The sequence below is a fragment of the Eulemur rufifrons genome, chromosome 16, assembly GCF_041146395.1.
Source record: "Eulemur rufifrons isolate Redbay chromosome 16, OSU_ERuf_1, whole genome shotgun sequence".
Classification (NCBI taxonomy): Eukaryota; Metazoa; Chordata; class Mammalia; order Primates; family Lemuridae; genus Eulemur; species Eulemur rufifrons.
The window spans coordinates 26,486,075-26,605,276 of record NC_090998.1 but is presented as its reverse complement, the minus strand read 5'-3'; the positions used below and the strand labels follow the sequence as shown (position 1 = coordinate 26,605,276).

Below are 119,202 nucleotides of genomic sequence, written 5' to 3'. Positions count from 1 at the left end.
GACATCATCATAGCTCACTGCAACCTCAAACTGCCAGGCTCAAGTGATCCTCATGCCTCAGCCTCTCAAGTAGCTGGGACTACAGGTGTGCACTACTTGCCTGATTAATTTTCCATTTTTTTGTAGAGACAAGGTCTTGCTGTGTTGCTCAGGCTGGTCTTAAACTCCTGGGTTCAAGTGATCATCCGGTCTTGGCCTCCCAGAGTGCTAGGATTATAGTTGTGAGCCACCATGCCGAGCCATGAAGGAGTACTTGCAAGACAGTTTTCAGACTTTCATGTGCACATTATCTGGGGAGTTGTTATAAATGGAATCTTAGAATCTTAATTCTAAATATTGATTTAATGAATTACATCTGGGATTCTACATTTTTAGTGCAATGCCAGATTTAATGTATATAGTCCCTAGACATTTCTTTGGAAAACTTTGTATGAAAAGCAGGAGTAAATATAACTTTCAGAATAGCTTTCAGAGATCATTATGTAAGTATATAATGTATAGTATTATGATTGTAATAATGTATAGAATATTACCTTGCAGTACCATGAATCATAATAATCATATTTTATTTGATACTATGAAGGAAAGAGAGATACATTAAAATTTTTCTGTGTTAATGAGAAACTCCTATTTTCTAAGAATTCAAGATAATAAAACTTTTAATATACATTAGAAATGTTAAAGAATGTATTTTTAGTAATTATCAAAAATTATTATGGTCTCATTAAAAGTGGTATCTATTTTCCCACTCCCTTATGACAAATACTGTCACAGACAACCTGGTAATAGGAAGAAGTTACCCCTGGAATATAGAAAATAGTAATTTGATACCAGTGGAAGCTATGTACACTCACCCTGGCTTCTCACAATTTCTTCCTCATAATGATCTATTGTTGCATCTGGAAAAACCCCTTGAACTAGGTCAGTATGGGTAGCTCTTCCATATTTTGAACTTTTGCCATACAATTTATATCTTTCATCTTGCTTAGAAGTGCATGCTCTATGTACTCCTGAAGTTAAATAATTATTTCAAAACTGTCTTTAAGCTACTTTCTCTAAAAGCTGAAGTACCTGTATAAACACTTTACTTCTATGCGTTTTTAGTTAATGAAGATCCAGAGAAGTTTTCAAAGAAATTCATTTTTAACTTTGTCCTATTTAACCTTGAGATTCTTTATGTCCCATGAGTTTACTCCAAATACTTAGGACAGGAGTTTGGACCGTCAGATGCTCAATTTTCCATACTTTGTGACCTAGTAAAATCTTGTTCTTGTTTAATAGTTATTTAAACCAAAGCTAGTGTGAAAGTTTAGTGAGAAATTATTAATCTGGCTCTGTTATGTAGTAGCCATGCAATGTTGGGCAGGTTAACTTCTTTGTGTTTCAGCTTTGTTATTTGTAGGATGATGACAGTGCCCTGCCCACCTACTTAGCACAGGTGAACATTTGGTGAGAGAGTATGCTGGGGAAACTAATGAGGCCACCCCACTCTCACACTCATGCCTTTCCACAGACTCACAGGGCTCTGGAATAAGTATCTACATTCCTTAACTGTTCCTCTGCCAGTAGCCTCACCTCCATTTTTCTGGTTTTGTTTTTTGTTGTTTTTTTTTTTTTCAGTCTGAGCCACCAGTGATGGCTCAGTCCAACATTTGCTTTCTGTGCTTTTATAACCGAGTCAGTGAGAGCATCTAGAACAGTGCTTCTTTATCTTGGCTGTACATGGTAATCCCCTGGGTTGCTTTAAAAAACAAAAACCAAAACATCTTGTAGACCAGGCTACGTTTTGGACTACGTAAAGCACAATCTCAGGAGTGAAGACCTGGCATCAGCATTTCCCCCCTGCTTATCCTGCTTTATTCGTTTAATTTTAATTAAACTTTTTATGTTGAGGTAATTGTAGATTCACATGTGGTTTAAGAAATAATACAGACACCGAGGTACTCTTTACCCAGTTTCTCCCAATGTTAACATCTTGCAGGAAATTGACATTGAAACAGTCAAGACACAGAACTTTCAATCACCACCAGGCTCCCGAGTCTTGCTGTTTGTTTGGTTATTAAGTATGGACTGTCTGATTTCCTTAAGTACTAAGTTTGACAGTCGATATCTCTGACATTTCACTTGGACACTGCTTGGTTTTTGGGGGGGGTTGTTTTTTTTTTTTTTTTTTTGTGAAGGTACATCTTCGTTCTTTCCAATGCGCATTTAGGCTTGGGATTATCTTTCAACATTTTTTTTTTTAGAGCAATGTTTGTGAAACCATGGATAAGTCAAAAATTTGTGTTATTTTTGAATATCAATTCTGTTGTGGAACAAATGCAGCACAGATAGCTCGAAATATCAATGAAGTGTTTGGGAAGGATGTGGCTAATGAACACACAGTACTTCAGTGGTTTGAGAAGTTCCATTCGGGTGATTTTAATCTTGAAAATGAGCCACGTGGGTGACCTGAGACCAAGGTGGATAATGACGACCTGAAAGCTGTAGTTGAAGTGAATCCACCTCAACCTACATGTGAATTAGCAGCAAGGTTTGACGTTACTATTCCAACAATATTGGACCATTTGAAACAAATGGGCAAGGTAAAGAAGCTGGAGAGATGGGCACCACATGAATTAAATAAGCCTTAGAAGAGAAATCGTCTTGAAGCTTACCTTTCTTTGCTGTCATGACATAAAGGCGAACAATTTCTACACTGTATTGTTACATGTGATGAAAAATGGATTCTTTTTGGCAATCACAAGCATTCAGCACAATGGTTGGATAAAAATGAAGTGCTAAAATACAGTCCAAAACCGAATATTCGTCAAAAAAAGCTAATGGTGTCTGTGTGGTGGTCCAGCACTGGTATTATCCACTATAGCTTCATGAAACCTGGTCAATTGATTACAGTGTATGTCTACTGCAACCAATGGATGCAATGATTAGGATGCTTATAATTAAGTGGCGAAGATTGGTCAGTAGAGACAGGCCAATCTTCTTGCAAGGCACTGCTCAACAAGGCATCTCACAAACAACACTGCTCAAATTACAGAAGCTGGACTTGGAAATTCTCTGTCATCCACTGTATTCACCAGACCTTGCACCAACTGACTACCACTTCTTCCAGGCTTTAGACCACTTCTTGCAAGGAAAAATATCCCATTCTCAACAAGCTGTGGAAAACACCTTTTGTGATTTCATCACCACTCACTTTCCAGGCTTCTTCGCTGCTGGCATAAACAAGCTACCATTAAGATGGCAAAACTGTGTCGGTAGTTTAGGCACATACTTTGATTAATTGTACTGCTTCTTGTTTGAGATATAATAAACTTTTGATTCAAAATCGGACATTTCATATTTAATGACCTAATAGCAATGTCCTCCCCGCTCCTTCCCAGACCTGTGGCAGCAACTAATCTGTTCTCTGTTTCTAGAATTTTATTCTTTCAAAGTGTTACATAAATAGCACCATACGTTATATAACCTTCTGGGATTGACCTTTTCCACTCAGCATAATCCCCTGGAGAGTTTTCCAAGTTGTGCCATGCATGTATCAATAGTTCATTCCTCTTAATTGCTGGATGATAATCCATGGTATGAATATACCACAGTTTGTTTAACCATTCATCTGTTAAAGAATGTCTAGGTTGTTTCCAGCTTTGGAATATTACAAATAAAGATCTCAGGTATCTTCATGTACAGGTTTTTACGTGAACATGTGTTTTCATTTTGGTGGGATAAGTACCCATGAGTACAATTGCTGGGTTGGTTATATGGTAGTTGCATGTTTAGTTTTGTAATAAACTGCCAAATGTTTTTCCATAGTTGTACCATTTTACATTCCCACCAGCAATGTATGAGTCACCCAGTTGTTCTGCATCCTCGCTGGCATTTGCTGCTGTCACTATTTTTTTTAAATTTTAGCTTCAACTCACATAAACTATATTTTTATGCATTTACTCTGTCTAAATATTGGGCTTGGTATCAACAAGGAAACAAAAACGACCAATTCATCAATGTGCATTGATATCTAGTTACCATGGACAGTTCAAGGAAAACATGTTTCTTGTGCCTTATGTATTTGGAACACAATACCTACCTTGAGGAAGCTGATACTTTAAATAAAAATGAATATTAAGCATTCTTTTTAAAAATTAACTAGGAAAAGATATTGATCTCTTGAGACTATTTCCTAGAAATTGTCTAATTGCTTAGCATCTGAACATAAAATGCACAATCCTGAAGGTTTCTATTTGTGACAGCTCAGATATCCTCCAGAGGAAGCTAGGAAGAACTCTAATAAAACTTAAAGGACTTTTGAAAATTTTAAGAGCACTTCAATACCATTTATTAGGAGCTTTACATTCTTTAAAGCTTTCCAGTTACTCAAATTGGCAGTCCAGAGATAACTTTGTTTCCAGTTAACAGAGATTGAAAATCAGAGATAAAAACAAAACAATACAAAACAAAAAACAGAACCTTAACCCTAATGACATATCTATTCAACTCTGAAATTTTGCTGACAGTCTATACTATTTCCTTTATTTGGTTTGGTCATTGTTTTTAAATGATTCAATATCCAAGCCCCACCCTCTAAAAAGGACCGTTAAGTAAATAAAATATTATTATAAATATTTTTCACAATGCAAAACATTAATTAAAACAGAAATTTAAACAATTTTTAAAAACCAGAAAATCACATTTTAATTTCTTATAAGAGCAAATTTGTTTTAAATAAATGCAACACATGTCAATTTTCTCCTTTCCCAAATGTAAAAAAAAAAAAAAATTTTTTTTAGCTATTCTGATAGGTATGTAGTGATATCTCATTGTATTTCCCTAATGGCTAATGATATTGAACATCTTTTCCTGTGCTTACTTACTGTTTTTTGAACATATTCAGTGAAATGTCTCTTCATTTTTTTGGTCTATTTTGGAATTACATTGTTTTCTTGTTGTAAAGTTTGAGAATTCTTTATGTATTATAAATAGTAGTCTTGTGTCAAATATGTGGTTTGCAAATACTTTCTCCCAGTCTATAGCTTGTCCTTTTTCTGGTTCTTTTTTTTTTTTTTTTTGGTTTGTTTGTTTGTTTTGGGGGGGGGTGTTTTGAGACAGGGTCTCCCTCTACTGCCAGGGTTAGAGTTCAGAGGCCTCATGATAGCTTACTGCAGCTTCAAACTCCTGGGCTCAAGCCATCCTCCTGCCTCAGGCTCCCAAGTAGTTGGGATTACAGTTATGCAACACCATGCCCAGCTAATATTTCTATTTATTTATTTATTTTTTTGTAGAGTCAGAGTCTCATTATGTTGCTCAGGCTGGTTTCAAACTCCTGGCCACAAATAATCCTCTCACCTCGTCTTCCCAAAATGCTAGGATTACAGGCCATGAGCCACTGCACCTGGCCTGTAGCTTGTCTTTTTATCCTCTTAGCAGTCTTTCACAAGGCAAAGATTTTAATTTTGATGACATCTAATTTCTCCATTTTTTTTCTATGGAGTGTCCTTTTAGTGTCAAGCTTAAGAATTCTTTGTCCAACCTTAGAGCCTAAAGATTTTTTTCCTCTGATTTTCCTAAAAGTTTTATCACTTTATATTTTACATTTAACTTCACTATCTATGATATAATTTCAGTTAACTTTTGTATAATGTGTAAAGTTTATTTTTTTTTATTTATTTTTTTTTTTTGAGACAGAGTCTCGCTCTGTTGCCCGGGCTAGAGTGAGTGCCGTGGCGTCAGTCTAGCTCACAGCAACCTCAAACTCCTGGGCTTAAGCGATCCTACTGCCTCAGCCTCCCTAGTAGCTGGGACTACAGGCATGCGCCACCATGCCCGGCTAATTTTTTGTATATATATATTTTAGTTGTCCATATAATTTCTTTCTATTTTTGGTAGAGACGGGGTCTCGCTCTTGCTCAGGCTGGTCTCGAACTCCTGACCTCGAGCGATCCACCCGCCTCGGCCTCCCAGAGTGCTAGGATTACAGGCGTGAGCCACCGCGCCCAGCCGTGTAAAGTTTAAATTGAGGGTTTTTGTTTTGTTTTGTTTTTGCCTAAGGACGTCCAGTTGCTCCAACACTACCTGTTGAAAAGGCAGTCTTCAGTGAAATGCTTTTGTGCCTTCACCATAATCAACTGAGCATATTCATGTGAGTCCATTTCTGAGATCTCTATTCTGTTGATACATGTTTTTCACCCCCCCAACCCAATTCCACACTGTCTTGATTCCTGTGGCTACATAGTAGGCTTTATATAGAAAAGTGATTTCTCCCAATTTATTCTTTGTGAAGATTGTTGAAGCTATTGTAAGGCCCATACTTTTCCATATAAATTTTAAAATAAGCTTGCTATGTCTACAGCAACCCTTGCTGTGATTTTGATAGGAATTGCATTGGAGTTGCAGTTCAGTTTGGGGAGAATTGACATCTTTACTATGTTGAGTCTTTCAATCCATGAAGATGATATGTCTCTACTTATTTAGGTCTTCCTTTTTTTCTTTCACCAAAATGATGTGATTTGCAGCACAAAGTTTTTGTACATATTTTGCTAAGTATATACCTAAGTATTGCGTTTTGTTCATTGTGATTGTAAATGGGATTGTTTCTGATTCTGGATTCTACATGAAATGCAGTTGGCTTTTGTATGTTGATCCTGTATCCTGGTCCTTCGGGAACCGGGCATCGGTATTTTATAAACTTCTCCTGGAAACTATAATCTGCAGCCAAGGTTGAGAAACCACTTCACTAAAGAAAGACCAGCAGTGAGATTTAGTGTCCTGAAAAACTTGAGGTTTCCGATTTCAGTACCGTTCAGCAATCCTTGGGTGCTTGCCTGCACGGTTCTTTCCTCCAACATCCACAATAGTCATAAAAATGTTCACCTTCTTTTCAGGCCTTCTGTCCTTATCTTCCATCTTAATCTCTTTTTCCTATTCTCCTAGGACTTTGCTTTCCACTTAACACCATCTGGATATCAACAGTAACATGAAACTTTTTCTCTTCCTCCTAAGTATGTAGTAACTTATCTATATCTGTACCTATTCATTACTTTTCAGTGGGAAGAGTGAGATATGCCCTTTTTCCCATTGAAGAGAATTAGTTTTCCACCTACAATTTCTATTCCCAACACCACCACCTCATCATAACCTTCAAGTGAACATTTAGGCATAGTTCTTTCCTGCATTCCTATACAATTCTGTGTGTTTATATTTGAATAGTTGTAATTATATGCCTATTACAAGTTTTATTTTATACTTTTTAACTTATGATTGTCAAGCATTGCTTTTTATTGTTAAAATATAATTGTAATAGCTACATGGTAGCTTTGCCACAATTCTTATCAAAATGTGTGTTTTTTTTTTTTAAATTTAAATAATCTGGATTGACTATCCTTTATATATGTTTCTCCAGGTCTAAGATTGCTTTAAAATAAATTTCCCAGGAACAGAATTTCTGGATTTAGGGCATAAATATTTTTAAGATTCTTGGCATAGTTCTAAATTACACAGCTGGGTAGAGTATAAATTGATATATCCTTTTCTTCTTTTCAAAAATGAGGCAATTTAGCCATATCTATTAATTTAAAAAGTGTATGTTTCATGGTCCAGCAATTCTACATTCCAGGAATACTGGCTTAAATGTACAGATTTGTGATTTGGAATGTGTGATGTAGTTTATAAACAAAAATGAAAATAGTCCAAATATTCACTAAGAGGATTTAATTGTGATACATTCATTATCTGAATACTGTGTGCTATTAAAAAAGAATGATGTGGTAGATCTATATGCAATAATACAAAATGATATGATCATAAAATAGTAAGTTAACAAAAACAGAATAAGAAAAGCAGCTAATTAAAAAATATAAAATATTGGTAAGGGAAAATGTTTTAGTTCAAAGAGATTTGGCAGAAAATGATATGATAGAGCAATGAGTATTTGTAAAGGCAGCATAGCATAAGCTTTGGAACCAGCTGGCATTTGCATGGAGGAGGTGAGTAGAAAGAGAATAGACAATTTACAAAGAGTTTTATGCAACTTTATTGAGATAGCAGTAAAAATAAAGAACACATCATTGAAATAAATGATCTAGGACAGCAGATGTGCTGAAGCATTTAAGTATATAAAAGTCTAGATAAAAATGAAGTAAAACAGCATGGGAAAACAAACATAGGAGCACTGCAATCTGTGTGTATTGTATATACACACAGACACATAGACCCACAATGCTTATATATAAACAAATTTTGGTGATAAGAAAAAAGAATATTAAATATATAATGTATAAATGTTTATAATAAACCTGTGAATAAAGAATTAGATATAAAAATACACATTAGATATAAAAATACTTAAAAGGTTTAAAGTACTACAAATGTGATTCTTCCCCATTCCTCATATAACAAAGCTGAAGAAGGAAGATAAGTATACTTTTCTCCACTGTCACTTCAAATTCAACAAGATGAGGTCCTGGAGGCACATGAACAAAAGGCAGATGTATTTTAAAAAATGGTTATGAATGAGAAATTAGAAGCCCATATCTGAATTGTAGGGTATGTGTTCCTATTGTCCTAGGAGAATATGGTACCTTGGGCAAACTGATAACATGTAAAGTGGAATGAGTCCTTCTGATTAACTAATAGCATCTTCTAGAAGATTTATTTATTACATTACAAGGTTAAAGAGGGTACTGTTAGGTCAAAGTAGATATTTCTAGAGCCATAATTGAAGAACAAGCAATACCATGTTAATATCCATCCTATGGACTAAGCAATTTTTACCTTTCTCTTTCACATCCTTAGAGTTTGTATCTCCAGTTTGTTTGCCAAGGAAAGATGATATTAATACTTTACAAATGTATGACTGTTGGATGGGTAACAACTGAACCACATAGTATATTTACTACTTCCTCCAATATAAGAATCCAAGCAAATATGTGTGATGTCCAAGTGTGCTCTGTTTACTCATTTTCAATTTTTCTCTATTTTTAATATGAATACAGGTGGAAAAAAGCATTTTTTAATAATGGATGTAGAGGTGACTGCTTGGGTTTCAGGCCATTATATTCATTAATACTAGTTTATTGATACTTATTAAAACTGGTATGGGGAATATTTAGTGATTGTATTACCTAATATTGGCATGTTTCATGTGTAATTATTCCCCAGTTGTACTATAAATATACACAAACTCAGACACACACACACTCACACAATTGTTTTCGTAAGAGTATAGATGCCACGACTGTGAAAACCCACACTTGAAGGTATGACCCTGTTCCTAAAGATGGGAGGCATTTTTCTGAAATGATGGGTTGGTATGAATGGTAAGTGGGTAGATAGATTATGTGAAAATAACTAGCCTATATAAAGATTAAACCCATGACTTTGGTCTCACTTCCACTATATTCTACAACTGAGTTAACCAGTAACAAATATCCAATAAACTAAAGAGTAAATCAGAATTCAATTTCAATTGTCAACCTCTAGACAGTTTCAGCACTTAAACATATTTTCTGCTTAGCAAAAGTCAAGTCAAAAGAATGAGAGCACCATGAAACCAATAGAACAATACAACTCATTTTTAACATTGGTCTAGGCAAAGAATTTATGAAGAAGACCCCAAAGGCAATCACAGCAACAAAAAAAAAATAAATAAATGGGACCTGATTAAATTAAAAAGCTGCACAGCCAAAGAAACTGTCACGAGAGCAAACAGACAACCTACAGAATGGGAAAAAAATTTCACAGGCTACACATCTGATAAAGGCCTGATAACTAGAATCTATTTAGAACTCAGGAAAATCAGCAAGAAAAAAAATCAAACAACCTTATCAAAAAGTAGGTAAAGGACATGAATTGAAGCTTTTCAAAAGAAGACAGAAGAATGGCCAACAAACATATGAAAAAATGCTCAACATCTCTAATCATCAGGGAAATGCAAATCAAAACCACAATGAGATATCACTTCTCTCCAGTGACAATGGCCTTTATCAAAAAAGTCCCAAAAGACTAAATGTTGGCGTGGATGCAGAGAGACAGGAACACTCATACACTGCTGGTGGGACTGCAAGCTAGTGCAACCTCTGTGGAAAGCAATATGGAGATACCTTAAACAGATACAAGTAGACCTACCATTTGATCCACCAATCCCATTACTGGGCATCTACCCAAAAGAACAAAAGACATTCTATAAAAAAGACATCTGCACTCAAATGTTTATAGCAGCACAATTCACAATTGCAAAGATGTGGAAACAACCCAAGTATCCATCAATACATGAGTGGACTAATAAAATGTGGTATATGAATACCATGTAATACTACTCAGCTATAAGAAATAATGGTGATATAGCACCTCTTGTATTTTCCTGGATAGAACTGGAACTCATTCTACTAAGTGAAGTATCCCAAGAATGGAAAAATAAGCACCACATGTACTCACCATCAAATTGGTTTCACTGATCATCACCTAAGAGCACTTTTAGGAATAACATTAATCTGGTGTCGGGCAGATGTGAGGCGGGGAAGGGGATGGGTGTATACATACATAATGAGTGCGATGGGCACCATCTAGGGGATGGACATGCTTGAAGCTCTGATTTGGGGGGAGGTGGGCAAGGGCAATATACATAACCTAAACTTTTGTACCCCCATAATATGCTGAAATAAAAAAAGGGTTGTATTGTTTGCTTCATCAACAATTCATTTGGATAAACTTTGTCTTTTTTCTTCCATAAAGTGACTTTTTTTTTTTTATCTTCTTAGGGCTGTAGTAAAGACAGAAAAACCCATGTAAAATATTTTATGATGTTTATGTTGTAAAAGCCAAAAGGGAGTTATATTCTTTACAAATCACCTAACAGCATCATTACAACACTCAGAGAGAAGAATGGGTAGGATTCCCTTGGAGTCTGCTTGTATATAGGGCTATGGAGCTATGTCTGTTTTATTCTTTAAAAACATTTGCCTAGGTTTATGTTTTTTTTTCCTACTAGAAGATGAATTTTCTAAAACTATACAGCAGGCAAAGATAGCTCTGATCAGTAGCACATCTTGTCAAAGCTACTGGGGACTGGATGTTAAAGACACCAATGTATGTGGAGAAACTGCAGGATCATCCTCTTGCATGGTAGGTAATTAAGGATTATATTGTTGAGTCCGGGGGTCTTCTTCTCAATCTGTCTCATGAATGGGTGTTTGCTGACCATAAAGAAGTATTATGGTAGTTTTCAAATGAAAGGTGAGAAGAGTGAATGCATTGCTAAGTTACTTTAAAAACAAATGAACTGTGATTGCTAATTTGATACTTGAAGTGAACTCAATTCTCACAAGGAAGTACTCATTCATTTACTTGGCTGAACTATGTAAAATGCTGACATTGAACTGTTTTTGACCTACAAAAATATTTTCTTATGATTCAATTACATAGATGAGAATTAGCAGGCTCAAGGCACCTATTTCTAGTAGCACTGAAAACATAAGGAAGTTTTCATGTAACTGAAAACCATCATTTGGCCATTTATATTTGTCTGATGCTTGAAACTTTCTGCATGGCAGAGTCTACTGTCAGCATTAAATGAATTTACACTAAAGGTATTTTTTAGTCTCTCCGTGAAAGTATAGATTTTAATCCAGTCCAGAGATCCGTAACATCAGACAGCTACGTAAGTGGCCATAGTTCTCTGTACTGTTGTGAGCTGAAATCAGGTAAGAGAGAAACTTGTGCCCTGTTTGATCATCCATTTTCTGCAGTTGGGGTTAGTGTCGACCATCAATCAGGCAGATGGGAGAACTACATTTTTTCTGGTTGCAGGAAGATTCTGGAGGACTGCTGCAGTATGCCTAGCATGGGCAGTATAAACTAGTGAGTATCGTGAGCTGGGATGGCAGTAGCATACCACTGCACCAATTGTCTTCATGAGGATTTCTGTCTACAGGGATTAGATCACATCTGTCACTGGAGAAGTGTGATCACTGAAAGAGTGGCACAGTGCAACTGTGTTTATAAATGGGACAAGAAATACAACAGTATACCTGAAAAATGAGTCTCTTACCAGTGATAAAAAACTCAATGTCACTTCTACCTATCCTTGTTGCTGAGGAGGTTGGATTTAGTGTGCATGGACATTCAACATTTAGTATCAGTCACAGAAAGCTAATGTTGGTTCATACCTCCTGGGAACTTACAATATGATTTGTCAATCAATGAGTATCTTATATACCATGCATATGCCATATATTTTCAATACCATCATATACACTTTCCCTATTTTTCTCTCCTTTAGCAAACATTGGAAGATAGGAAGGGTAATATTATTCACTTTATAAAATTCTTAATTTTACCAACAGGGAATAGGCCAGAAACTGTGCCCTGAGCACAGTTAGATAGGAAACTTAATCACAGTTATTAATAAGAAATTATTTATCAGGAACATCAATAGATCTTAAAATTTTTAGATAAAATTTTAGGATATTTCAATTGTTTATGAAGTATTTGATTTATCTGAAACTCAGTATACCAATATCCTCATCTCTTAAAGCTGTAGCCAAGAAACAGGAAGTAAGGAACTCCTTCATCGGAACATAGAATGAGAGACTGAGGCAACTTTTTTCTTATTTTATATATTTCCACCAAAATTTACCATTTGGTTTCCAAGATTACAGCATTCCAAAATGGCGTATGGTTTAGCTTTAGATAAACACATATATAATCAAATGAGATAGGAACTTATAAGGAAATAGGCAGAAAATTACATATACACAATTTCAAAAAACATCGTAGTTCAGGGCTTCTTCCCTATATAACTCAACGTTACAATTAGATTATAGAAGTTTGAATTATATGAAATTTCCATTTCTATACATCAAAAATAATTGAATATTAGCCATTTTATGATTCAGCCTAATAAGTATAATTAAAATAATGCATAAAGATGTTAAGCTCAGGATACGCTTTTCATGAAACTTTTACCCTTCAAAAGTAAAGTTAAAAAGCTTATATATTGGAACCCTCAGAGCTGTCAAAAGATGGCATGTTCCCCAAATGTGTGTGCATCTGTATTTAAGGCTGGAAGCAACTGAGGCTTCACTGAAGTTAGTTGATCATCTTTGTCTAGTGAATCTTCATTTGGAAATTGGAAGGCAAGTGTGAGCACAAGATATTTCTGTAATGATATTAGAAAATAAAACTCTTCTCTCACTTTCTCAATCTTTCTCTTAACCTCTCTCACTTTTTCTTTCCTTCAACCTTTTTCCCCTCTTTTCCCCTCCCTAACCTTTCTCTCTCAGTCTTACACTTTCCCTCTTCCCCTCTCTATCTCTTTCTTTCTCAGTCCCCCCACTTTTTTAACCAACCTCCCTCTCCCCAACTCTCTCAATCCTTTCTACTCTCAAGACCTCCCTCTCCTCCCTCTCAATCCCTCTATTTCTCAATGCCCCCCCAACTTTCTCTTTAAACTAACCTCCCTCTCCTTCCCAACCTTCTCTCCTGCTTTTTCTCTCTGCTCCCTCTTTCTCTCACCCCCCTCCCCTTTTTTTCTCTTCCAACCTTCCCTCTGTTTCATGAATGCTACCAAGGGGAGTTATCATAAATGTTTTAGTATTTGCTAAAACCCTCTTACATAAATATGGGTCCAAAGATTCTGCTTTCATTGGTTTAACTTGTACTTCTTGATAGGGACTCTGAGGAAATGAAAGATGAGATTTGCACAAGGAATTCTCTAATTCTCATGTTAATCAGTTTCATACCATTTTAAGTTTGTTGCTTGTGAATCTTTTTCATCTTTCTATCAAATGTCATTTAAAGGGGATTAAATGTGAGCTGTATTAAAGTGTTAGGCCTGTCTAAAGCTTTTTTGTTTTCTCACTGATCTGCTGGTGGTTAATTTTGGTGCTGGCACGATCTCTACCGTACATAACCTACCTACTGGGGTCACAATCTGGGTGAAGTGGGCTCAAGGTTCTTCAGCAAAGGGTGCAGGGTTAGTTAGCACTCTTTGTATGACCTGGAGAAGATGCCTGGTTTCCCTAGGAGGATCAGAGACTATTTGGTGTTCTGTTTTTGGCTTTAGTTTGGCTGTAATTTTATTTTATTTTTGGTTTTATTTTATTTATTTTAATTTTTTTTATTTCAGCATATCACAGGGGTACAAATGTTTAGTTTATGTATATTGCTTTTGCCCCACCTGAGTCAGAGCTTCAAGCAAGTCCATCCCCTCGACAATGCGTATCGCATCTGTTAGGTGTGTATATACCCATCCCTTCCTTCCCCCGCCCCCACCATCTGCCCGACACCTGATGAATGTTATTATTGTATGTGCACTTAGGTGACTTGAGTGTTCAGTTAATATCAATTTGATGGTGAGTACATGTGGTGCTTGTTTTTCCATTCTTGTGATACTTAGTAGAATGGGCTCCAGCTCTAGCCAGGATAATACAAGAGGTGCTATATCACCATTGTTTTTTGTGACTGAGTAGAACTCCATGGTATACATATACCACATTTTATTAATCCACTCATGTATTGATGGATACTTGGGTTGTTTCCACATCTTTGCAATTGTGAATTGTGCTGCTATAAACATTCGAGTGCAGATGTCTTTTTTATAGAATGTCTTCTGTTCTTTTGCCCAGTAATGGGATTGGTGGATCAAATGGTAGGTCTACTTGTATCTCTTTGAGGTATCTCCATATTGCTTTCCACAGAGGTTGCACTAGTTTGCAGTCCCACCAGCAGTGTATGAGTGTTCCTATTTCTCTGCATCCATGCCATCATTTATTATTTTGGTACTTTTTGATAAAGGCCATTCTCACTAGAGATAAGTGATATCTCATTGTGGTTTTGATTTGCATTTCCCTGATGAATTCTTCCATGTTCAATCTTTAATTTAGTATAACCTACTACATTAGAGCTGTTTTACTTGCCCTTCTTCTGGTTGAAGGCCAATTTAATCAAGGAGGGATATATAACCTTTACTTCTTACTTTGACCATCCTTCCAAGAACCACTTTCCTTTTTGCATTTCACTGTCAAGCTCTATACATATTAGGTTGCAATCAGTTGTGTAAATTGATCTATTATGTAAGGGTTACATAGCCAAATTTAAAGAAGTTAGATAACTGATAACCTAATTTTTGTTCATGTATGTTTTTTAAAAAATCCTTCTTAAGTACCTACTATGTGCCAAATAGAGCCACCTAGAAAGAGGAAGCTTCCCTCATTCTAGTAGAGAAGAAAAATATACAAAGATAATTCCTATTCAACATGCTGTAGAAGCTTGCAGCCTAGAAGGGAACAACCAATACTCAGTTCCTTTTTGTCTCTAATTAAAAAAAATAATTATTTTCATAAATCCCATTACAGATTTAACTGGGGAATGAGGATCATCCCATTTGGCTACCTCAATAGCTTTCTATGTGCCAACTAGTTTACATATATTAATGCTAAGCACAATTGCATGAGAAAGACATCATCATTCCCATTTTATCAATGACTATATTGAAGCTCAGAGACTTGAAGTAACTAACTTGTTTTATATTAAACAGCTGGTTTTAGAGCAGAATTAGCACATGGGTTTATCTGACCGCAGACCTCAGTCACCATCCCATACTGCTATGGGTGTTTTCAGAAGATGACACAGGCAGGCAACAGTGTGGAGTTTGGAATGGGGAGGTAAGACCGGAAGCATGGAGAGATCAGAATTGGGCTGGTTTCACTCACACACTTGAACATGTGAATGAAAAGAAAATATGCAGAGGTAAAAATAAGACTTGCATGTAATAAGGGAGGTTCTGTTCTCAGCTTAAAATTAGCACAAATTAAAGAAATCTGACTACAGTAGTTTGAAGGAATTAGGAGGTTATTCCTTCCTGGCAGCAGAAGCTCTAGGGCTGGTAAATAGCTCCGATCTTTAATGGGCTTCCCCCAGCCTAACTACCCTCCAGTGGAGGAAAATCAATTTCTGACCAAGACTACTACCCCAAAGCCAAGTTCATGAGAAAGTATATGGAGGGTAAGGGGAAATGCTTCTCTCTCACTGGCTTCTTTCCTTCCAAGACCCAAAGAGACCTCACAATTGTTGGCTTGACTATTTTTCTTTTACTTAGGAAAATCACTAAAAAATATTTGTCGAGTTAGGTCCTTTTAAATAGTAATATATGGTGTATATTCATAATTTTTAGTCAAAGCATCTGAACTCTTACCATTAGGAAGGTCCTTATTTCTATTTATTATACTGTTTATATACTTTTTACAAGATACAAAAATTGCTGTAGGGACATATATCCCAAATATGGGATGGAAATTATTTCACCTTTTTAGTTCAACACTGAAGTTAGATAATCACATCAGAAGATAGAAAAATAGCTTCTGCTCAGTTGAAAGTTGATTCTTATTTTTATCTCATAGCATCCTATTTTTTCCCTTTATAATTATGGCAGCTTTCCATGTACATAAAAATCACACAAATGTGACAGCACACACATACAAATGCACTTAGACATACTCCTCCAAGGTTCAACTGGGTTTATTAATTTATAAACATTAACAGGCAAAAATGAGGTAGAAATTGTTATATGGTTTGTTATAAGGCCTGTTGGTCTGGGAGGCCACATCTGTGTCTCTAGAGGTCAGCATAATGTTTTAAAAAGTTTGAATTTGAAAGCTTTTGGATGAGATGTGCATGCTATTGGCCTGACCCCTGAAGGCATTTAAGTTTCACAGATAATAATAGGACTTGTAGGTGTTTCTGAATATTTGTGAATAATAATGTCATATTATTGACATTAACATTTGACTATAGCATATGAATTAAATACATCACTTCTTTTTAACATAATAAAGTATATTATGCTATACCTATATAGACTATATTATAGTGTTTATACTATATATTACATAAGTATAATATATTTATATTATGTCTTAGGCACTTATTTTAAAAAATGTCATCCGATTTTAGCATGAAATTAATTATGTGTTTTAAAGTTTTAAGAAATGTAAAAGGCTGAAATTTATTTTAAAATATAGAGAGATCTGAAAACACTAATCAAATAGATGAAATAATACATCTATGATGCAAAGATGGACAGAATACTGATGAAAGAATATTTGGAAGTGAAAAGCAAAATACCAGATTTGAATGTTGTAATCAATATAGAGAACAATGTGGTATGAAATATGAATTAAATATTTCAGCTATTTTTGCAGTGAAACATATGGGGGACTATAGTGAAACACGTTGAATACATATAATGATGCATTAACTAGTAAGACAAATAGTGTATTATTAGCTATTCAGATAAATAACACCAACCACACTCATATATATTCTTGGGATTTACTTATCTGATGCCTGTCTAACCTCGTGTAGTACAAATTCCATGAGAGCAAGAATGTCTGCTTTGTCATTATGACATAATTTTAGCACATCACTTGTCATACAGAAACAAGATACTCAATGAATATTTGTTACAAGAGTGGCTGGGCCACAGGTTCAGTTCACTGACCTGTTGTTCCTTACGGCTTATTAATCATATTATAATACTGTACAAACAATGCTTTACAGATATTGGTGGTTACTCTACAGAAACAGAAGTATTAGATGGCAAATAGTGTCACGGTACATAGACTGAAAGTATTCATCCATCAGTTGATGCACAAAATCTAAACTTGACTTGTGAAAGACTTAAGACTTTTAAGTCCCAACTTGGCATATGAAAAAATGATTTAAATGGGTAAACTACAGTGTTTGAAAATATAAATTCAAAATTTGAATGTAACATTGACGATCACTTGTAGTTGAAGCAAGTAATAATGAAGGGCTGACATGTAGTATGAGACTGAGAATAGTTGCATGAATAACACTGACTGGTCATTGGGACAGGAGGAGAAGGAGGAAGGGGAGGAGGGGGAGGAGGGGGAGGAGGGGGAGGAGGAGATGATTCTAACCTGATTGGACTGGAAGTTAGTGGTGCCATTGACTTTTCCAGACACTGAGAAGAAACAGGTTTGGGAATAAGTTATATAATCCACTTGGGATATACTGATTTTTTGAGGTGCTTATGGGCATTCATATAGTAAAAATATTAATAATTTATCTTAATTTTGCTGCTCACTTGCTAAAACTTTTACTCAAACTATAGAGAAGGAAAAAATGGCATGAAAACAGCTTTTGATCATCTTTCCTAAATACAGGTTGTTTTGGACCAGCTACTAACCTCAGTCTAAAAATCTACCTTCTGCAGGTAATATATAATGAAATGGATTTTTTAAAAAAGCAAATTGTTTCCAGATATAAAACCACTGAGAACACAAGACTAAGTGTTCACACCTCTTTAAAGTTAAGCAGGGTTTCAATATTCAGGGAGAATTAATTAAGTCTTCTTTGGGTAGATTAGAAAATGGTGAGTTGCGTTTTAAACAAGTAGGATGAAATTAGTCAGTTTTGCTGTACTGGGATATCCAACTCTCATGGGATAGTTGTTACTCTGAAAGTAGGTTATGCTGGGACCAAGGATCAGGTGTAAGTACGTGAACAAAAGCCAGCCTCCATCCAAGCAAGAGCCCATATAATCTTACAACCACAAAAAAGGGCTGCTGATGCCTTTATGGCTAAGACAAAGGAGCATTTTAGATATGTATATATTAACTCAGTCCTCTTAACCCTATGAGATATTGTCATGCCCATTTTACAGATGAGTAAATGGAAACATAAAGAGATGACATAATGTGTCCAAGGTCACATGCTTGTAAGTTGCTGATCAGGAATTTTAACCCAGGAAATCCTGGCTTCAGTGTCTATGATCCTACCCACTATACTACACTTCTTAAATATGTAAAGTGGGAACCTTAACTTGATTTAATTGGGCTAACTCTGAATATATGGACAAGAATTTGCATCAGTGGAAATTCTTTATTGGCCTTTATTTTTTGAGATAGTTTAAATTTAATGAGACTTGATATTTCAGTGAAGGTTAGTTCACTAAATAAAACAATGTGATTTGAGCCTTTGAAGCAGAGTTTAGTATTGTGGTCAAGATTTCCCTGACTCAGCTGTCTGAATTTGGGCAAATCACTTAACTATCCCTAACTCCAATTCCTTATTTATTAAACAGGTAAGTAATGGTATTCCCTTATAAGAACGTTGCTGAGGATTGAGAAAGCAGATAAAACATTTAAAACAGTGCTTACTGTATAAGCATTACTCATAATTATGCCTTTGTTAGGTTTTTTTTTTTGGCCAGTAAATAAGAAAATTTAAATCTCAATGTTTGATTATAAAATCTGGTAACAGATGGGTGAAAAGGGAGCTGGAATGGGCTCACTCTGCAGCAGTTCGTATTTAACCTTTCCTTCCAAAGTCCCTTCTTATTATATCCTCTACTATGAAGTGACAGGAAAAGATAAATGAAGCATTTTCTTTCTCAACAAATATTTGAAGGCATAGCAGATGTTGGTGAAGGGAGGTCAGGAAGACAGATGTGCTTTCTCACCGGATTTTAAAACCTGGAAAATAATAAAAACAATGAACAAATAATAAGCGTTATGTCTGAATAAGGAAGGAAAAGGAAATTTAAATGTTCTTAACGAAGGAAAATAAGGACCCAAAGACCGAAAGGGCACAAAACGGTTCAAAAATTGAAGGAGAGATATGCGTTAGGGTTGCTAGTGATAATTTCTGCGCCTAAGGCTCTCCTTAGTAATGAAATATGGCGTGAGGCGTTGAAATTCGTTCTGTGGTTTCTAAATGTCAGTCGGAAGGTAACCGGCTCCCTTCCTGGAGAAATAGATTCCGGCCTGGCTACACCGTTTCACCTAAAATAAGCTCCAACCTTCTTTCGGTTTAGACACCCGCTTTCCTCTTGACCACGCCTCTTGAATCACTAAACTTGTCGTAAGCAAAAGAAATATCGCGAGGCCTCTTTAATGTCTCCCTTCTGACGTTTTTCAGAGGTAATAGTCGCTTTTGTTCTCGCGATATTTCCGGCACACGGGAGCTCGGGCGACCCGGGCTTCTGTGAAACATGGCGGTCGGCTGGGACCGTAACACAAGGTAAAATACTAAAACCCTGGTGGGTGCTGTTCCCTGGGTTGTTCCAGGGCTGCTCAGGGCGTGAATGCGGTTGAGGGGAATGAGAGCCTGGCATTGGCTTAGCTCCCTGTTTTCATCGCTGTTGGAGAGCGGGCCGGACCTAGAAGCCGCTCCTCCTTCCGTGGGGGCGTTACGGGCAGGACCCTGGGCAGCGATGCTACTGGGAGCTCCCGTGTGCCTGGTCCGGGTGCTGTGCTGTCTTGCAACTCAGAAGAGTTTAGGTGCTTCCTCGATAGCCCCTGATTCGGTCCCATTGCTTCTCACAGTGCCTTGGTGGTTTCTCTGGTGCGCAGGCAAGTAGGGTCCCTTGTCTTGAAGACCAGCCGGTCCTCCTGTGTTTCAGGCTCTCTACCCCCATTTCAGACAAATATCACGTTTTGGGCAGCATGCTGCTCTCTCTTTTTAAAGAAAGAACGAGGTCTTGGCTTCGCCTCTAAAGAGAGTTTGCATGCTGCTCCGGAAAAAGAAAAAGGGGCAGGGCGAAATGCTAGGAGAGACAGGTCCCAGTGTCACTACTTTTCTCAACGCAAGAAACCCTCCGAAGGGAACGTCAACTTGCAGTAGAGAATAGCCTTGGGTATCGGTAGTATATAGAGTTGATAGGTCATTATTTGAGAAAATACGTTTAAATAACTTTTATATTTAGGATTCAGAGCTCTCGAGACTTAAGTAAAAGTGATATAATATCTGTTAAAATGTTACAAGACTGGCTTTCAGAAGCAATTAAAATTACAGTTAAAAAACAGGATTTCTTCATTTGTTTGAAGTTGTAGTTCAGTATTTCAGTTAATTGCCTGGCCTGATACATTGAACTCTAGTATACAGCCATTACATAGAAATTTAACCATGACTTGTTAACTGAAGGAAGACATATGGTTATTTACCTAATTTGTCTTTTGATATCTTCAAGTTGATGTAGTTATCCAGTTCTACTAGAGGGAAAAACATGAGAAAAAGAAATTCCATGTTTTTGGGTTTTTGGTGTTTTGTTGTTGTTGTTGTTGTTTTGGTGGTGGAGGATTTTTTCTTTTTGGTAGTAAACATTAGTACACAACCAAGTATTGTAATGCCTTCGTGGTACAAATCAGAAAAATATATCAAGTTTGAAAGATCTCTCAAAGGAAATTAGGCCTAGTCTGGAACAACAACAAAGAATTAGGAAATAAAACCCCACAGATTTCTTTTCTTTAGGGTTGGTCATTTAAATGGAAGAAATGATGAAATTTATTTTTAATAGAAGTTATTTTTAGGTAGTCAATGCCTGCCACGAATCTTGTTTAACAATTTTCCAATATTTATTATCCTGCCTTTTAATGTCATGGTGGGCAAATTATTTAACTTCTCTGTGCCCTAGTTTCCTCATCGTTAAAAAGAAAATAGTAATAATACCTAATTCGTAGGGAGATTGTGAGAACTAAATGTGTTAAAACATGCAAAGCATTTAGAATAATGCCTGGCACATAGTAAGCACTCAATGCCTGTTAGCTCTTGTTATTTTTTAAATGCATTTTCTAACTTCTGTAGTTACAATGTTGCTTTAGTACTTAGTCAAAATGTAGACTACAGATGATACTTTTTAAAATGATTTCTTTCTTACCCCCCAAATTGATTAAGCACTATTCGGGTGTGGTTAATGTGTCCTTAAACTCCGTCTTCCAGTTGCTTACTTTCTTTAGCTATTATTCCCTGTTAATTACTAAGACAGAAATTCTTATTTTCTACTCCATATAGTCTTTAGTCTAGGTCAGTTCTTCTACCCCTCTAGATGCCTTGTTAATCCATGCATGCTCCTTGCTTTTGAGAACATTCACTCTGTGATAAATATATTTCATGTGTCCCTGACTTTTGAAGAAAAGGTCATGTTCCTTATACTTTTTTAATTTTGTACACTTTTATTGAGTATTATAGTCAAGTAGTTCTTTGAGGATTATACTTATCCTTGCTTCACATTGCTTTACATTGCTACTGGGCACTTCCAGATTATTCTGTTTTTATCACTCTAGAGTCTTTATCGGTTAACTTTTATTCTATCATTTTATGCCATCTATGAGATTATCAACTAACCTCAGATACTGTCCTACTTTCCTCAGAGACTTTTAACATCTAAATCTCAAATATTCTACAAATCTTTGCATTTCTTCAGAGAATTAGAAACAGGTATTTAGTAAATGCCTCATTTTTATCTTGATTAAAAACTGTGAGGTAGCCATTGTGTCTCCACCCTTTTTAAAACAAAATTAGGATTCTGAGAAGTTGATGATCTTTCCAAATTTATCACACAACTAGTATATGCCTAGATAATCAGGTTTTTCTGATCATATAGTCACATTTATATTATCTTACTTGGCTTCGAAGTAAACCTTTTTGTCAATTAGAAGGCGATTAGATTTGTTTGAATTATGTAGGGGTAAACAACTTTTAAACCATAACATTTAAGTCTTGTAAAAGGTCCACATTTTAAAGTAAAATGAATAAGTATGTTTGTTTGGATATCTACTCTTTGTCAAATGAAACTAAACTATCTTATGCTTTTTATTAGAAAGTATTCTAATGCAATATAGTCAAGTATTTTAAAATTACGGATGAGTTGTGGTTTTACCTTTTATTTCTGAAGTTCAGCAATGGCCTAAATAGTACTTGTTTTAATCTTGTTCTTGTTAATGGCCTATATTAGTGTTCTGCTAATTAGAGGCTGCTGTAACAAATTACCATAAACTGGGAGGCTTAAAACAGTTCTGGGGGCTGGAAATCTGAAATTAAGGTGTTGGCAGGGCCATTCTCCTTCTGAAGACTTTCAGAAAGAATCTTTCCTAGCTTTTGGGAAGTCCTTGGTGCTCCTTGGTTTATAGACAAATCACTCTAATCTCTGCCTCTGTCTTCACATGGCATTCTCCACTGTGTGTCTGTATATCTTCACATGGCCTTGGTACTAGAGTCCTTGTAAGGAAATTCATAAAGGCCTGAAGAAGAGAGGACAGACAGATTTGAGAGAAATTTGGGAGGAACTGAAGTCTAAGGATATAACTCACGTTTCTGGCATGTGCAGTTGGGTGCATGGTGTTATTATTAACTAAGGGAATACAGGAAGAACAGTTTTGATAGGGTGAAGTATTCATTTTTGGATTTGTTAAGTCTGAATTGTCTTTGAAATATCCAAATGAAAATGTAGTACTAATTGAAGTAAAAGATACACATATCTGCAGAGAGATTTGGGCTGGGAATAAAGATTTGGGAGAAATCAACATGGAAAGGGAAATGGAAGGAATGGGTGATCACTTGGGGAAAGTGTGCAGGTTGGGAGGGGGCCTAGTGTGAATCTGAGAGGAAGATGAATCTGCAAAGTAAGCTAAAGAAGGTCTTACAGGTAGAACGAGAATCAGAAGTGTGGTATCACTTAAGCCAAAGTAAGAGAATGTTTCAAGAAGAAAAAGAAGTGATAAACAGTATATTTTCTCAGAGGTGAAATTAGATAAGGACTGAGGAATATCCATTGGATTTAGTACTAAGGAAGTTGTTAATTACATTGCTCGGAGCAAATTTAGTTAAAAAGTGAGAGTGGGGCAGGATGGGAGTGGATGAATGGGGACTACTCATTCTTTTAAGTTGGCTACAGGTATGCTGCCAGAGATCTGTAGTTAGAGTTAGACTTGAGTTTAAAGGAGGAGAGTTTTGTTTTAAAGATAAGAGGCATGAACATATTTAATATTTAACTCCAATCAGTAAGAATGTGTAGAAATTGGAAGATTGAACAAGGGTCAATCTTGGTGCAGTTACCCCTACAAAGGTACAGAAATAAGTTTGATTACTTTGTCAGAGCTGAACAAGCTTAGGGGGTGTGGCTTATGCCTAACAAACACTCAGCTTAATTTACAAATTATTAATAGAACACCAGTTTTATAACTGACATTTATGTGTATCAGTTTTGTCTACATCATCAGTTTTGTCTATATCATCTATTTATTTTAGGAAAGCCATGTACAGGAGAAGCAAAATCATAATTTGAAGGCTGCTTTGTGAGCATAGAATCAGTTAGTTGGGTTTTTAATGGCAAATGAAATCAATGAATGAATGCTTTCAACTTCATTTTCAGGCAGTAGCTCCCACATAAACTGATCAGTCCTGTCCTGGCCAGGGCCTCTCTCTTTTAGACAGTGTTCATGATTACTGCCAGTTTTTGCTTTTCTGATGCTTCTTTTTCTCCATTAATGTCCTTTCTATGGCCTATTCTTTCTACATTACTCCTACCCATTATATTTCAGACCTAAAATCTGTCTGCTTTCTTCCAGAGTCTTTTTCTTACAGTGACTTCTGTAACCATCTGACTTACTCTGCTATAAACTTTGATTTCTGGGAATTCTTTATAATACCATTTGCATTATTTATAAATCAGTCTTATAAATTATGTAAATATCTGGCAATTTAGTTATCATTTGTTTGGCTTTATAACATTTTAGATGTAGTTGGCATACTGATCAAAAGGGAATAGCAAGAATTAATTTTTTTTTTTGAGACAGGGTCTCAATCTGAAACCCAGGCTGGAGCTCAGTGGTGTGATCATAGTGCACTGTAAACTTGAACACCTGGGCTCAAGTGATCCTACTGCCTCAGCCTCCCCAGTACCTAGGCCTACAGGTATGCACCACCACACCTAACTAATTATTTTTTAAGTTTTTTTTTTTTTTTTTTTTTTTGGTAGAGACAGGATCTCACTATGTTGCCCGGGCTGGTCATGAACTCCTGGCCTCAAGCAGTCCTCCTACCTTGGCCTCCCAAAGTGTTCGGATTATAGGTGTGAGACACTGACCTAAATTTTTAAATAATTTCTCAATTCTAAAAATAGATAATTTAGAAAGTCTGAAATTATATGAAGAAGACAATTAAAATTCTCCCATTTACTTTTAACATTTTTCTGAATAGGCAGTTTCTTATATATCTTTTCTTGTCTCCCCCCAAATTAGGACCCATATGCCCTTGTCATCATTGTGTTACTGTATCATGAATATTTACTTATGTCATTAAATAATTTTTTTTGTAAGATTTTCAGTGGTTACATAGATTAAGACCTGTTTATTCACCATAATTTGTACATTGGATACCATGAGTTCATTTTTGTCTTTAGTATTTAAAAATAACAATATGAGAAATATCCTCATAATCAAATTTTTGCTCATAAACAAGATTATTGCCTAAGGATACATTCTTAAAGAGATTTTTATTTAGTTACAAAGGGAGTGGTGAATATTTATATTCTTGTTAGTAATGTATGAGCATGCTATTTTACTTCATTGCTATCCATTTCTGGGAATGTATTATTTTCATATATTTTTCAACTTAACAGGAGAAAAATTAATTTATGTATTTAAATATTATGAATGTGATTGATTTCCTTTTCACTTTTTTTGTGCTATTTAGTGTGTGTGTGTGTGTGTGTGTGTAAATTGCATTTCAGTAGTTTTTTTCAGGGTATGTGTGAATGAATGGGGAAAGGAGTGTGGATAAGTACTGTTTTTTTTTCTCAAGGACAGATGAGAATGCCAAGTTGTTCTAAGGACATTTGTCATTTAATCCTAAATCTTCTTAGCGGATTCATTTATTGTCTATTTTTTTTTTTTTATTCCTTAGCATGACTATATGAAGGAAGAGGAAGGTTTACCTGAAGATGAGGCGACTGAATCGGAAAAAAACCTTAAGTTTGGTGAAAGAGTTGGATGCCTTTCCGAAGGTTCCTGACAGCTATGTAGAGACTTCAGCCAGTGGGGGAACAGGTAAGTATGAGTCCAAATTAAGAGTCCTTTAGTAAGTGCAACTTCTGAGTGATCCAGTCAGCAACGTAGATAAATGTAGCCCTGAGGAAGAAGTGGTCAATGAATTGTGCAGTTACTTTGTAACTAATCTGTCCTCATGTCACACTGTTTGCCCTAGTTTTATTCTTATTAATGTTCTCTGTAGCATCTAACCCAGTGCCACCTGCATTTAGCAGTGTTTATTAAAGCATTAATGAGCAAAGTAATCCAATTTTACTGCTTTGGTGTGCCCTTCAGTTATGTATAATTACATTAACAAGATTTTTATATATAAATAAAATTGAAGTTGGAAGAAGTTATTTAATGATGTTGAAATTGTCTCATTTTGGTTAAATCAATATGGACATTATAAAAAAATTCTCAAATGTTACATTACTGTTGTGAGGCAGTATGGGGTAATGGTTAGTTAGGGGCTTAGACTTTGGAACTAGACTGGCTTCAACTCTCACCTCTGCCTCTTCCTAACCAGGTGAACTTGAGAAAGTTACTCAAGTCTGTGCCTTTGTTTCTTCTTCCATGAAATAGGGATAATATTAGTATTTACCTCCCAGGGTTACTGTATCAATTAAATAAGTTAATATTTATAAAATAAAGCAGTGCCTGGTACAAATAGAAGTGTTTGTTAAAAATAAATAATGAAATACATATGAAAAAGATATGACTATGACAATATTTACTATAATTTTTTCCCACGAAGAGCTAATAACATATTTCACATAAGATTGACATTTTATTTGGTAAAGTGTGTAATTTGCTTACTATATCTAATCACTTTCGAATTGCTTGTGATTAAGTTTTGCTAATGAAAATAGTACGTTTTTGCACAATTCATTTTAGGTGTGTTTTGCTGTGGTATATAGTAGTTCTTTTCTTACTGTCAAATCTTTTACTTGATTTTGTAAATGAGGGGATATATTTAGGAGATTGTAAAGTAGAAAAGATTTTTATTAGAGACTTGGAGATATTTGAGTTTCTGGCACACAGATTATTGTGATGTCTCTAAGAAGTTAGGCTAGATTTTTTGCTTAAATTGAACTATAGGCATGAATGCATCTTTTATAATGAGGGGAATATTTTTAAATTTGTACTGTAAAAACATGCTTACTTGCATCATTTATCGTATCTGTAACACTGCTATTAAATGTATGTGGAAATAAAATTTTTGTGCCTTGTAAAATTTTGGCATATCCAGGGAGAAATGTCCTTAAAATTGAAGAAATAAAATGCTTTCTAAATAGTGCAAATGTTTATGTTCATATTTGTGCTCATCAAACCTTCATATTTGAGCTGTTTTAGACAAAAATCCGTAATAAACATTTTGAAGAAAAATCTTTTATAGTATATATTCAAGTGGCAATCAAATTAGAGAATTTTTTGTTTGCAAATTTAACCTCATTTAAAATAGGTTTCTGTTTACTTTTTTGAATGTTTTAATTCTGTTTTTCTTTTTTGTTGGATTTTTCAGTTTCTCTAATAGCGTTTACCACTATGGCTTTATTAACCATTATGGAATTCTCAGTATATCAAGATACATGGATGAAGTATGAATATGAAGTAGATAAGGATTTTTCTAGGTAACTTTTTTCTTATTGAAATACCTTTAGATTCAAATTGTTTTTAAAATAGCATACCTTTTTTTTTTTTTTTTTTTTTTAAGTTGAACCTTTTCTATTTGGCTTATTTTAGTTCTGAAGAAAGAGTCCTGAAAAATTCTCACTAATTGCTTGCGTTAAGTAAAACATTTTAGAATCATTCAAATACTGGTTGAATTCTAAAACAGACATTTTTTAATTTAATATGCATTTGTTCAAAAAGGTTAGGAGAACATGTTTTTCCTTAGATGTAGAGATAGTAGAAATTATTTGATATTTGAAATTAATCTATGTGAGCTGAAAATAAATTGTCTAATGATATATATATTTATGACTTGATTTCTATAAATTATATCCAAGCTAAACTTTTATGTAAATAACATTACTTTTAAACTTTCTAAAATACAGTATCTTAATTAAACAAAATATACTTCACATTTATTTATTTGTATTATTTGTGTGTTTTAATGGATTGAAGATAACAGGTTTATAATGTTAAGATTGAACCAGACAGGAAGACACATTTAGTTCTGGATCCCAATCCTGGCTCTGCTATTTACTAGCTACATGACTTCAGGGAAGTTACTAAATTTATATCTGTGTGTGTCTGAGTTTCCTTTTCTGTAAATGGGGATAATAATTACAGTACATTCCTCATGGGGTTAATGAGAATTATTCAATATTTGTAACTTGCTGTGTAACCTTGGGCAAGTCACACAACTGACTTTTAAAAGGCCCTCAATTTCTTCATCTATAATATATTTTTCTAGATAGCCAAGTTTTCAAGGAATTTGTTCTTTTTTTCACTAGTTTTTATTACCATATAAGCATTGTGGGGATGCCCAGAAACGTGTTTACTTGGCCGCTGCCTCTGATTCTTACAGCCTCTCCTGAGCCTAAACCCCTGGGTTATTTGTAGCACAATTAGAACTCTACACAACTTTAAGACATTATGAAGCTTCAAAAATCTGTAACTCCTGTTGAAATCAGATGAAAATTATTAGTGTGAAAAAAGTTTTGATAGGAAGCACAGGACCGAATTTGATTGTATCCATTTTGTTATTCACAATGCTTAATTAATTCTAGTATTTGAAATTAATTTGATTTGAACTAACCATTTGAATATAAAGCATTGGTTGAGCCTTTTTAAAAGGCTATACAAAACTTTAAGCATCAGATGATTATTTTCTGGTAGCTCAGTTGCATTTATCCCCAGGTACACAGACTAGTTACCAATACTCTACTCTAATGATTATGTGATCTTAAGCCAGGCATTTATACTGCCCTGAACACCAGTGGTTTACTTGAGAAACTTTAAAGACATCCACTTACAGCTCCATGATATAGAAAAAAGAAGATAATATTTGTATGGCATCTAGCATGATGTATTGTATTTGACAAATGGAAGAGAAAGACTCAAAGTTCTTAATTATTGACTTTAAAAGTTTCACATTCTTAAAGGGATAGTCTATCGGAAATTTATGTAAATAGAGGTTAAGAGTTTTTTCTGAGTTGCTTGGAGTTATTGATTATAGAGTTGCCATTATTAAATTACAGGATACTATATTTAAAACCTGTGAAATCAGAAAAGGTATTGGAATAATGGCAAAATAGAACTTTTACCTCTAAAGCGCCTTTGTTTTGGCTGTAAGAAATGCAATCAAAGTTTAAATCAACATAATTTTATTGTTTAAAATTCAAGTTTTTCATAGATCAGTTGATTTAGGCACTAATGTTTAATGTTTTGTCTTTTAGCAAATTGAGAATCAATATAGATATTACTGTTGCCATGAAGTGTCATTGTAAGTACACCTTCAACTTGATGAATCTATATGTAGTGTATGGTTCAAACAATTGTCAATAAAAAGTTAAAACCACTGGTTGTATTTTAACTTTATTTTTTCTTTATAATATTTTAAAATTTTACTGTGGTATTATTTAATAAAGCAAATTGTTTTACTCCTCAGGTGATATTCTTTGTTTCTTTTCCATAAAGAAAAGAGATTTAACTTTCATATTAATATAATTAAAATAAAGGAAAATCAGAGGAAATTTTTCTGAATCAGAGATGGAGTTTATGTATATCCTTTATTTTTTTTCTTGTTTGGAGTACCAGTTTTTACACCTATATTCCACAAACATATCATGTTTCTCTGTTTCGGTTTACCACCCTTTACTTTTATTTTTACATTTTAAGATACAGATCCAGTTCTTTTCTTCACTGGCTTCAATGGTTATACTGGTAGAAGTGGAAAAATGTTAATATGCCAGATAGATAATGTTTGAATCAGTATTCTCAAAAATAAGAATGTGTTTGCATGAAAAATATCTTTTAAGTTACTGCTTAGAAATTATATATGAAGAACTTGTTAGTTCAGACAAAATTTTTTTTTTTTTTTTTTTTCCCCATGGGGACTTTTATTTTCAACTGTTTTTAACTGTGAAATATTTTTCAAAGATTTATGAAAATTTAGAGAAATTTATCACTAGTATACGTGTTTACCACCCAGTTTGGTCAAGATTTGCAATATTTGCTTCAATATTTTTAAAAGTAAATAAAACATAGATATAAAGTCCCTTGAGTACAGTTTTCTTGATCTTATTTCCCTCTCAATTTCCCTAGATTTAACTGCTAACCTGATTTGTCATTCCTGTGAACATTTTTAATAATTTTATTATTTATACATAAACAATATATAATTTTTTTCACATTTTCAAACTGACACAAAGGACATAATTCCATATAAATTATCTAGCAACTTACTTATTTTCACCGAAAATTGTTTTTAAATTTTATCCATTATGAAATATGTAAATCTAATTTATTTCATCTAATTTTGGTATCCAATAGTATATAGCTAAGTAGCAATAACAAAATCCCTCAAAATAGAGTGTCTTAAAATGAGATACAAGTTTTTTTTCTTTTTTTTTTTTTTCAATTTAATTTTACAGAATCAAAGAGTCTAACAGTATATCTTGTTAGATACAGTATGTCCTCATAATGTATACATTATTTCTTGTACAATGATATGAAATAATATGGGAAATATTCATGATAAATTATTAAGTGAACAGTGCAAGTTAAAAACAATAGTTTCATATTTTTTTCCCCACCCCCCCTTTCCCGAGGGACAAAATTTTTTGAAGTTCGAAATAATTTTACCCAATTAAGAAGATTAGTTTCTGTGAGATTTCATCTGAGAACAACCTTTTCCATTTATTTTTTCTTATGTTAGTGGTTTTTAAGAGATAAAGAAATACTTTATATCTAACTTTGAGCTAGTGTTAATACTGAATATATCATATTTTGCTTAATTTGGATGATTGAATACCATTAAAATTTCAGCTTTTTCAAAATAAAATTTCCTATTTGTTGACTTTCCAAAAGGCATCAATAGCTTTGCCTTAAGATTTCTTTTAATATCTAAAAATAATTCTTACAATTAATATTTTATTCAGCAGCCATTTAGTACTTGTGATTAAGTTCTTGCCAATTTTGTAAAACTCTTTAATTCAGTAAAGCTTTTGCTTTTTATCATGGGATTCTGGATTGTCAAGTGATTCTACATACTTTGTGAGTTTTCTGCTAGTCTTAATTTGTTTATATCAGGTATAGTTTGGCTCTGGTCATAGAATGTAAAACTTCTAATTTTTTTTGTATGCAGATGTTGGAGCAGATGTATTGGATTTAGCAGAAACAATGGTTGCATCTGCAGATGGTCTAGTTTATGAACCAGTAAGTTTGATCACATAGTTTTTGAAGTACATGCTTTGAGGAATTGTACCCTTGAAGACAATTTTGATGATTGCTTTTAGTTTTGCCTGAGTGAGTTTTTATATAATGTTTTTTCATACTTCAAAAATAATGTGTATTCTTTGTAAAAAAAAAAAAAAATTTAGGAGGGGAAAAAGTTATGTCTGATATCAAAACCATTGTTAACATTTTTGATGATTCTAAAGTCTGTTTTATAACCTTATTCTATATTTTTTGTCAATGCTTCCTAATAGTTTCTTTTTCTCTTATAGTTATTAAAATAGTGAAATTTTTTCTTTTAATGATTTGGAAACTGTTATGTCCTATTTGTATTCTATTACCAAATTTAAGTCTTGAAAAATATTTGAGCTGTATTTCTCTTATAATCAAGGATGAAGCGGTATCTTTTTAAGAGGAAAAATATTAAAGGCATTTACAACTTCTCTCCTTTATGCTTCTATTTTCCAAAGCTTGAGAAATGCTGACATTCTCTTATTATCTTCAAAGCACCAGTTGTGTATAATATTGAGAAACATGGAACCCCCCACTACTTTTCAATTGAGGACTTCTCTGTTGGCATTGTGATACTTAGTTTACTCATGTATTCTTGAGTTCTTTTGTTCCTCATTGGCAGTTGTGAACCCTTCTGTATGCAAAATTACAAAATGAAGTCTAAAAGTGTGGAGGAGGAGTAGAAGTAACTGTGTGGAGTTGAAGGGAAAAAAAAGGAAGCCCTTGGCCAGTTTTGATTACTGAATTACTTTTAGTTTACAGCAACAAAATATATGTGTGCCTTTTGGTACACACTTTTTAAGTAGAAATTTCTATAGAAAAAGTAACATTTTTATTGCCACTCTGACCCTACTTCCTGACTCTTGGTTTACTACTCTAAAAATTGATTTTCTAGTAATTTTTTATGAGATTAGTTACCTTACAAATTCAGATACCATGTTATAGCATGTTAAACTATTATCTGGAAATGTAAATCTAGATGATTATTATTGGACACTTTAACATTTGCATTACATTCTATACTATTTTAAGAATAAGTATTCAACTTTAATTCTGTTTTATTGCCTTATTTTCTACCATTTATAGTTTGTTTATCATTTTGTAGAGGGACTTTTTGAGATTTCTTTTTCAGCAAGAATATGTAAGATATGTTTTATGGACTCCAAGAATATGTGAGTTATGTTTTATGGACTCTAGCATAAATAACTGCCTATGTCTTTCTGTTCTTACTCTCTTTCATCACCTGTTTCCTCTGTTGCTCTGAAGTGGGGAAACCCTTTCACTTGCTGCCTACGTGGGCTTTTCTGTCCTACGAAGTAAAATTGTGTTGGTTTCTTTCTCAATCTGGTCTCCCTGTTTTGCATAAATTCTCAAAAGTTTCCAGCATATGGATGTTAATTTAGAGTGATTTAAAATGATCATGAAGATTGCATCCTCAATTTTTGTTTCTTTGGACACTGCAAGAATTTGGTTATCAGGGAGCTTAAAGTGATTATGTATTATCATCTTGAACTTACTCTTTAAATTGTGCTTACATTATTTCTGTAGCATAGCATTCTTTCCATATTCTGTTTATCATGCTCACTCTCTTTTTTTCATATTTATTAGGTCCCTAATTTTATCCATTTTTTTCTGAGTATCTTAGCTCTCTACCTGGATTTTAAGTTCCTGGGAATCATTAACTTTATTCTTTCATCTTTATAGTTCCCAAAATGTATAGCATAATGCCTTGCAGGCTTTAGGCACTAATGAATATGTTAGAATTATGCAATTGTGACAGGATCATTGATTGTTTTCATTGTAAACAATTTTTGCCATCTCTTCCAATCATTTGTGGAATAGGAAAGTTTTATTTAAATTTAACTGTCATGTAATTGAAAGTCATGTCTTAACCAGAAAGTTAGCAATTTCAGAATATTTTGTTGTATAATTTCATCAGTAATATTTAAAATGTTTAACTGTTTTTAGGAAAATATTCATTCCTTTGTTCTAATTTATATAAAAGTATTTAAGAATTTATACTTAAATACTTTTTCAGTGTACAATTATTTATAATATAATTTTAACTTTTAAAACATTTTTTATTCTTATTATTTGATATACACTCTGAATATAAAAACCCCTTCCAAACCATCATCATGCAGTATGCTATGATAGTTACCATTTTGCTATTTACTATTATATTTAGTTACTATTTCTTCATTTAAAGAAAAGAATTTTTAAAAGATGGGAAAGTGAGGAATCTGACAGAGCCAGATTGACCTTACTATCTGTTATTTTGGAAAAAGTTTATAACCTTTTGAGCTCCTGTTTCCTCATGTGCAAAAAGGGAAGAGTAGTAACAAACTCACAAGGTTGTTAGGAAGGTTAAGTGAGATAATGAATTTGTATAGTGCCTTGCACAAGTAGGCTACTCAGTAGTTCCTTTACACCATGTGCTGAATAAGCACTATATTAAGCAGGTTGAGGAATTCCAAAGAGGAATCATATGGTCTCTACTGTCAATCGTTTTATTTAGAAGTTGCAGACAGCCTCATTTGTTTGCCACGGTGTGTTTTATAGATGTTAACGTTTTCCCTTTGTGCCATGATGTGAAAAAGTTATGGAAGCCTGCTGTAGACAAGTTTATCAGGAAGCATAATCAAAGCAAACATCAGAAAGATGGGGCAAGTTAACTTGGAGCATATGTTTGTATAGATTAGACAGACATGAGGCTTACAGTTACAGGAGAGGAAGATTCCAGATTGGTATAATTAAATTACCAAAGTCACAGAAGTAGAGCTGTGGCCTAGAAAATGGACTTTTTGTTACAAAATTGTGGCTATTCATTTCAAAAATTGTTGATTTTATTATGATATTTTCCTAGTAAGAATATGGGCTTTGGATGCTTGAATTTTATACTTAAGCTGTATGTCCTTTTTTCCCCCCCAATATTTTTCATGCTAGCATCATTTAAATGATTCTAGTCCCTAGAATACCATTTTGTACATATGATAGTTGCCAACTTGCATCTCCTATAAATGTAGATAATTGTTACACAAAAATATTTATGATTAGTAAAATTTCTTTATGCTATTTTTGAGTAAAAACATCATGTTAAAATTACATAGTTTGATCAACAGGAGATGAATATAAATCATGAATACTTGTTTTTAATGACACTATAAATTTCTGTTTTGCTCAAGGAAAATTTTTAAAAATTATGATAAGCCAAGAAAATTTGACAATGTTAGTGATTATGTATTTTCTTTTATTTCAGGCAATATTTGATCTTTCACCACAGCAAAAAGAGTGGCAAAGGTAATAAGTAAACAGAGTATTGTGGTCCATAGAAATCTAGATTGTATTTTGTCTGTTTTGTCTATTGTCAATTATTTGTAGATTAACATGTTTCTCTAGGGATTTCTTTGGATGAATTATTAGCAGAATTTAGTATACAGTATAATCTTTACAATTTCAAAAACCTTATCAGATCTTAGAAAAGTTATGCATAATCTTTTCTCTAGCACACTTTGAATCATAAATGAATTTTAGTTTTTATTTAAAATTTTATTAATTTTAAACATTTTTGATTATAAAAGTACATATGATCATTATTTAAACTTCAGTTTGAATAGAAAGGACATAAAGGAAATGTAAAAGTGCTCTCCTCATTCTGTAAACTAGTGCTTTTGACTAGCAGTAGTAACCAGAGTTAAGCTTGTTGCGTAGCCTTCTAGAAATTTTCTGTACACATATATTTTCATATATATTATTGTATAATCATTGTGTAATTTATTTTATAGATATAATTTTTATAAAATATAAATCTTATATATTTATAAAATTTAAAAATATTTATATTTTATGTGTTTATTTTATATTATATATTTATATAATGATATGTAGTTATATAATTATATATAATTATAATTTTCTGAATGTTTGCATATATACTTATATATTTTTTTCCTAATACAAATGTGATCATTCCATACATTTGTTCTATAACAAATACATTTGTTCTTGCTTTTTTCCTTCTAACATGATATTTTGGACATCTTTTCATTTCAGTATATATAATAGTCCCTTTTATGCATGGACTATAGTCTGTTTAGTTAGATACTTATTGATGGTCATGTAGATTGCTTCCAGAATTCTAATAATAAAAACATTACATGTCTTGAAAACAGTGTTGCATGAAAATAAAAGAAAAAAAATATTAATGAACATCCCTGAACCTACTTCTGTGTATATTTGTATTAGTGTATTAAATATGTGTGTGTATACTTATGTATGGAAAGTTTCTAGAAATAGAATTTCTCTTTCTGAGATATTTAACATTTTGATAGAATGTGTCATATATCCTTCCAAATTATTGTTTCATTTATACTCCAGAACTTAGGAGAGGGCTTGTGTCTGTATAACCTCACCAGCAATGGGTATACTCAGACTTTTTAAAAATTTTTTCCAGTTTGATGGCTGAAAATTGGTACTGCAGTTGTTTCATTAGCATTTCTTTATGAATTATTAATAGTTAAATATCTTTGTGGGTTTTTTTTCCTCATTTGTATTTTTTTGTGAAATTGATGATACTATGTGCCTATTTTGCTTGGTTGTTTTTTTCTTTTAAGAATTATTTATTAAAGAATATATTCTTTATAAAAGAAGTTAGTATATTAAGGAAATTAATCTTTTGTTATAAGTGCTTTCTTCCCCCATATATTGCTTTTTTTTTTTCCTTTGTGGTTTCCATACGGTGTCTTGCACTTAGAAAGGCTTTATCTAGTTTAAAATTATTACAAAGAATTTTTCCTTACCTATTTTTTTTTTTTTTCCCCACTCCTTAAGTACATTCCAAGGTTCTTTTTCTAATTTCCAATGTCACCATTTGGAGGAGTTTTAATATGCAAGTTGAAATTGAATGTGGGTGAACAAAAGCCCCGAATATTAGGTGTCTGGGCTTTTAGCTCTTTTAGTAGAAAGCTATCCGGAGATGAAATATTTTACTTTGATCCAGAAATATTAAAGTGAGATTTCTCCTTTCATCTGAAATTTTATTCAGTGTTCAAGACTAATAATAAGTGGGAGAGGAGATTGTTTTTACTCTTAAAATGACGGTGGTTTTCCCCCCATCATAGTAGCATTTTCTATATACCTTCACATATGGAATATAGACTTGGATATTTATTGGTACATCCAAGGAGAAATTTAAGTGTACAGACACATACACACATATGTACACATACATATAGTTTTGTGTCATCAAACTCCATGACTGTTGCCCTGCATCAAAAGTTGAACTGTGGAAATACAAGACACATAAAAATGTGAAGCTTTCAGTGTCTGCTGGCATTGGACCAATGATCTTAAGTCTAATATGTGAATCTGCCAATGACATCTGGCTTCTTGAATCATCATAGATTATCATGTTCTGCTTCTAAACATTCTTGAGTAGCTCTTGAATGTCCTAGAGATAACCAAGGCCTTATATCTTCCTGAATAATGTACATACCAAAATTTTCTTTATAATTTGCTAAGAGATTTAAATTTTCACTGAGTTGGTGTTCTACTTTCTTAAAACATGTAGGATCCCAATTAATCTCTCCTTAATAGTAAATTTCAAACCTTGGACAAAGCCTTTTTGGTTTCTGCTCTTTATTTAAGATTTATTGCAAACTAAATTTACAATATAAATATGACTTGTTATTTTAAATAAGCCTGTTTTACCAGTGTTCCAGATAGATGGTACATAAGTATTTTATCTTACACTTCTATAAAATGCTTATTTTATCATTATGGTGGGATGATGTATTATTAGATTTACAGTTACTTTCTTAAAGTTTCTATATTTTTAATAGACCTTTTTTTAGAGTCATGAGGTTCACAGCAAAATAGAGCAGAAAGTACAGAGTTCTCATGTACCCTTGGCCCTCTCATCCCCACATCCATCCTCCCTTGTTATCAACACCCACACCAGACTGGGTACACTTGTTATAATCGATAAACCTACACTGACACATCGTCATCACTCAAAGTCCATAGTTTATTTACATTAGGGTTCACTCTTGGTGTTGTACATTCTATGAGTTTTGACAAATGTATATTGACATATATTCACCATTATAGTACCATACAGAATAGTTTCACTGCCCTAAACATTATCTGTGCTCCACCTGTTTGTTCCTCCCTCCCCTCTGTGTATAATTTTTATAGTTGCTGAATTTGAACTTTACTACAGAAATAGAATTAAAGGAGGTAAAATAATACTACATCTAATGATACAAAGTTATTACTGAAAATGATAGGAGACAGTGTGGCCCAATGGTAGAAGTATTGGAGAGAGGAAAAGTTTTGAAAAGTTTTGTAATGAGAATTAGATGTCTGTGGTGTAAGTTTATATCCTAGTAATCTACCACTTCAAGTCCATCACGTATATTTTGTAGCCACTCACTTATTCTTTGTACCTACAATACTTAATTTAATGCCTGACAGAATTTTGTAATTGTCATGCATACATGAAAGATGGATTTAGATACTCAGGCGAGCAGAAGCTCTACCTTGGTGACCCTGGCTGCACATCCATTATTGATGAAGTCAGACAGGCTTATGGCGCTCAGCTATTAGACCAGTTAGCCACCCTGCCTCACTTTTCCTGCTTTCAAGGTAATGACCAAAGAAAACTTGGTATGTTATTTTAGAATAAGTTCTTGTAATACCATTATAATAACATAATATATTAAGGATAATATAAGCTATGGCTTAGCTAAGTTAGCTAACCATTGTTATTTTTGAATAAATTGGCTTTCTTGGTGTACTTTACTGTAGTTCTAAACTATTGTTTGTGTTGTATTTAGGATGCTGCAGCTGATTCAGAGTAGGCTACAAGAAGAGCATTCACTTCAAGATGTGATATTTAAAAGTGCTTTTAAAACTCCATCAACAGCACTTCCACCAAGGTGAGATCTATATTTATTTTAAATGTGCAACTATTTATTAATACACCTTGACATAGTTTTAATACTGGTTTAGTTTTCTGAATCTTACGTTTCTTAGAGAAAATAGAATCATTCTGTACTATAAAAATGTCTTTTACTCTTAAATTCATTTAACTCATTTTCTTTTTTATGTGTATGGTATACTGCCATATAAAATTATATTTGGGTTTTAAGAACAAATTAGTTGCATATACTTTGAGGATGTAATAAACTTTGGTTAGGAATTTTGTTTTTTATTTCATGTTTTTTCTCTGTTATACATTAGAAAAGCTGATATTTGAAAATGCTACAATCATGAAAATGATAATTTAAATTTAGAAATATACAGAACTTTTACATTTGCTTAGGAACAAAATATCATTTGTTTGTTTGAACTTAGATGCCACATGCCCTTCCCTTCCCTTGATCTTATTCCTGTCCTCCCCTCCCTAATACAGTGCCAGATATACATGAAGAAAATGTCTTGTTGGACTAATTCTTTTGTTTTAATCTTCTTTCCGTCATTGGACTTAGTCCTCTGGTTAGATTTGAAGAAACATGGAATTTTAGATTTATTTAAATATAATAGATGTGAAATAATTTTTCCCATTTTGTAGATGTGTAATTTCTATAAATATATGGACTTCAGGAAACTGCTATTCTATTTTTGGCATTTAAAACATTACCTAAAAGTTGATCTTTAATGATTTTTCCCCCATAATATGCAATTTTGTCACTACAAAGTGGTAACTGTATTGAATGTACTTTAAATAATTTTAATAAATCTTGTTTCAACAGGGAAGATGATCCATTAGAGTCTCCAGATGCATGTAGAATTCGTGGTCATTTATATGTCAATAAAGTAGCAGGGAATTTTCACATAACTGTGGGCAAGTATGTTCTTTTTATTTACTGAAAATACTTCAGACAGGGTTGAAGCTTGGTTAAAAGTAAATTCTTTGCTAACCAAATAATATATAGCTAATTATTAAAGGACTGCTTAAAATGTTGTATATCTGTATTTTTAATGTCATGAGACTGATGTTTGGAGCTTCATTGTCAGGATAGAGAAGACTATTCACTTAAAAACTACTTCAAAACAAAAGTAAAGCAGTCATGTCATATTTTATATACTAAAGTAAATGAACTGTAGTTAAATATTAATTAAAACATTCTACTTGCCAAATTTTGGTAGCTAGAAAGCTCTTACCTAGATATTTCATTAATTTGTTTATTTTGTTGATGTGGTATTAAGTTTTTGTGGGGTTTTTTTTTTTTTGTTTAATTGTTGTTTTATGTTTTTAAGTTTTTTTGTTTTGTTTAACCTTTTGGTAGTCATCAAAATGTAATAATCCCTGACTAATTCTAGACAAGTATTTTGATATAGTTAGAAATTAGCAGTGTCTGGAATAAAGTTAAATTAGGTAAAAGTTAAAAAAATTTCAGACTACTTACCTTCATGAGCAGCACCAGCACAGAAATTGTCATAAATTTCCAAATGAATAAATAGATCCTTCCTTCCCTCCCTCCTTCTTTTCCATATAGAGTTGCTGAGCTGAACAATTCTTCATTGTACAAGACATTTTTTGAGTACTTGCTATGTGCAAAGTACTATGCTAGACACTGAAAACAGTGAAAAAAAGAGAAAGGGTTTTTGCACTTAGGATGCTGACATTGTATAAGAGATTCCAAACTTTAAACAGTGAATACACTAATAATTATTTAATTATAGTTGTATTGAGGCAATAAAGAAGTATGGCTGATAAGAGACTATATAACAAGGTACTTGACTTACTCTATATGTCAGCAGAGGCTTTATTGAGGAAAACCTTTGAACATTAGTGGAGGATTAGAAATTTAATATTTAAAGGAGGGGAAGGGCATGCAACAGGAAAGAGCATGGCTTGAGTTTTTTTTAATAGAGGGAGAGAGATAGCATTAGATTTATAAAAAAGTGTTTCAATGTTCACATAATCAGATCAAACATTTATTTTTTTTTTTTCTTTGTTGTCCCACTATCCTTAAAATTCATGTTTTGTTGTATTGTTACTATTACTGATCTCCAGCCCAGCCTATTGCTGGGAACCTTGGAATTTCTTGTATCATAGAGGCAACAAATAACAATTGGCTCAAAGAAATTTATATTTTATTGCACCTTTGTATACAAACAATATTCTAGTCCAGGACTAACTCAGAGGGAAACTTTGACAAATATTATGTGAGCCTCTATATTATGGCGTTTTTTGTTTGCTTTTGGTCTTTTCTCAATTTCATTTCTCTCTCCAGGGGATCACTCATGGTATTAGTTAGAAAAGCCAAATGAAAAAGCATTTGGTTTGTACCTTATCTCAGAGATATCCTATAAACCCACCCCTAATTTTTGGTATTAGGTTTGTCAACTTCAATATTGATCTTTTTGAAGATCTCATATTACCTTTCAAACACAATGTCATTCTCAGCTGTGATATAAATGCGTAATAAAAAGAACGTACTTTATAATGCGTATTTCAATATGCTTGAGCATGAATACACTAGAAACCACAATGAAATAGGTAGATGCTTGCCACTTATTTGTAGAATCATTAGATATATAACAGCTGCAAATGCAGACTGAAACAGATGCATTGGCCACTCAAATCCCATGAGTGGCATTTCTGTTGATGAGATGGTATTCTGAAATAGTGTACTATTTATAATATCATAAACAAAACAGTATAACTTAGTTTCCTGGGAAATTTAGTGTATATTGAAACTACAGCAGTTTCTTTGTATAGCTAAATGGAGGTTCAGTTCTAGACTCACATCATTACAAAAAGGTTTTTCACATACATAAATATCTCTTAGAGCATTGGAAAGTCACACAAGACCTGGGGGAATCTTTTTTTGTGTGAGACTGTCACTTTCATTGCAGGATGTGTTACTTTCATTGCAGGATGTGTTGCTTTCCTGGCTGTTGTCCAGTACATGCCAATAGCAACCCCTTCCCAATAATTGTGACAACCCAAAATGCCTCCCTTCACCCCCTATCAATTTTCAGAACAACTTTTCCTCCACTGAAAATCACTCAGGCTAGATTTCTGTCTGATGAGATAGAACATACAATATCCCAGAAAATAAGTAGGTAAGTTCTGAATATCTGACATCCCTATGAAGAGTTTTAAAAAATGTCAGAGAACCACTATAGTCATCTGTATTAGGGTGATTTAATTTGATTTTTAGCTTTTAATTTTTTGAAGAAGATGCTTGTGATATTATTTCATAAGTGTTTTGAATATGTCTTTTAACCAAAAAAAGAGAAAGAAGGAAGTATATTTTCAAACAGTTCTCTGTACCTCTCAGAGTAAAAACCAGGGTGGTGAAAGAGACCATTGAACTAAGATATATAGGTGGAGCATCCCTAATTCAAAAATCTGAAATGTTCTGAAGTGCAAAACTTTTTGTGCACCTACACGATGTTCAAAGGAAATGCTCATTTTAGTCAACCTATAATACTGTAATTTGGTTGTTTAGAAAAATTCCTTTCTCCGAATTTGTTTGTTTGAAAACTATAGTAGCAACACCATTAGAGTGATGATATGAGTGAGGATAGTAGTAACTTGTAACAGTGAGCTTTCTTTTTAGTAGTGAGTTTGAGGTAATATACTTCACCGTGAACACAGGGCACTTTTACCAAACTCAACTGCCAGTCATTCTCATATATAAGGAGATGGATTGTTGTAAAAGATTTTAGTATACTTTGTATTGGATGTTAACACATTTTCCTAACCATTTTATTGCCTTTTAAAAAGTGCCTGGTGTTCTGCCAGATACCATTTAGAACAAATTAAACAAATGTTTAGACCTACTAGGACATATTGTAAAACTTGACAGTAACATTTAATTGGTTACAAGTAAAGAAAGAAGAATCTTTTATGGAGAATTTTTGTTTTCATATTTTCAGTTACTTGCTAGAATTGCTAACTGGGTAAAGCAGGGACCAGGGATAATTTAAGAAAATCTTCAAGGTGATATTTAGAATTTTTTTAAAACTAAGAACAGAGAAGGATAGTAGTTATCCTTAGAAATATAAAGGAATTAAAAACAGAAATTTGAGAAATTACAGTGTGCAGCAGAACGAAGGTTTATTGCAGGGATAGACAAACTACAGCCTCTGTACCAAATTCAGCCCACTACTACCTGTTTTAGTGTGGCCCATGAGCTAAGAATGGTTTTTACGTTTTTTAATTGTTTGAAAAGAAATCAGAAGGGGAATAATATATTACATGAAAAATATATGAAATTTAGATTTCTGTGTCCAAAAATAAATTTTATTACAGCATAGTCATGCTTATTTGTTTACTTATGGTTGACTTCACTACAATACCAGAGTTGAGTAACTCCAACAGAGATGGTATATGACTCTGTCATCACTTTGTGCTGCTACTTGGTATACTACAAGTTGCAGTGATGCAATTAGAACTTGACAGCATTCAAGTGCCATGTGTCTTGCTGCGTTGCAACGTTTTATTGTGTCAAAAAGTTAGTATCTATGAATAGTCTGCATGGAACAACCATAGGCAAGAATATTTTTAAAGAAATTGGGAGAACACAAATTCGGTACAACCTAAAGTAGAATCTGGTTAAGATATATTACAGCTGTGTTATAGCTGATGCTGGTGTGTGGAGCAGAAAGAGCTTTACTTGGATGCATTTTCAAACCTTGTGAAAATGTAAGGTGTTTAAAGCCTATGGTTATCCATCATATCATCAGTAGCACTTTGCAGAAAATATTTTAATTTATCTTGTAATTTGAACTGATAGTGGCAACAGTGAACTTTATTTGCTCTCAGGGACCTAAATATTGTCATTTTCATGGATTTTTGTCAGAAATAAAAGCTGAATATTTCAACTTGTCCTACTTCACAGCAATTTGATGGCTTAGCAGTAGTAAAGTTTTATTGCAATTTTTTTGAGCTCAGGGTCAAGATTGAAATTTTTCTGAATGAGAAAACTGTCATCAACTACAATTATCCAATGCTGAATAGCTTTGGAATTTAAGTTTTATGCAGATTCTAATTTTTTAATGAATTTAAGCTGAATTATGAGGCAAAACCAATACTTATATATGAAATTTGTATTGTGCTAAAGTTATTTCAGTGACAAGTAGTTTTCATGATTTTTGAATGGTTTTCTTTGCTTTTCATGCTTTGATAGCTTGTGTTGTTGAAAATTAAAACAAGAATCTCCATTCTTATACATAGATGTATTTTCTGACCTCAAACTGTAGTGCTGGAAGTGTTTTCACACCTTGATGCAAGTGAAAAAGAAATTTCCGTGTTTTAAAATCCATTTAACTGTGTAATTGAGGAAATTCTTCCTTAAATTGGAAATTGTTAATCTGCAGTGTAATGACATGTTTAGGCAAGCACATACCAAGAGAAGAACCTAATAGAGTTTTATAAAGGCCTTCCAAGCAATGAATATGCTTAACTCAAACATATGCTCGTAGATTACTATTTTCAAAAATGAAATATGTAAAAATTCATTACAGATCATTAGCAGGTAAACATTTATGATCAGTTTTGAAAATAGAGAACATTAACTCTAAACCCCAATTAAGTAAAATGTAATCTCCCTGCAAAACACTCATATTACAAAGAAAAGTACTCAATTATTGCTATTATATTTTGAATTTCATTAAGAAAAAGTTTGTGAAAATTTGTTTTCTCTTTTGTCTTGTAACTACATAATATACTTGGTTTGCATCTTAGCCCACAAAGCGTAAAATATTTATTATCTGGCTCTTTACAGAAAATATTTGCCAACACCCAGTTTGTTACATTACTAAGATAAGTAAATTTGTCTGCTTACTCATAGGCCAAATACATTTTTATGTTATTTTGTACTAAGAATAATTATATAACTTTGGAAAGATCCACTTTGTGATTTTAATTAGTTATATATTCAAATGTTATTACTTTAAAATTCTTTTCTTCCTTTTAGGGCAATTCCACATCCTCGAGGTCATGCACATTTGGCAGCACTTGTCAACCATGACTGTAAGCAGTTTCTGAAATTTTTTTTCAGTGAAGATGTCCTTGAAAAAAAGTGATTTTTTTTTTTTTTTTAAGTGCAGGTACAAGGTAGGCCTTTAAAAGTGAGCTGTTTTAAAAACAGGTACGCAAATAAAGGAGAAAATGAATTATTAAATTTATTGACTTTAATCCATTTTCTCTTAAAGCTACCTGTATTTCTATTTGGTCATAGCTCAGAATTGCTGAGGTTAGGGAGGAAAGCCTAGGCATACTTTCTATAACTTTATACACATTTCTGCTAATTTTTAGGGATAATGACAATGTATTTGCAGCTTATTTCAATTTATAAATCTAAATACTGATACATAGACTCATTCATAAAGGTATTCAAGTTAGTTCGGTGTAAAGATTGTCATAAGACTTAAGTTTTTGAAGTCTGCTTTAGAGGACAAAACAAGTAATAGATTCCATAAAAAGTCTGTTTGTTTATAGTTAGCAGTATTATGTATAAAAATATATCTGATCGGTTTTATTATTTGGTTACATGGAAATCATTCCATTTCCTACAACACAGTCCTATTACTGTATGAAGAAGATATGAACCAGGAAAAATGTATATTTTTGACTCTCAGGATTAGAGTAATATTATTTCCTAGAAGTTAATTTATGTGTAATTGTGAAATTTGAGATACAGTGTTCTATCAGAATTTACTTTTATATATTTAATTCCAATGTATTTATATATATATTTTCTCAAAATAATGTGGTTTCAAATACTATATTATACTTGCAGATTTTAAATATTTTCATTTGAGAATAGATAAGGATATAAACCAAGCTATAACATGTGGTTTTGAGGATTATAATTTCTCTACTTAGTAGTTTTTGTTTTTTTCCTCTTAGCTTACAATTTTTCTCACAGAATAGACCATTTGTCTTTTGGAGAGCTTGTTCCAGGAATTATTAATCCTTTAGATGGAACTGAAAAAATTGCTGTAGATCGTAAGTATTTAATAGTTACTATTGGAATTTACCTGTAGGAAATTATTCTTATAACCTTAATATTAATACATTTTTAATAATTTTCCTAAAACCCCCTTGTAAAGATAATCTTCAAGTGGTTGATGAGTGAGATGTACGTGAAGAGATTTTGTCCTAGTAGTGGATGAAATTTGAATATTAAAAAATGAGCCATAGAAGGAAATTCAAGTTAAAAGTAGGCAAAGGAGGAGGAGAATTTAAATACTCTAAATATATGAAAGTTTAATGCGTTAATAGGACATAATTGCACTTTTTCATATTCGTGAAAGAAAGAATAAGGACAAAAAAAGTTTCAACATTATAAGAAGAATTTTCTTCTTTGTATAGGTTCAAAGTTCTAAAATGGATTTTTACCATTTTAGAAACCTCTCTGGAGAATTTTATAGACACACTTTTTTGACCATTGTTGGTTATTATTGATTATGTTGGCACTTCAATCCTTACATGTAATTTGATTCCCTTTGTCCTTCATTTTTCTCCAAGTCTAATTATTCCACTCATGTGTATAGCATTGGTTATTGCCTCACTACTGTCAGTTTTATCTTTTTTTCCCCCATAAATGCTTAATACCTGGACACCTTTTTCTCCTAGCACTTTCTGTTTTCTCTCTGTTTATGACATGATAGTGTTTATTTGTAAGTCACGTCAAAACTAAGCACAGATTCAACAGTCCTGTGTTGTAAAGTTTCACCTTACATCAAAAATGTAACTCAAAGGATGAACCTGATGACCATCCTCAGTTGATAAGCCATCTATTGGTTGTGGACAAAGTTGACACCCTTTTGCCCTTACATCATCTGTGAGAATATTTAGGATATTAAGTTGACATTAATAATAGAAAAAACTGGTCAAAAGCTCATGTTTTTGAAAGTTACAGTAGTACATGTACTATGTGAAATGTGAAGTTGAAACAGGCTTTATTTTGTTAGAGGCTTGCTTAATGTTAGTGTTTGAAGAGACATTAACGTCCTTTACCTCCTATCAACAGTTTTATTCTTTCCTCTCCTATTCTGAATTGCTTTAGATAAGAGACAGAGAATTTAGGTTGGTAGAAATAAAAATTTATGCTGAGCAAAGGAGGCTAGACACACAAAAAAGTATGTACTGTACAGTTCCATTTATGTGAAATTCTAAAAGAAGCAGAACTATTCTATGAAAGTAGAAGGCAGATCAGTGTTTGGCATAGGACCAGAGGCAGAGGGGATTGACTACAAAGGGGTCTGCAGGTACTTTTTGAGGTTTCAGAAATGTTTTGTATTTTGATTTTTGTGATGATCTTATGGGTGGATATGTTTGTCAAAATGTATTGAACTATACATTTAAAGTTGGTGCATTTTATCATATGTACATTATACTTTAATAAAGTTGATTTTTTAAAAAGTATTCATTTTTCAGCAGATATTTATTGAGTCCCTTGTATTTGTCAGACACTATTTGAGACATCAGGGACCCAATGATAAACAATACAGACATGGTCCCTGCTCTTCGTAGAGTACACATTCCTATAGGAGATCAGATCTTCAACATCAGATAGGATAAGCATTAGCGCAGGTGGCTGTGAAGAAAATAAAAGGAGATTGCCTGCAGTAGGAGAAAGAGAGTAGAAGAGGCTATGGTATTTGAAAAAATACCTGAATGAAGTGCTTGTGAGCCCAGTAGTAATCTTTTTGAGAGCATTGCGGGCAGCTTTATTACTGAAACTGACTGAAAAAAACAACCTACATGTGCTGCCACAGTTGGGTAACCAAACCCCATATTACATCATCCTACTCTGCCAACTGGTCAAATAGCAGAGACAGGTCACTTTCCTAATGGTAGGGAGCTAGATGTGTATGTCTTAAAGGCCTGAGAGAGAGAGAATACCCAGACTATCTAACTGAGTGGCTTAGCCATACAAAACTGCTTTCCCAGGTGTGCCAGTTGAATTGCTCCTTCCGTCAGGGTGAGAGAAGTGCAGAGTCCAACAGGGTGCAAGCTTCTACTTCATTACCTGAGTTAGAAAATCTGGGAGGATATTTCCTCCTTAAATTTAAGACCATTGTCCCCTTGAGTAAAACTGCCTGGGTTCAAGTCCTCGCCTGCCACTTGAACTCAGTGACTTTGGCACTTTTCTTAACATCCCTGTGCTTTAGTTTCTTTATCTGTAAGAAAAGGATAATAAAAAGATCTACTTATCTGATTGAAACTATAGATAGATGTATGTAATTCCAATTTTTTTTAGAATATAAGCCTAGAGTATTAACATGTTTTATGTTATGTCAACTGTTTATAATTAATTAGTAATTGGTAATATACTGGTATTTAAAACTTGTATCAAACTTAGAGATGGTTAGTAACTTTATACAAATGATCCTTTTGATCACACAGTAACCCCAGGCCATCATTGAGTAGTTTCTTTAGTTGTCTTCCTGCTGTGTCATCAGTTCCTTTATTCAAAGGCTGACTAATTCAATTTTGGTTTATTAGTATATCTTAAGATAGTAGTAGAAGTGAAAATGTACCTTTTGGTGGTTATTCTATTGGAATTTTATTTCACTCTCATTAATTTCTGTGCTATAAAGTTGCTTTTTTCCAGGTTTGATAAAAGGATGATAATGATTATAAGGGATATGTAAGTCACTAGTTCATTTAACATCTAATATGTATTTGTACCCATTTTATGCTTACCGAGAACTTATTTTATGAAGTATGAGTATATTGCTTTCATCAGTTCTTCCTTTAAATTTTTGTTGTTGTTGTTAGACATTAAGTCATATGCAACATAAACTTTCAGGTTAAATGTATTTAATAGGAGAAGGATATATTTGGCAGTAGTTTTGTTTCTGTTGGATTGATGAAAAAACATGGTTTGCTTTTATTCTAGACAACCAGATGTTCCAATATTTTATTACAGTTGTGCCAACAAAATTACATACATATAAAATTTCAGCAGACACCCATCAGTTTTCTGTGACAGAAAGGGTAAGTTGATTCCAACTGGTAAAATGATTTGATGATTTTCTTTTTAAGCCTTTCAGAGTCCCCTGACTACAAAATAAAGTTGGAGTTTTAGTTGGTGCCTTCCCCCATTTTAAAATTTGTGGAAGTTTTGAAATGAATTACTATTTTATTTTAAGTCAGTAATATACCACAAATGGGTATTAGTATGTTCTAGAGCAAGAAAAGAAGTAGATTTTTAAGAAAATCTGAATTGTTTCTATTCCATTAAGACTTAAAATTTTTAATCTATGATGATATTCATTCTTAATTTCTTAATTTTGTAATATGCTTTCTCCTATATTGATATAAGCAGTTCTTAATCTGATAGCATATTCTCTGATTTCTGTGTTATTTATTTTTTGATGTGCTACCCTGAGGGGCATGCATGGTTATTGTAGATTAGATAGCAAATTTAGAGGGCTTGCCTTCCTAAATTAATGCTTTGTATTCATCTGGTTGAAAGGAAGGACATTCTGCTATCTCAGGGTGGTGTGGCCTCATATTAATAAATAACTATTAATGAGGAGCAGAGTTTTGGAACTGGGCCGTTTAATAGATTTCTCATCTACTTTGGGATCATGTTTTCTTATTTTTGCATTTAAGAATGGCAAATATTCAAACACTTGTATCCTGAAGAATTCCAAGGCAAAATTTAAGTGCTTTTTAAAATTTGCTTCTCTCCATGTGGAGTTAGTTTTCTTTTGATAGTCTTATAACTTATGATGATCACACCCTCAATAATTGTATAAGTTTTCTTGTTCTTAGAAGACTCGATATTGAAGTTTTTAGGGGTGAAGTGTTGTATGTCTGTAAGTTTTCAATTGGCTTAGGGGTGAAAACCAAGTTTATATAATTGTGTATATATGTATACGTATGTGTGTGTTTACACACACAGAAACTAGGTAAAGTTTATACAAGTATAAATTATGCTTTTTAACATTTCTGTAGTGGTGGGGAGATACCATTTCTCACCTGTAAGATTGGCAAACACCTGGAAGACAGTATACACAGTTGATAAGGCTTTGGGGAGAACAAACACACTTGCTAGGGGAATCCAAAGTGGTATTCCCCCTTTGTGGAGGGGAGTTTGGCAGTATCTGCAGAATGACATGTGTATTTACCCTTTAACCTAGTAATCTCACTTCAGTAAATCTATTCCAGAGATACAGTGGGAAAAATACAAAAATGATGGGTATATGAGGCTATTCATTGTGTTGTTATCTATAATGGTAGAAGACTAGAAACAACCCAAGTGGTACATCTACACAATGGAGGAGCATGTAGCTGTTAAAACAAAAAAGAAGAATGAGGAATATCTCTATACTGATATGAAATTATCTCCAGGATATCTTTTTTAAATAACAAAATTAAATAGAAAAAAATAGTGGAATCCTAGAACATTTAACCTTTGGGGAATGTGTTTATGCTGATAGGGTGACTCAAATAGTTGTTTCACTTAAAAAAGAAATAGAATTTCTAGAGTTGGTAAAGTCGAGATGAGAGCAGGGAAGGAGAGGCAGTCGTTAGTCCTGGAACCCAAAGTGAATTATCACTAGTCTTTTGTTACATGGATGCCCTGATCCCTAAAACAGCTTCTACCCTTACAGGTAGTAACAATATATTGCTAACTTCAGCATGATATTGAGCATTTCACAGCTTTCAGATAAAATCACTTTACTGGAAACTTGATCAATGGGTTATAAGGCTCTATTATGCTAATAATAGGGAAAGGGTTTTGTAATGCCCCACATAAAACTATTTTAATTTCCCTTTGTAGTAGTTAACTTCATTGTTTTTATTCCTAAAGCTTATAGTTTAGTTATAGGTGGGTAAAAATAGGTAGAGCCTGGCACAAAAGTCATAGCAAAGTACTCTAAAAGCATAGTTGCTGGAAGTGTAATAGAAATTTATTAAAAGGTTTACAAACTTGATTTTGAAGTATAAACAGGATGGAATGAAATAGAATATTTTTTTGCTCAGTGTGTACACTGTGATAAATTTATAATTTTAGTTACACTCCTTTATAAAACATCCTTTTAAAACTGAGCCAGTAGCTCAAATATTGGTATCTTTCAAATCAATGCATTTTGTTTTCTTCCTATATTGTATCTCCTATAGTTTAAAATGAACAACAGAAAGAGAAAGTGTTTTTAAATCTGATCACTTAAGTGGCAAGAAATAAATACAATTATTTTGTGAATTCCTGGCACAGAAACATTCAAAAAGTATGTCAAAGTATAAACTTAGTTTTTATTGATTTGATCAATGAAGAGCATGACATACAATTTGTAAGGTCTTGAGTTCAGTAAAAAACTTGTATGTAAGGTAACCTTTATGAGAAAATAGGAAAGAATGATTCTACTTTTTTTTGAGAGTTTCAAAAGCTAACCACACAAAGAATACAGAATAATTTATCTCTGAAGAGCTTAGTCTAGTAGGAGGTTTTATGAGATTTGATGTCCCTTTTTTGCAGTAGGACTGAATATTGGGTGTATGAAAGTAACCTGAGACAGGAATTCTGTTTCTCTCTCCCTCCTATCTCTCTCCTTCCTTTTAGGAACGTATCATTAACCATGCTGCAGGCAGCCATGGAGTCTCTGGCATATTTATGAAATACGATCTCAGTTCTCTTATGGTGACAGTTACTGAGGAGCATATGCCATTCTGGCAGTTTTTTGTAAGACTCTGTGGTATTGTCGGAGGAATCTTTTCAACAACAGGTTAGCATTCATTTCTTTTTGGTCTAATTCCTGAGTGTTACTTATACTTAAGGTGCTTCTGTTTCAAAGGGGTAAGAAATATACACATTTTTGTGTTTTAATATTTAAGGAACTTTTTCTTTGTCATTTAATTCTAAAGCTCCAAAATTATATTGCGTAACCATTAAACGTAAGTAATTTCATTGCATTCGGTGATATAAGGGAGATTATATGGTGAGCTAGAAAGATCCTGGATGTTGACATTAGAACTAGAATTGAATCCAATTTCTTCTGGTTACTTGGTGATAGTTTTGGATAGGTCACTTACATTTTCTGAAATTTTCTACACATTAAAAATGGGAATAATAGCTAATTTACAAGTATAACAGTAATGAGAAAATGCCTAGAAATAGTGACATTTGAATGCAAATTTTCCCTTTCTTTTAAGGTATTTTTAACTGCACTGTATGTAAAATCATATCTTATAGTACTTTGAACTATGCAATACATGAAACTAGATTTTTAATCACTAATGTTTTTATGAGTTTTGACCTGAGATTCTGGAATTCTCTCAAGTTATTTACAGAATTGCATCATGAAAATTGGGACTTCAGTACAAAAGACAAAGAAAGGAAACTGTCCTTCTTCATCTTTAGTCCCTATTCAGTATTAGATTGAGCTAGGTAATTAATATACTTAAAGTCATATTTTTTAAATGACTGAATAGCTTTCCTTATGAAATTCTTTGTTATTATGTCATTTAAATTTATTTAAATTTGTGGTGTTGATATCATTTATTTTTTCAAAATTGTGTGGTTGTGTGAAAACCTTAAAAAAAATTGTGTCCAGGTCATGAATTATGTGGCCTTGTGATTTTGAAAAGAAATCCATTTGTTGTTAGCAAAGATGTGGAAACAACCCAAATGCCCATTAATACATGATTGGATTAGTAAGCTGTGGTATATGTATACCATGGAATATTACTCAGCTATAAGGAATGATGAAGATACGACATCTCTATGGTTCTCCTGGAGAGAGTTGGAACCCATTATATTAAGTGAAGTATCCCAAGAATGGAAAAACAAGCATCACATGTACTCACCAGAAAATTGGTTTCCCTGATCATCACCTAAATACAAGTCTGGGAACGACACCAATTGGATATCAGACTGAGGTGGGGGGTGGGGGAGGGGATGGAGGTATGCCTACACAATGAGTGCATTGCGCACCGTTTGGGGAGTGGTAACACTTGAAGGTGCTGACTCGGGAAGGGGGGGGGTGGGGAAGGGAGGGATATATACCTACATGATGGGTGCAATGCGCACGACCTGGGGAACAGACACGCCTGGAGCTCTGACTTGGGGGGGAAGGCGATACAGGAGCAACATATGTAACCTGCAATTCTGTATCCCCCATAACAAGATGAAATAAAAAAAAAAAAAGAAATCCATTTGTTTTCAAATTTAACTATATTGATTATTTTTAATAGTGGAAGTTAATAATACAAACTGCTTTGTTTCCTTCTTTAATCTATTCCATTATAATTAGTTGAGTTTTTTACTCTTACATAGCAATTTAGGAAATAATTTAATTAAAAGCATAAACTTATTGTTTGTTACAGGCATGTTACATGGAATTGGAAAATTTATAGTCGAAATAATTTGCTGTCGTTTCAGACTTGGATCCTATAAACCTGTCAATTCTGTAAGTGGTCTGGTCTTACCTGGTGGTGATCTCTAAATCACAGTATCATTGTTAAGTCTAAAGAGTAGCTTTTGCTATCTAGAAAGAATTGCCCAAAATAAAGCTTTGTGTTAGAGGAAATAGTATAAGGAATAAAACTAATGCTTTGTTTTTTTCCCCCTTTTCTCCCTAGGTCCCCTTTGAGGATGGCCACACAGACAACCACTTACCTCTTTTAGAAAATAATACACATTAGCACCTCCCGAGTGAAGGAGAAAAACTTTTTGCCTGAGATATAAAACCTTTTTTAATAGTAAAATATCGTGCAATATATTCAAAGAAAAGAAATATGATTGAGAAGCAGGAAACACACTTATTTTAAAAAAGAAAAGGAAAAATAACCCCAAACTGAAATTCTATGTGTGTTGTGTCTGTTACAAATGCCCTAGAAGAAATTATGCAGCTCATCAGTGAATAAGCCCAACTGGAGTATTGCTTTGAAGATGACTCCTTCTGATACTTTCACAGCAAATGGGCAGTGTGGAAATCAGACCTTGCTTCTTGGTGACAAAAAGCCTGAAGGAAAGAAGTGAAACCAAATCTAAAGAAAAGGGCATTGATAAGTGCAAATGTTTGCGTCCTTTTGTTTTTAAAGATATGATGTCAGAATAAAATATGGAAAACATATGGAAAACTAGTCTAGACTTTAAAAAATTGTGACCAGGTCACATTGTTAATAAAGAAAAACAGGGACTAGTCCCTATGTTATAGCCATATTAATGTTAAGCCATATTGACAAGACCACTTATCCAGTAATTTGGTCTTATGAAGGTAACTGCTTTTCTTTGAACTCTGGCTGTTGACTTTTCTAACTGTTTAAGATTAGAGTCGTAGAAGACTGAGGTAAATTCTCACAGGGGCAGGTACGTAGGTGTTATCATATGTAACAGAGATATCATTCACAGATTGTATAGTGGAGACTTATACAGGGAAAAGAAAGCACATTTTTTTTAAAAAGATGCCAAGTTTTCTAATCTGATCATTATATTATTGGTATACTTTGAGGGATATGAAGTGGGCAATGAAAAGATCCACTAATGATGATGAAAATGATCAGTTTGTGAAATATTAAGAAGAAAAATAGAATAGTTTATACATGTGGTAAGTGGGGAACAGGGTAATTTTAAATAAAACAGAAGTGTGAAGAAATTTGAAGCACAACAAGATAATGTCAGATCTCAGAGGTGCCATATTAAACAATGTCCGTTAAACTGTAAAACTGGATTATGAAAGAAGTATTTGCATTCAGGGTGTCCTGAATGTGATTGGTTTTGTGTTAGATTATGTTGTTCTTTCTTACTATTTATGGGTTGGTTTTAAATTTCCAGAATATAAAAGATTAAAAATAATGAGAGGGAGCTACCAGGTGCCATTAAAATCTATATTTGGAATATGTGTGCCAACATCAGTTTTCCTTTTTTAATGCTTAATAACAGTAGAAGAAGTATCAACCAATGCCCACATTTTAAAACATTTAGGGAAATGGGGAAACAAAATTCCAGGTTAAATAACAAGATCAAACGACTAGATTTTAGTCTTGAGCAAGTAACAAGACTAAAACACTAGATTTAAAGTGGTGGTTTTAGAAAATGGATGTCACAAATTACAGTTTTTCAAATGGCTATTTTTTTTAAAAGATAAAATGCTTTCCTAAAACCAGGATAGACAATATAACAGAGAGGAGAAATAGTGACAGAGTTACTTTGTGGTAAAGTTTATGTCGAATGATACTTTGCAAAAAATAACAGAAGCATCTTTGTTTAAAATATACAGTAGCATTAAGAGCCATGAAGTTTACTGATTAATGTAAATGATATAACATGCTTTGAAAGATTTTTGAATCCAGAAAATTCCAAATAGTGAATGAGCCTTCTGGCTTTTGATTTCTTCAGATATTATTTCCAGCAAAGTTAGACTAGGAACTAACAGAACATTTCACAATAGGAATTTTAGCTGGAGAGAATTAGAATTTTTAGGTATTTTAGACTAAATGTTGGTCCACTAAGTATGCTTGTTTGTGAGAAAATTCAATTGAGTTTTAGGGTGTTTTTAGAAATAGGAAAAACAATATTATTGATTTAAAATTCCTTTCAGTTAGGGTTATAACAGTTAAGTATCTTTTAAAAGAATTCTAAAAATTATTTTGATACTTACACATGATTTTTAATTATGTCCATGTTTTCCAAATACCATATTAAAATTTTAAAGAAATTAATCTGTCCCATTAAAACTGACTATAAAAAGAATTTCTTTAAAGCAAAATCCTGCTTTGCCATTGATTTCCATTTTAAAGGTTAAGAAAGGCTTCCGTCTGAAATTCTTCAACTAGGGTCAGATTTTTGGCAATAAAAGTTACTATGATTCAGACTGGATGAGGAAGTATACTTGCAAAATAGGATTTGTTAGGAGCTTGTGGCCTCACCAACTGTTTCTTTTCCATTGCAGAGAGCACTTGACTGACTTACCTATTACGCAGCTTTCCTATGCCTGAGGTATCTCCAGCCAATTCTCCTTTTCATTTTATTAGGGTATTCATAATACCTATATGTATATATTCTAGACTATATATTTAAAAGTCTGAGACCTCAAATTGTATGAAATGGACTTTTTTAAAAACTATGTTTACATACACTGGCCTACAAAGAAGATTAAACATTTAGGTGAATAATTCACTGCTGTAGTATTTGTACACTTCAGACTACCTCTTAGGAAAAGCTTAACACAGTAGTAACAAAATTACTTGATTGATATGATTAATATCACTTTTTTCATATATTTTATTATAGCATAGAAATTTTATAATTTACTAATGCAAACAAAATTTGCAATCTTTAATAGTCTTAATTTTGGAATTTATAAAGGAATGACTAAGAGCTCCTAATTTTTTAAGTGTAAGTAGAGATATGCTGTGCATTCTATCTTTTTATGTCTTGGATTAGTAATCAGGTACCAAAGAGTGAATTAATATGCAATTCCTGCTTTAAAATTCAGAGTTTATGCTTGAGTTCAAGAGGCATATTGTTGATTGTTTAAAAATTACTTAAATCTAGCCTTAGCACCTTTAAAATCTCAGCATGCCTTTTAATCTAGTACTTCTCCTTCTATTTTGAGCTCTACAAACCTTCAGCAAGCCAAAGTTGGGTTACCCTTTTTCAACACTATCAAAATAGAATGGTTGCCATTTGTTTACTACCTTATGATACAATGCCTAGATAAATGCTTGGGTGTCCCCTTATTATGATGATACAATCAAAGCATAGTTCTTCCCCCTTTCCGAAATATTTCTTTAGTGATGAAATTGCTTTGCATTTAAGAGTAGAAAACCTGGTGGGGTGTGGTGGCTCACACCTGTAATCCTAGCACTTTGGGAGGCCGACACAGGAGGATAGCTTGAGACCAGGAGTTTGAGGACCAGCCTGGGTAACATAGTGAGACCTCATCTCTACCAAAAAAGATTTAAAAAATTAGCTGGGCATGATGGCATGTGCCTGTAGTCCTGTTTACTAGGGAGGCTAAGGTGGGAAGATGACTTGAGTCTAAGAGTTCAAGGCTGCAGTAAGCTATGATTGGGCCACTGCACTCCAGCCTGGGTGACAAAGCGACAACCTCACCTCTAAATAAATAGATATATAGATAGGAGAACAAACCGCTCTGGAGTTTTTGGTTTTCTTTTTAGTTTTTAAATTTTATTTTAAGGAGAGAAAAGAACATAAGACATTCATTTAATGTCTCAACCACAAACATTTGCACTGTAAACAAAATGACAAATTATAAAACAATTTTCTTGTCCTTTTAATCCTGGGAGAAAATTAAGATTATGTACCCTCAAATAAGCCTCAGTTTCCTATATTTAAACTTTATTTTTCCTCAAAAGAAAACTACTGCAATCCTTAAATATCACTTGGTTACATTTGCTTTTCCTCCAGAGAAGCTAAATTGCTATATGAGATTGGAGTTGTTTTATATTTTTCATATTAAAGATGAAAGTGATAAAAATTGAACAATGGACTCAAAAAGTAGGTCTATATACCTCTAAACAAATTTGAATACAAACAAGATTATAATCAGTGAAACACTTAAATTATTTTGGCAACTTCAAATAATATTGGCTGTTTAACAAAAGGAATTAGGGTAACTCTTGTAAATATAACTCATTTATGCCTTTCAAATGGAATTTAAAACTACTCAGGGTGAGAAGGCATGGAGAAAAGTACACATTAATGAAAGCTATGTACTAAAGCAGACCTTCAGCAACAGCTTATATAACTATGTAATAGATGTTTAGAAATTCTTTGTATTCTGTTTTCAAGCAGTTGTGCAAATCAATTTGGTGACTTTTTACACTTAAATTCTTCAAGGTATTTTTCTAGAATTGACCCAAGTTGCCCTCACCCATCTCCTCACCCATTTACAGTTCCAGGTTGGGATTAGTATTTCAAATAAAGTAGGGACAAATCTTAACTGTATATCAGAAGAGATGTTTCTGGCTAAACTCAGTTTCAGTTAAGATTCTTTTGCCACAGTAGTATCTTTACTTCCCAGGGCACCACTGTCTCACAAACCAATTACATCTTAAAACCAGCAATTGCTAGGCTTACTTTGTTAATTTAAAAAAAAAAAAAAAACTTAAAAAGTAGGCAGCATTTTTCCATACCTCTATGTGGGCATATGGTACAACAGTTACTTCTTACTATAGGCAGTTGCTTATGTTCCCAGAATTATTAGAATAGCAGTTCCAGAAAACTAGCCATGTGGAAATGTACATGTTATTCCTGTGAACTTTGAAAATCTTTGATATTTTTGGAAACTTTAGGCTGTCTTTAATTTTTATGTTCATTGTGAGACAATACACTATTTGGGTATTATGAGATCAGTCTACCTGGAGATACTAGTTATTTAAATGAGGTGTTAAATGGAGGTAATGTCAGATAAGTATAAAATTGTGAAAGGTGTTTTTCTGAGTTGTGTGCCTATTTGCCTCAACTTTTTCTAGTATTAATTGCCTCAGGTAGTGACTCTTCAGCTCTGTAATACCTGATACTATTTAAGGTATCTTGTGAGTGCAGAATATAAGGATTACTAAAACTTCTTTTTAAACATAGGTGCCTTTTCTTTGTACTTTCCATCCTATTCCTTCTCAAAGTGGAAGCTTCTTTCCCATTTCTTTGTATATATTAGACATTCAAATAATTGTTAATTGGTCTTGATGTGAAAGTTATATGCTAGGGATTTTCTGTCATACAGATACTACTTTTACTGCTTAATCATCACAAGAGAACTTTGTGTCATTTCTCTGATGCCACAGGTAGAAGAATACTCAGGTAAATGTAACCCTATTAATGGTATCAGAAAAAGTGAAGTATTATGTACCTATATGTTAATTTATATTCATCTAATAGTTACTCCTGTGATTTAATTTGGTTGAAAGAGTTCTTTGGAAGATTATTTCCTTCTTCAGGAGGATGGGCAAGATTTAATGCACTATTCAGCAGTTAGAGACACAACACTAGAAGAGAGGGGGAAAATTTAATTCAAATTTTTATTTAATCAAAAGTCAAAATGTGAGTACTTGATAGTAGCTATTAGTGAAACATACAATCAAAAGTTAGTGAATTCTTAGAGCTATCATGATGTTTAATCCAATCCCATTGAACTATATCTTGATTTCATGTTTATCATATTAGTTTATATCTTAATTGATGTAACTCAAAAGTATCATGTAGACATCTCAAACAAAAGATCACCAGGTGCTTTGCTTGAGAGCCGGGGTGTGTGCCATGGAAAGTAGCTCCCAGAATTTAGATGAGATTGGGAAAAACACTGCCCAGAAGAGTTCCCCTTACGGAGCTTGGGATAATCTAATACAGAGCTAGATACTGCCCTGGGGCCCTTTATACCTAAACTACCTGAATGTGTCTTTCTGAATATTACCAATTATTCCAGAAAGTGAGCATAAATATAACTGCCATTCTTTGTTAACATTTTATGCATGTGTAATTTTCAAGTAGTTGTGTGATGGATTATTTTTTTTAGTTGCTTAGATCCCAGATACTACATTTGAATAATATTCCATGTTTTTAAGAGGAAGAAATGCTGCAATCCAACAGCACTCATCTCAAATGTGAGGAAAGTTGGGATAAAACTTAGTATAGGAATTTGAGAATATATATAGTTTTTACTAGTTTGTATTATACATAAAATATTTTTAAGCAAAAAAAGACATCTCTAAACTTAATAAAATCTTTATTTTTCTGCTGTACATCGTACAGTTATGCAATTGGAATGATCAAGATACTAATAAATCCTCTGGTGATCATAGAAGAGTAATTTTCTCCACTTTATACAGGAAGACTAAAACTAGAATTTAAAATTTTATTTGAAATTTTGCTTTCCTCAATGGCAAAGATCAAGTGACTAGGTTTTTACATAATTCTAGTCTTGGACATCCCCCTGCCCGCCCCCCCACCCCATTAGCCACTTTAATTGAGGCCTGAGTGAAAAATAGCTTAAATAATAAGGAGTTTGAAAACTTTAATGGACAGGAAGGAAACTCTTGAGCAAAGGTTATCAGGAAAATGGGGGATTAAAAAGACTTGGAAATAGTAATTGTCAAATTCAAATTATGAGAGTCCTCAATGCAAACATGCTTAATTCCTCATTCAGTACATACTTTACTTATACTTCCTGTTCCTTTTTAGAGTTAAGAAAAATGTTAAAACTGTGAACCCACTTTACTGATTCCCCCACCCCTCAACAAGGACTCCAAGATATAACATGGGAAGGCGGGAGAGACATTTTCCTTTTCAGAGGAATTATTTCTCTCACAGCATTTGTGAGGATATTGAGGCCATTCTTACACTGATCTTGAGTTTAAATCTTTCTACTGGGTATCCCAGAATGGTTCCAAGGTCAGTACTGTCTTTCTTTAGCTTATTTCTGCTTCTACCTACCATGTGTTCTTCCGTGTTTATTGAGTCTAAATCCGCTCAAGGAGAAAAATATAGAACAGTGGGAGTATTTTCACGTTTAATATGCAAGGGCATAGAATTTTAGGAAACAATTTGGAAATATTTTTTCATAAAATATTTGTGGTTATAGGCTAGTTTGTGACTTTTCTTCTGTCACTGAAATAAAAAGAATATATAGTTAAGGAATAGGGATGAATGTATAACAGCACATGTGACATTGACAGCTTGGGCATGTTGTTACTTCCTAATCTTGAGAACCACAGTTTGCCGTTTTAGAGGTATCTGAGAGGTTCCAGATAAAAGGTGTTTGCCGAATGTTCTTAGACCTTGAGTGTGCTGGATGCCTTAAAGTAGGAAAGCAATTTGTAACAGAAGCTCACGATGAAGAACCAGACATTCCGGGCCATCTGAGATCTTGCGATGAGAAGGCGCCAGGCAATAAGGAAGAGTGCAGTGTTAAAGAGGTAGTGAATATTTCGGAGCCTGGGGAACAGACATACATAACCAAAGTTAAAACTACCAGATATCCAGCTACATTATCTGAAGATAAATGTGTCTTTTCCTGGCTGTGACCAGCAAATATTTATGAAGTACTCACAAGGTATGTGGCATGACTTGATGGCCTTAGGTTTTTGTATCTTTCATTTCCATAATGTTCTTGTTGAATAGTCAGATTTCCACCATATTTCCCTAGTTTCTCTTGTATACCTCTGTCTACTTGAAGCTATTTACAAGCATGACTCACTTAATCTTTCTTAAATATACTTTGATCATATTACCACTTCATAAATTTTCACTGGGTATTGTTCACTAGAGGGTAAATTCTAAAGTTCTAAGCCTGCTATTCAAGGTTCTTCCTGTTTGCAATCTGTGTTTCCATCCTTATCTGTGCACTACAAACCCTCTGCTTCTACCAGGATTATACCAGAGTGCTAACAATTCTTTGTCCTGTAGGGATTATGATTGAAAGAAATGTAAGAAATTTGAAGGAACTGGAGTGTAAAGTGTTTTTCCCACGTTAAATGGCATGATCAGGTCTCGTGTCTGTTGGATATTCCTAACATTACATTGTGATAGGGTGTTGTAGAAGAAACAGAAACCGGGTTCAAATCTGGCTCCTGTCCTTACTGTGTGTTACCATGGACCAGTTACTTGGGGTGGTTGAGCCTAAATACCTGCTTGTTAAAATAGGGATAACAAGAATACTACGTGCCTTTTAGGAGTGTGGTGAAGTCTAAATGAGACGGTGTATTACAAGGCAGTACAGAGCACAAGACTGGTAATGCAGTGAATGCTGAAGAAATGTTAATTCCTCCCCTTCCCTGCTCAAATTTTATGTCTGGTATAAAATCAGATACATGGTAGGTGCTCAATAAATATTAACTGGCTGATGATACTTAACCTTTTTAAGTGTTTCCTTGCTTCTGGGATCCCAGCCATATCTTCTTTCAATAAGTACTTTTTTATTCCCAAAACATAATTTTCAGTGTATTCTAACCAGTTCAGCTGGCGCACATCAAAGTTGAATACCTGAAAGGCAGCGGAGGTTGTTGATTACCAAAATTGTGCTGTGGAAAATTGATGAGGTTTCTTTTACATAAATGAGTGACATTCCCTTTGGTAGACATAGGTTGGACCTCTCCAAAGGAGAGAGTATTTGAGATGTTATTTCAAAGGTACTGATAGTATGGATTACCATTTACATAAGAGTATTTAAACATGGGCCAAGCAAAACAATTGACATTTAGGAAGTTTTGTGAGGAAAATTTAAAGGAACTGGTATTACTTAGTGTAGTGAAAGCTTATGGTTGGCTTGGTATACTTTTTCAAGTAAATGAGGAGTAATTATTTTTAAAAGTGATGAAATAATACATTAGTGACCAAAACCTAAATTATGCATCTGTTCCTTTTTCCTTAAATTTTGGTGTTGTGCCCTTGGCCTGGCATCCTTTCCGATAGCATTACCCAATCATTATGCAGATTAGAGTAAGCTTTGGGAAGCAAAGCCTTAAGGAATAGGTTAGCAGAACTTGTATTTAAAAAAAAGAGTGGTGGTGAAAGAAAAGAGAAGTGATCTAAGAGGAGGGAGTAGAAGGGAAGAGAGGGAGAAGGGACAGACTGATTAATTTATTTGGGAAGAGAAAGTTTGCCACAGAGAAGATAGAGATTGAGAGTGACAATAAGCAAAGAGGATTAAAAATTTTTTTTTGCATCATTAAAAATATCTTTTTGGTTTGTTTCTGAAAAGCTAGAGTAAAGGTTTTAATTGCTTTCAATAGATTTTATTTCTTCTGTGCTTTCCTTGAAAATGATGCTATGCTGAGACAGGCTCATGCGGGGCCCAGCTTTATACGGATTACAAATAGAGACAGAATGAGTTGAGAAGAGAAACCTTATAGGTCATCCTTGAGCTGTCCTAGGCTAAAAAGAGCTAAATTGGGGAAAGAGAAGAAGGAAATGAGCTTCAAATGTAACAGAAAAATAATTTTGATTGACTATAAAGAACTTGGGGCAATAAAAATTGTTAGAAAGAGTATCAGGAAGATTGTGGTATCATCTCTGGAAGTATATTAAGTGTTAGGTACTTCTTGGAAGGTTTGGGTTTGGCCCTGTTGAAATATCAGATAAAAGATTGCATCACTGGGTGGATTTGGTTTTATAGGTTTTCATTTGGTGTATTTGGAGAGACTGCCCTGAAAAATGAACTTGTGCTAGCATAAAAAAGTTTCCAATATTTCATAGATCTTAGCAAGTGGAGAGTGTATTTATGGTCCCTCAGTCCTCCCCATTGAGCACTTTTCTCTCTCCTTGGATATACCACACCCTCGGATCACTTTTTGCCTATTTAAAAGCTATTATCAGTAAAGAGTTTCTCTCATGTACAATGAGGAGAATTGCCTGATGAGTCTTAACTGACTAAACTTCCAGTGAGTCCTCACTGTAAAGGATTTTAATAGCAAAAAAGTCTACATTCAAAACAATGATGTTCTTAGAATAATAGCAGGCACAAAGTGGACATTCAATAAATACTTGCTGAATACATTAATGAATTACAGAATTTCAGCCACATTAATTTTAATATTAATTTTAGAAGCTAAAATGTTTCTTTTTTGATAAACAGCAATTTCTTGCATTATTTGATCTTTATATTAGTTTGCAGACAGCTACTCTTTGATGGAGGCTTAGATTGTACCAAATAAAAGGCATAAATTGTCAGAACCAAAAAGCCAATTACCACTAAAAGTCAAGTTTATTGACCTTAAAATGGCTATACTATTTTCTGAGAATCTCTTGGGGTCCATTCATAACTTGCATCTTTCCTCCAGAGTCTATAATTAGCTTTGTTTCCCTTTATCTAGGAAATATTAAGCTTCTAAAGCATGTAATTGAATTTGACATCTTTAAGAGTTAGTAGTTCTCTAAGGCTACTTAATTCTGCCTCCTTTCTATGCAAGTAAAATTTTTATATATTAATCACAGAAAACCATCTTAGACCTGGGAGGAAAGTAGCTAAATATTAATGTCCCCATTTAACATTCTGACTATTCAGTAAACATTTATGTAATAATGAGCTCTTTGCTGAGTAATTATCCATATTGCTTTTGGTTTATCCTCTCAAGATTCATGGAGAAACATAACAAGAAATAGCTTTTTAAAAGTTATTAATGCATTGGCTGTAGAGATGTTATCCATTGTGTCACTTGCTTATAAACATTTCTTTTTGAGTTAAATGGTAAGAAAAGCTTTGCTTCTCTTGGAACACTGGTATATTTTTTCCTTTTGGACAATGAGTTCCATGAAACTATATTTTTCTTTTCCCTTTGCCAGCAGAAAGCTCAAGAGCAAATTCCCTAACTACAGCAACTTAGTAGGATCTTTGAGATTACATATGAACATTCTGGTTTTTTACTCCAAGCTGTGACTTCATATTCTGATTCATATTTTCCCTGGTTTTGTGTTTTATTCTTTTATTGTATGTATTTATGGCAAGATATCACAAAGCTTTATGAAATTTAGAGTATTAAAGAGAGCAAATGTAATAAGGTCCAGAGAGCTACATAGACTTGTCCAAGAACTGAATTGCTTTTTGAAAGTAATTTCATTATTACTTTGTTTAGATATATTTTTTCACAGTATCACTAAATATCATTTATTCATCTATATATTAATAAACAGAGGCTTTTATTTTATGTTTCACATTTGTAAGTTAGATTTCAACAAGGCCCCAGTTTGGAATTTTGATTCCATATGGCAAATCAAACTGAATTCTGAACCACACTGGAATTTGGCAATTACATTTAGCTCTATTATTTTTGAAAGTTAATATGAGAGCATATGTTAAATCCACTGATTGTTTCTTTTCACAAAATTTTCAATCATTTTAAGTTGAAATAGTAAAATGTCAAAAATGAAACTAAGCTCATTATCTTTTAAAATATTTACATGGGTAAATTACATGGAAAAAATACAGTAAGGATAAGCCTACATAAAATTTAAAGCTAATTTAAAAATATAATAGCTTGAGTTTGTTTATTTTTGTTTTTATAAGCTGGTTTAATCATCATCCATGCATTTCAAACACTAGTGCTCAAAGAACTATGTCTATACAAGGTATGTAAACATTTCTGAATAGCTCTATTTCATGTCAATTTGAGAGGTTCTCAGCACTGATTTCAGATAAAATATCCTTCTAAATTTCACCTGGTTTACTTAATACAACATCTACGATGTTTGACATTGCAAGTAACCCTTAGGTTCCGTGGCATGAAATAATTGTAGGGCTTGATTTTGAATCATGCTCCATGAGGCTGATACATAAAAGTAAAACCCTTAGCTAGTAAGTGAGGAGAGCTAGCCATCTTGCATTTACTTCTCAGACTTGGTTTCTTCTATATAATGTCAGGTACAAAATAAACCAAGAAATGCTTTTTTAAGAAATTTGTTTCTTAGTGGAAAATGTCAATCAAGGGAGTGAAAACTTAGTAATGACATGAAGACATACTCAGGGAACACATGATTCTTTGAGAAAAAAGAGCTAGGAATGGGTACAAAGTACGAAAGATTTCTATGTTTGTGAATTTCAGAATATGCAAAGATTTGAGGACTTATCCTTTATGACTGCCAAGAGGCTAAAGAAATTAATGGTGTTGATACTAAGCAGTTAAACTGAAGGCCTATCTTGAGAAATAAACGTCTGAATTGTTGAAGAAAAATATTGTAGGGAGGAAGATTGACGATGTTAGTGAGAGGGCAACACTGAGGGAGGGAGGTCTCAGAAGAGATCTATAATGCATAGGTGTAGGGATTAGCTTTAAAAAGATAAGGGCAGACATGGTGGTTCATGCCTGTAATCCCAGCTACTAGGGAGGCAGAGGGGGGAAGATCACTTGAGCTCAGGAGTTCAAGACCAGTCTGAGCAACAAAGTGAGATCCCTGTCTCAAAAATTAAAAAAAAAAAAACTAGCCAGCCATGGTGGCCTGGGCCTATAGTCTCAGCTACTTGGGAGGATTGTTTAAGCCATGATCACACCACTGCACTCCAGCCTGGATGACAGACTGAGACCTCATCTCTAAAAAAAAAAAAAAAGTTAGGAGGGAACTGTTAACTGTGGAGATGCTGAATGGTTTTTATTTGACAAGAACAGTGGATGAAAGAGTTTATGAGCAATAAAATCATTATTTTTCATTGAAGTCATATGCTGTGGAGGGTAGGGGAATGACAGAGGTACCCAGAGGTACTGGGTTTGTATAATATTAATAGAAAAGATGACTGCTGAGGGGTTAAGAAAGGATTGAAGTGCGGTAGATGAAACATGACTACAGAACAGCAGTGAAGATTTAAATCCGGAAACCTAGGTCTTTTACGTACGTACATTCAGCTTGTTTCCTGTGACTGTGTTAATAGCATTGACTGATTCTCTTAGCAACGCCCCCCCCCCAAATCTGTGTATATAACCAAAGCTTCCTGTATTCATCAGCTTTCCAGGTCAAATAATTTTAAATTTCAAATGAGTAAGATTTTCCTGTTGTGTAAGTCAGTGCTGTACTTACTCTCTGGTCTTCAGGACTCAGCTTGGACATCAGCATTTCTGTATTGTATGTGCTCCATTCCCAACTCCGGTTGACAAAATACTCCAGCATGGAAACCGTTTTTAAAAGTCGATTCATGAGCTTTGTCATCCTGAGGTGAAAGATCAGATAGGAGCAAATATCAGTACACCACAGATGGCTGCTTCCCTGTCACTCTCTAAGGATAGTTGAGAAATTATTTTTAAGAAAATATAAAAACTGTCCCCCTCTCTTTCCAGTATTGTAACCCCTTTTTACAGAAGTAGTAGTTAGGATTTAGAGAGATAAAGTAACTAAGGTCTCCTATGGCTAAATTGGTAAAACTAGGATTTAAATCCTGTAAGTGTGACTCCAAACTCCATGCTCTTAAACCCTCCATTATATAATCTTTACTTGTAAAAATCTTTATAATCAAAGCTAAAAGAAACTGACTTAGAGAAAACACATAAAATATGTATTTACATACACACACACACAAGTTCCCATAAATTAATAAGGATCCAGTAGAAAAATAGGCAAGGAACAGAAGCAGGCAACTAACAGAGGGGAAAACTTGAATGTCCAACAAACAAATGTCTCCAGCAATCAGGGGAATGCAAATCAAAATAACAGAGAAAGAGTTGTCATTCCTTATCATGAGTTTGACAATTCAAAAAATTAATTGATGAGGGTGAGAAATGTGTACTGCTTTGTGCCCTCATACACTGTTGTGGTAGTACAAATTGACAGAGCCCTCCTTTAGGGCAACTTGGCAGTAGTCACAAAACCTACATACCCTTTAATCCAGCAGTCTCACTTCTCAGCATCTTCCCCAGACACAGGGGCACGTTCTACAAAGAGGCATGCACACTGATATTCATTGCCCATTGTTATGAAGCAGAAAAAAAAGACAACACTAGGCAGAATGACTTAGATTTTCATGGAAAATTAGTGAAAAAAGTTGGAAAATACGTACGATTGTTTTATGTATACACACACACACCCCTACCTCAAAGCAAAATTATATTTAAATATATCCATATATGGATATAAAGGCACAGAAGATTACACACAAACACACCTGGAAAAGGATAAACTCTAAATTGGCTGTTTTAGTCATTTGCACTGTTAATAAGGATGAATAGTAAACATGCTGCGAGAGACTTCCTCCCTTATAAAGGGGCTACTACAGAACGCAATACCTTTCATGTTTCTGATTCTTGATCACAGGAATCGCCTTTGGCAATTATAATAGTGATGATCCTATGATATGTATTATCCAAGTGAAGGATGTGTCCTATGTTACACAGCTAGATGGTGACAGAGCTGCCTTAGCATCAGCACACTTTGTTCCCTCTAATTTCTTCACTCATCTCTAGGTGGCAGTAAATCCAGTTCAGAATACTGGCTCTGATACTCTCCTTTCTCCACATCCTTCCTGTCACTTCCTTTGAGACTACTTCAGATTCTTCCCTTAGTTTTTATTTCCTCATTTGTAAAATTGGGATGATAAGGATATCTTGCTTGGGTGGTTGTGAGAATGAAAATGAGATCATCGTGCATCATCCTTAGTCCCAAGAGTGCCACATAGTAAACCCTCAGTGAGGCTGTTATCATTAGTGTATATTTTAAGAATATCTAACTATTTGGAAAACCCTAGTGACAGGGTCTCGGTTGCTTTTATTTTTGTGTGGATGATTACTTGCTGAATTCATCAAGCAAGTTCCTTAACATTTAACTTCCTTTCTTATCCAGGAGGATTTTCAATGTAGGAGTCTCTCCACTTCTTACCACAACTGCTTTGTTTGTCCCCAAATTTATATGGGTTGAGTATCCCCCATCCAAAATGCTTGGGACCAGAAGTGTTTTAGATTTCGAACTTTTTTGGATTTGGGAATATTTGTATACACATGATGGAACCCAAGTCTACAGATGAAATTCATTTATGTTTCATATATACCTTATACACACAGCCTGAAGGTAATTTTATATAATATTTTAAACGATTTTGTACACGAAACAAAGTTTTGATGGCATTTTGACTGTGACCTGTCACATGAGGTCTGGTGTGCAATTTTCTACTTGTGGCATCATGTTGGTACTCAAAAAGTTTGGATCATTAGCATTTCAGATTTTTGGATTAGGGATATTGAACCTGGATATATGTGTCAGATTCAGTTGTCTCTTTTGATCCTCAGCTGAAAGCAGTGCTACAGACTTGGGAGTTCTGATCTCCCATGCACTGAGACCCTCAAAGCCATTGACTCAGCTTCTCACCTGGGCTTCCTTCCAGTGAGCCGCAGATAGAAGTCGTAGATGATGGCAGGGGCACGGTGGCTGACTGCATTCCAGTACTGGGTCATGAAGTTGTTGGATATGAAGTCAGCTTTTGGCCTCCTGAAAGCCCTCTCGAGTGGGACTTTTTCAAAGGTTGCCAAGACTTGGAATCCTGGAAAAAAAAAAAAAAGAGTAAGTGCTAAGTCTATTAGAACATAAGCCCATCATAGTGGAAGGCATTTGCTATGGGTCAAATTAATAAAGACTAAGGATTTGCTATGTAGAGTCAAGAATCAATTCTGAGAACCACGTAAAGATTTTTCTACTGGGCAGATGGTCACCTGCAAAATTAAACCATGTGAATGGGTTAAGATTTGGGTCCTTTTCTTGAAAGATTTACTGTAAAACAAATCCTTGGGGAAATAGATTAGTTAATACAAGTAAGTACTGTTTATAAACATGTAAATCCATAATTTAATTCCAAGGTTATCTAGTCTATTCTGAAAGCCCCAAGACAGAGGTGAGGAGGCTTATTTCCTTGGTTGAATCATTACTTTCAGAACCATTAAGAAAGTTTCTTAACATATTACTTACATCTTTATTAAAGATTTTACCTTTATTAAAGGTAAAATATTATGAAGACAGATTCCCTTGTGTTGTTTCACCTTAAATACCACAGTCTTTTACTTCTTTGGTATTTTTATTTCTCTGGGAGTATGTCAAACTCAATTGTCCAATCTATTCTCCAGGGTTTTTCATAATAATCTTTTTATAAATTATTTAGATTAAGCTTAGTAAAAAAAACTTTTTATGTACATTTGTGAATTCAGTAGTTCTTTTCAAAAAATATTCATTTGAATTCAATTTTGATTTAATTTATATAGGTTTCTTCCAAAGAATATGCCTCAGCTCATTATTCAATTATGTTGAAGATATCTTGGCCGGGCGCGGTGGCTCACGCCTGTAATCCTAGCACTTTGGGAGGCCGAGGTGGGCGGATCGTTCGAGCTCAGGAGTTCAAGACCAGCCTGAGCAAGAGCGAGACCCCATCTCTACTAAAAATAGAAAGAAATTATATAGACAGCTAAATATATATATAGAAAAAATTAGCCGGGCATGGTGGCGCATGTCTGTAGTCCCAGCTACACGGGAGGCTGAGGCAGTAGGATTGCTTGAGCCCAGGAGTTTGAGGTTGCTGTGAGCTAGGCTGACTCCACGGCACTCACTCTAGCCTGGGCAACAGAGTGAGACTCTGTCTCAAAAAAAAAAAAAAAAAAAAAAAAGAAGATATCAGTTATTATGGTAACATGATTATTGCCCTCCCTAAAAAGATACTACCTAGAAATCTATATGAATAATATAGACCCTATACAGACAAGATTCTCAAGAAACATCTGGTCCATAGGCATATATGCTTGAAAAAGGAAATCAATCAAAAAATTATGCACAGTGTATAGCATAAGAGATCCAATATTGACACTGACCTTCTAATCTATAGTCACACCTGTTGAACATTTCCACTTGGATGTGTAATAAATATTCACATTTAACAGCTCTAACATTGAACTCTTAATATTCTCACTACCAACCACCCCCTTTCTCATTATATATACAAAACTTGCTTCCCCAACAATCCTCCACCACTTCTAACTAAATGGTAATTCAGTATTTTTAGTAGTTCATCCAAAAACTTTGGGGTCATCTTTCATTCTCTTTAATGACTCAAAATTTATCAGCTATTTGAAAAATATCCAGTATTTCTATTGCTACCTCTCTAATCCAAACCACCACTCTAGCTTGGAATATTACAGTTGTGTGGTCTCTGCCACTACTCCTACTCCCTGCAGTCTGCTCTCCAGGTAGCAGGCAGAATGATTCTTTTAAAATGTAACTCAGAGCGTGTTACAGTTACTTCTCCATTCAGAACCCTTCATTGGAATCTCATCTTATTTAGAGGGAAAGCCAAACTCTTACCATGGTCTGTAAAGGCCTCATCTACATCCTCACTCCCTGTGCTCACCATTCTGCCTTTATCTCCTGCCACTCTCCCTGTCAATGCCTCTGTCATAGCCATACTGGCCTCCTTCTTGTCCTTGAATATGAATGAAGAGCTTTTAGCACTTACTGTTTAACTTAGAGCACTTCCTTCACATATCCCTCTGCTTTGCCCCCTCATTCTTTCAGGTCTCTGCTAAGATGTCCCCTTATCAGAGAGGCTTTCCTTGGCCACCACATGTAAAATAGCAGCCTTCCCATTTAACTCTTTAGCTCTTTAGTCTGCTTCATTTTTCTTTGAGCACTTAACTATATCTTGTGTATGTTTCTCCCTACTAGGATGTAAGTGCTATGAGAACAAAGTTTTGTCTGTTTTGTTCATACGTACAGAGTACCTTGAAAAGTGGTTGGTAGGTGACCAGTGCCCAGCAAATACTTTTTGACTAAATGAATGAATGAATGTCTCGGCAACATACAATTACTTTCCATTTCCTAAATCTATCTCAACTCTTCCTTTAGTCATTACAAAAATATTTATTTGGCATTTAATACTTACCAGACACTGTGCTAAGTGCTAGGGTTAAAAAACATATCTGATATATTCTCTGTCCTTAAGGAATTGGCAGTCTGGTGGGAGATGTGGGTGATTAGCGATTACAATATTTTCCCTGAGTATTCTGCTACAGGTCAGTACAGTATGTTCTGGAGGAATACAAAAGAAGCATCTAAGTCTGGGTGCCAGGGTTGGGAGGGGTGAGGGTAGGTTAGGAAAGGCTTCCGAGAAAGCTGTCTAAATGGCAGTAACAAACATTTACTGATAAATTTACTGTCCTAGTCACTTTGCTAAGCACTTTATCTCATTAAACCCTCCCAAGAGCTCTCTGAAGTAGAATAATTATTATTCTCATTTGACAGGTAAGAAAATTGATTTATAGGGAGAAACAATGATTTTCCTAAGTTTATACAAGTGGTAAGTAGTGGAGTCTAGTAAGTGGTGGGACCTACACCAGCACATAAACCCTGTGTGGGCATGGATTCCTGTTTAGTGTTAAATCCTCAGCACCAAGAGTAATGCTTACTCCATGAATACAGGAATGAATGAGCAATGATTCAAACCCAAGTCTATTAGACTTTAAAGCCCAAAACGCTTAACCTCTAAGCTACTGTCTTTCTGACCTGAAGGACAAGTAGGATCTCATGCAAACACAGAAAATTTAATTTGACAATTATAAACCATACTTCTACATATTCATAGGTCAAAGAAGAAAGTAAAATGAAAAATTTTAAATGCTTAGAAAGTAATAACAAATATATAGCAAAATGTGTGGGATACAGCAAGTGTAGCCATTGAGGGACATGTAAAGTCTTAAATGCTTATAGGAAAAAAACTGAATATTCATAAGCTATATTTCTAAGTTAAAGTGAAAAAAAGAATCAATTAAAAGATAACAGGGGGAAGGGTATAACAGAAGATAAGAAATCAGTGCAATAAAAAACAAGGCAAAGAATCAATAAAGCCAGAAGTTGGTTATTTAGAAAAAACAATAAACCACTTTGGAAGACTACTTGAGAAAAAAGAGAAGATACACTCACAATTATTATGAATTAAAAAGAGAAACATAACTACGGATATAGCTTACGGCAAAAGAAAAATAATATCAAAAATGTTATGTAAATACCTTTAAAAACTGAAACAAATTCTTAGAAAAAGAGACAAATATAATTTACTAGATTCGAGTAAAAACTGAAAGTCTACAAAATCCTATAACTATTGAAGAAGTTGAAGCAGTAAAAATCTTCCCAAAACAAACCACAAATCCAGATAATTTACAGATAGTTTTACCCAATTTTCAAGGAATAGATTATTCCAATCTTACACAAACACTTGTAGAGAATAGAAAAAACAAAGGAAATACACTTCACCTCGTTCTATGAAGTTGGTACACCAAAGCCAAAATTAGACAAGGACTGTATGAAAACAAAAAGGTAGAACCATATACTACTGAAGAATAGCTGTAAAAAATCCTAAACAAATTACTAGCAAATTGAAGCCGGGTTTATCCTAGGAATGGCAGTATAGTTTAATATTTGAAGTCTTATGTTTAAAATTAGGAACACGACAATGATATACACTATTGCCATTTCTATTCATCATTATGTTAAGAAGTTCAACAAGAAAAATAAAGACCTAAGGTTTAGAAAGACAAAAATAATACTGGAAATTTTGCAGACTATGTGTCTGCATAGAAAACTGAAAGAAAATGCTATACATTCACTAGCAATAATAGTTTAGCAAGATGGCTAGATATAAGGTCACTGTACAAAAGTCAACTGCATTCCTATATAGCACCCACAAATGATTAGAAAACATTTTTATGAAAGACATTCAAATTAGCAAAAAAAGTATAAATTACCTAGGCCCTAGGTATAAATCTGATAAAAGGTGTTTAAGACCTACATGCAGAAGATTAAAATTTTTTTAAAAGACACTAATGGAGACAACTAAATGGAGAGAGAGCCCATGTTCACCCACCCAGCTGTCAACCCCTTCCTGTGATACCACCTGAGGCTATGGATATTAAACCTACTATCACATGGCTAGTGCTCCTAATATGAAGCATTTTGATCCCTCCTAATAGTCCTGATAGGAAACACAAGTGAATTTCAATGTGAATGCAAAATCAAATTAATTGGTAAGAGCTTCTAGAAATGCTGTGTTAGAAAGGATTCTAGTACAGTCTTGGCACAAGGGGGAAAGAATGCTGTGATCAGCTGACAACATCTGCTACTCGTGTGAGGAGAGTAGAGAAAGCATGCATGCCAGGTATTTGTCATTCTTGGAAAGGTATTCTTCAAGTCAAAGTCTATCATAAAATGAGCCACAGTGTCCAGCTGCCCTGCAATAGAACTCTCAGTTTGGTACCATGGCTTACTTACCATTGGAATATGTAGAGGAAGTGTTACCCAGGTAACAGGAAAAGGAGAGGTGTGTGAGTGGCTACTAAGGAATCCTACAGGAAAGCTAAACTGCCTACTTTTACCCTCTGCCATCATTAGATGTGTAAGTTGTACTCAAATTAATTTTCATAGGTTTTATACATTGAATAGATTCAATCCCTTACATGTAGTCAAATCAATACTTTGTATGGTTCAGGGTTTCTCAGGGTGGGTTTCACCAGCACCAAGAATCATCTGGATGCTTATTGAAAATATAGCTTCCTCAGCCCCGTACAAGACCTTGGTCCCAGGGTCCAAGGGATTTGGATTTGTCTTCTCCCACAGTGACTCATTCACTTTTACAAATCACTAGTGGAGTCGTTATCGTGCACTCATGAGAGGCAAGCTGCATACATGAATGAACTGAGTTACTGACTCAATAACAAAGGTATAATATTATTTGACTTTTCTAAATCTCCCTGGTCATTCATCATTTCATTTCTCAGTGATATATCAAGCAAAGAAGGTATGTGTGTGTGCTGGCCATTGCCCCAACGAGAAGGAGTGTTTTATCATCAAGATTGTTTATAATTGCCAACTTTTGCTTGGTTTTTTCATTGTTTTTAAAAATCTCTATAGCCAATAGATTCCTTATTACAATCATGCATATGTTCTCTCTGACTCCTTTATCTGGTATACCACAGTACATTCTAGTTAACACATTTACAATTTCTAATTATTTTTGTCTCTTTACTTACTTTTCGTTTTCCTTTCCCACTACGCTCGAAGCTTCGCAACACACTGTTTCTATTTTTTTTCCCTGTGGCAGACACTAGTAGTTACGTGGTTACATTGCTACAGGTGCTTACCCATTTTGCCCCAGTTACAGGGATTGAGGTTACCAGATGTGCAATGGTAGACTAACGTTGACTTAGGTCTGGAAAATGAAATAAAAATTAGGTAAATACAACAAAATGGAGAACTAATGAAAGAATGATGAGGGAAAATAACATTTTGATAATTCTCATAACTAAGGCAATCTTTGCAACACTTCCATCTTTTGTACCTTCTTTGGGTTAATACGTAAAATGGAAGAACAGTAGGAAAAGTATGGGTGGGGGCGTGTGTGTGAAAGAGATGTCAAAGAGGTGTGACATATTATGGCACACATGTCTGAGCTCACATAAAAAAATTTAATTCTGTTTACCATTTACTAACAAATGTACAACAATGTATATTTGAACCGAATGTGCAAACCACCGTGTGTGTGTGTGTGTGTGTGTGTGTGTGTGCATGCGCGCTAGGAAATTTTCCTACACATGGTGATCTGAACTTTTGGCATTTACCAGGAACTGAGCAGTTCAAGAAAATATAAAATATGAACTCATGTCATCAACTTCTGTGTCTTTTGCCTCAAAAAAGGAAGCAGTATTTTAGATTACTGAATAGAAAGAAAAGCCTTTCGGTTATCAAGAATCTTATGGTTAATTGATTTAAAGGGTTTATCACTTCATGATCAACCAAGTACTAAGCAGTATTTATAAAACAACTCAATGCCTATATGATGGCATACTAGGAACTATATAAAATATTAAAACAAATACTTTCTCACATTTGAGGTCTGGTATAATGAAGTGCCTATTATTTTGAAAATGTGCCTAACATATTCTCCCTCCCCCTCATCAAGGCTTTGAAGGCCCACGTCAGCGTTCACACCTGTGAACTGCAGTGTACCATCCTACTGCTAGGGTGAGATTGACGACTGTATCAACTGGAATTAAATCTGCCACAGCCATCGGAGTAGCTTTCATGGCCCGAAGAAACCCTTTCCCAGCCTGTGTAGGAAAAAAAAAACATAAAATATTAAACCAGGTCTTAAGTAGCAGCTGGGGCTAAAGTATATATCAAACAGACAGTACTAGTGCTGTTAGTGAAAATAGCGAACATTGATTCACTGCTTACTAGATTGTTGTACCAAGTCTGATTTCTTTCAGCCCAGCCACACTTCCCAGCCAAGTGTATCTAAAGAGCTAATATTTCCATCAACCACTAGTAGTTCTCAGGTTCCTTTAGGAAATAAAATTCCTCAAATTTGTGAGAGGTTAATATACATAGTTAATGAACAAATAAATTTTCACATCTTAAAAATTAATTCATAAGACATTTTAATAATTAAGGTTTCCCAAATTTATCCATTAATATTTGTTTACCATTTCTTCAGTGATTTTGTTTTCTGCTAATGCTTACCCACAAGCAATAGTAGACACTGAAAGTTTAAAAACATTTATTTAGAAAAAATTAATTGATGAAATTCTACCATTTAACAAACTTTTTTGAGGGGGTGTGCTTGGGAAAAGGCCATCATTCTTTACCTTTTTCCTCAGTATCTTAGTTTACCTCACAGATCACTGACGTTATATAGGTGTAAGAACTGGGAATTATTCATGCTACTAGTTTGTTGATTTTATGAAGTAAATTGATTCTTTATACTTGGCATGTTTCCAACATTGACTTGCAATAATTAGCACTTTCTTATGTTTCTGGGATCATATTAAAAGAATGATGTTCTAAGTCACCAAACGTTCAACCCAAATAAACTTCAAAGGAGAAAGAGTTGAAGGTAGGTGGGGAAGAGAAAGAGGAGGAGCTGCTAGAAAAATCAGAAATCAGAAGGAAGTTCATTGTCACTGAATTTGATAAGTCATAATTCACTGTCTCATATTCATATTTTGATTCATGTTGAACCTAGTTCTGGGAAGAACAGAGGCAGAGTCTGAAGCACTGAGTCTCTAATAAGATTTAAAATCATTTAGATAACTGAATTCCTATTCATTGTCCTAAAGAATAAAGGTGTGGTTCTGGTCCTAATATGCTTCAGTGTGAGCTGAACGCACCACAGCTCAGCTGGGTCAATCTGAACCGCAGGGAGATGTGCACAAAGGCTGCTAGCCCAGACGAGCCACGCCTCTCCTCGCCTATGAGAAGGTTATTGTGGAAAAGGTGTTTCTTCCATTCGCCAATTTTTATGCTTGAAAAATATGCTCCAATTGGTAGTTCTGTTTCTTATATCTATTAAGAATTAGTTATTAATGTATATCTTGTTTTTACGCACACACGTAAACTCATATGTTTTATAATCAAGAATTTAATAATCTACAAGGATACGATTTTTACTGCATTTTTAGTGAATTTGCTGCACTAATTCTCACTATTAATAAATATTAATAGCAAAAAGGAGGAAATACCTCCATCTTGTGGTAACTAAAGGAAAATCCTTGATGTTCTACGATTTTCTATAATAAAACGTCTTGATGATATCACATTACCTCTGTTTTCCTGGTAATAAAATTCTCAAAGAATAGCATTAATTTCAGCCTGCCTCTATCGCCAAAGGAAATCAGCAAAATTGAGATAAGTTGCTACAATTTTAGTACCATTTATGTTTTTTGGATCAATGAAACTATGCAACACTAAGAATTTTGTTACTGATTTCAAGGAGTTATTTCCTCATCATTATACATACCGCAATAATGAGCCCACTAGGTCCATTTAGATTATCAACCCAACCCTAAAAAAGAGAAGATTTCTTCTGGTTACACATTTCATAAACTTATTACATCTTTGAAATATCTGCAATTTAATCTTAATAAATTTTAAACAGAGCCCTGAGACCCCAGCCAATGGAACTATCTAATCGAGTATTTCTAAGACCCCAAACAAAGATCAATGCCAAAACACTGGCTATTTTCTGCACTTGATTTGACTGTGCAGGAATTAAAATTTTGCCAGCATTTTATTTCATAGCAGGAGTCATGGATGGTTTCCTGTTGTTTTATGACATCTTACGGGCTAATTTGGATCTTGTCCTAATATCAGGATCTGCTAAGCAATTAAACAACCATAATTCATCTCCACCTTAGTCTTGATTTTAAGCTCCTTAAGGGAACATTTCAAACATAATTTGTAGAAATTTCCCATTTCTTGAAATTGTTAACACCTGCAGAGTCCATACAAGCTATGTGTTTGTATGTGTGTTAACTTGCTTAAAGATGTTATAGGAAAGATTATGGTTAGGAACAGTTAGAGGGAATTGTCTTGAGTTTGTTTCCTAAGCCCTACGCCAATCAGATGACCTTAGTGTGTCTGTTTCTTTATCTTACAGTGTAAAAGTCAAAATGTGTGTGTATACTGGGAGAGGAGAGAGAAAAGAGGAGAGGATAAAGGGACTAATACTTACTCAACCTTTTACTGGGGACCAGCCTTTTACTAGGGATTAAGCACTCCTCATACGTTGTCTTATTTAACCCACTCTCCAAAGGAAATAGTATCAGTTCAGTTTTACAGACGAGAAAACGTAAAAGATTGCATTGTCAATAAGTAGTGGAGCTCAAATTTATCTGGCCCTAAAGCTTCACAGAGTTGCTCTGAAGAAGATGGTATAATTCAAAGTACTTTCAAAAGGATATAACAGTATACAGTGGTAAAAAATTAGTATTCTTAAACTGAGGACCCTCAGCTTTGTGACTTCTATTTACCCTGGCAGTTGGAATACTACCAATTTGGCCATCCAGAACATTCTGGTACATTTAAACCATAGTGGGAAAGCCAAGAAATGAAACTATTGCCCATGGAAATTTTGAGAGACTAGGGTTAATTAGAGGTTAATTTAAGATCTCCACCCAACTCCAGGACAGAAGTAACTCCCAGAGGAGCCTCATGTGGGTAAATCCTGAACCCAACATGGAGTTTTGCCCTAATATGAGTTCATGTTTGATTTGCTGAGCTCAGCTATAAATCCTGAGAAGAAAAAGGAAAAACAAACAAACAAACAAAAAACCCCAGACACTAGCCAGAAAGTAATTGGGCTAGAAGAACTGTGGTTTGAAAGCAAAGCAAGGAATCCAGGTGAGCAGGCTTACTGGAAAAGGCTCCTGCCAGGTTGCTCCCACAATGGACGGCCTTATGATGGCAATGTTCAGGTTCCCGCTCTCTTGCTGCACCACCATCTCTCCCAAGGCCTTGGTGTAGGTGTAAGTATTGGGCCGATCTCCGATCAGCTTAGGTGTGATCTCATTAATAATAGAGTCATCTAACCACCTGAAGGTAATCAGAGTAAAAAGAATTCTAGCAACATATGTTAGACCATAGACCAAAAAGAAAAGGTTAAACACAGACAATCAAACACAACTTCTACCTTCTGGATTGAGTTCCAGAATTCGGAACAGTCACAGGATACCGTGGTTGAGTGTATACCTGTTCAAGTCATGCATGATGGATGAGCTCTTTGCTCTCCAATGCTAAGCCAAATCTTATCAGTCAAATCCTATGTCCTCCCACCCAGATAGATAGAGATTAATTCAATAGACACAATCTACTACTTTATTACTACTACTATTAAAGTATACTCTTAGCACTATTTTATTAGTATTACTTTAGTACTACTACTTTATTACATATGATACCCTATAATTATCTTTAATTACTTCCTTTGCAACACGTTCATAAATACATTCACTGAATGCATTTTGAGTGCCAATTGTGTACCCAGTAGAATGCTGAGTGCTGAGTTCATGGAATTATAGGCTCCCTCATCCAAGATGCCTCAGTAGCAGTCCCATTCATTCAGTTTTGTTCAATAAAAATCTAGTGCCCCAAATCCTGAAACCTTTAGCTTGTTAGTTTTTAAAATTTCATTCAATGCAAATCAAATCAAAGCAACTACATTTGGCAGACTTACAATCTGTTTGATCAAATCTATGAAAAGCATCTCAAAGATCTGTTTAGAGTCTATGATAATAACTTGATAATTATTTCCAGAGATTTCCAATGAATTCTGAAGTCTGTCAAGTGGAGTGATTATAGGATTCTGAAGCACCTTCAATAGCACGATTATTGAATATTCCTACTTACATGGTGACATGTATCACGAATAACTGAGTTACCATAGACAGCATCAGACTAATCTTTCTTAAAAATACGTCAGAAGCATTTTGATAACCCCAAAGTCTATCTACACTTCTCTAAGAAAACAACAAAATTAGTATCAATTACAGATGTAATATTTCTCTTAGCTGATAGATTTGGTCAAATCATTGATATAGTTTTTTTTTTTTTAGAAATTAAGCTGCCTGAATACATCAGTGTGATTTTTATAATCAATGTGTTTGATACATTTGTTCCTATTTTATAAGACAGACATAACCATACTATTTTGATTTTTGATTATAGAAAATCTTAGCTGTTACCACTTTGCTGACATGACAAATTGTTGAGCATTAAGATACGTTTGATGTTAAGACTTATTCAGAATTACAACTCCCAATTTTAATAAATCATTTGATACTGAGGAGGCACATGATCACAGTCTGTAATGCTATCATTTTTCTTACTTTGCTTCTACTAGTGCTGAGTCTGGATATTTAAGTGCCTTTTGATTTAAATTGAATCAGGAAAGTTTGAGATGATCCTAGAATTAAAAGCAACTCAACTGTCTGGAGAAATAGAGACTATTTCAATTATATGGCCACCTGGGGGCTGGGAGAAAGAGTGGGATAATGCATGTTCCTCTCCATCTTTATACTGCTACTCCCTCATCTCATTTATGGGCCAACAGTGGATCTAGGAACTGACTGACAGACACCAGAAGGTGAGGGGAGCAGGAGAAGGAGGGAGCGTGGATTATTGGAATACGAATGATCCCCATCTCCAGTGGAAGCTGCTCAATGAGAAAGCTTTTTAAGGCACTAGTCTCCAAACTTGCCTGCTCATAAATAAGAATTTCTCAGGACCCCTGTTAGAAATCCAGATTCCTGGGTGCCATTTTAGAACCACTAAATCAACCCGCAGGGGTGAGAGTCTGATTGCTGGTGTTTTTAGCAAGCCTGGGTGACTATTATGGTCAGGCAAATTAGGGAATCACTAATTTAAAAGAAGTCCACTTCACAAACTTCGGTCCTTAAGATTTGAGTACATTGGGGTTAGCTCTCAAAAAATACCTGGCATAAAAATGTCAATAGAATTGGAGTAAAAATTTCAATATGATTGAACTTTAAAAGAATTAAATCCTTGGTGCTAGAAATGTAAGGCATGACAATTAGGCATATTCAAATCTGACAGCTGATTAGATATGTGCAACCCCATATGCAAAGCAGTAGCCATGTCCTATTGGTTTTTCTTCCCCAAAACACATAGGTGTTTTTTGTAGTTGGTGTCAGGCCCCTGTTCCAGTCCTCCACACCACTCCGTCTCTGGTGATGGTCACTTTGCCTCTGGCTACTTCCCAAGCTAATCCACTCTCTCCCCCGACTCCCTACGACCATAATAATATTCCTAAAGCCCACTTTCATCAAAGTCTTTCTGTGATTAAAACAAATGAGCCCTCTTCCCTCCTCCCCCCCCACCCCCAACACGACCCTCTGCATGGTATTCAAAACCTCCACAGTATGGGCCAGCCTACCTTTCCAGCGTGATCTCTAACTGCTTCCCTGTATACAACACGTGCGCTGCCCGAATGGAGTCCTGGCTGTTTGCCAAGATGCCCCAGGCTTCCCTGCTCCAGTTGCTCTACCTGGTAGGTGCTCTGTCTCACCTGTCCAAACTGCCCACTCTTCCAAGTCTATCTCATACGCCTGTCTTCCGAGAGTCCTCCTACCACCCTCTCCACAGCACTAGGCTTAATAGGTCCCATCTCCCCACCACACCACGTGTATAATTTCCCCCTGTTCTATTCATTTTGGATGTGAGCTCCTTGACAGCACAGTCTATACTTTAAGACAGCACCTTTTAATCTCTAGCACTGCTAAGTATGTGGATATACTGGAAAGACCATGGGCTTCTGAATCCAGTGGTCACGTATAAAAATGGTGTCTGTGCCTTACCAGCTGAGAGGCTTTTGAAGAGTTACTTAGCCTTTCTGAGCTTTTTGCTCCTTTCCTAGCACAGCCATGATAATAATATCAACCCTACAAGATTATGCTAAGGAATTAAATGTCTGTGAAAGTGTCTTGCTCACAGTAATCGCTCAGTAATAATTCATTTCTGCACTTCCCTTCTTCATGCAGATTTATAAGATTTATTTACATATGTTTAATAAAGCAATAAATATTTATGGACCCATTTTTCTAGCTCCCAAGTCTAGTTATTTCAGGTTTTTATACAGGTGCAAAAGCTCTTTTCTTTTCCACTGGTTTCCCTAAAAGGAGTTACTGTGGCCTGAAAAATGAGACAAGCAACAACCAAAGCCCTATCTTTCCTGGTCTGTTATGTACATTTTTAAAAATAAACATCCTACTTAAACTCTTATTCTGGAAAACTGGAATTTCACTGGCAATCCCTGACGCATTTACACGCATACACTTCTAAAGGTAAATTCACCAAATAGGTAGTAACATGAAGGCAGAGATGAGTCAGAATGGTGACACAGTTGCATGGGGGCAGGAGACAACTGCAGGGACAAGAGCCAAAGACGGCAGTTGCTTAACACTGATTAATGGCCACGCTTCTCATACTAATTATGAGCATTAGCTCCTAATTTATTACTAAAATGTGTTTATGCTAACATGCTAAAGTTTTTGTACTAACAAAGTCAAATTTCATCTTTTTGGAATGGTTCAGGACCAAGGTAATTCTGGAAGCTTTCAGTTAGGGGCTGAAGGAAGGGAGCTGAGGCCTGACAGTCTTCGGCTGTGGGATGGACAGAGAATGGGGTGGGCTGAGCAAGGGAGACCTGAGGCCTGCAAAGGATGGGGCTGGAATAGTTGGGACGGGATTTAATGTCACAGTCCCGTTGCCTTTAGTAACAACACTGAGCAGTAACGCGGTAGCCCAAGCAATGGGGAAACTTCCTGTCCAAAAATGCAAATCGTCCTTTATTTCTCAGAACTAGAATTCCCATTCAACTGATTTTCTGGAAAAGAGAAGAGCTCATTTTACATTTTCATGGGTGATTTTCTTGAGATCACAAAGCCCAGAGCACAACTTCAAGATCATTTTGTCTAACTTCTGGTTCCTTTTTAAAGGATGAGAATGACTGGAATACTAACTGGAATGGCAGCTGCTAGGCCCCATGAATTTGCTATTTAAAAAAACAAAAACAAAAAACCAAAAAATATCTTCCAGAGGAAATAGGAAACTAAAGACCTTGGAAAATAAATTTTATCTTAACCACAGGACAATTAATAGAGAAGAAATCAGAGAAAAAAATATTTTCTTAAAGCAACTAAACCTGTATTTAGATGAATTAATATTTATCAGAATAATTTTAATGCTATTTGTTATCCTAAAACTTCAGAAAATTCCATCTGCTATAGGAGTCATTGCAACAGTCATAAATGATGGAATAGTTGGTGAGTGGTTGCTAGGCTTTATTCAAAGTGTTATTCAAACCTTAACACATGGGTTTCATTTGAAGTTTAAGAAGGAAAAAATGGGCAATCAGAAAGAGGGGTAGGATGTGGAGATACTGATATTTTACACATAAAACCTCTGCATCCCAAAATATCAGCTTGTTTGGAATTCTGTCATCTATTCTTGCTTCTGTTAAAACAAACAAAAACCCAGCCAGAACAGCATGAACCATGATTATCTAGTGCCATCAAAAACTTTTTATTCATTCAGCATATATTTGAGTCACTACTACATGTTGGCATTGGGGATGCAAGAAGGAGGAAGAAATATTCTCTTCCTTTGAGAAGCCCATTGTCTATGGGAGAATATAATAGATAAGCAACCAGATATTAGAACCTGTTAAGAGCAAGGGCTCGACCTAAGCATTATAAAAGGTAACCACGCAACAAAAACATCTGTACCTCCTTAACACATTGACTGCCACACTAGAAAAAATATTTTTTCCCTGGGGCCATACTGTTTTATAACGAAAATAGAATAAAAACTTTGAAAACAAAATGATCCTTTCTAATTTAATGAAAAATTTGTTATTTTTCATTGTTTTCTGTGCATGAGTTATTTGCAACTCACACAGCACTAGAATCAATTTTTACACTGCACGCCACTTGAGTTGTATGTGACTCATGACGTATTTATTGAATTTGTTTTGGAGAATTGAGTCTTCGTATGTTTCATGAGGCCCTGGGCTCAAAACTAGCGTGAGTTAAATACAACTCACATGGCAGTTAATGTGTTAATATTTTGAAATAAAAAATAGATAATGAAAAAAAAATTTTTTTTGCCCAGTATGATACACATTTTAATTGAATACATAAATAGATAAATCTGGGTTTTGTATTATACATTTTTCAATTTTAGTGCACAATGTTGTAAATATCTGAAAAAATGTAAAAAAATAAAGATTGAACAAGAACAACAAAAAAATGAGCATTGGGTACCATGGAAGCATTAGGGAAGGCTGACTACCCCAAAGGGCTTCAGTGGAGAGCTTTGATTTCTGAGTAAGAATGACCCAGGTAAAGCAGAAGTGGAAACAGGGTCAGCAACAGAGCCATCACAAGCAAAGCCAGACAGAATGAGGGAGAAGAGGAACTACTTCGCTGTGACTTTTTCCTATTTGAAAAAAAAAAAAAAAAAAAAATCTCTTAACTCCTTAACTGCATTCAAAATGTATTCTGTTGAGATAAAATCAATTTCATTCTTAGTTCTGTTTGGCTGCATATTTGCTTAAACAACTGTTATCCTTAGAAAGCCATAAATGACAGATGGACATAAAAACTTTTGTACAAATGTCATTTGGAGTTTGATCATAAATCATGCAGCAATTACCTGCCTTTTCTGGTTGACACACGCTGAGAGAGTATGGGAAGTGCTGAACACCTAAAGATAAATCAGCTCTTCCTCTGGAAGGTGAGTTTATTCTTCTTTGAAACCTGGAGGTATTTAGTGTCTGGACACAGTTTGGGAGGAAAGCAGTGGGAAGGAGGACCTAGAGAAGCCCTTCACCGTGGGTGAACTCAATGTTAATAGCCTACCTCTTTTCTCTGATGAACTCTCAAGAGATTCCTTTGCTGCCTCAAATTGTGCTGTGATCTGTCAGGGGTTAGAGGAATCAGCAGTGGAGTAAGTCACAGGAAACTCAGTCTGGAATCAAAAGGGGCCTGCCCCTTCCCTGGGCATATCAAACATTTAGCATCACATATACTAAGAGGCAACACCAGAAGAGGGCAACTAAATCGACAAACAAATCAATTTCATCCTGAAAATGCTCTGAGGCTTTATACGTAACTTCCTGCATAGACTTTGGGCACCAGAGTATACCTGCCTTTCCTCCAACTATCCTGACAAACTTTGGACTCCAAAATGTTTCTTTGCACCAGTTAAGCATCCTTTATTACCAACTTTAAGCAACCTCTGAAAGTCCTTTAGATGACTTTCATTCTTCTTTGTCCTGGATGTTTTTAAATGACAGACAAAAATATCTATTCTCAGAGCTAGAGGAGATAAAAATGTTTGCCCTTAAGGGAATGAGCTCTTAATTTAGCTAAAACTTTTTAAAGAGTATATATTAAATATAAATACAGTATTATGTGAAATTATAAGGTGACAAATTCACTGTGAAATATTCCATTTTTCTGCTGTAATGTTTTTTATGTAAAGTCTAAAACAACAAAAAGCAAGGTAATCTTAGCAAAATGGAGCAGAAGAACGAAGAAGTGGAAAACAGAAACGTGCTTATTCTGAGACCAGAGCCATGTCCCAAGAAGAAAGTGGTTTCTGTCAGTTGGCAAGAAGACAAAAATACTAGACATTATTTCTCCTGCACAATACGACAGTAAGGAAAGTATATCTCAGCCAAATAGGTCACGAGACTGTCACCTTCTGCCAGATCTTGGAGGAATTCTTATTCTTGATTAGTTATTCTTTACTAATCATTTGATTATCTGCTATTAAACATTCCCTATCACTGCAATAAGTGTTTTATATAACTTAATTCACCATCACAACTATAAGGTGGGTCCATATTACAAATGAAGGAACTGGGGCTCAGAGAGGCTGAAGAACTTGCTCACGGTCACACAGCTAATGAGTTGTGGAGCTGTACATCAAACCCATATCAGTGTGAATCTAAGATTGTTCTTCTGAACGTTTACATTATATGTCATACTTCCTTTATCTAGTGATAATGCTGAATTCATTAAGAAGTGAGAAACCGCTTTCTATGTATAGTATTCCCAAGTACCCCATGCAATCTTGAATTATTTAGCAAAACTTTCTTTAAGAATTTTCTACCCACCTTTCCCTTCAGCCGTATCTTCCCCACTGCGTGATGAAGGGACCAGCAGGGCCAGGGGAGCTGAAGCCAGCACCTTTGCAAAGCATTTTGTTTCAAGGGCATCCCACTTTGTTACCTCGTTACTGGATGGCTACAAAGCATCAAAGAGAATGCCAATCTGCCCTTCCCCCCATCCCCTCATTTGACCTGACTTACTCCATGGATTCGATGATTTTTTTGGGTTCCACAGGGCATGGATAGATGACTTCATCAATGTGCTTCAGGTTACAATTAGAAAAGGCAGTAGAGATATGTACGAAGGCTTCGAGCTTTGGCATCTGACTAGCCATAAGCAGGAGCTGCTGGGTGGCAATGACATTAAGCTGCACGGCGTGTCTAGAGAAGATTAAACAGAAGGAAATACAATGAGGTAGGTTTGCACCCAGCCTTGCTGTAACTGCGCCCACTGGCATGTCTATCAGATTTTGGTGGCTGTATCAAAGGAGCAGGAAGAAAATAGTGGGTCATGGCTATACAGTTATGTGATACTTGGAATGTGTTATGTATTAATGATGTACTCCTCTGTGTACGTAAATCCTATTCACTGAAGCACTGTTATGTATTGTATTTAGAGATCACTTGGTTCTAATCAACTGGAAGGAAAAAAATCACAATCCTTTAAATTTATAAAGGGGTTTCTATAAGCAGCCATTAAAAGAACAAAAATACAAAATTAAGCATCTTACTCAAGAAGTTGGAAAATGCAAATAAATTGGAGGGGAGCAACAGATTTGTGATATAAGTTGCTATTATTGTAAAGGTCCAGGTCAGACATGAAAATTGATGTCAGAATTCTAAATTGTAGCTACTAGAATACAAAGCTATCGAAACACAGTGTTTGATGACAATGAATTAGTTCATTCCAGGAATATACATTTTATCCAATATAAGGAAACCTGCTAATCTAGTTTAACTCAAAAAGAGAAAAACTATGATCATTTATATATATTTTGAAAAAAATTTAAATAAAATTTAATATCCATTTCTAATTTAATTAAATAAATTTGCTAAAATATGAAAGAAATGATTAAACAATATATATTTCAATTTGCTAGCCAATGTCATGCTTAATAGTGAAAGCTAGGAGCACTGCTTGTAAAGTCAGGGCCAGGAAGAACGCCTACAATCACTACCGCTACTTAACGTTACTTTGAAGTACTAGCCTTGTAATTAGAGAGGAAAATAAAATTAATGAACAGATAAAAATATTTAAAAGACAGTCACAAAAATCACTATCAGATTATATAATTGTATACCTGTAAAACAAACAGAAGCAGATCTAGAAAAACAGTAAGGTATCCACTTATAAAAATTATGTAAAAAAATCACTTTCCTATATACAAACAAAAATTAGAGAATACAATGGAAGAAAGGCACACATTGGAACTTGAACATTTAAAAATATATCAAATTAATCATAAATGAATATGTAAAGAAAGTGATAAAACATTATGTGCCAGAATAGAATAATCAAATAAATAGAAACACGTATGTTGTTCTTGGACAGGAGGAATCAATATTTTAAATATGTTAAGTTTTTCTAAATTAACCTACATATACAAGGTAATTCTAATCAAACTCCCAAAATTTTTAAAAACTTGACAAAATTATCCTAAATTTAAACAAGAAGTACGAACAGGTGATAATAGTCAGGAAAATTTTATAAAAATAAGAGTGCTCTGGGTATTCTTGCCCTAATAGAATAAAAATTACAGTAATTAAAATGGTGTGATATTGGCAGAGAAAGTCTGATTAAAGGAACAAGATAAGTTTAAAAATTGGAATTTAGTGTGATAATTTCATTTCAAATAAAGAGTAAATCATTTAATAAATATTTTTAAGAACTAGTCATCTGTTAGAAAGAGTAATAAAGCTACTCTACTTTCACACCTACATCACTTTTTTAATAGAATTTTCCTGACTATTCCTTTTTATAGCTAAATTTTAAATGGATCCAAGATCTAAATGTAAAAATTAAACCATATAAATACTAGAAGAAATTATAAATAACTACATAAAAAGAGTTGAAAGACATAAATTGTTAAAATATTTTGAACCTTATAAAAAAAGAATAAATATGCTGTATCTTCTAGGAAGTCTTAACATTAGTAAGAAAAAAATGTTGCAATAGAAAAATAGGCAAAGAACAATAAAACACATGTCACAAAAGAATAAGATGCCAATAAGCATTTAAACATCAGTAACCTTTGTAATCATTAAAGAAATAAAAATCAGAACATGCAATACCATTTCTGCTACCATATTGGCAACAATAAAAAAGAATTAAAGAATTCTAAGACATATTGTTGTGAGTGTAAAAAAAAATGAGCATTCATGTACATAGAGACAGCATAAATTCACACCACCTTTTTCGAGAGCTATTTAGCATTACATGTAAAAATGTAAACTGTTCATATCCCGGACACATCTGATATGTATCTGACATTCTTCTTGGAATTTACCCCAAGAACAACATACAAAGGAGTAAAAAAATTTATGCACAGGCCTGTTCACTGTAGAGTTTATAATAGTGAAAAAACAATCCAAATGTCCACCAACACAGAACTGGTTGAATATATTGTATACATGTACAATGGGATATCATGTAGTCATTATAAATTATAATATTTATTGACAATGAAAGATATCCAAAAATATAAATTAAGCAGGTTGCAAAACATCATTCTCAATAGGATGCCTTTTTTTTTTTTTTGTAAAATTGAGCATACATCTATATAATCATAGATGCATAAAGAAAAATTAGAATAGATGTTCTCTACAATATTAAAAATTGTTTTTGGATGGTGGGATTTTGGAGTTTTGTTTCTTTGTGCTTTTTTTTTTTTTCCACTGAGGATTTTTTTTTTTTTTTTTTACAGAAACCATAAGGAAAGTTATATGCGTATGTGCCCATGCACACAAACGTATGTAAGCCACAAGAGGGAAATGGGAACGTACCTCAGCGGGTCATCAAAGCGTACAGTGGCAGCACAGTGGAAGACAATGTTTGTGCAGGAAAGAAGCTCCTGCATGTCCTCCTTGCTAATGGCAAAGTCACTGTGATTGAGATCCGCATAAATAGCTCTGATCTTCTCGTGCACATTTGGACAGACTTCTTTGACTTTCTCAAACAGCTGAAACATAAATATATTAACAGGTCAGTATACAAAGATCATCATCATCTTCACATTGTTCTTGTTTGTACTGACCCAATTCATTACACTCAAAAACTGGTTTTAGCTGTAATAATATTACTTAAAGAAGGCATTTACTCAAGAGCCATCTGCTTTATTTCATGCAATTCAGTCAGTTTAGTGTAATTCCTGCTCCTTTTAACTTGGGAAATATTTGAAAAAGTCAGTTCCAATAACAGGTAAGGTGTTTATTTTGAACTTTTCATTTGGGGAGAAAAAGTGATAGTAAGTCATCCACATCCTGCCTTTATACTCTGTTCCCCTTTAAGGCAGCTTTATGTTTACACATGGTGATAGTTTCCATTTTTGGCTGGGAAATAATTGTTTTCAATGCAAAATTACCAGCCTTTATGCAGTCTTTACAAATTACCAGCCAAATGACCAACGACTTGGTTAACTGGCCCAGATTAACAAGATGTTTTACTTAGCGGCACAAACATAATTAGAAATTAACAAATCAAGCAAATTTATAACAAGTGAGACAAATACAATTTTTACATAATCTCATTTTAATACAGTTGGCAGTTATTGTCTAGTAAGAGAATTACATGAGCTCATGTACTTCTTATGGGATAATTGATTTTTTTAATATTCTATTTATAAAGGAAAAAGAAGAGCACTGGCAGTTTTAACTTTTATTACAATTATTCAAATAAGATAGTCTCTACTGTCCCCTCCGCACAGAAATTCTTAGATTCAATTGGTATTTCCCATTTTCAATTGATTGGTTCCAACCTATTTTGATTAAATTGAATTTTACTGTAGTGTTGGCATGGTATGTTAACAGTGAGGAAAATAAAAGTAAAACTAAATATTTAGAAAGGTTAAGAGCAGAGAAAATGAGTCTGTGGTTTTAATCATAACATAGGAGCAGAGACAGTCCCCTTCTTCCCCTAAACCACAAAACAAGGCTTTCATCTACTCCTTGATCCTGAGTAGCAGGCTTCTCTCCATTAGAGACCCACCCCAGCCTTTTTTACTGGGTAACAAAAAGTTGATCTCAGGTAGTCAGAGAGATCATGACTTACTTGTATCAGGCAAGACCATGTTCAGAGGCCATCCTGAGAATTCAATGGAGATGACTAGAGAAGGGAATTAAATTCACATATTGGTCTGTCAAGTTAACATACCTCTGTCTACCATTTTCCTGCACTGTAGGGTCAGCCTTTCAGTGGGTGTTACTGCAATTCTGAAAATAATTTCGAAGTTAGGTCAATCCTCAATGCTTCTTTGACATCTGGGATTGATAAGGTTGATGAAGTGTCCTAGGCACATTCTCAACAAAGAAGTCATTCTCTCTCTTCCAGAAAGATCTTTAATGTTGCTTCCAATTCCAATCAATCACAAGCATGCTAAATGTTTGCTTTCTGAACAGATGTTGTCCCCCTTGATATTTCATATCAATTGTACAACAAACGTTGAATATTTTTGGATAAGCTTATCAAAAATTTATACAATTTCCTTCCTTTTTGATAATTGAATTTCTAGAAGGCTAGTTTTGAGTCTGCATTATATATTCTATTCACTGGAAATTTATTTAGGGTTCTGTGGACTCTGACTTTGGCTTGTGATGACTTCTGGCTACTGAGAGCAGGAAGTGTACAATGACTTCAGCATCCACCCTTCTCCCAGGGGGGCTCCTTACATATGATGCAAACTGCCATGCACGGGATTTCTTTTGTCTTTGGTTTTTATGATTTTAAAAGGCAGAGGATGATTTTATACCATATTATATTTTCAAACAACCTGTGAAATATTGAACACACCAAGATAACACATTTACAGCATTACTATTTTAGGAGATAATTACAATTTTAGGAACTAATGTCCCAATCTATGTTCTGTCTATTGATTTGTGTTTTCAAATAAGAGGGTGTATCTGAATGAACACAGTACAATTTTTAAAAGTCTGAGTTTTCTGATCTAGCTAGTAGTTGATTATGGTAAGTTGAAATAAATCAATGAATAGGCTGCATCAATTCAAACCACAGTGCTACAGGAGGATTTCATTTTACTACATAGCCTTGCCTACTGATATGACTTGCCTTGTGAGGAATCTCACCATACTGCTATAACTTCTAAAATAATACTCTTTAAATATTGCCACTCCCTGAACAGAGTGCTAGAGATGACAAACAACTGCCATCCAACAGGCCAGTGGTTGTGGCCAGCACTTTTCAAAGAGGAGTTATCCACAAAGCCAACTGCATTGGAATCACTAGTATGCATGTTAAAATTAGATTCCCATGCCCCATCCCATACCCACTAAATAAAAAATTACTAGGGCATACCCAGGAGTTTGTATTTCACATCAAGTTCCCCAGCAGATTTTAATGCATGCAAATGATGAGAATTTCTCCAGTTAGAGTGTTAACATGGACAATTGCAGATGAACAAATGTGTATGACTCACTTCCCTTTATAACCACTCAGAACATTCTTCACATCAGTGGTTTTCAAACTGTAGGCATAGAAAAATCAAGGAACCTAGTTAAAAATTATTTCTTTACACCATCCTCAGAGATCCCGACTCAGTAGCTAGGTGTGTAACACAGGATGTTGTATTTCTTAACTACTTCCTCAGATGTATCAGGTCTAGATACCATACTTGGGGAAACACTGACTCTGAAAATTCATGTCTATTTCCCCTGTAGTTCGTAAATTCCTTGATTCTTGTTCATCTCTTTATGTTTGACATAAACAATGCAATTCACTGAAAAGACTCAAATTTCACTTGTTGAATTATAATAAATCCCTGTACAAATACTAATAGAACTATGAATGGGAACTTAATTCCTGAAAGTGTTTGGTTACCAGCTCTTGTGTTGGTGTGATGAAAGATAGCAGATAGCAACTACTAAAAGGGGACACAAAGTGTTCCCCAGTCCTAGGTATTAACTGCCAATGGGAGCTCAAAGTGCTCAGAGCTGACCCTCTTTATAATGACAAGACTAAAGGACAAGATAAAATGGTGCAAATGCATCCTGGATAGGCTCCAGCTCTTCTGAAAGTTTTTTTGTTGTTTTGCTAATGGGAGAGATTAATTAAAGGTAAGAAAATTAGACAGGATAAAAATGAGTAAATATACATATTTCAAAAATTTCAATGAAAACCCACCAATATAGAACTTAAATTATTTTTAATTCTAAGAGCTTATCATATTCCTTCTCATTGTCTAAACTCATAGATTCTCTATTCAATCAATGGCCAAGGACTGAGAAGAAAAAGAGTTGAGTAACTAACTACTCACCATCATCACAACTCAAGCAGAGGAATTGCTGCTTTTCCGTTTTATGAAACCTTGTTCTTGACAAGGGTAGGGCACATTTCTGTGGTCACTGAAAGATAACAGCTGGGAGGTGATCTAAACATTTCAAACTTTTACAAAGCTATAAATTTATCTTGGAAAGTTTGGGAGTGTTCCATTGATTTGACATTACACAGGCAAGTATTTCTGTCTCTTCATTTGTTTTTAAACATGAGAGACTATCCTACTTACATGAATAGTTACTTGTAGCCCGGAGGCAAGAGAGAAACTTTGTAAACCATAAGAAAGAAAATTCAGCAGAATGAAAAAGTCAGAAAGAAATTTTTTGGTTTCAATAAACTCATTGAGTATCACTTATGTAGTCAGACACTAGGACTGCATTTTTATTAGAAGCAGGAATTGGATGAGGCATGGGGCATCTAATTTATATAATGCTTTTGAAACGATGCAGCGGCCCTGAACTTGGACTCTTATGATCAACTAGTCATCCATATTAACTCACTCTGGAAGTATCCACAAGATGTTTGGCCTCTACTTTCTGGGGGGTTTTTGAAGGTAGTCATATCTTTCCTAATCATGAGAGTCTTTGGTCTTTATTCATTTTATTTAGTCCCTCTTTTCAAATATAACTATGTTATTTAGTCCCAATAATCCATCAAAATTTGCTTAATATTTTTATCTTGTGAAAAAAGGGTAAAGACCCTTAAACTAAATATGGAATATCTGATATTCCAAAGTAAAAGAGACACTGCAACATTTTTAAGAGAATTTTTAGAGTGCTGAGTAAAAGAACATCAATGGCTTCTGCAAGTTAGTTCTAAATTGAGAACAATTAAACATAAGTGCATGTAAATTAAAGCAGAAAAGATCATACCTGATGTACAGATTCACAAAAATTCACAAAATGTTAGAATTTTGCTAGTTCACTAGTAACTCTCATAAGATGCAAAGGATTAATCTAGAAGTTTTTACTGCTTTAATGAGGACCACTTCTATAAGACCATAAGGAGCATGGTGTGGTAATGAGGTTATCAAACTTTGGCTTATAGCAGGGTTGCCTGGGAAGTTGTTTAAACAAACAAACAGCAAAAAACCCCCAGATGTCCTTACCTTGGAGATTCTCATTCAACAGTTATGAGTTGAAGCTTGGGCATCTGTACTGTGTAAAATCCCTCTAATGATTCTGACACACACTGAAGGCAAGAACCATTGGTGTATTGGAAAGAGCTCAGGTTCTTTGAGGTCATGAAGGACTGGGTTTGAACCCTGAATCTGCCATTTATTTGCTGCGTGACTGGGCAAGTTACTTAACCTCTTTGGGCCTTTGTGTCTTTATTTGCATATTTATCTAAAATGGCAATCACTTGAGTATCTTCCTCTGTGATCTCAGAGAATTAATGATTAAGCATAGGTTATGCTTTCCTTAAAAACAATTTTGCATGTAACACATTGTAGTTCACTTTGCCTAAGTATCTGTAATAAATGTTAAATGTGACACGATGTTCAGTTCACCACCTTCTTAGGCCTTTTGTCCAGACCAAAGGTCAATTTCACAGTGTTCTTCCTTGAGAATAAGTATCAGGGCAAGAAAGGAATCAGCTGGCTAGGAAGATGGACACCAACCTTAAGATTATTTCTGCTCTCCAATAGGAGTAGTGGCATCTCTGCATTTTCCATGCTAAAGGATGGAAAAGTGCTGCTACTAACCCAGAAGTGGCAAGCAAGTTTCACCTTCCTAGTGATACTGTCATCCAAGGAAGTGGTTTCCCAGGGCAGGCAATGCATGCAGTAGGGAAAGCATGGGCTTTAGAGATAAGAGACCTGCATTAAATTTCACTGCTTCAGCACAGATTACATGACCTTGGATATATGACAACTTCCTTGGATTAATTTCTCATGTGCGATGTAGGAATAGGCATACTACAGAAATTTCTGAGTATTAAATAGAATAGGATAATGAAAGTCAGGTACTTGGCATGGTGCCTGCCACTTAGTAGGTCCTTAATAATAGAAAAATCCTATCTCCACTTCCACAACCACACCCCACTTCCAAAAGCTGTTAATCAGAAAGCTATGTGTGTATGTGTGTGTTTCTGTGTATTTGGTCATGCCAAGGTTTCTGATTATATGGTATGATCCATATACTTCTGAGAACTGAATGTATTCCAGAATTATGTTGAATCTCATGGCTTGATGACTTTTTGAATGAAATGATTATGGGCAATTTGAAGCTTTTACGAAAAAGGCCTGATGTGATTAGAAAAGATTTTTTAAAAAGGAAAGAAGTTGGATATGTGAAATCATGCCAGTGATTGAATTAAATTGAATTAATTTCTTGTAAAAGAAAATAAGAAAAAGATTGAGAAAATAAATTGTTTCTGTTTCTGGAACTGTTTGTACATCCCCGAGACTAAATGAATTTCATTTTTTTTTTCATTCTTAAAAGAATGAAAATGGCCCATGGGGGAGAGGTTGAGCATGCTTCAGATGATAAGAGTTGAGTCACTGGCAAACTAAAGACATGTTACTTTTGTAAAAGTGTGCCTTTGCTAATCCTGGGAAATTTGAATTCCTGAGAAATTTATATTCCTTCTAGTTATCCCAAGTTTATTGGAGCCTCTTGCTTTTTGTGGGGTAGTTTCTTAGGAAAAATAAAAAACAGTAATGGAGCAAAACTGGCTTTGGAAGTTTAAAATACAAACTTCTGTTTCTAATTGCCTTTGCCTTCTAGAGATTTAACACAATCATTAATGTCAATCAGAAATGCATTTTGGAAGTTGAGAACAAGTAGTACCCTTTTATACAGGGAAGCCTGGAGCAAAGATGAAAATACTTTTTTTTTTTTCCTTTAAAAAAGAGTCTTTGAAAATACAAGGAACTCATAAAATGAAATTAATACTTCTATTGTGTGCTTCTTAATAATCAACAATGTAAGATTGTTGGGCTTTTTTTGCAGGTGTTATTTAGTTCAAGGTTTTTTTTTTTTAGTTCAAAGTTAATTTGTTTACCTCTTAGGGATTAATTTATCTTACACCTTCTAGGAACTACCAAACAGGGAAAGGATTCAATAAACTAGTTCATAAAATGTTACAATCTTCCATTGTCTTAAATCTAATCTTGTTCTGTGCACTGAGGACCCAGAATGTAACCCTGCATGATTTATCACCCAGCACTCCCCACTGTATTTCAAAGTTGATTTACCTAAGGGGCAACTCAAGGTTTATTGAGTAATTCATATTTTCCAGAGAAGCTGACTTAAAATATCCAGTGTAACCTGCCAAGCTCTGTCTTTGTTTATAAATCTACTCACTGGTGACATTCTTCAGGATAGCCCTTCCCTGGAAATCTTGAATTTTGTCTAGTTTTCTCAGATGATGCATTCTAAACCTGGTACAATATCATTGTAACCCTTCTCTCATATACTATTAATATATACTTATGTGTATATATATTCTCTTTCTCCTATATATTTATAAAAACAAGAAAAGCCCAACCATTTCTGGTATTCCCCCAATGAGACATTTTTCATATTCTGAGCTCATAGCCATTCTTAATTAACTGCATCACTCTTAATATAATTTCAAGTACTTGGGGTTTTATTTTCCAGTTATGGATATTGTCTTGATGTTTTCATAAGGAATTATTCAGAGTAGATTATTGCTGTTGTAAGATCCTAAACAGATATATATGATTGTTGTAAAAAGAAACATGTCTGTAAGAAACCTCAAAATGCTCTCAACGTTTCTTTGAACTGTACAACTGACCAGTTTCTTTGCAATTCATTACCTAGTATAGTGGGGAAGAGCCAAGGCATATTCAAGATAGCAATATATAATAAATATCAATTTCTCTAGATTTGTTTCTGATACAATGGAAAGCTGATTGGTTCATAATTAAATGAGCCCATTTTCATATTGTTTCATTATAATATTGTTTGATCAGTCCTCTATTGTGGAACATTCCGATTTGATCCAGCTTTTTTTACTATAAGTAATACTACGATAAATATATTTGTACATTATTTGTGTGTCTCCGGTTGTTTTCTTAGAGTGCCACGTTAATTATGTTTGTGAGAAAGTCCTCAAGCATCCTGTTATTAATTCAGACATTTTCCCCTCTCTTGTTAGGTCCCTTCAAGTGCTCTGAAAATACTTAAGAAAGTTAGTAATAAGTAAGAAAACTAATGTTCTAATTCTTCAGTCCCAGTTCTGTGTGGCCAAAGGATTTCAAAAAAAAATCCTTCTTTCCAAAGCATCTCCCATTTAATTGTCTCTCTCTGAAAGCAGGCAAACAGGAAGTGAGAGGTGGTAGCTATGCATACCATGAAAGGAAAAGAATGAAACAGCTGTATGAATTTTGATAGATAGAACAGATGTCCTTTTGATCATATTTCCTGGGGACATAGTGGTAATCAAAGGAAAACTGGTAACACTTTTGTTTATTATGTTTTAAAGAAAAATTTCCAAGCCTCACATAGCTGACATGATTTATCTATCTTCAGGAATAGTGCAGTACTTAGGATGGGTTAGAATTCATTCATTGCTATGTGTGACTAGAGAGACATACTGCTTAAAAGCTCTACCAAGCCCTATTTAGGAATAAGTCATGACTGCATTTAAATCACTCTGTTTATGTCAAAAGAGTTAAAGGTACATGGCAGAATCTAGATTGGGTCTTGATTCACATGAGATACTCAATAAATATTTGCAGAATCTGAGGTCTACCAGAAGAAACTCTAACCTGGACAGAAAAGTTCTTCAAAGTAGAAACCAAGAAGGATAAGAGCGGCCATATAACAGAAGGAAGACTTGGCCTGGACCCAGATAAGACCATTGAGTAACCTCTGCATGGAGAATGGTTTCAGAAGTAGGCTTGAGATTAAAGGTCTTAAGTGACATGGAGATGATGTTAGAAAAACCAACCTCTCTTCTTTATTGCTTGATCCATTTCCAATCAGCATGGTCTTCATTCCTGGTAAGTGTTGTAGCATGGTGGATTCTGTCTTATTTCATATTTTATTTGGTTAGAATTTTTTTTTTGGGGGGAGGTACAGGCTGGTTATTCCAAAGGTGTGGACCAGCTCATCAACTTTCTGATATAGGGTTATTACTTAAGCGAATATAATCATAAAACTTTCATTCCCTACTAATTCTGTCTGTGTTTATGCTTTCCTAATTTAAGATTCAGTGAGAGTAAAAGAGTTTTAGATTTGGCAAACATTATACCATTTTCTCAAATGTTTTGGATTTGCTAAACCCAGTAACATTTATTATGCCATTTTTCCCCTTTAACCTTTAAACCTAAGGCCTTTCATTGTCATTACTCTCATGTGCTGCTACTGTTATCCTTCACATCTGACACAGTGCTTGACACTTAGTAGGCGCTCAACCAGTATTTGTTGAACAAACAAGTTTAATGTATTCCAGTTGTTTAGATTTTGGATGATGTTGTGCCCAATATATACTCCTCCTTTAATTTTGTTTATCCTTTTGCTCGTGTCTTTCACTCATGCCAAGCTGTCATATTGTGTGCATGAACCAAGGGATTTCTTATTCTTCCACAGCCCCCAAATTACGGAATGATTGACCTTAAACCAGAAAACATCCATTGGTTCCCACCTTTATTCTTGCATAATGAATTACAAAAGCTGTAAAGACCTAGAGAAGACCACACTCTTTAATAGCCACTTTGGAGGTGACAGCCAGGCAAGAGCAAACATGGAAGAATCTTCCAGAAGATGGAATCATTGGCCACAAAAAAGTGCTGGAAAGGAAGTTTCCTCCCAGAGAATAGATTCAGAGCTATTTAAGGAATTTCCCTACTCCCACGGTAGGGAGCCTTCTCAATACCTGCCAAACATGATTTCCTAAGGGTTATAGCCCAGGGACTGCTGCTGGCCTGCTAGTCTTCCATTTCTTGAATAGATTTCTTTGTTTGTTTAATTTTATTTTTTTCCTAAATTGTGGTTATTTTGTCTCTGTTTTACCATGATATATGGGGAGGTAGAAAATTTGCCTTTTTATTTCCAAGAATGCTCAACCATGACATATTTGGACTTGATGGAGGATGGCCTATACACCCCAGGACCTTGGACTTGGAATTGGATGCAATACTGGCACGAGACTTTGGGGAAGGAAATAAAGGAGGCAAATATTTGGTGACCTGAAGAGAAGGCTATAACTGAGCCTTTAGTTGTTCAACAATGCTGTCTTCCTTTCCTCCTGGGCCAACAACTATGTATTTTCCAGCCATCCTTGTAGTTAGGTGTGGCCCAGTGACAGTTCTGAAGAGTGGAATGTGGACGGAAGTGATGGGCACTTCTGGGTCTGGACCACAAAAACCTTCCACAGGATGCCGAGTGTCTCTTTTCCCACATCACTAGCTGGATATTGCTGTTAATGGAGACTTTGGATGGCGTGGAAGCCATGTGCAGAAGACGGCAACACTTCCATCAGCCTGGGTCCCTAAATGACTGTGGAGTGCCACCCCTTCTACCAATCAGACTTAAAGAAACTGCGAATCAAACTTCATTTGCATTGAGCTGCTGATTTGGGGAGCCACGGGTATCTGTTTCAGCACCTACATTACCACAACTCACACAGAATGGAGAATTAACCACATAGCGCTTCGTGTGAATGTGAACACATATGGCACGTAAGGTGAAAACTGGGACATTAAGATTACTTATGAATTTCTGATTACACTCTCCTTTCTTGCAAAAAAATTTTTATATTATATAATATAAATGTGAATTCTTAAATATCTTTCTTTCTAATAAAACAATGAATAACTGGTGGAAAAGAGAATGCAGGAATGTATATATCTTTGATAAGAATGTGAAACTGACACAGGCTATCTAGAGGGTCTGGCTTAAGGGATAATGAACAAAAGAACCTATCTGGGGTCGAAGAAATCAGAGGTTATTGATAACAAAACTAATCTTTATATTGTATAATATTTATTTTATACTTAGGATTTCATTTAATCTTTGCAAATCCCTGTAAAATAGCTATTGTTATCAGATCCATTTTATAGATAAAAGACAGACAGACTCAGGTGGGTTAGGCAGCGAGGCCAAGGTCTCTCTACAAGCTGATTTGGGAGGAGTAGATGGAGCTTTAATGTTCTATGCTACCTCCCAATACAGATACAGAACTAAACCTGCTAGTAATTTGTTATTGTTTAGATTTTCTGCAACTTTAACCATCCAGAACATAGCTGTGAGACCCAAAGAAAGAAAAAAAGAAAAATAGTTGGCAAACCCCCCATATTTGTTATATCATGAAAAAGCCAGGTTCATGGAATGGTGTTTAGAATTTGTATATTAAACTTAGCATAATGAATCAACAAACTCAGTGACTTCATTTTCTCTTAAGTTACAATAAATAAAATATTTTTAAATGATGAGAAAAATAAACACTGAAAACTTCAGTTAACAGGGTGGAGGATGCCGCATCGAAAGATAGAACCTGCAAGAGTCATCTGTTGTAGGTAAAGGCAGGTCCTATGAATGTTAGTAGGTCCTGTATGTGTTCTCTCTTTTTGTTGTTTGATTCTAATTTCTGAAAGTTGAAGAAAGGGGCCTTGGCCTGGTCTGCACCAACTTGGTATGGAGCCCATGTGGCAAGAAAGATGATCCATAAACAGAACTAATTCATTCCAAGCAAGAACAGAGGTGACCATGAAAAATTAGCCACCTGAGAATTCTCAACACTCTTGGAGAAGACTTTGAATTGGGGGTGTAATTAATCATTACTTTATTAAGGGGCAGGGATACCCAAGCTGACAGATAGGTTGCAAAGGCAAAGTAGAATTTCCTTCTATGGGTTTTGTTAATGTAAAATATAAAATATAAAATAATCTGCTTTTTGCTTTGGCTAATCCAAAACATACCCCCAAATCAGTCATCTCCAATTCAGAGATAACTGGAGCTTGATAGTACCTTTTTATTTATTTGTTTTTATTTTTATAGATTTAGGGGGTACAAGTGCAGTTTTGTTACATGGATATACTGCATAGTGGTGAAGTCTGGGCTTTTTGTGTAACCATCACCTGAATAGTGTACATTGTACCTATTAGGTAATTCCTCGTCCTTCACCCCTTCCCACCTTTTTGATGGTATCTTCAAACCAAAATAACTCCAACCAGCAGCCATTTGCTGAATTCCTAAATGCTTAGGACTCTACACATCTAGTCCAGCAGATGTCTTCCAGTTGCAATTTTAAAGCTTTTTTCCCCATGTCTTTCAAGATACCTCTAATAGTATCAAGTCCAGCACACAAGGCTAGCTTTTTGTAAGCTAACAGTCTCACCTACCCACTTTTATAATACTAAGACTTCCTTCACACAGACACCTAGGTTCAACCCCAGAATAAAAAATATTCCTCTTTTGTCATTACAAGTCTGTCTTCTGCCTCAAAGGGATTTTGTTATTGTAGTAAAACTATTAAATTATATATAAATGAGTGTTTTAAAATAGAATAATTATGATAGCATCAAAGTGCTCATGAGATTGAGATATGAAAGTTTATTCTTAAGTCTCTTATCCATTTCTGGTTTTGTAACAAAGCCATTAATTATACTTCTATAAATTTTTCACTTATATGGTCAGATAGAAGCATACACAGTACACAGTGCCTAGGCTTCTACCCAAAAGAAATGCCCTCTTGCATTTTCTTGAACTTACTAAAATCTTCCCGGCCTTTAAGGACACCATCTCTGAGTCCCCTTCTGGGCACATAATTTTAAAGCAGGTTTCACTTGTTATTCTCTCTCAAAGCACCTTATTCTTCTTCACAGTACTTGTCAAAATATTTAAATATACATGTATTTCTTATAAAATTTGTCTACCTCACTGAACTTTAAGATCTATGGGATCAATCCCCAAGTCCCATTTATTTACTACTTTACCTGCCTGTTCCCCAGACACAGAACAATATGTGGCTGACAAATATTTGGCTCTCAATAAATATTTCTCATATTTACACACTCGTTCAAACTCTCCCGCTGTCTCTCTTTTCGTGCATGCGCGCGCGTGTGTGTGTGTGTGTGTGTGTGTGTGTTTGTACTTTCTTATCATTTCTGGACTCCTAGAAATTTCCTTATTTTGCCTCTAGTTCAGGTATGCATTAAGATTATTTTATAAAAACATATTTTATCTAACATGTTGATGTATTTTATATCAGAAGGCATTTTTCTGATCCTCTATTCCAAGAGTTGGCAAACTTCCATAAAGATCCACATAGTAAATATTCTCAGCTTTGTGGGTCATGTGATTTCCCTCATATTTATTCAACTAATTCACATTTATCTTTCCTATCTTTATCAACATCACTTGAGTACTATTCTATTATCATTATTTAAGTGGTAGGAAATCAACTGGTAATCAGAAGACAAAAAAAGACCTTCCATTGGAGTCCTATGCTCTAAAAGATAAAGCTCCAACTTCCTCCCATATTTGAATAAAAATTTAATGCTAACATTTGCTGAGTTTTTACTGTGGTTCAGGCACTATCCTAAGTTCCTTTCCGGTATTAACTCATTTACATCGCATAACAGTACAAAAGACAAAGACTATCATTATCTCCATTTGGACACTGAGGCTCCATTATATAAACCACACCACTGAGGACACCAACTCAGGTCTGTCAGACTCCAGAAACCATGCTTGCTTCCTAACATCCCTTCCTCTGTCTCTCGATAAGTTTCTACTTATCACACAGGTGTCTCCCTTCTCTAGCAGTCACTGTGCCTCAGGAGCAGAGGATCTCACCCCAGCTCCAGGGAAAGGCTTATTGATCCTATGTGCTCTTACCCTCTGGACAATGACTGGCTGAGGTCTGAGATTTCCAAACAAATCAGTACATGACATACCTCAGGCCACAGAGGTTGGTCAGAAATGGACATGTAACCTCAACCAGGCTGAGGAGATGTGAGCGGTTCTAGAAAAGAAGTTTCATCAGTCTTGGGAGAGAGCCTCAGAGAGAGTCAGCCTCTCTTCATCCAAAGATTGCCATATATGGGTGTGAAGCCTGAAGCTATAGCAACCATCTTATTCATAATGGGGATAAAGCCAGAACAAAATAGCAGAGTTGAGAGACACACAGAGCAAGGCAGCTAGAGCTCTAGTTGAGTCATTGTAGTGCACCATTCCAGTGCTGGATTTTTTCCCATTGTATAATCAACACATCATCTTTGTTTTTTAAAGCCAATTTCAATTGGCTTTTCTTTCAGCTGAAAGTAACCTGATATAATTATTTGAAGTCTTCCTGGATTTGGCCTCAGCATACCTTTCTAATCCTTATTCACACTTGTCTGGGGCTAAACAAATCACCCAGAGTTTCCCAAACACACCCCACCATTCATGCATTTGCAAGTACAATTCTTTCTGCTTAGAATGCCCTTTGCTCTCCTCTTTCTGGAGAACTCATGTTGCATTGCAATCCTGCGTTTCACACGTCTGTCTCTGGCACTTTATGTGGCCATGTCATTTTTGTCTTCAGATCCTTTGTGCCTCACATACCTTTAACACATAGTAAGAACTTCAAGAAGTGTCTGTAGGCCGGGCGCGGTGGCTCACGCCTGTAATCCTAGCACTCTGGGAGGCCGAGGCGGGTGGATTGCTCAAGGTCAGGAGTTCGAGACCAGCCTGAGCGAGACCCCGTCTCTACTAAAAATAGAAAGACATTATATGGACAACTAAAAAAAAAATCTATATAGAAAAAATTAGCCGGGCATAGTGGCGCATGCCTGTAGTCCCAGCTACTCGGGAGGCTGAGGCAGTAGGATCGCTTAAGCCGAGGAGTCTGAGGTTGCTGTGAGCTAAGCTGACGCCACGGCACTCACTCTAGCCTGGGCAACAAAGTGAGACTCTGTCTCAACAAAAAAAAAAAAAGAAGTGTCTGTAGAATTAATAAAAATGATGGGCAGTATGGAAATCTGAATCACAATAGTCTTTCTCTACAAGATACTTAATCATTTAGATCAATGCTGCCTGATGAAACTTCTATGAGAATAGAAATGTTCTATACCTGTCCAATAAACTAGCCACATGTGGCCACTGAGCATGTGAAATATGGCTAGTATGAGCAAGGAACTGAATTTTAAATTTCACTTAATTATAATTTATTTAAATTTAAATAGCCACATATGGCAAGTGGCCGCTACACTGAATCACACAGATCTAGACAACAAATAAAAAATTTCAAAAGGTGGGAATGGGTCATCTAAAGGATTTTATATACTAAACTAAGTGAAAACATCTGGCAATGGTGTTATTTTGACTCTAACAATTTTTTTTATCTTAAAAGTTAAAAAAAATATAATCCAGAGGTTTCTTCCACCTTTCAAAAGTAGTCCATCATCATAATTTAAAATAATATAAACTTAGCTTACTTTATTTTGAATTTTCAGTTTCAAAGCAAATAAGTGCAATAATACCTTGTATCTCATAAGTACCCTTGTTGGGTAGTTGCTTTCTTGCACAGAGCTTTATCCACAGCCAATAAATAATAGCATCCTTATATTCTGAAGCATAATTTGTGTAGTAGAAGCTTTTTGGTCTTGGGACATCCAGAAATGAAATACAGCAGATATTTTTTTTCCATGGAAAATCTCTTCACAGGTATCGTATTCCACATAGTGCTAAGAAAGTAGGCATTTGCATAAGCAATGGCTTGTTTTTTAATAGTCAGGTAGTAGAATCTGTTCTTGTTACCCGCAAAATGTCCACATAGACATGGTGGTTTACACAGGTAAGTTTTGTAGCTATATTATGCACATCAGATTCCTTTCCTCCTACAATTCTTTAAGGGAAAAATTTATGGAGAAAAAACATCTACACAAATAAACTCTAATTAGCAGAGATTAGTAAAAAGTGAGGCCATGGGGGATAGTGGTGAAAGCCACACCTTATGATGTCAGATCTGGATTTGAATCCTGAAAGTTTTGAGTGGGAGGAGAGAGAGAAAGTGGGGAGAGGCAGAGACTCCCTGGGTAAGCAGGATATTATTACCGTACTTCACAGATAAAGAAACCAAGGCTCAGCAAGGTATGTATCTTGTCTACTCTCACACAGCTCATAATTGGTAGTACTGAGATCCAAACCCAGGTCATGCTGTTAAAGTACCATCTGATAACAACAGATAGTTCCTTGGTGGTATTCATGCTGCTGGTCCCAGGACCACACTTGGAGAACCACTGTTTAGAAAAGTTAGCAGCTGACCATAAATAGCCCAACAGGGGAAACAGGTATGGGAATTTGCAAGGTGGTTTCACAAATACTTTATATACAGCATAATCAAGATTTCTAGAACAAAAGCATGTTGCTCTGTAAACAAAAATAGTGCATTGAAAGGAGCAGTAGGTAAAGGCTGGGTCGATCACAAGACTCTCTGCCACAGTGTTTAACTAGAAATCCACAGCTGGCAACAAGGCCACTGGACCAGAGAGGAATGTCTGCTATGTGATGAAAACAAAGTCCGTTAGGGATGGAGAGCTGAGCACAGCTATCCGCAGAGGGATCTGCGAGTTTATTCCAGGTTTTGGTTTGATGTCATATCAGCCTCTCAGTCTCATTCTTAAGGACCTCAGTTACCATGAAGGGAGTGGGGCAGTAGTCAGACTGGGGATTTGAAGTCCGACTCTCCCATTGACTAGGAGGGGGCCCTTTGGTAAGTGAACACTTCAGGTCTCAGTTTCCCCATCTACATAGTGAGGGTATTAATGGTTCTCACTTCACAGGAGATACACAGGGTAAGTCGTGAAAAATGCTTTGAATGGCATCTGCACGTGCTGATTTCCAGTAAGTACTAGCTATGATTGTTATCTCTCCCACTGCTGAGTTGGGCCATGACATATAGGAGAGGCTTTTCCAATTTGCTTGGCGGTTGGTACCAAAATCTTATCCTGGTGCCAGCAGATAAATGTGATCATCAGTGTTTCTGGTAATCTATAATACTATCAGATACCCTATTAGATATTAGTGTTCCTACACAGTGGAAAGGAGACTTTGTTAAAAAAAACAAAACAAAACAAAAAAACTTTAAATTTTCCTTTTGCCAACCCCACATGACCCTGTGACATTCCAAAGGACACTGTGAACAAGACACATACATTTTCTCTTCTAATTCCTATGGGAGGCAGTTGTTGTTGTTTCTGATCTAAACACTGGAATTCTGAAGTTTTAGAAGTAGTGTCAACAAATGGATAAGCCCAAATTTGGACCCAGATGTGTTCAAGACCAAAGCCTATATTGCCTTTAAATTTCTTTAAATTTATAAATTAAAACATGAAAAGATTTACCTAATGTCTGTTTTTTTGAGAGGAGAGAGGGTTTGCTATCTAAATGTTCATTCACAGATATAATAATTTATTTCAAATGTTTTTATCACAGAAGAACTTATGGGATAATAGAAGTATCAAGTTTCTATAAATAAAATATATAACAGCTTAGCCTTATAGAGTTTAGACAACTGCAAATATTACTGCATGGCTACTTAGCAATCATATCTGTTGCATATGCAATAGAAAAGAATACAATAGAAGAATATCTAAAAATTTGAATAAACACCTTATTTTTAAAAGCCACATAAATTTAGAAGAAAACTAGCAAAGAGTTCAGAGGAACTTGTGGCAGATTTCAATCCTGGAGCATCCACTCCGGGAGTATTAATATTTTGATGCTTACTTAGTGCTCCAGAATGTAGATGATCTCCTCACCTGCCCCAGTCTGAGTCCAAGCACCCAAGCACTCTTTCCCCTCTTTTGGGAAAACACCATGGGTTTCCATGAACAGTTGGCTGCTATCTTGTTTTCTCTGCTGTCCTCTGTCTGCACAGATAGTCTGGTCCCCACTTGTAATTTGGGGCTATAAGGGAACACTGTAGTGAGTCCTCTTGCCCTAAGGCATTGCCCACCACACAAGCGTTTCTTATAAGGCATACCTTACTGTTCAGGATCTGGAAAACCCTCTGCTGGAGCGTCTGGCCAGCCTTGGGCCTCATGAGGATGTAAATGACTTTCAGGTCGGGGCTGGTGCGAAACAGCTTCTCCATCAGCACTTTGCCCATGAAGCCTGTGGCCCCCGTGATGAGAATGGACTTGCCACCATAGAAAGCCGCGATCATGGACATGGTTCCTGCCTTTCTCTCTGATAGCTCGGGAAAGAGGTTCCTAAAAAGGAAGAGGAAATAACAAAAGATTACATTCCCAGAAGTTCTAAAAGGCAAAGTCACTGAAAATGTGTCTAGTGCTTCCAGGAGTTCTGAATGCAGAAAAAGTAGGTCAGACAGAGTGAGAGCATCATGGCTTTTAGGCAACACGATTCACTGCAGTCGATATTTATTGAGTTTACTGTACATGCTAGACTGTATGCCAGGAACTGGGGGCAAGAAATGAGTAAGACATGCTTCCTGCTCTCAAGGAATTGCTTGCAGTCTAACGCAGGAGACAGATATATACAGAGGTTGTTAAAGAGAATGGTAGGTGGCAAAATAAAGGGAGCACACAGGAGGGGTACACAGCAGGGTCTGGAAACTTCAGGAAAGCATCTGTAGGTGGCGACACCTGAGCTGAAACTTGGGTGTTCCAGGCCAAAGACAGAGCAAGAGCAAAGGTACAGTGGCATGGCACAGCGTGCTTCAGGGGGAAGTAAAAGGAACTCAGTGTTACAGAATGTAAATGAGGAGACTAGGGGCCCCACAGCCTGTGAAACCAAAGCTTAGATCAGCTGTCACATTTTTAAAAATTATGATATAATTAGTATTTCAGTTACAGGTTTATTTAGAGAAAATATGGGAGCAAATAACATGTTATTCTCTTCCTTGAGCTGAAAATGGGCTGAGTGCCAGCCTTTCCTTCATGTGCTACTTATGGGGCTGGGACATTGCAAAACACAAAGGCAAAGGCAAAGGAGGTTATTGGCTCTGGTGTGCCCTGAAATAGCACCGTCAGGCCCCTGTTTGCAGAAGCACAGGGAAAGAGTGAGCAATCTGGTAGGAGGCCAGATGCAGCACCTGGATTCTGTGATGCTCAACAAAAGCACTGCATGCTGTAGCAATGCAACACGCAGGGTTCTGTCCTTCAGTTCAGGTTGAGGACTGTTGACTGGAGGCAGCAGCTGGGAGCTTAGAAATAAACAGTGCTGGAGGCGTGGAGGCAGAGCTTCCTTTGTGGCCACTGACTTAGTCAACTGTAGAAAGGCTTCCACTGCCTGTGCAGACCTGGTTTGGGTGGATCCTGCAGAACACAACCCCAGGGATTGCCCTGACATCAAGGCTTAGGAAGAAGAAAAAACAAATAAAAGAGTCAACACCCTGCTCTTCAACGCTGGTCCAGATGGCTCTGCTGGCGACTCCTTCAGAAACAATGCCATTTCATAATCATAATTTATATTTTGAGGCTCTTGAGGCCATGTTCTTTGGCAGAACTCTTTGCCTTTGGGGGATAATTTAGTCAATAAATAATAGAACACCTCCCATGCCGAAGGTAGGCTAAGTCCTAAAGGCATACTGATGAATAAGGCAGACACTCTAGCACAGGAAGCCAGCAATACAAAGGCAAATAAATATAAAAACAAGTTAACTACACACTGTTACTCGTGCTACAAAGTAGATAAAACAGGGATCAGTGACAGAAATCACCCCCAATCATCAATGCTATTCACTTTAGGAAATCTGGATTTCAACCCACGTTAGATATGTTCACTGAGTTACTAGTGAAGTCCCTTTTTATTGAGGATTGATGTGAGAAATATTATTTTAAAGAGTATTTTTGGATCTTGTGCAAACAGCAATTCATGATATTTTTTGTCATGTTACCTGTTACTCATATTACAATCCACCCAGTGTCTTTCTCAAGAATTTAGCACTTGGAAAAAGTATTGAATATTCTTGCCTTTTCTGCCTTGAAGCTCCAAAAAGTGGGGTCCCCAAGTTTGGAAGGCGGGATAGCATCCTAGATTCACACACGAGTTCTAAGCAAGACTATTTGAAGTCAAACCCCAGTTCTACTACTTACTAGCTGTGCGACCTCAGGCATGATATCAACCTCTCTATACTTGTTTCCTCACCAGTAAAATGGGGCTAACAAAAGAATCCACTTAGAAGTGCTGTGGTAAGGATGAAATTAATATTTATAAAACCCTTAGAAATATTAGTTGCTTATAGCATATACTCAAGTATTAGCTGCTAGTATAGTCACTGATTTTATATTTTTCCTCTTAACGATTTCTGGCTGTTCCTTTTGACATTTATTTTAAATGTCCTATCTTACCCATTTTATATGCCCTCTTTTATAAAGAAGAGGAGACAATTTATAACTCAAGAAATCGTAACAGCCAGGTAAAGTATTTTCACCAAATGTAATTATACTTGATGAAGAATCTTGTCTTTTCCTTTATATGTAAAAATGTTTAGGTAGCATACTCTTTTAATATGATATTGGGCATAAATGAACATGGTTGGCAAGAAAATATAGAAGGAAAGCTGAGTTTGGATAGGGTGACTTACCAACTTCATTTATTCTGAAGATGTCACTTGCTTGTCATGTAATATCATAGACTCTAGCAGAGTCATATTTTCTAGACATGCAAACATATTGTTAAGATATTTTGGTCCCAGACAGTTTGGCAACATATGAATTAAAATTTTAGAGAGAAGGTAAGATATACCTAATGAAGCCTATTTCTTATGGACCAAGGAAGGCTCAATGTGTCCCAAAAGAATAGAATTTGCCTGTTCTGTCCAGAGTCCCAATACTTCCCAAACACAACAAAAACCACGGCAGAGTACGCTGAGCGCTTCGACAGGAAACAAGACAGAAACCAGTATCTTCTGGCTCTCATTATCCATTTGTCACAAATAAGTGGCAAAGGAGCTGTGGCCATGATTCCAATCAATTCAAACGATGCTGAAAAACGTCAAAAAGAATGCCTCACCCTCAGATCAAAGCTGCGTCAGAGATGTTTCTTCTACCTCTTGCTTCTATTGCTAAGATAGTACTACTGGCCCCAGAAACTCCTATATATATTTGAGTAATTTGTATTACTCAAATTTGTACAGTTGTGTTAGGTCTGGGAATTTTTAACCCTTTATATATAGTTCATTAAAATAATTCAATTAATCATGCTAAAAAAACTAAAATAATTTTACATCAGTAATGGAGTATATGCAGCTCTAGAAGGTCCTCCCTCTCCATCAGACAGCTGACTGGGGCATGGCCTGCCTTTTGTATCTTCTCAGACTACCAGTGCACAGAGCAAAGGATAATTTCCTATCCCTCATGCTCACGAGATGGTTTGTGAGAAGCCCAAGTCATGCTGACAATCTCCAGAATATTAATCCTTCCAGTGATCCTATATAATGCAGAATATCTGATGCTTGAATGAAAAAAGAAGGGACCTATGGGGGTCAGTCTATATATTTTTATTGAATGTTTATTATGTGCCAGGAACTATCTAGATACTGGGAATAGCAATGAACAGGCCTTATATAGGTTAGATTCTTCATTTCTATTCCGGAGTATTTTTTCCCCTTAAGATCACCAGTTTTCCATGGTCATAGTAGGGATAGATAGTTTTTACTATCACTTTGGTAGTAAATGAGGTGTTCTCATTCCTAGAGAACACATGTTAAAATATTGAATAATTACAGGTGTGTTACTTTATACATTTGCTGCAGGTTTCAGCATATGGGAACTTTAATTATTGTTTAGGTGATTCTTCTGGAAAATAAAAAATTAGGATTCAAACACTTAAGGGAGACAAGTTTTTCCAAATGTCTTGGTAGTTCTTTGGAGAGAAACATTTTCAAAAAGAAAGAAGGTGCTTTGCCTCTCAGGAATCTTACTCTTGACAGGGGATTTTTGACCTTGGCATTATTGACATTTTGGGTCAGATAAAGCTTTGTTGTGGAGGCTGTCCAGTGCAATGTAGGATGTTTAGCAGCATCCCTGGGCTCTACCCACTAGATGGAATCAGCCATTCTCCCGACCCCACTCCACTAGCCAGGTATGACAATCCAAAATGTCTCCAGCCTGAGCATAAGTGAAACCCGCCTCTATAAAAAAATAGAAAAATTAGGCAAGCATGGTGGCAAATGCCTGTAGTCCCAGCTACTCGGGAGGCAGAGGTAGGAGGATTGCTTGAGCCCAGGAGTTTGAGGTTGCTGTGAGCTACAATGAGGCCACTGCACTCTATCCCGGGCAACAGAGTGAGACCCTGTCTCAAAAAAAGAAAGAAAAAAAAAGTCTCCAAACTCTGCTAAATGTGCCCCAGGAAGAAAAATTACCTCCCCCTTCAGAGTATCATTGTTCTAGAACTTCCTTTTAATCTTCATTTTATAATATCAGCACATCCTATTAAAAAGTCAAAATTTAAGACTTAAAATTCTGCTTGAGAAGCTAAATACAGATATGATCCACTGCCAATCCCTATTTTTTCTATATTAAACCTTTGATAACTAATTACATTTACCCAAGCAGATCTTGTGTGGCACATCTTGGTAAGACTTATTTTTTAAGTATATATTATTACATTACCTTTTAGAAATTATGAGAAGATATTACAGATATGAAGCAAAACTCTTTACTTTAATCCTACCCACACTACTATATAATTACTCTCATTTATTTCACTTTCCTTAATGGAGATGAAAGATTTTTCCAGAGAAAGATTTCCCACTTTTTATTTCCACCAAATTTCTTTCGATCTCTGTGCTACACGTTAGCCTATAGCACCAGCTTTCACATAGTTATGCCTCTTAATTTCATTCAACCAAACCTATTATGAGCAAACTCAAGAAAGAATGGCGATTGAGCTAGCACACAATCAGAGTACAAAAAAGCCAGTTAGTATTGGTTGCTGTCTATGAATGAGTCTAAAGATAATCAAGTCAATCTCATCTATGGGGAATCCTGTTGTCTTTTTTGAAGATTCAAGAAATGCTGTGTGTTGAGACATATTTCATGTAGACCAATGGAGTTTTGGTTGGCAATGGGCACAATAATTGGGCAGGTCTATTGAAAAAAATCAATGCTATCTTGTAAAAATAAATGAAATAAATGAAAGTTGTTCTGCTTCATCAAAATTAAATATTGAAATTATTTCAATGTTTGTCAAATGAAGGAAAAGTATTTACAAAATAATATTCAGTGAACAAAAAGGAGAACACAAACTTCTATAAACATAATGTCCATTTCAAATCCCTGTGATTCTATCAGTAGAAAGGATTAGAGGAAAATGAAATAAATGAGAGTAATTATACAATGGTGTGGCAGGCTTAAAGGTAAAGAGTTTTGCTTCATACCTACATGATGAGTGTGATGTGCACTGTCTAGGGAATGGACACAATTGAAGCTCAGACTCGGGGGGATGGGGAGGCATGGGCAATATATATAGCCTGAAATTTTGTACCCCCATAATGAGCTGAAAAACAAAAAAATAAAATTAAATTAAAAAAAAATAAATAAATAAATAGAAAAAAATAAAAAAATAGAAAAAAAATAAAAAAATAGGAAAAAAAGAGTTTTGCTTCATGTCTGTAATATCGTTTCATAATTTCTAAAAGGTAATTTAATAATATATACTTAAAAAATAAGTTCTTAGAAAGTAGTGACAGCCAGTATTTCATAGCCTCTTCTTTTTTGTGGGCACTACATGTATAAAGAGATTTGCAAAACAAACTTCCTTAGTGTAAGAGATATTTAAATTATTTTTAAAAGTGTGGCCCAAATGACAATATACACTGTTATGGACTTAAATGCATCCAAAATTCATATACTGAAGCTCTGTCTCACAATGTGATGGCATTTGGAGTTAGGGACTTTAGAAGGTCATTAAGGTTAAATGAGGTCATAAGGGTGAAGCCCTAATCCTATAGGACTTATGTCTTCGTAAGAAGAGGAAAAGACACCAGAGAGCTCTCTCTGCAGGCACAGAGAAAAGGCCATGTGAGGACACAGGGAGAAAACAACAATCCGCAAGCCAGGAAGACAGGCCTTACCAGAAACTGATCTTAAACCACCTTGATCTTGAATATCTAGCTTCCGGAACTGTGAGAATATAAACATCTGTTGGCTAAGCAACCCTGTCTGTGATATTTTGTTATGGTAACCCAAGAAAACTAATACATACACAAATGCACGTGATAAGAGACATGCACATTTTCTTGATTGGTGAGTAAAATAACTCTTGACAATAATTCATATCAACCTTTTAAAGTCTGGAGTAAACCTTTTCAATGAAGCAAATGTATGTCTCATTTTCCCATTTTGTAGCATAAAAGTACAATATTGGTTCTTGGTTTTTACAAATTTCTGAAGATATGGACAGGTCTCTTATGATGAGCTATAGGGACCTCATTAATTCAAGACTTAAAAATTTTCATACCAGTCACATACCTGTTTGTCAAGCACCTAGTGAAAAAAAATTTTCATTGGAGATTTCTTTCTTTTTATTGCTTTAGTTTCCTGTGTATACCCCACATCAGACAATTCAGCAATGAATTGTGGGCTTGTCATATACAATTTTTCTGAGAGAACTTTTAAGTTCTTGGTGGAAGAATATTAACCCCCAGGGGTACTGTGAGCAGCCGCTGGGAATAGGCCTCAGTAATTGGATTAGTGGTCCTCCAACTCAAGAAAAACCAATTTGGAAACAGTCCCAGCTGGGGAGAGGTAGACCAAGCTGGACTTAAGAACACCAGATTTAGCAATCACCTCAATACATTCTTCCTAGTTCGCTTCTGCTTAGCTCATTAGTCTTTTTTTTAAAAAAAAAAAAAAAAAAAAAAAAAAAAACAAGTCTAATGGAAATGAAAAAGAAAAGGATATGAACTAAATCCATCATTTTAACAAAATTGATTAAACACCTGTATTGAGTGTCTATTATATGCCACACACTAGGTTAGGTGTGGATAGTAAAGCATTATAAAAATGCAAGCTATTGTTATGCATGTTTATAAGAGGTAAGTAAATATCAGTTAGCATAAAATATCAAGGGAATCACAATCAAATGTAAATTTTGATGCATTTTATTTCCTCTATTTATAAATTGAGTCACCTTACAAATAAAAGAATGGTTGATCTACTAACCCAATAAGAACAGGAATTCAACCGAAAGGATAGTAAACCAACACACTTTTTATACTTTGCTTAGAATTAAAGACTTTGTAAAAGAGATGACACAGATTGTCACTGTATTACAGTTCTCCAGAGAAACAACCAGCAGGATATCTTCTCTCTCTGTATCTATCAATATCTATAGATAAAGATAAAGAGAATATCTAGGTATCTATATCTCTATCTATATCTATATCCAGAGAGAGAGCGTGTAAGAGAGGGTGACAGAGAAATACTTATTTTAAGGAAATGGCTCACACAATTGTGGAGGCCTGGCAAGTTCAAAATCTGCAGGGTAGGCCAGTAAGCTGGAGACCCAGGGAAGAGTTGCAGTTTGAATTCGAAGGCTATCTGATGCATTAATTCCTTTTGGCTCTGGAGAGATGAGTCTTTGTTCCATACAGCCTTCAATGGATTGGATGAAGCCCACCAACATTATGAAGGGTAATCTGCTTTACTCAAAGACCACCAATTTAAGTGTTACTCTCATCCTAAAAACACCTTCCCAGCAATATCCAGAATAATGTTTGATCAAATATGTGGGCATAGTGGCCCAACAAAATTGTAACAAAGTTAACCATCCCAAGTCCACCTCTTATCAACTTGGCACCCATGTGCATTTCCTTAAACTGCACTTAACCTCTAATTAGAAACAATCACAAGGTCATAATCCTACCTAACATAAAACTGCATACAAACAAAAATGCACTAACCCTTTCCCCAGAAGAGAATGTGAGGGCCTTGGTTGATGTTTACTCTTTTCCTTGATATCCTCTAACTTAAATACCATGATGAAAAAGGTTAACAATATATAAATACCATATTTAAAGTCCATATATCTTATATTACATAATTAAGGGATTAAGAGAGGGAAGAAAACAAAGATATTTGCTATACAAACACATTCATAACACAATAAGGAAGGAATACTCATGACAATTACAGTCCTTGTTTCTGCAACTGGTCACGTGGTCATAGCTGGTATGTTTACCTACATTCTTCCACTACCCATTCCATGTTGCTTTTGCCTTCAGCAAGCTCCTCAGCTGGCTGTGGTTCTTTACTTGGCAAAGTGACCCAAACCTTCATTTCTGAAGGGTCTGGGCCATAGTAACTTTGCCTAGGTTGAGGTGTTGTAGTTTTCCTTTGATCTCAATCACAGGGCATGGTGACACTAAGAGACACCCTGAGGGATCCCGTATATTCCAGACATACTCTTCTTTAGCTCCACTGTGACGTAGCAGTCCAATTTCCCCTTCGGAGTTTGGATCAACCACCCCAGCCAGCACAGAAACTCCCTTCCCTGCCCGTTGATTCAGTCCTGAGGAGCTCAAAGTTGCCAATGGCAGTCTTAACTTCCAGGTCAATGGAATCCCTGTTGCGTCTCTTGGTGGAAACATTCCTCCCTCTGGAACTAAGACCTCTAGGCCAGTGGTACATGATGTCATGGGGACAGTAAAAAGTTTTGCTAGTGGCTCACTATGGATCACAGTGAGTGGTGCCACTCCCATTTCCAGCTCTTGATCTTGAACCCATGAATCCTAGCTATGGGAGAAACAGCACCATATATTAGACACTGATTCAGAGCATACACAACCTTCTGGAAAACCTCACACCACCCTTGACGGTGGCACTAATCTCTGCAATCTCTCCAGGAATGTGGTAATTGCTTTTGGTTTTCTAGATAAAGGCAGTTCTAGTGCCTTCTACTTGGCCTTTCCCACCTTAATAGCCCTCACTCCATAGGTCAGGAAACTAATGTAGGGATTCTGCCAGTTGCTGAGTATGTCTATTTCAATTATGCATTCCAGAACTGGGGAAATGAGCATGGGATGGATTTGGGGACCCCCTGGGCCCACTGTGAGATGGACCTGAGCTAAACCTAAATCAACCACCTGACTTCCAGAAGCCCCTACTCTGACTGCAGGGCCACAGTGACATTTAGGGTCTCCTGGAATCAGTGTCATTTCAGAGCCAGTGTCCAGTTACACGCCCAAAGTATGATTTTTTCCTTTTCCCCACATCACAGTCACCCAGGTAACAGGCTTTGGGTCATTTTGGGGAAGACTGAAGGAAAGATGAACAGTATAAATTTTTGGCAGTGTATCAGAGTCCTTTCTCAAGGAAACCTGGTGTCCTCTTCATTCAAAGGGTTCTAGGTCTACAAACTGGCTCAAGTCTGGGAATATTTCTGTGACCCAGCCAAGTTTATACAAAATTAATCTTATATTTTCTCCTAACATACACACCATATGTTGGGCTTCTCTCACATTTTTAATGAGCAGAATTCTTTCTTGATGGCTTGATAGCTAAATGTAAAATAATTATTTACAGGAAGGAAGTTTTATTTATTTGGTTTAGAATTACTTCCTTTGTTTTTCAACTGAATTATTCATTAATGAGATAATTTCATCTTTAAATTCTTCTATTCCTAGACTGTTTGAGCTTAAATACAACCATAAAATATATGAAGTATAATACAGACATAGTGAGAAGATCATTGGGCTAGGAATTAGAAAATCTGAAAACTAAATCTGATCTACTGCGAACTGGTCATGTAACTGAATCTTGAATCTTGACAGCTCTGCGACTCAAGTTTCTCTTCTGTTAAATAATATTCTACCTACCGCGCAGAGCTATTTTAGTAATCCAATAAAGTAATGGCCAGGAGAGATTATTGCTCCAATCAGAACAGAATGATGTCTCCTTGTTCAGGATGTTACATGTTAAAACTATTAATACTATTTTGAACTTGAATACCTTGTGGCTATGTATTAGCAAATATTGAGGATAACTCTTGTTACCCTGCTAGCCAGTTAAACACTTAAAACAGAGGCTGTATTTTATTCTGTGCAGTCCTATGCAATGAAAAAGAGCTCAATAAATATAGCTGAATCAATGAATGAATGAGTCAGGACTGAAGATACAAAAAGTCAGGAGATGGTTTACAAATGCTGATGGGCATTTCAGTCACTTGGAAAGCTTGTTAAAAACTGTTCCTTACTAGACCCCATTTTCAATTAGACCTCTTTCTAATTTAGAGAAAGGATGAGGTAAGGCCCAGGTAAATGCATTTTAATGAGCACACTCATTGATTCAGATGTAAGTGGTAAGAGAAATGCTGGTGTAGGGTATTTGACTGAGTCTGTTCTGATCTCAGATCATATATCAGACCTTAGACTATATCCATAATGTAAGCCTATGTTCTCTCTATGACTTGTTTGTGGCTTTTCCCCCTTAAAAGTGGTACACAAACTAATCTGCTTACTTAGAATTCACATTTCTAATGATAGTAAAACACGGATAATACAAGCAATAGCAGAGCTTGACTCTAGTTTGGCCAGAACCTAAGTCTGAGCTCCAGTGGTCTCCAACTGCACTAAGGTAATTTTGATGGAGAGAACTTTCTACATATTTACTATAACCGTCAGAGCTCACAGGTGTCACTCATAACAATCCATGTATTAGAAGAGGTAGAATGGAGATACATCTTTTTAAATAAATAACTAAAACTTTACAAAAGCATTTTTTGTCTTTTGATTCCTGCTTCCCAATGCTAAAAGTTGAAACAAATGGCCATCTGAAGGATTTTGAGATATATAGGGCAAATATATATGCATGCACAGATAATAACACATCAATGATTAATAAACATAATGTATTACCCTGGCATGAGAAGATTATATATCAAAGCATACTAATTTCTTCTCACAAGACATAGTCATTTCCTCTGCCACTCATGGGTTAAGTGACTTATTCAGGTTCATTCAAGCAAAGTTTAGAAATAAAATTGGAGCTTTCTATTTCCCAGTCCATACAACTGTATCTTAACCTTTTATTCAACCAAGGGAACCACATGGAAACAAAATAGTTTAAATGTGTGAAGATCTTTAACGAGGCCTTGATTAAAAGTGGATTGATTAACATCATGAACTCAGTCCACCAAAAAGACTATTGATTTATGGAATAACACTGAAAAATTGCTACGACATCATTGCACAAATTGCTGTTTGCAACCAAAAGATTATAGTGGTTCACAAAGAAAAGCACATAGTTTCTTTTGCAGATATGTGGATTACCAGAATTTGTTAATGTCAATGATGAGACACGGTATTTACTAACTATATCTGTCAAAAGAAAAGACGCTTTAGTCAATTCATGTAGTATGATTCTAGGATCTAACTCATTGCCACATATGAGCTAATTATTCTTGAACCATGTGGGAAGTTATATTTTTTTAAAAAGGTTAATATGAAGATTTGATTATATGCAAATAGATACAACATGGTAAACTGAAAATCCTTATAATCTAATGGAAGTTACTGATCATAACCTGTCCCAATAAATTTACAGTCTCTCAAGAAACACCTGAATAAATGTAAACATACTATTTGGAAATATGCAGTTAGGCTTTTATGAAGAACTAATGCTGAATTAAGGCAAATCCTTCCCCGGACAAAATTCTCTCCATAAGACCTTGTCAGAACCACGGTAAGCCACAAACAGCCCTCTTATTTTTCTCTGATAATGTACAATAAAATCTATTAAAAAATCAGCAAAGATTTTAGGTATCTGTCTTTAAGAGAAGGTGAAGAACAGGAATTGATAGTAGGAAAATGTGTGCTCTCTTTGATTCTAACTGATGCTATTCGCTTCTGTGACTGTGCTTGCTTTTAGTTGTTTGATAAATATAGTTAATCAGAATGAAAAACAGGTATAAGAGCAAGGGTAACTCCATGATAGGCTAGGCTTCCTGGATGTGAGAAGCTAACAGCCTAGTTCTGCTTCTGGCTTGGTGCTTAGCGTAAGTGGAACCATGGCAGGCTTCACTAAAGTAAAGGAAAACAAGGCCTGGGGAGGTAACCGCAAGTTACTTCCTGATAAAGGGCTGGAGAGTCCAGGGGCCTCCAACCAACTAAGTAGATAAGAAGGGCAAGACATGATCAGCGCATGAACGGCTTGTGCAGGGCGTGTGTTCCCAGTATCGCTTGTAACCAAACACTAGAAGGTATGCAACAACAGCCCCCCCTCCCCCGTCGGAGATCCTCCTCTTCCCCTAAATGAGTTAACTACAACTGGCACCGGCGGGAAAAGCCCGAAGCTTAGAGTCAACCAATCAGGAGTCAACGCGATCAGCCACTTCTAAAAGAACAAATAAACTAAAGGGGGATGACATACTGCAGACCAGTATGTCATGTGCAGACTAGTGTGTCGTGTGCAGACTAGTGTGTCGTGTGCAGACTAACGTGTCGTGTGAAAACTAGCATACAGAAAAGTATAAAAGCTTAACCTTTACCCCAGGATGGGGTCCCAGTTCATGGAGAGGCCACTGCGTTGGTGCTCTGGGACTTGGACCCTAGCTCGGGCTAGCCAATAAACTCCTTTGCCTTTTTGCAACCTCAATGACTCTGCCTCTCTGTTCCTGGGGCCGAGGGGAACCAGCTCTAACAAAGGTACTCACACATCTGAGAAAATTATTTTGTGTCTGTATTAAGCTGTGGATAGCAGTTGTACAACATAAGAAGAAAAATACAGGTTTTGTACAACAAAGTACAAGCTCTCAAAAAGACAAAATCTATCAAAGCTGCATTTGGGACGACTTCTTATACCCAAGGGTTTAATACTACTTTAACAAAGGAAAAAAATAGCACTTTGTTCTCTCCTTTGAGTTACTATGTTATTTAAACGTATATTAACTCCTTTTAAACTCTCTTTTATAATGCTAATTAAGGTACATTATCCAATCAAGTCACTCATGTCTTACACATTTTTCATAGCATTTAATGGAATTGTAAAATCCACTCTCTGTTCATTTTACCATGGACAGGGATAGAATAGTTTTCATCTTTATTAAGGCTGCTGTTTTACAGTCTAACCTCTGCTATCTAGGTTTTAATCTGATTCCTTATTTTAGAATTGATAGGCCAATTCAACTTATTATTAACCTGTTTTGTATCCAGGGCAAACACTTATGTGCACTTATCCATCAAAAATGAATGTTTATTTCCTTTGGATTTCTATGTTTCCCACCTTCAGCTATTGTAAAGGTGTGAGGTTAAGGGAAGATATAAGAAAGAATTCCCAAGTCTGGACTCCTGCCTGTCATCTAAGGGCCTGCCTCCACGTGCCATGATGGTAAAAAGCAAAATCTGGTGTATCTATATAACATATATTACACATATGATGAGGTAAAATATTAAAATATAAAGGTGACTACAGGGAGGAGTTTTTACATCTTTTGGTGGTGAACAGTACATCATCCGTGTACCGTGCAACTGGGTATTCAATAAGAAGTGTGATTGGAGATGCAGGAATTCAAGAAGGTATTTGGAGTAGGGATGATGGTAAAGCAAGGGAATGTGAGAAAGTCCAACGTGTGTTCCAAGTGCAAAGTATGGCTGCGGAAAATAATTCCTAAAAGGAAAGCAAGAAACCCCAGGCTAGAAGAATAGATGACAAAAGATTGTGGAAACTTCAATGCCTAAAGAGGA

General features: G+C 35.1%; 2 protein-coding genes across 2 annotated transcripts; one reads left to right on the top strand and one right to left on the bottom strand.

The window, feature by feature from the left end:
• The first annotated feature begins 20,011 nt into the window (after positions 1 to 20,011).
• Positions 20,012 to 54,261, top strand: ERGIC2 (ERGIC and golgi 2). Its single transcript, XM_069489757.1, is given in 16 exon segments — positions 20,012 to 20,034; positions 24,588 to 24,705; positions 25,696 to 25,752; positions 25,754 to 25,838; positions 27,343 to 27,451; positions 29,225 to 29,271; positions 31,135 to 31,205; positions 34,495 to 34,535; positions 38,072 to 38,173; positions 38,990 to 39,085; positions 44,174 to 44,229; positions 45,109 to 45,207; positions 48,110 to 48,207; positions 50,783 to 50,945; positions 52,546 to 52,628; positions 52,801 to 54,261. Coding segments are annotated over 14 exon segments (1,161 nt in total). The 5' UTR covers positions 20,012 to 20,034; positions 24,588 to 24,705; positions 25,696 to 25,704; the 3' UTR covers positions 52,864 to 54,261.
• A 5,608-nt stretch (positions 54,262 to 59,869) lies between these two features.
• FAR2 (fatty acyl-CoA reductase 2) lies at positions 59,870 to 105,726 on the bottom strand. The gene is made up of 11 exons (XM_069490781.1): positions 105,538 to 105,726; positions 88,092 to 88,267; positions 85,290 to 85,469; positions 77,812 to 77,989; positions 76,416 to 76,460; positions 74,609 to 74,727; positions 73,762 to 73,829; positions 67,961 to 68,132; positions 65,687 to 65,816; positions 61,038 to 61,165; positions 59,870 to 60,118 (listed from the first exon to the last, which is right to left on the bottom strand). The coding sequence occupies exons 1-11, from the start codon at positions 105,724 to 105,726 to the stop codon at positions 59,956 to 59,958; spliced, it is 1,548 nt and encodes a 515-aa protein (XP_069346882.1). The 3' UTR covers positions 59,870 to 59,955.
• Positions 105,727 to 119,202: the final 13,476 nt, after the last annotated feature.

Excerpts from the sequence above, each read along its gene's own strand:
- FAR2 (XM_069490781.1), bottom strand. The coding sequence starts at position 105,726 with ATGTCCATGATCGCGGCTTTCTATGGTGGCAAGTCCATTCTCATCACG. Across the intron at positions 76,461-77,811 it reads CCTGGCAGGAGCCTTTTCCA|GGTTGGGTTGATAATCTAAA; the intron begins GTAAGCCTGCTC and ends TCTCTTTTTTAG. Across the intron at positions 68,133-73,761 it reads CTGTAACTGGGGCAAAATGG|GATTCCAAGTCTTGGCAACC; the intron begins GTAAGCACCTGT and ends TTTTTTTTCCAG.